Source organism: Porites lutea, chromosome 4 (genome assembly GCF_958299795.1).
Source record: "Porites lutea chromosome 4, jaPorLute2.1, whole genome shotgun sequence".
In the NCBI taxonomy this organism is placed as follows: domain Eukaryota; kingdom Metazoa; phylum Cnidaria; class Anthozoa; order Scleractinia; family Poritidae; genus Porites; species Porites lutea.
In genome coordinates, this window is record NC_133204.1 from 42,683,142 (window position 1) to 42,827,320 (window position 144,179).

Consider the following 144,179-nt stretch of genomic DNA (forward strand, 5'->3'; position numbering starts at 1 on the left):
TATGGCGGCGTGGGGCTGTTAGTTTGGAGCTGTTGCAAACCTAATTTAAGCTTAATAGTACCTACAAAAATTTCAAGAAAGGACTCTGCAGTATAAAAACCAAAATAACAAAGAAGTCAATATAATCAGAAGGTCAGGACGGACATAAAGGTATTACATATTTACAGGGGCACCCGACGACGATTTCCTCCTAATAGACCTTGTCACGGTTTTCGACGCCATCTTGACGAGTAGGCAAACGCCTGAGAAATTACAATGTTTGTATGAGAATCTAATGTGGAATAATTTCCGTAGAACGGCTGTTCTGAAAAAAAAAAAAAAAAAGATTTGTAAACTAAAGCTTCACTCCTAAGAATTCTCCTAAAAAAATTTGAGGGCGTTACATGCACTAGAAGACCTAGAACCACTTTTTAAAATTTTCTATACATTTGTCTGTAAGAAAGTCCTGGGAAAATTACAGACAAATGATGGAAAATCTAAAGCAAGCCTCGGAAGAAATTCAAGGACAGGTACGTCCTCAAATTTTTTTAGGACAATCCTTTGCTTTGTAGCTTTAGATTACAATTGATATTTTTTTTTCAGAACAGCCGTTTTACAGAAATTATTCGACATTAGATTCTCATACAAGTGACTGTAATTTCTCACGCGTTTGCCTACTTGTCAAGATGGCGTTGAAAACCGTGACAAGGTCTATTGCATTGAAATTATGAAGTAATTCTCATTATGGAGTAGAGATGGCTAGGATGTAAAAGTAGGTGGTGATTTCAGGCTTTCAATTTCACACCTTCCTGTAGTTCCCCAAAAAGTAGGCGGCTCAAAACTCGAAGTAGCCAGTTTTTTTATCCGGCTGCCGGCACTTAATGAGAATCCGGCAGACTACAGTGCTCTGAAATCTCTAGCAATGCATTCTAAGCGGGGCTATAAAATTTGTATCTGTTCGGTCATTCAAGGGGAACTTGAGGCTTTTCAAAATTACAAGGGCTTCAGTTTTATTTTCCTGAAAGTATGAGGTGGTAAGTTAATTAAGTTCATTTCTTTATCACCTAGAGATGTGTCAAGAGATCAGAGGCACAATTTAAAAGATTTGACCAACAAAAAACAAGAAAGGTAAATACAATATTAAAATAATTTTATTCTATTTATATAGATTAAGCAGTCTAGAACCACAGTGTAGAATATACCAGAATTCATGGTCAAAACAAACTACACTCTGTAAAATTCAAACTGCATGATAAATGGTATAAGACGTAATACTGCCCCTCTCCAACATTCAAAGGAATACTCCAGTTTTAAACCAGTGAGAGCAACAATATTTTATTAGGATACAAGGGCATTATGTTTGATGCCCTATGAAATATTCTAACTTTTACGTAAAAACTTTGATTAAACAATATATACTTAGGTCAACTGGGATTCCAACCCAGCAAATGGGATACAGATTCTTCCTGAACTATTACATCCAAAGTCTGATATTTATATGAGGAAATATACACCAGCTCAACTGTTATTCATACTCAGCGAAGAAATGGGAGGCAGTAGCTTTCTGAACAATTGAATACAAACTTTAATATATTAATTTTATGAGCATTATCCCAATAAGCAAATAGACTAAAATGAGACATGGGTGTTAGAGGATAAAAAGTAGAAATTGTATTGTGACAAATTCTCTTCTTAGCCTGCATTCACTTACTAAAATGAAAATTATTCCCTTTTTCACTTACTGACAAGAGTCGTACAAATTTTTATTTACATGCCTTTGAACTGTTTTTGTTATCAACCCTTCCACCCAGTTGTTTCCTTTTCAAAGTGTCTCAACCAAATAAAGCATTTAGAGGGCACCCAGGCACATGGGCAGAATTTTTAAGATATATGGATTTTCTCCCTGGGAGTGCTCCCCCTTATATAAGCCAGCTAGGTAGGTGCCACCCCAAAGGGTATGGTTTTTGTACCTTTTTGTTCTAAAAACGGCCAGGACTCTGAGAACCGGGGGGCACACCCCTAGGTAATCACTGATTTCAAAAACCTATCAATAAAATTTTGACTGCCAGATAAAGAGTATTTCATCAAATCATGTCTGACTTCATCATTTTGTTGCTTTAACTGATTTTTTTTTGTCTTCTTCACTCATGCAGGTAACAATCTAATAACAATCTAACAGAAGTACAGCCATTAATAAGTGTTCAGTGCTGACCCAACTAAACCAGGAAATTCTTAAAATGGTAAGAGCTCGAAGCTTAATTGTAACAACCCCAATCTCAATCTTTATTTCGTGACTTAATAAATTATGGCTCCTAAGGATCTTCCTTAAAGTATTAGAATACATGAAAATTCTGTTATTTATAAAAAGCAATTTACATCTATAAGGTCAAGTAAGATTCCAACTCAGCGAAAATGGGAGACAGATGCTCCCTAAACTACAGCATAATACATAATATTTATATAAAGTTAATAAACTCTGCCCATTGACAGTGGTTTTCCATAAAGATTCTATACCAGATACCACTCTAAGAACACACAGAAAGTAATGCTACTCCCTGGTCTGATACCTTAGTCTATGATAGATAGGACTTACTGTTTTTAACTAACTATTTTAAAAACAATAGATAACCTGGGATTTCCAACCCATCAAGCAGGGGACACAGGAGCTCCCTGGACTGATACTTCAGTCAATAATAGATAAAACTTACAATTAAAACTAGATAAACTGGGATCCAACCTAGCAAGCAAGGGAAACAGGAGCTCCCTGGACTGATATTCAGTCATTAATAGATCAAACTTACTATTAAAACTAGATCAACTGGGATTCCAACCCAGCAAGCCAGGGAGACAGGAGCTCCCTGGACTGATACTTCAGTCAATAATACATCAAAATTACTATTAAAACTAGATCAACTGGGATTCCAACCCAGCAAGCAAGGGAGACAGGAGCTCCCAGACTGATACTTCCGTCAATAATAGATAAAACTTACTATTAAAACTAGATAAACTGGGATTCCAACCCAGCAAGCAAGAGAGTGAGGAGCTCCCGGACTGATACTTCAGTCAATAATAGATAAAACTTACTATTAAAACTAGATAAACTGGGATTCCAACCCAGCAAGCAAGAGAGTGAGGAGCTCCCGGACTGATACTTCAGTCAATAATAGATAAAACTTACTATTAAAACTAGATAAACTAGGATTCCAACCAAGCAAGCAAGGGAGACAGGAGCTCCCTGGACTGATACTTCAGTCAATAATAGATAAAACTTACTATTAAAACTAGATAAACTAGGATTCCAACCAAGCAAGCAAGGGAGACGGGAGCTCCCTGGACTGATACTTCAGTCAATAATAGATAAAACTTACTATTAAAACTAGATAAAGTGGGATTCCAACCCAGCAAGCAAGGGAGACAGGAGCTCCCTGGACTGATACTTCAGTCAATAATAGATAAAACTTACTATTAAAACTAGATAAACTGGGATTCCAACCCAGCAAGCAAGGGAGTCAGGAGCTACCTGGACTGATACTTCAGTCAATAATAGATAAAACTTACTATTAAAACTAGATAACCTGGGATTCCAACCCAGCAAGCAAGAGAGACAGAAGCTCCCTGGACTGATGCTTCAGTCAATAATAGATGAAACTTACTACTAAAACTAGATAAACTGGGATTCCAACCCAGCAAGCAAGGGAGACAGGAGCTCCCTGGACTGATACTTCAGTCAATAACAAATAACACATACTATTAAAACCAGATAAACTGGGATTCCAACCCAGCAAGCAAGGGAGACAGGAGCTCCCTGGACTCAGATACTTCAGTTTATGGTAGATGAAACTTACTATTAAAACTAGATAAACTGGGATTTCAACCCTGCAAGCAAGGGAGACAGGGGCTCCCTGGACTGATACTTCAGTCTCTGGTAGATGAAACTTACCATTAAAACTAGATAAACTGGGATTCCAACCCAGCAAGCAAGGGAGACAGGAGCTCCCTGGACTGATACTTCAGTCTCTGGTAGATGAAACTTACCGTTAAAACTAGATAAACTGGGATTCCAACCCAGCAAGCAAGGGAGACAGGAGCACCCTGGACTGATACTTCAGTCAGTAATAGATGAAACTTACTATTAAAACTAGATAAACTGGGATTTCAACCCTGCAAGCAAGGGAGACAGGCACTCCTTGGACTGATACTTCAGTCAGTAATAGATGAAACTTACTATTAAAACTAGATAAACTGGAATTCCAACCCAGCAAGCAAGGGAGACAGGAGCTCCCTGGACTGATACTTCAGTCAGTAATAGATGAAACTTACTATTAAAACTAGATAAACTGGGATTCCAACCCAGCAAGCAAGGGAGTCAGGAGCTCCCTGGACTGATACTTCAGTCTGGTAGATGAAACTTACCGTTAAAACTAGATAAACTGGGATTCCAACCCAGCAAGCAAGGGAGACAGGAGCTCCCTGGACTGATACTTCAGTCAGTAATAGATGAAACTTACTATTAAAACTAGATAAACTGGGATTCCAACCCAGCAAGCAAGGGAGTCAGGAGCTCCCTGGACTGATACTTCAGTCTGGTAGATGAAACTTACCGTTAAAACTAGATAAACTGGGATTCCAACCCAGCAAGCAAGGGAGACAGGAGCTCCCTGGACTGATACTTCAGTCAGTAATAGATGAAACTTACTATTAAAACTAGATAAACTGGGATTCCAACCCAGCAAGCAAGGGAGTCAGGAGCTCCCTGGACTGATACTTCAGTCAATAATAGATGAAACTTACTATTAAAACTAGATAAACTGGGATTTCAACCCTGCAAGCAAGGGAGACAGGCCGGCTCCCTGGAGTGATACTTCAGTCAATGAGTGATGAAACTTACTGTTAAAAGAAATTATTCACTTGGATTCCAACCAGCAAGCACGATAAGTAATACCTGGAGTGATACTACAGTCTATTATGCATGTAGTTTAACCTTTAATACCCTAATTCTAGAAATAAATGAAGTGCATTACATTTTATCGTTTATTATTGTTTATAGTATTATACTGTTTGAGCAGCAGCAATTCTTTCAATAAATTTAATAGCAGCCGTAAGTAGAAAAAGGGGATTCCAAAAACAAATTGGCCTATTGTTGCCAATACAGTGGCCTCAAGCCAGGTGGAGGGTTTCGTGCGTTCCACAGGGTGCTTGTCTACTTATGCGGTGAGAGTGGTACTGAGCCATCAGTTACACCGAGGTCTGGGTGGTTGCCTCTGACCGACAGGTGATGTATTGGGTGCCTGATAAGAAAACGGCCATTGCACTCAAGTGCTTATCAACTCATTCTGCAGTGGTGCAGAGCTTTACGAGTGATACTGCACGGGCCGTAGCGGTGTACCGCTCATCGGGTCATGCCATATCTCAGCTTCTGTCACGAAACAAGTCTGTTGTAAGCGCTCATGCCCAGGTGTCCCGGTATGGACGCAAGCGGAGGTCCCCCAATTTATATGGCCATTGCACTCACGTGCGTCTCGGATACGGCACAGGCCATACACCCTTTTCTTTAGGTCATGCCATATCTTAGGTTTTGTAATGAAACAGGTTTTGTCAAGCCTTTAATTTTTTTTTTTTCGTTGTTGTTTAAATAAAAAAATCTCAGTTATTTTAGGTATTACTTCAGATTTTCTTGGAAAGAGTTGTTGCTCTAAGAAGATTATCACTGATTTTCAAAGTAATATGCACTTAGGAGAACTTAGATTACAGCCCAGCAAGCAAGGGAGACAGGAGCTCCCAGACTGATACTTCAGTCAATAATAAATAAAACTTCGTATTAAAACTAGATAAACTGGGATTCCAACCCAGCAAACAAGGGGGACAGGAGCTCCCTGGACTGATACTTCAGTCAGAAATAGATGAAACTTACTATTAAAACTAGATAAACTGGGATTCCAACCCAGCAAACAAGGGAGACAGGAGCTACCTGGACTGATACTTCAAGCAATAATAGATGAAACTTACTATTAAAACTAGATAAACTGGGATTCCAACCCAGCAAGCAAGGGAGACAGGAGCTCCCGGACTGATACTTCAGTCAATAATAGATAAAACTTAATATTAAAACTAGATAAACTGGGATTCCAACCCAGCAAGCAAGGGAGTCAGGAGCTCCCGGACTGATACTTCAGTCAAGAATAGATAAAAGTTACTATAAAAACTAGATAAACTAGGATTCCAACCAAGCAAGCAAGGGAGACACGAGCACCCTGGACTGATACTTCAGTCAATAATAGATGAAACTCACCATTAAAACTAGATAAACTGGGATTCCAACCTAGCAAGCAAGGGAGACAGGAGCTCCCGGACTGATACTTCAGTCAATAATAGATAAAACGTACTGATAAAACGAGATAAACTAGGATTCCAACCAAGGAAGCAATGGAGACACGAGCTCCGGGGACTGATAGTTCAGTCAATAATAGATAAAACTTACTATTAAAACTAGATAAACTGGGATTCCAACCCAGCAAGCAAGGGAGTCAGGAGCTCCCGGGCTGATACTTCAGTCAATAATAGATAAAACATACTATTAAAACTAGACAAACTGGGATTCCAACCCAGCAAGCAAGGGTGACAGGAGCTCCCGGGCTGATACTTTAGTCAATAATAGATAAAACTTACTATTAAAACTAGATAAACTGGGATTCCAATCCAGCAAGCAAGGGAGACAGGAGCTCCCTGGACTGATACTTCAGTCTCTGGTAGATGAAACTTACCGTTAAAACTAGATAAACTGGGATTCCAACCCAGCAAGCAAGGGAGACAGGAGCTTCCTGGACTGATAACTCCAGTCAATAATAGATAAAACATACTATTAAAACTAGATAAACTGGGAGTCCAACCCAGCAAGCAAGGGAGACAGGAGCTCCCTGGACTCAGATACTTCAGTTTATGGTAGATGAAACTTACTATTAAAACTAGATAAACTGGGATTCCAACCCAGCAAGCAAGGGAGACAGGAGCTTCCTGGACTGATACTTCAGTCAATAATAGATTAAACATACTATTAAAACTAGATAAACTGGGATTCCAACCCAGCAAGCAAGGGAGACAGGGGCTCCCTGGACTGATACTTCAGTTAATGAGTGATGAAACTTACTGTTAAAAGAAATCATTCACTTGGATTCCAACCAGCAAGCACGATAAGTAATACCTGGAGTGATACTACAGTCTATTATGCATGTAGCTTAACTTTTAATACCCTAATTCTAGAAATAAATGAAGTGCATTACATTTTATCGTTTATTATTGTTTATAGTATTATACTGTTTGAGCAGCAGCAATTCTTTCAATAAATTTAATAGCAGCCGTAAGTAGAAAAAGGGGATTCCAAAAACAAATTGGCCTATTGTTGCCAATACAGTGGCCTCAAGCCAGGTGGAGGGTTTCGTGCGTTCCACAGGGTGCTTGTCTACTTATGCGGTGAGAGTGGTACTGAGCCATCAGTTAAACCGAGGTCTGGGTGGTTGCCTCTGACCGACAGGTGATGTATTGGGCACCTGATAAGAAAACGGCCGTTGCACTCAAGTGCTTATCAACTCATTCTGCAGTGGTGCAGAGCTTTACGAGTGATACTGCACGGGCCGTAGCGGTGTACCGCTCATCGGGTCATGCCATATCTCAGCTTCTGTCACGAAACAAGTCTGTTGTAAGCGCTCATGCCCAGGTGTCCCGGTATGGACGCAAGCGGAGGTCCCCCAATTTATATGGCCGTTGCACTCACGTGCGTCTCGGATACTGCACAGGCCATACACCCTTTTCTTAAGGTCATGCCATATCTCAGGTTTTGTAATGAAACAGGTTTTTTCAAGCCTTTAATTTTTTTTTTTCGTTGTTTAAATAAAAAAATCTCAGTTATTTTAGGTATTACTTCAGATTTTCTTGGAAAGAGTTGTTGCTCTAAGAAGATTATCACTGATTTTCAAAGTAATATGCACTTAGGAGAACTTAGATTCCAGCCCAGCAAGCAAGGGAGACAGGAGCTCCCAGACTGATACTTCAGTCAATAATAAATAAAACTTCGTATTAAAACTAGATAAACTGGGATTCCAACCCAGCAAACAAGGGGGACAGGAGCTCCCTGGACTGATACTTCAGTCAGTAATAGATGAAACTTACTATTAAAACTAGATAAACTGGGATTCCAACCCAGCAAACAAGGGAGACAGGAGCTCCCTGGACTGATACTTCAAGCAATAATAGATAAAACTTACTATTAAAACTAGATCAACTGGGATTCCAACCCAGCAAGCAAGGGAGACAGGAGCTCCCTGGACTGATACTTCAGTCAATAATAGATGAAACTTACTATTAAAACTAGATCAACTGGGATTCCAACCCAGCAAACAAGGGAGACAGGAGTTCCCTGGACTGATACTTCAGTCAATAATAGATGAAACTCACTATTAAAACTAGATAAACTGGGATTCGAACCCAGCAAGCAAGGGAGTCAGGAGCTTCCGGACTGATACTTCAGTCAATAATAGATAAAAGTTACTATTAAAACTAGATAAACTGGGATTCCAACCAAGCAAGCACGGGAGACATGAGCTTCCTGGACTGATACTTCAGTCAATAATAGATGAAACTTAGTACTAAAACTAGATAAACTGGGATTCCAACCAAGCAAGCAAGGGAGACAGGAGCTCCCTGGACTGATACTTCAGTCAATAATAGATAAAACTCAATATTAAAACTAGATAAACTGGGATTCCAACCCAGCAAGCAAGGGAGTCAGGAGCTCCCGGACTGATACTTCAGTTAATAATAGATGAAACATGCTATTAAAACTAGATAAACTGGGATTCCAACCCAGCAAGCCAGGAAGACACGAGCTCCTCGCGCTGATACTTCAATCAATAATAGATGAAACTTACTATTAAAAGTAGATAAACTGGGATTCCAACCCAGCAAGCAAGGGAGACAGCAGCTCCTGGACTGATACTTCAGTCAATAATAGATGAAACTTACTATTAAAACTAGATCAACTAGGATTCCAACCAAGCAAGGAAGGGAGACACGAGCTCCCTGGACTGATACTTCAGTCAATAATAGATGAAACTTACTATTAAAACTAGATAAACTGGGATTCCAACCCAGGAAGGAAGGGAGACAGGAGCTCCCTGGACTGATACTTCGGTCAATAATAGATGATACTTACTATTAAAACTAGATAAACTGGGATTCCAACCCAGCAAGGAAGGGAGTCAGGAGCTCCCTGGACTGATACTTCAGTTAATAATAGATGAAACATGCTATTTAAACTAGATAAACTGGGATTCCAACCCAGCAAACAAGGGAGACAGGAGCTCCCTGGACTGATACTTCAGTCAATAATAGATGAAACTTACTATTAAAACTAGATCAACTGGGATTCCAACCCAGCAAACAAGGGAGACAGGAGTTCCCTGGACTGCTACTTTAGTCAATAATAGATGAAACTCACTATTAAAACTAGATAAACTGGGATTCGAACCCAGCAAGCAAGGGAGTCAGGAGCTTCCGGACTGATACTTCAGTCAGTAATAGATAAAAGTTACTATTAAAACTAGATAAACTGGGATTCCAACCAAGCAAGCAAGGGAGACAGGAGCTTCCTGGACTGATACTTCAGTCAATAATAGATGAAACTTAGTACTAAAACTAGATAAACTGGGATTCCAACCAAGCAAGCAAGGGAGACGGGAGCTCCCTGGACTGATACTTCAGTCAATAATAGATAAAACTTAATATTAAAACTTGATAAACTGGGATTCCAACCCAGCAAGCAAGGGAGACAGTAGCTCCCGGACTGATACTTTAGTCAATAATAGATAAAACATACTATTAAAACTAGATAAACTGGGATTCCAACCCAGCAAGCAAGGGAGTCAGGAGCTCCCGGACTGATACTTCAGTCTATCGTAGTTATTACTTACTATTAAAATTAGATAAACTGGGATTCCAACCCAGCAAGCAAGGGAGACAGGAGTTCCCTAGTCTGAGAAGAAGTGGACCCAATGTCATTCGCCTGAAATTCTGCTGTTAACTAGGAGCAATGAGACATACCCTTAGAAAGTTTCCACTTGAGAAGATATGAGAACTCCGTAATGTCTTTGCCTGATATCTGGTCTTAACCTGGGATTGGGATTTGCCGTCACAATAATTTCATTTAAGGGGAGAACTTTTTTCACTTTAATTTAATTTATTTTTAATTGCGTATAATTTCATTTAACATGGAAGAGACACTTCATGGATCTGTTAAATAAACTATTAATAGAATTATTACTATTATTATAATTGTTATTGTTGTTATTATCATTACTGATATACCACTAGATGACTAGATACCATAAAAAGATAATAACTGTAATGATTCAAATTGTATATTTCACTTAGTAAACATAGATTTGAACCTTGAAATTATTTAAGTGCTTGACTCTCCACTGTTATATCTTTGCAGGTTATAACAAGGCTTTTGCTGGACGCTTTATATATATATCTAAGTGGAGACGTCGGAAATGAATTTATTGTATTTATAGTGTAACTTTACGATTTTGCGCAGTTGTTGTTACAGGGAAAATGCTGTTTGAGGGTTCAGTGAGGGTCGACTTGTCTTTATTGACATGATTTTTTATGTCTCGGCCCACTAAGAATATCTGCTGATGGTCAGATATTTTAAATGGGCGTTAAACTTCATTTCTTATCTATATCCCTTATAGTTGCAAATCAAAATAGGTTGTATTAGTTCAATTTAAGTCTGTTGGTAACATCCTCTAAGCGCTTTTTTCTTTTTTTTTTTTAGCTTTTTTATTTTCTAGATTGAATCTGCCGCGTTAATTTTGTTCATCACGTGGGGAGGCGTTTTCTACGCTTCAGGTATAATGGATATAATTCTTTGCATTAATCCCCGGTTTTCTCCTTAGGCCTAGATATCGAGCACCACGAGGAGCTCGCCGAGGAGTTCGGATTGATATACTCTAGAATAAGAGCACAACATCGTATGAGTAGTACCCGGTGCGTTTGCTAGTGAGAGAATAGAGAACAAAGAAGTGAACGACTGAAATGAACTCATTTATCCCTATAGCAAACGGGAGCCAGTAATATAAGTTTCTTATATGTGCTTATTGCAAAAAGTACGGTTAAACCCGACAATGGTATTGGGCTTGGCAGAAGTACCTGAATTTTTTATCATTGAGATTCTCTGTATATATTTTGCTAACAGATATTTACTTTGGTTGTTATATTTACTGAGTTCAGGTTCCTTTTATAGTTTACAAAGATTGGAAAATCGTCATCCGGTGAAACCTGTACTAGCTGATGAAAAAGCACCAACAATGAAAGGTACGTATCTCTTGAGAAGAATTGGATAGCCCCAGTTTTTACAACAGGGTTCGAACAGAGGCAGTCCGAAGAATAGTAGGCTGTTAGACTGTAAATCACTTAATAACTAGCCAACACGAAAAACAAGAGCACAAAATAACCAGTACTCAAATTCTCCATTTCTACTGTGTACTGATAAACATTGCACTTTCTTCTGTTTTAGGACGTGTTTCTCAAGTTGGACATCAGAAGAAGTGCCTGCGTCTTACAATACGACTAAAGTGAAGATGTAGCGATCAAGACGAAATACTTTAATCTAATACTTTTTTCCAGTAATATAAAAGCTAAATAAAACTTTGTAGAATTCTGCTACAGTAGCGGTCAACATTTTCGAAGGAGGACTTTCCTTCTTACGGAAATGACTGCTACTGGGCAACAATAGCCTTTTTTTGTTATGAAATTATTAAGGATAGGTTTATTCGAAATATTTTTAATGTTGATCGTGAAATATGATGGGCTCTCGCCAACCTTTGGGGCAGTGTTGGTAACTTGCGAGTACTGTTGTCGACTTCTTCCGCTTTCGTTAATCTTCGTGTTCGTAAACGCTTAAATGAACACTCTCGCCATTTTTCGGGGGTACTTTCGGTAACTTTCGACCATTATCGTTGACTACTTCGGCTTGCGTTAATCTTCATATACTAAACTTACCATTACTTCGAACACGCGCTATGGTAAACGCTTAAATGCCTTTACAATATTGCGTTCAGTGAAATGAACACTCCCCCCATCTTTCGGGGATACTTTCGGCAACTTTTGACCACTATCGTTGACTTTTTCGGCCTGCGTTAAATCTTCATGTTTATCTACCATTTCTACGAACCGGCGCTATCATAAATGCCTATATACCTACTCTCGCCATCTTTCGGGGGTACTTTCGGTAACTTTCGACCACTATTATTAACTACTTCGACTTGCGTCGATCCTCATAGAGACTTCTACCATTACTTCGAACGCGCGTTATCGCCAACATGTAAACACTGTAATGTTAATGAACACCCTCGCAATCCTTCGGGGTACTTTCGGTAACTTTCGACCATTGTCGTTGACTACTTCGTCTTGCGTTAATCTTCATATACTTAACTTACCATTACTTCGAAAACGCGTTATGTTAAACGTTGAAATGCCTTTACAAATTGCGTTCAGTGAAATGAACACTCTCCCCATCTTTCGGGGATACTCATAAACGCCTATATACCTACTCTCGCCATCTTTCGGGGGTACTTTCGGTAACTTTCGACCACTATCATTAACTACTTCGACTTACGTCAATCCTCATAGAGATTTCTACCATTACTTCGAACGCGCGTTTTCGCCAACTTGTGAACACTGTAATGTTAATGAACACCCTCGCAATCCTTCGGGGTACTTTCGGTAACTTTCGACCATTGTCGTTGACTACTTCGGCTTGCATTAATCTTCATATACTAGACTTACCATTACTTCGAAAACGCGCTATGATAAACGCTTAAATGCCTTTACAAATTGCGTTCAGTGAAATGAACACTCTCCCCATCTTTCGGGGATACTCTCGGCAACTTTTTACCACTATCGTTGACTTCTTCGGCCTGCGTTAAATCTTCATGTTTACCTACCATTTCTACGAACCGGCGCTATCATAAATGCCTATATACCTACTCTCGCCATCTTTCGGGGGTACTTTCGTTAACTTTCGACCACTATCATTAACTACTTTGACTTGCGTCAGTCCTCATAGAGTCTTCTACCATTACTTCGAACGCGCGTTATCGCCAGCTCTTGAACGCTGTAATGTTAATGAACACCCTCGCAATCCTTCGGGGTACTTTCGGTAACTTTCGACCATTGTCGTTGACTACTTCGGCTTGCATTAATCTTCATATACTAGACTTACCATTACTTCGAAAACGCGCTATGATAAACGCTTAAATGCCTTTACAAATTGCGTTCAGTGAAATGAACACTCTCCCCATCTTTCGGGGATACTCTCGGCAACTTTTTACCACTATCGTTGACTTCTTCGGCCTGCGTTAAATCTTCATGTTTACTTACCATTTCTACGAACCGGCGCTATGGTATATGCATTTGCCACAATGAATACTCTCGCCATCCTTCGGGTTACTTTCGGTAACTTTCGACCACTATCATTGACTAATTCGGCTTGCGTCAATCTTCATAGAGAGTTATACCATTACTTCGAACGCGCGCTATCGCCAACTTGTGAACACTATAATGTTAATGAACACTCTCGCAATCCTTCGGGTTACTTTCGGTAACTTCTGACCACTATCATTGACTACTTCGGCTTGCGTCAATCTTCATAGAGACTTATACCATTACTTCGAACGCGCGCTATCGCCAACTTGAGGTTAGGGATGCTACCATGGTATTTAAATGCTTAAATGGACTTGCACCTCCATATCTTTGTCAGAAGTTTAAAACCCGATCGGAAGTGAACAAATGCAACACTAGGAATAGGGACCGCCTACATATACCACTCTGTAGGACGGCTGCAGGTCAGCGCGCGTTTACCTTCAGAGGCCAAAGGCTGTGGAATAGTCTCCCAGACGAGTTTCAGTCTATCAATAATTTAGATGTATTTAAAATTAAAATAAAACAGCATTTTTTAAGGGTATTCTTGGAAAACTAAGTTTTAGATATTTGACATTGTAAATTAAGCTGAAAAGCCTTTTTGAGGAGTTTAATAAAGTTATTATTATAATTATTATAATTATTATAATTATTATTATTATTATTATTATTATTATTATTATTAACTTGTGAACACTATAATGTTAGTGAACACTCTCGCGATCCTTCCGGGTACTTTCGGTAACTTTCGACCACTATCATTGACTACTTCGGCTTGCGTCAATCTTCATAGAGACTTATACCATTACTTCGAACGCGCGCTATCACCAACTTTTGAACACTATAATGTTAATGAACACCCTCGCAATCCTTCGGGGTACTTTCGGTAACTTTCGACCACTATCGTTGACTACTTCGGCTTGCGTCAATCTATATATAAACTTACCACTGATTACTTCGAACGCGTAGTATAGCAAATACTTAAATGCCTTTGCGAGCTTTGCGCAAAACCGACCTCCTGTAAATCTAAAAAAGGCCTCTAGCTGTCGCCATGATGTTGTAAACCAAATTTATACCGACTTGTTTAATGGTGTATCTTCTTTTCAACACTATGTATTTACATGAATGTTTTTGCGCTATTGTTAAACTTCCGTCGCTATTATCAATTATATTATGCTTTTGTTCTGTATAGAGTACTTTAGTAACCTTTATTTGCATGTCTAATACACTTTCGATCGCGCGATTCCGTACACTAGCGAACATGCATCAACTTCGTTAACTTAGTGTTAACCGATCTTGTAACCTTTCATTCTCGATCCTCAACTGTTTTCTTGGTTGCTTTGAGGGTAGAGGGTAGAGATTTACTTTGCGTTTAATGTGAATGAGATTTGATTAATGTATATAACGTTATACTTAATAAGCGCAATATGTAATATAAAGGAGTTGATAATGGATAAGCCACATAAAGAGTGTGGAATAGTGGGTTGTAAGCTATTGATTCTATAAATTTATACCGAGCTGCAACTGTTGAATTAATAAAGGGATTGACTTCTAAGGAAACTGTAATGATAAACCGGTGGGAAAATTAAATAAAAATTGTTTTAATCTGAAATTAAGCTTGCAAAATAATTTTCAGTAATGACAATTCAAAGCTTGCGTCTGGAGCGCTATCCATCTTGTGCCCGCAGGTCAAAGAAACAAAAGGAAACTTATAGAGCTGAGAAATAGATGGTTCACTCGACTGAAGCTTATTGTTCTGGTTTGCTTTCGAACCACAATGGGTATATGCGGTTTTAATTCAACAGCTCCTCTAGACCTCGTTGCCATCGAATTTCGTGTCCGCTCATCGTCTTCTTCGGCGTTCATGTTCGCTCCGAAACCAGATCCAGTTCGCCTCGAAAGCCATGCAAGCGCATGGAAATCTTATGACATGCAGTATACAATATTTTAATATTAACTCCCAACGGTTTATCTCCAGATTAGAGAGCTGGCAATCAGCATGGCGCCTTTTCTCGTTATTTAAGTATCACTGCTTCTCTCAATCTTCTTATTTCCTTATTTCCTTGGAAATCATCCCAAACAATGCAAGTTCTACGTAATAAGGGGGGAGGGGGAGGTTTTTGATAAACACTGTCTGAGGTGTTTATCTGAATTTCTTCAAAAATTAATATTATTTTAAATTTATTGCAAAGTAGATATAGCTCGGTTAAGTTAACAACCTGTATTTAATATTCTGTCTATCCAATACTGTTTATTAAACAATTCCTGACTTAAATTGTAAATAAAATTAAAATTGCAATGAGTATGTTAGTGTAAGTAATACTAATAATGTCCTAGTTTGTGTAATGGATACTGCATGATCTGATGTAATGTCAGTGCTTCGAATATAGGTCGTGCCAGCAAATGTAAACCTAAGTTTCAGATAAAGAGAATTAAACCAAACACCTGCTATTTTTGAATTTGTCAGCCCTGTTCTGGTTGCCTTCGCTCACTTTTATCTGGGAAACGCGAGAATAACTGGTAAAAACTGCCCAATTGAAACGGTGGCGTAAAAACTGAACATGCTGGTTTTTCTTTGTCCTCTTGGGTAGAGAGTAGATTCAAATTTTGAATACGCAGCGTCCACGTGGTCTGTGCAAGCCTCATAGAGAGGTCGAATTACGCCCCCTTCTCAAAAAAGCGCGGCACAACTTCGAATTCCCCCCCCCCCCCACCTCAACTTAACACCACGCCTTGTCCTCCTTCTGAATCAAAGGCCATTCACAACTTACTGTGAAGAATGAACCATTAGGGGACATCACGCGATCGGATGTTAAGGACATGGCCGCGAATAACAGTACTAAACAATTATTCAACGAAGTGGTACCGAGAAGGAAAGTGGCACGACTCACAGCGGGGTTTTATACATTTCCACCCTATATATTATTTAAAAGGCGACATGGCACTAGGCAATTCTATCCTACGAAATTCATCAAGTGAGTGCCAAAGCAAGGACCAACACAGTTTTATTGCACGTACAAACACAGACTGGAACTCTTTACCAAATGGTGTCATTGAAAAGCAGTCTGTGGAGGCAGAATGGCCGTCAAGTACCACCTTTAAAAACGCTGACCCCGGAACTTTTTATCATTTTATCTACTGAACACTCGCACTTTGATTATCTTAACATTTTCACCTGCACTTCTGCCGTGATAGGATATCCCCTTTGAAGATATATATCAAAATATCAAAATATAAAATATAATAAATATTAATTCTCTTCCTGGCTTCACCTGCTCATTTATCCACTCGAAAAACAAAACTGCCAGCAACGCAGACTAAACCTGAACAGAAAAGGCCGATCTGTTTGCTCCTTTCGCACTGGAATTACAACCTTGTTTAGTTCAGATGCTATGAAAAGTTGTAACTCCGGGCAAGAGATCAAGAGGTGAAGTGGTAGCAGCTGCTCTCACAGGACCTCTAACAGTGTTGATATAGACGTGGGACGGACAAACATCTGAGAACAAGGAAGGAATAAAGGTAGAAATAAATATCCGTGAAATGTACGTTTGGGCTAATTTAGGATACAGGCTCTGCGAAAAATTTGAACTATGCAAACTGCGTTGTACTTTCCTAAAAATTGAATACGCGGTGACCATGCAATCAGCTAACTAAATAAACAACCGAGCCAGGAATTTCTGTTAATATTTATTGCGAGTGCCTTATTTTCAGTTAACAACCTAGGAGGAAACATCCTTTAGTCTACTTCTTCTTGATCGTCAAGATCAAGCAAATAAAAAGACTCTGCCGTCAGGTTAGTTGTTTTATAGAATCCTGCCGGGGAATGGGCTGAATTGTTTAAAACGAGAACCTCCTTCACTCTAGTACTTTTTTAAATATAAAGAATTGGAATTTCTGAACTTTTTTTCTTTATTGATTAAAAATTGATAAAAAACGAGTACACACTTAAAGTACAATTGAAGGTAAAATGTTACCCAAAAATCTAGAGTATAAAATTCTAATTAGCTTGTTCAGCCTTGAAGGCTGGTTTTCACTAGCGACGGAGTCGGAGTCGTAATCAGAAGCGTAGAGCTTATGGTCTAGTGAAAACAGCGTTCCGATTCCACTTACGACTCCGTCGCTTACGTTCCGCTTATGATCTAGCGAAAACCAGATTGTCCAAGTCGGAAGCAGAAGCGGAAGAACTAAACCAATCACAAAGCGTGGGAACGAGCATTGTGATTGGTTTATCCTTCCGCTTCTTCTTCCGACTCCGACAATCTGGTTTTCACTAGATCATAAGCGGAACGTAAGCGACGGGGCGGTGAGCGGAATGGAAACGTTCCGATTCTTCTGATTCCGATTCCGTCGCGCTTATGACTCCACTTACGACTCCGATTTTTGATTTTCACTAGGTCAAAATTTCTCATGTAGTATTATAAATGGCCTAATCTTTAAGCCTGACAAATCAGCATGCAAAGCTTGTACGCTCGAAACTATATCAGAAGCCTGGCATACCGTATTTTTTTTCATCAACAAAAGATCAAACAAGTAAAAAGTAACGAGAGTAACGAGATAATGTTCCGACGTTTCGGCGACTTCATGAAGCTATTAATAGTAATACATGAAAAGCGGATTGGTTATATGAACAGGAAGTTGAAGGAGTATGTTTTATTATTACCCAATCTCCTCTTGCTTTTATAACAAAAATTTACCTTCTGACATCATCTGGCAACCTTTTGACAACGATAAGCTTTATTTGATAATAACGATATATTTATTTAATAGATAGAAGGACTCCGCCGTTGAGAAGGCTGAGAAGGTCCTTCTATTATAAGGAACAGTCAACGGCGCGAGTTCAAACTCCTTCAAAATCGCTCAAAAAACCGCTTTTGAGGCAAAAAGGCGACTATATACCTCAGGTAAGTAACTGAAAGTATATTTATAATTGATATATATACATAGTTAGCGATATATCGGTATAGATGAGGCAAACGGTAAATCCAGGACATTTACTATAAAATAACAATCGGCTACACAAACAGATTGTGTGGGCCCCCTGTTGGTTCGCTCGATTCTTTAGTATAAAAACAAAGGCGATGCGCGGTATCAACCGTAAAATTTAACTACAATCAACAATCGAGGTCACAAATAACTCCTCTTCGCCCTGTGTTTGGAGACGGCTCGCCGCAATCCAGGTCCAATCCTGGCCGCAATCAACATGTGCTTTAACAATAGGACGGATGGTTTCGCCACGTGACCGCAGCGCGCAAAGAACTTTTCTATCGCGATATTGGCGCGTAATAAGGCTCTGTCACAATAGCAGCTAAATAGCGAACTACTGAAAATGTATGAAAGGAAGATATTTCGAACGCTCCCTGAACGCTGGTTTCAATGCAACCAAAGAGAGGTGAGATATCTTAGGTTGGAACTCGAACTTCTATTTATCATTTCCGTAAGGCGTACCTTTAGATGTAATAGGAGGACTCTTTTGTAAATCACTTATCAGTGAAATTAATATCCTCAATAAAGATTATTATTATTATTATTATTATTAATATCGAATATCCGGTTATGGGGCTTTTAACCGGGTTCACTAATTGCAGATTTGTGTCAAAATTTGACAATACATTGTAAGTTATGTCAATTAGAATTTTCGAATTTGTTTTCACTCATAACCAGTTTGAATTGCCGAATAGCTGAAACTACATTTCAAAACGTGCTTAGAGATTTACACGAATAAAGCCAGAAGTAGTTAATTGATAAACCGATAATCACCGATAATCGATAGTAATGGATATCAATCATCGGTGAATATCGATTTCCGATATCGATCGATAGAAATCGCTAACCCTCTAAGTCTCAATAGTGACCAACATCAATTTTCTCTTAACAATATCCATACATTGTCATAAAATTAGGTTATGACAATTAATAAAATGATCACCTAAGAGAAAATGTCTTGATCTTTTGTCAAATTCTCTCAACTTATCCTTATAAGGAAATGTATAGAGACCAGTTTGAAGAATTTGTATGTGGATATTGGGGCTTAAAAGGTTAAAGGAAAAAAGTTGTGACTTCGATTAATATCGATGATTTTCCGATAGAAATCGATAGTGTTTTTTTATCGCTTGTTATCGACTACTATCGCGATTGTTATCGATTTTGTTACTTCGATTTCTATCGATTTCGACGTCAATCGATATTAATCGGCCGATTAAATGGATTAATATCAATGATATCGATTGATTTCCGATATCGATTTTTATCGATTAACCACGTCTGGATAAAGCCATGCTGATCGAGTCATCTACTCATATGCTACGTTGTTAACTGATCGATAGCCTATGTGTGCACTTAGGAGAATAATTGTTCCTTTGAAAACATGACACGTTAAAGTAATTCATTTTAAAATACGTATAGTTTAATCAAGCCAGTCTAAAGCTGTTTTAAGTCTCTGTACCAAGGCGTACCGATCTTTAGAAATCGGTGGATGTCTGATTAAGGAGCTACTATTAGCCTGCGTAGCAAACGTTTCCGTGCGGTGTAGGAACAAAAAACGAGGAACGAGAGTCAAAGACCGCGCGAAAAATGGCGCAAGTAAAAGAGCTGGGAGGGGTGGGGAAGAAAGGAAGGAAACGCTTGCAGACAAACCCCAGGATTTTGAAAACCGCCCACTTGGCCTGTCATGCCTGAGTGCGCGCACCGACATTTGATGCTGTCAACAGCTGTCATAATTGACCAATAAAATAATTGGCCTTCGTGGAGCGGAAACGAGGACGCGTGTATGAAACCAAAATAATTTTTCATGGACGCGTTAATGGTGAACCCATTCTTTTGGTCGCCATATTCGAGCTTTTTTTTTGAAGCCAAAAAGTGGTCAGTCTAATTCACCATATCTTACAGACCATCGGTAGCCATCACCTCATAACTTAACGGCTATTGTTGTATCCACCTTATAATCAATCATGACTTTACGGTTACCTTTCGATCGGATAACAATCGGACGAAGAGGCAGCCGCTTACTTTTTGATGGGCTTATACACAAAGGGCCTTGAGGTAGCTGACTCAGTTTTGGATCGGATTGTAAACTTTGGGCCTATTAGCCGGCATTGCCAACTTCTTTTGACATAGAAATCGCAGATTTCCTTTTTTCCTTTTTCTGCAAGTGCGTTAATTGGATTAGCACACTATGATGAGGTCAGAATGCAACGTGGATTGAAAGGATGAAAATGAGTTTATAAATTGAATGAACGTTAACCTTTCACACCGAACTTTTGTATGAAGCAGTGAGTTTAAAATGGTATATTTTTTAGGTAGAACCGGAACTTTTTCTGTCACCTTGCTCGTGCATTCGTCTTTGCCTGACAGCACTTGCCCCTGTTGGAGCTTGCCTGAAAGTGAGACGTGTGATGATTCGACGTAGATACTGCCTAAAGTTCAAGTTTTCTCCGTAAATTCCATACAAGATCGGGTCGAGCACTGTGTTTAACATAACGAGAAGCTGAGACGCTCTCCAAACGTGTCCTTCGCTTAACAAATGGAAGTACATCAGCGTTCGAACAATCATGAAAGGAGACCAACATATTATAAACGCTAAAGTGAGAGCGGCCAACGTTTTGGCAACTTTGCGATGCCGATTCGTGTATGACGTCGCAAAAGCGTTTTGTGTAGGAAAAACGCGTCTACTCGAGCGTATGAGGGCTAGGAAAATAGCCGTCTGGGCATAGATCATGTACACTAGAGGAACGATGAAAAAACAAACAGCATGAATACTGTAGTAAATCTGTCTTCCTAAATCCCCAAACGGTCTGTTTGTACAGATAATCTGACCACTTAAATCTAGTGTCACGACTTGATAGGCATAAAGCAAAGGAGAACAAACTACAAGGCTTCCTAGCCACAAAGCGACCACTTTCCTTTTCGCGCCTTCCGCGTCACTCAACCGCGCATTGAAGGGATAGAGTACGGCCTTGATTCGTTGAAAGCTGATCAGCACCAGGGTCATTATGGAAGTTGTATAGCATGCTTCGATCCAAAAACATTGTATCTTACAAGTTACCTGACCGCCAACCCAAGTCCAAAGAAAACTTATAGTGTCCAAGATACTCAGCAATGCAAAAGTAAGGTCGGCAATGGCGAGGTTGCCTATGAACCATCTCAGCGATGAAGATCCACTTCTTTTGTAACAAACTGATAACACGAAACAATTTCCGTGATCGCAAACGTGTAGGCAAAGAAGTAAAAACAGGATCCAAAGATAACCAGCGGCAGGGAAATTCCGTCGTTTTTTGCCATATCGATGCGAATGCCGCTAGCAGCCAGTAAGTACTTGTTTATTTAGTGTCTTAACACAGTCACGACGTCATATTTATTCAAGCAAAGCCAATCTTCCTTCCATTTGACGTTTGACGTGGTAAAATTGATCTGAATACGTTTTAAAGGTATCTGTCAATAATAAAAAATAATTATTGTTTTGGTTAAAATGACGGTTGGCATCACAGCCCCTGGTCTGTATTTTCACGATTACACTCTACTTCATGCTGCTTCTCCTCTATCCCCAACCATCGGTTTGAGAAATGTTTTCTATTTTTATTTCCTTATTTTTTCATGTGATTTAAATTTAAGTGATAGCACGGAGATATAAAAACCTTAAAACGTAACATATTTATTAAAAAAGAAAACGTATACTTATTAAATTTTGCAAAAAGGAAATTGATCATAGTAACAGATTAAAATGTCTCGCAGTTGGGAAACTCTTCTAAATTTGTCGGTGATACCCAATGCATTCTTTATTGTGTTCTAGCTTTTTTTAATACGTCGGTTTTCATTCAATGACACAATGGCCCTCGTGGGAAAAACACATCCCTTTTTGTCGATTATGATTTCCTATGTATAAATCACTTGATGTATTGTTTTCCAAATGCAGGTAATTAGCGTCTGCAAAAATACGCACTCGCTGACTCAGTGATTCACCTTAAAAAATCAATGATCGGATGTCTAGGCATGAATATCATGTTCGTTTTTGGAAAGCCTATGAATCAATATACCCGGCGGCTGAGTTAGCATCTACGAGCAATTTTCCGAGGTATCTATTTACCGTTGTATCGTCTTTCTGTGGAACATCGTGTGGTCTCTCCTCAGCCAAGCTCAGCAAGCTTTTAAGCTTTAAATAACGTACATTTCAACTCCGCTGCGTTCTTTGCTTAAAATTAAAGTAAAACCATGATTCATTGCCATCACGGCTTAGTGAGATAAGTGAGACACAACTTTGTAACCACCTCTAGTCAGATCAGTCGCGAAGAGCAATTGTGTAGCTTTTGAGCCCCTTAGTGTGCTTTATTTTATTGTAACACATGTTTACTGATCGGCACCTGAACAGCTGGGATCTTTTGGTTTTGATTTGAAATTGTATCTAATTAAGAAGGAAAATTTATCGTGAAAATTCTACCGTCGATACTGATATACAGTCTATCCACCAAAGTATCCGAGGGTATTCTCTTCAGGTTTAATCTTTGATTTCTTTAGGATAAATCGGTATTCCATTAGGTTCTCTCTGAGAAAACAAAATTTCAGTAGAGATTAGATCACTTAGATTGAAAAGTTATACAGTCTTAGAAGTTATGTCAATCAATCACAATTATATTATCCCATATCCAATTCTGAGTCCGATACCTCGAAGTTAACTAAAAAGCACCGTATATAGATCTCGTATTTTTAGCGCAGCCCTTCAATGTCTGAATTTTGTCTGAAATACTCCTTTTTTAATGCTTGATATATTACTTTCAATGCTTCAACACATTCTGCTCAAGACTTCTAAAATAAATTCAAAGTTTACTTCGTTCGCAAGACCATGTTAGGGACTTTAAGATCCAGCGGCGTGACGGCAACGAGAACGTCTCTTAAGGCTTATAGTTAATTAAAAAGTGAATTTGCGTTCTTTCAATCTTTATCGCAATCATTCTTAGCCACTTTCTTTGTCAAATGTAGGCGAATCCTCCTGAAGTTGAATTCCAAGGGACCATATCTCCAAGGGCAGAAAAAGAAATAAAATTTTGTCGTTGCTTGTTTTCGTTCTCCATGCTGTAAAACGCGAGCTTAGACAATTTCACGTCGTAGTCGTAGGAAAACGGCAAAGAAATGTACAAAAAAATATGATGCAGATGCGAAGTTGTTTTGCTTATTTAACCAAGAGAGCGTTTTCACTCACGCGGCCATCATCTATTGCAATTTATTGGAAAAAAAGAAAGTTTTTGCATAAGAAAAGAGTTCAACTCCCACAAGATTTACTTTGGACACCAACATGGCGCCGTTTCATTGTTTTGGGACACCAATATGGCCGCCTTGACGTCATGTGAAAACACTCTATAGTTTTTAGACGTTCTTGTTGCCGTCTCGTCGTTGGATCTTAAAGTCTCTTATATCTGAGCGACGCGACGGCCACAAGAACGTCTATTAAAAAAATATAGGCTTAATAAGGAAAACGAACGACAACTTCGCAATTGCATCACACTTTTTTGTATATTGCTTTGCCCGTTTTTGCACGACTACGACGTAAAAATGCCTTTAGTAATTTTGCGTTTTATCGAGAACGTAAACAAGCAACGACGAAATTTTAGTTCTATTTTTGAACTTGGATACGGTCCCTTGAAATTCAACTTCAGGAGGGTTCGCTTACATTTGACAAAGTAGGAGGGTAGGAATAATCGCGATTAAGACGGAAAGAACGATAATTAACTTTATAAGCGTCGTTTTCGTTGCCGTCGCGTCGTTGGATCTAGTCCCTATTAAATGGTAATTATGTGATCGGTAGTGTTTCACATGTTTATGGCTCTTCCTCTTATGAGTGTTGAAAAATTCCATTTACCTTTTGATTAAAGAGGAATGAAACCCTGTGCCTAGAAATAAAGAAAAAACTTTTTATCAAAAATTCAATTACTTTTCTCTTTGATGGTCTTCATTTTGAGAAGTTTCTATAGAAGCTCTCTCGCTCTTAACGGCGATCATCTCTTTATGCGCAAAGCGAAACCCCACAGCGAATCACCTTAACCTTAAGAAGTTGCTTTGTGCCGACAGCCGTACACAACAACGGCTGATTTTTTTTTATTATGATTCGACTTTTGCTTTGTTGATTTTTAATTCTAGATTGCCGATCTAATAACTGTGATTTGAGTGGCGCATGATTTTGCACGTCTGGAATTTCTGATTTCTTGTTGTTATTTTTTTTAATTCCACCGTACCTAAAAGATGGCGACTGGTACATTTAACCACAAATCTTAGTGCATGAAAACCATTAAATTGCTCATAAAAACGCACAGAAAAGTTTTATAAACTTCAAACCTAGGATAGGCAATGTTGCTATTACAGCGACAATTTGCCCCGCCCCCCTCAAAAAAAAATATGACTTTATGTGTAATTGGCCGTGTTAGGTTCGAAAGGAATTGTGGTTTAATGTACAGCCGCCCTCTTTTTCCGTACGGCGGATTGCTCATCTTGGATTTTCCATCAGTCACTCTGATGGGTATGATTTTGCGTTGTTGATTTCTAATTCCAGATTGATCTAATTACAGTCTTCGCATCAGTCGAATTCTAAAAATAACTGATAGTCCATTCTCATTGCTCAAGGCTATATTTAAGGATTGAAGCTGTTTCTTGTCGCCTACGTTGCTACGGATAGCAAGGATTGACATGGAATGAACCTTGAAAAAATTGGGCCAACTTTTTCAAGTTTAATGTCATACCTACAAAAATCACCAAAAAAAGTGTCTTAAGGCTAGTGCTCCGTGCTCCCTGATGGAATTTGTTTGATATCTTCTAGACTACCATCCTCTACAGGTGCATTTTGTGTTAGGGCACCAAGTAATGCACGCGGCCTCAGCAAAGAATTGGCCTAACACAACTACAATATCCTCGTGACCTGAGCCCCTTTAATTTAACCCTTTTACTGTCAGAGTGCTTGAAGGAGTTTTGCAAGGTGACTCTAACTTTTGAGTCTGCAGACCAACTCCTATGATGTGACCATTCAAATGAAACCTCTTCAGCAATACTTTCACATGGTGCTATTTATTTAGTATGTAGTTCTAACTTTTGAGTCTGTGGATGAAATCCTATGGTGTTACCATTCAAATGAAACCTCTTCAGCAGTACTTTCACATGGTGCTATTTATTTAGTATGTAGTTCTAACTTTTGAGTCTGTGGATGAAATCCTATGGTGTTACCATTCAAATGAAACCTCTTCAACAGTACTTTCACATGGTGTTATTTATTTAGTATGTAGTTCTAACTTTTGAGTCTGTGGATGAGATCCTATGGTGTTACCATTCAAATGAAACCTCTTCAGCAGTACTTTCACATGGTACTATTTATTTAGTATGTAGTTCTAACTTTTGAGTCTGTGGATGAAATCCTATGGTGTTACCATTCAAATGAAACCTCTTCAGCAGTACTTTCACATGGTGCTATTTATTTAGTATGTAGTTCTAACATTTGAGTCTGTGGATGAAGTGTTACCATTCAAATGAAACTTCTTCAGCTGCAGTACTTTCACATGGTACTATTTTTTTAGTATGTCGTTCTAACATTTGAGTCTGTGGATAAAATCCTATGGTGTCACCATTCAAATGAAACCTCTTCAGCAGTACTTTCACATGGTACTATTTTTTTAGTATGTAGTTCTAACTTTTGAGTCTGTGGATGAAATCCTATGGTGTTACCATTCAAATGAAACCTCTTCAGCAGTACTTTCACATGGTATTATTTGCTTAGTATGTAGTTCTAACTTTTGAGTCTGTGGATGAAATCCTATAGTGTTACCATTCAAATGAAACCTCTTCAGCAGTACTTTCACACGGTGCTATTTATTTAGTATGTAGTTTTAACTTTTGAGTCTGCGGAAGAAATCCTATGATGTGACCGGCATCAAATGAAACCTCTCCGCCTGTACTTACACATGGTGCTATTTGTTTTTCAAAATTTCACAAAATGAAATTTCGGAATCTTTGGTCGAAATTGAATGAAAAAAAATGAATGGTTTAAGAGATGTTTCTGGATATACCATCTGAAATGCACTCGCTTGGTGTCTTCTTTTTTTTTTAGTACCAAGAAGGAATAACAAATTAAATTACTGCTGATTATAAAATCTAGTTATGGCCGTTCAGAGAACTAATTTACACTTATCCGAAGTCACTCTGATGGGTGTGAACAGAGGGCGTCATTTTACTTTTCACGTCAGTGACAGGTAATTAATAACTACAAAATTTACTCACGTTTTCATAATTTTTAATAAAAGAAAGTATGCAGTTTTATAAACAAAATATTTAAACACTAGTACATTAGCAAGCATCCCTATTCCACGCAGTTTTCAAAAAGCTTCACCGCACCAGTTCCATTTTCCTGTCGTCTTTGTGGTAAAATACCCAATGTTCAACACTTCCCAGATTTAGAACGCTTTTTTTAACTAAATCATCACCAATCATCACCTGTGTCGCATAGGTGATGATTGACTCTTCCCTTACTGTCACATTTATAGTGTTCTCCAAGAAATCAAAGGCTCCAGCAAGCCTACCTTGCATATCCGAATGTCCAATGAGTGTGCTTCTTTTAATTAGAATTAACAACAGTGTTGTCCACCTGACGCTAAATTCATCCACAAAACACATCAGACACAAGTAATTTTAACCTGTCAGAACTCAGTGAGCAACGTCATGTGGAAGGAAAGTTAGTCTTTGGGAAACCAACAGCAAAAGAAATTTGTCTTTCAGTTTTTCAAAGAGGACTAAATTGTTTGACCGAGTTATTGTCATTTCCATCAAATCAAATCATGACAAGTGATAATTTTCCATTTCCCTTGCTGGTGGCCTATATTGTGTTTTTCTTCTTGACATTTACTCTTTCCGTGGTCGGTAACACTTGGGTAATTCTCAACTGTTGGAGAGCGCTGAAGAGGAACAAGGTTTCTTTGACATGGTGCATACTGAATTTGGCAGCTGCAGATCTTCTTTTTACGTTTCTAACTATTTTCAACGGCATTGCGTTTTTGTGGAATTGGATAGGTGGCGATGTTCTTTGTAAATTACAGGGATTCTCTGTCGAGACGACCTATACTGTCTCAATAACAAACCTTGTACTCATAAGCTACCAGAGACTTACGGCCATTACGGATCCCCTGAAGACAAGGGCAAGAAATATCTCGAATAAAGAATATCGAAAAATATTACTTTTGTGGGGAACTGGTGTGCTCGCCTGCTCACCTTTACTTTTCTTGTATCAGACAAGAGTCATCCAAGAAAAAGAAAAAACAGAATGCGATAACTTGGCATTGGGAGGTATCGCTCGAAAGGTATTCTACAGCTTGCATGCCTTATTTTTCTTTGTTTTTCCATTGTGTTACATGGTTTATTCACAAAGCAAGATATTCCGCGCTTTGCGCAAACAACGAATTGTGCCGCGGACACTCCAAGGAGCCGAAATCTCCAGGAGACGTCATAGAAAGGTTGCCAAAACTCTTTTAGCTTTAACAGTTGTGTTTGTTTTGTGCTGGTCTCCATTCATGACCACGAGAACTTTGATGTATTTTGACTTAGCACGACCAGACATGATATGGAGGGCCAGCCAGCTGTTGCTTTGTCTAAATACAGTGCTGGATCCCATAATGTACGGTGTTTATGGAAGAAACCTCAAAAACGTTTGGCGAGTATCTTGCTGTTGCAAGTCGCCATTAAGCAGACAACCGAGTTTTCCGTCGGTCCTGGACAGAACAAATATAGCAGTACTGGCCTTAAACCAGACAGCTGAACACCTGCCACGGGCGAGTTGTCCTTGATGCAAATGACTATGTCCTGAGTTCTCAAGGTCTCTTTTGTCTTAATATAATGATTATTTCTCTTTACCATTCATTAGTGTATCAGCCTACCTTTGCCCTACAGCACAACCCCAAATAATTTTGGGATTTTTAAGTGCAGAAAACCAATAATTTCAATATTTTACAATCTTCGATATAGAGGATCCATCCTAAATCTCTTTCACTTTAACTCATAATTTTCCTGGAGCTTTGCTTACTAGGATGAAATGGCTTAAGAAGCCTTTTGGTGTCCCCTCCTCTTTTTTCGTAGAGAGACTTGAGCGTTAAGATATGTATAATCAATCCGTGAATTCGATTCTGTTACGAAACAGACTATAATTTAGGAACGTCCAAAAAATCCAGCAAGTAACCTAAGTTAAAGAATGCTTTTTAAGAACAGGCCGTTCTCCATTTTGCATGCGTTACGTTGCTGTCAAACTTAGAACATTAATAACTGATATTAAGGGCGTTGTAACAGAGTTTCCCTATCTGAAGGGTTAGTACACATCTCGCCCTTTGCTTGTAACCTCCTTGATGGTGTCACTGTTTTACCCACCTTTTTATCCCGTACCTTACCGATAAACTTAATTCTCGACTTAGTTCTCCAGTTTAAGTTTAAGTTTGGTCTTGTTACTGCAAATTTCTATTGTGTTTTGGTTTCCGCAGTACCTCGATACACTACTCGAAATTACGACGCTGCAAATTCCGTCTTCTGTCCGTTCACAACCAGGATTACTTTATACCTGCTTAAGTCGTACTTCCCTAGGACGCTTAGGTTTTGGAATAGTCTCCCTCATTCTATTAAGCAATTGCTACTGGTGCTTGACCGTTTAAAAGTTTTCTACATGCTCACGGGCTATAAGACCAGGCTCTTAGTTCTTATCGGCAGCCATAGTTACACACGCTGTAGCTCACTCTTATTATCCGCACACCCTTTCTTTCTTCTTATACATCTTTCTTTTTTTGTACGATTTTAGTATTTTTGAGTTATAGCTTTAGACATTGTAGGGGTTGAAAGTCAATTGGGGCTAACTCCTGCCCTGTTTTCACTGATCTCCTATCAGCGTGCTGTTGTTTGTATTTATGTGAATTCTTTCTTGACAAATATCAATAAACTAAACTAAACTAAACTAGGAGATATGTAAAATAAAAAAAAACTAATTGCTGCATTTTCCTTCGTATTGATTTAGTGAAAATGCTCTGCAAAAAAACGCAGAAGATGGCATTTCCCAGACCCTAAATCAGTTAAACATTTTCTGGGGGAGCATGCCCCCCCCCCCCCGGTTTTGTGCCACTTCAGCGCTCTAAGTCTTTATATACTTTCCGCCAAAATCTCACGCTACTCCATTGGTTTTAAACAGACAGGGCACGTTTAAAGTGTTTCCTCAGCTACCACACTATCTTATGCTTTGTAAATTAAGCATACGATAACAAATATCGCAGCTATATTATATTAAAAGTGTTTTCTATCTTATTAAGTTTCTCGTTATTGTCCCCAGTATTCCACTGGGGAATTGTGAACTAAATGCAGGTCGTTTATCTTTTTATTTTAGGTTCTCGTAAGCCACGACTCAGACAACAATTGACTAAAAAGACATTTACTTCCCCATCAAATTTAAAACAAATCACTTTATGAAAGGACCGCCTCAAAAATATTATTTAAAATCTTTTTTCCATCGAATCCTAATTTTTAACTGTAGTTTTGCCTATCAACCAGTCCTAAACTATTCACTTGACTCTAACAGACCATTTCAAAAAATGCGCGTTGATTCTTAAAGGTTACAAAAGAAAACGTCCAGACTGTGCTTGAATTTATGCTTTGTGGCTCAAGTTAAAAACGTTATCTGCCATGTAGTTGATTATGTTGCCTGCAGGTCGATATCTGCCAACCACAAACGTCATTTTTCCGTCCGCGGTTTTCGCTCTACCAATTCCCAACTCTTTGGTACTTTTCCATACGACCTGGGTAAAATGCCCAGTGCCTTTCTGCCATCCACCACGACTGAAATCATAGTCTTTGTATTCGCCATACCTGCAACAAGACGCAATCAAATCGAACGTAGAGCAAACTCAAACTATAACCTGCGCAGCAGGCGTTTCCAATCGAGTTATTGCGCAAAACTATACGCAGGCTAACTGAAATAATTAGTAAGAATCTTTTCATTCAAGTAATAGTTTTCATAACTACATTTCATTCAGACACCTTTAACTAAACGGAGTTTTGAAAGCGAAAAGTCTACAATCTTTATGGCATATATATTTTGAAAGCTCCACAGGGATAAATTTCATAAATTGTCGATCTAATGGTTGTACGCTTTACAGGGGGTAATTTTGTTCACAGTAAACTGAATCTGGAGTTGTTCTTAGTTATCGTTTACATTTCCTGCCTAGTTCTCAATGAAGTAGTCTGTATATTACGTACCACATGTCGGTTGCTTTTTCTCCAGCTGTATCAAAGCTCCTGTAAACATGGCTATATTCTCGCCAGCATCATTTCTTTCACTCTTACTGGCATGCTGTAATGTTCGAGCATTTGCCAGCTTTTCAGCCCACACTTGTGCATCCTTGGCCAGGTCATCAGCCCAACTCAAGGGTGGCACGCCATGCATTGAACGAAACTTATTGTGTGCGTCCAGAGATTGCTTTGGAAATTCTTCTTTAGGGGAGGATGTGGCTTTACAGTCTAAAAGAATGGTTAAATGTGTCAGTTAGTTGGAAAAGACTAAGAAAAAAAAGTGTAAGCTCGGATTAAAGGGTCCTACCCTAAACACAATTAAAACTTGTTTTTTGCTCGTCTCCAACTTAGTCCGTACTACATGTGGTAATGTTTTTGTTGGATAAACTATAGAACTGACATTAAGCAAAAAAAATCAGCGAATTTATTTGAAAACAGCCATCACACTACAAAACAAATACTAAAACGAAACATCACATGAAGTAAAAGGTAAACGAAAACAGTAGGATATAATTCTTAGTTCAGCGGGTCTCTCAAGTACCATTTTGAAAGTCTTTTGTTGATTGATGCTGACAGAAACATTATAACTATGCTTCTGATGCCGATGATCATTTTCTCTATCATACTGAAATTATCATTAGGAGATATAACAACTTCTCATAGAAATATGGATGTCAACTCATATTACAAAGATGGACTCTCAATGGGGCCTACCTCTTTTCTCCGAATCACTGGTGATATTCTTTGTCTCTGCCGGCTTGGTGACGTCGCCATTCTGTTCAGTTGCCTTGAGATAGCAAACAGAGAGTTTATTTAAAAAAAAATCCTCAGAATTAAAGTCACGTATTTCTGCCAGTTATTTTCTTATATATCAGTCGTATTTGGCGTTTTATATTGGATCTCCTTCAGCCCTGTTTAATCTTCTATTTTTCTTCGCCCGTTGGCATTTTTAAAACTATTCCAGCAAGTTAATCATGGAAGTGTTATGCACCACCATTCTCAGCACTTATAAGTGAGACATGCAAAGCTGAATAGTGATGAAGGTCTTCCCAAACACAAAGTCTTAGGCTTATTATAGAACCTTTAAATGACAAACATCTACCTTGGGTTTAACATTGTCCTGAAACTGATTCATGTAATTTCCCGCCGGATGATATCGAGCAACAACGAAGATCTTTCCATCATCGCTTTTGGCCTTGGCAATTCCTAATTCCTTGGTTTCCTTCCACACGACCTGGGTAAAATGACCAATGCCGCTTTTAAATCCAGGCTTATTGAAGTCATATCTGTGAGAGAAAACATGAACACATATGAGCCCGGCTTTACACTTATTCCACGTTAAGTGGTTAAATTACCATTTTTTGGTGTCCATGGCAAGTTTTGGGGACTCAAATTGTTTTCCAATAATCATTTCGCTGAAAAATACTTAAAATATGCCCAAATAAATAGCGACAGTACCCCTTTGTGCTCCTGTAGACAGTAACTTTGAGGAAATCAAGGCCAAAAGTGTCCAAAAAATGCAATTTTGCTATGTCCACAGAGAGGGTGAGTATAGAAGGTTACGGTATATTTTTGCTTGTCGCCTTATACTATGGAAACTAATCAATCCAATGTCTCGGGAGGGACCTAAACTAAAGTCTTACATGATCATTTCTCACTGCAGGTCAGTTTTGTTGCTTTTAACGACAGTGAACTGGTGTCCGCTATTTTTATGAAACTTCCGTTACCGATCTGAGGGCAGATCACAAATGGCCTAGAAATAAATACTGCGAATGATTTACATCGGGTAAATATTACTTAAGTTTGCTCTTTTTGATACGCAAAAATGAAAAAGAAAAAAAATGAAAAGTGGGTCGTGCTGATTTTTGTGGTGACGGAGGAGCTAGTGAGGATTATTATGGAGTATGTTTGGTTTTTCCGAGTTATTAATTTCACTTCAAGATGTAACAGAAAAGGTAGAATTGTAACTTCCGTTACCAATAATTTGTCCGGTCTCTAAAACATGGGATAAACGTCAGGAAAATTTCAGGAAATGCTGTTACACGATTGCCCCATCAAACAACTCAAGCCTTGATGACATCTGGTGAATATTTCGTCATAAGTAACCCTCATACGTGTGACATTGGTGAGATACCTCTCTGTCAAGTGTGATAAGGGAATTTTAGCTGAGTTTGTGGTTTGACGAGTTTTTGTGCATAGTTCAAAGAAGTTTATTTTCCTTTGAAGTATTTCTAGGCAATTTAGGAATATAAGATTAAAATGGGACAGGCATCTTGATCATTTTATTATTTTTTTTAAAGTAACGGAGGTTACACAAAACAGGAAGTGGATTATCTGAAGCTGTTTTCGCTAGTTCAACCCTCTTTTCTGTGAATGGACCTTACAACATTCATGTATTACAATTCTTGTACGAATTCTAACAGATTACCATGTATCTATTAATTTTTTTTCTTTCAATGCAATTTATTTTGTTCCACCCAAAAATTCCAAAATTTCATCCAAAATTGTTTAGCATTAATTCAATTCAATGGATAAGTCATATGCATTGTTATTTAAGACGGTCTGTAATCCCAAAAGTAAGTAGTTGGAAGAGAAATGAAATATTACCTTCCTTCTGTAACTTCCGTTACCGAAACTTATTTGATAATCACTCGTTTTCTACTAGATCACATGTTTCCAAACTATAAAAAAGGTAAACAACACTTTCTTTCCTCCACATTTAGCAAAATAATGTTTAGTCTGACGGCTTTTTTAAAGAAAAAACATTGAAAAAAACACAGCAATTTTAAATTCTCAATATTTCGTTACGTCAGACCAAATTAAAGTACACCATGGCAGAACACCTTGACTTTTTCATTCCTTGAGCCACTGACTTGACTCATGTAAAACTCAGACCTTAGCCTTCCACGGATTTCATTTTAAACATTTTATAGTATGCTAAATTGAAAAAAAACATACTATAATGCAACACTGTGCTGTTTCAAGCCATACAAAATATCACACTAGATGCTATTAAATAACAGGCTATAACTTTTTATAGATAAAAGATATGTTGACCAAATTTTGGCTTCTCACCCTTCAATAATGTATCTTTCGGTTAAACTAACTACTTGTGTGATTTGTTGACCTTCGATTTTTTGAAAATCCTTGGCACAATTTACCCACTTAACGTGGAATGAGTGTTTACCCTTATCCAAGAAGACCGTAAGTCATGTTCATTCAGATTTAAATAAGGGATGCCAGAATAGAACGAACTTGAGAATTAGCATGCCTCTATATAATAAGATCTATAATAAGATCGCTTTTTTTTTTCCCACGGCTTTAACATGGACCAAGGCAAGTGGTACCGGTTTAGCAAAAAGAGAAAAAACGTTTAACTAAGTGACAAGGTCCTGTTAGTGATGCAACTCCGAAAAAGTGTGATGGGCTTAACTAACAACAAGTATTTTTAACTTCGGACCGGGATATTTCGTCTATTTATGGCTGCATGAAATTATCGAGAAATGAACTATTTAAAAGACCACTGATTTGTCTCATCCGCAGGCCTGTCCAGGGTCAGGAGTATCGCGATTGTAACGCACAAGTCAAAGTGTTCTTTTTTCACATCATCGTAAAGTATATACATTGTTTAATTCTTCTACCTACTTTTCAACTTCTGAATACCACCGATCAACGACTTCTGCTCCAGTAACGTCATCTTTTCCCATTACAGCGTACACATTTTCTCCGTCATCTGTATCGTCGTGTTTCAGGCGGCCATCTTTGGCTAGCTGATTGGCCCACGTTTCCGCGTCTTTTTCTAATTTTCTTGACCACTTTAACTCAGGTACTTGATGAACGACTCGGTATTTGTTGTGGACATCTAGTGCTTCCTTGCCAAATTTATTCATCTTCGAATCTGCGAGTCAAAAAGTAGAACGTAATTAATTAGGCGGTGTTGATTTGCCGCAGTTCAGTATAAATCTTTGCCACCAGGATTTTAGAGCCATTAGGATACATATAAAATATTTCTGATGGTGCCTGGTGGTACAGAAGGATAAAATTTCATGTCTAAAGAAACGATTTCTCCGGTTGATTCCTATTCAAGAAAAGTAAGTAAATTACTTCTAAAAGCCGATCGATCAGCTGAAAGGAACCTAATTATATTAATTGCTGAGAGCTATCATGAAGTTTCAAAGGCCTAACTTGATTCGGATTGAGTACAACCGCATTGTTTGTTCCAAACTGCATGGCAAGTTTCAATACCCGTCTGTTACCAAGAACCTAAGTCGTCCCTTTTTGCAGTTGGTCATTTACAGCTAAAAGGCCGAATGGTTTTAGAAACCCCCCTCCTAAGCCAACGTAACAGTACTAAATGATCAGAAATCTGCATTACCTGTTTCTTTAGTTCCCTCAGTACATATGAAAGTACGTTGTCGATCTTCAGTCTTGATCTCAAGTTGCAAAACTTGTTACTGTTTCATTTTCAGGTCTTTATATATACTCACCTGCTACCGCTCCGTGTCGTCATGGAGCATACACACGATAATTGATATTTTGCGGTGACATGCAGAAAGGATGTTAAGTGTCGCCAAGGAACTGCGAACGACAAACCCTTAGGGTGTTACGTAAACTGCAACTTCCTGTGTAGATACGTGTTCCTACCAAGGGGTGAGAAAAATAGACCCTACACCTTTAAAAAATTTAATCGGGAGTTACGTTTTAAGGGTTTTCAAGAATTACGTATCCATCATTTAGCCATAGGCATTAATGAATCATATTGCAGTCTAAAGAATACATTACATATTTAAATAAGCAGCAGAAACCTATCTTATGGGGTTCTCGTATGCTTTAAGCTTTGTACCCTTGCGTAAAGCCCGCAAAGATGTAAACAAGGTCGGAAACTGGTATTTTATGTGGTGTATATTTTCAAGATGGCGCGTCAGAGCAGTGGACTTTTGAAAATCACGTATCTGCGGCGTTAGTAAATGCGGTTCTTGCTGCGCTATTCGTGATGAAGCACGAGGCCCTGTTCTTGAAAAAAGGTCGGCACCTTATGCAAATGAGCTGTAAAGCTAATTAGACAACGAGTTATATAATAACAGGCTACATCAGCTATGAGAGGTACTATAATATTTTAAAACAGCTTATTTTCAAAGTCTGAATATCTGCAAATTTAAAACACCTGCTGCTCCCCGGAAGAAAATTACAAGAGCCGAGATTAGATGATTTCGAGTTCTGGTTTCCTCATCACTTTACCATGACTTTCACAATTGTCAACATTAATTAAATTTTTTTCCAGCAATTAGGTTGCGTCAATTCAAATTTGATTTAAATTTTTGGGTTTTTTTTTTTAATGTTCTTGACGACATGGTCATCAACTGAGGAAGCTGTTTAAAAAAAAGAAATAATAACAGTGAATAGCGCTGCGCGCGGTTACTATTTGTAGACCCGAAACTCAGACAAACAAACTAAAATAAACATTAGTGAATTCCTCACCTTTGTCTGAGTTTTGTCATTTAAAAAATGTCACATTTGTCTGTCTTTTTTCATTCTAAAAATGAGAAAAATGACAAAACTCAGAGAAAATGTTCATTAAAAAGTAAGGTATGAAGAAGTGCCGTGTTTTATATGGGGTTTTGCCCTCTGAAAGTGTTTCCGATATATATCTAATATAACTATTTAGTATATACTAAAACAGTGGATAGTGTTTTTCGCGCTCTGATTGACAACTCAATCAGTGAATATCCTGCATTAGTATATACTAAAACAGTGGATAGTGTTTTTCGCGCGCTCTGATTGGCTACTCAATCAGTGAATATCCTGCACTATTCACTGATTCACCTCCAGTTCGTCCGAGCGACCGACGCCAAACTCGCTTGAGTTGCAAGCAAAATGCCTTCCCGGTTTGCTGCCGTAAACAAACAAAGAAATTTCACAACTAATCAAGCAAGCTGTTTCCGAAATACACGAAGAAGGTGACGAAGTTCGGATTGGAAGTTTTAACAGGTAAAGCTTTGTCTTTTTGACACGAATTTATCGATAAAACCGGTGAAAAAGTTTTTTGTTTACAAATGCAAATTAAGCTTAAGTCTTGCTTACTTTATTTAGTTGAGTTATTCATAAATAAGCTTAAAACTAAATTTAAAAATCTTTTTTTATAGAATGATTTTAAATACAAAAAGAATTCACAACTCCTTTTGAAGAAATTTCCCCTCAAGAGCTAAACAAATGCCCTCAAAAGTTTTAGTTGTCGGCAAGAAAAAGCGACGGCCGCGCCGCCCGGTCATTACGCGCCAAAATTGTAATCGTTAGCAACACTATTTGAGTTAAAAATCGTCATTTTTGTGCTCAATTATCTCACTGTTTTAGTATATACTAAAACAATTATTCACCTCAGTGTCGGTGGCTAGTCCTGGATATTTACCTCACTGCTTCGCAGTTCGGTAAATATCCAGGACTAGCCACCTCCACTTCGGTGAATAATTGTTATCTATTCACTGATTCACCCCCAGTTCCTCCGAGCGAGCGACGCCAAACTCGCGTAAGTTTCGAGCAAAATGCCTTCCCGGTTTGCTGCCGTAACAAACAAAGAAATTTCACAACTAATTAAGCAAGCTGTTCCCGAAATACACGAAGAAGGTGACGAAGTTCGGGGTGGAAGTTTTAACGGGTAAAGCTTTGTCTTTGTCGAAAAAGTTTTTTGTTTACAAATGCAAATTAAACTTAAGTCTTGCGTTACTTTATTTAGTTGACTTGTTTATAAGTAAGCTTAAAACTAAATTTAATAATCTTTTCTACAGAATGACTTTAAATACAAAAAGAATTCACAACTCCTTTTGAGGAAATTTCCCCCCAAGAGCTAAACAAATGCCTTCAAAAGTTTTATTTGTCGGCAAGAAAAAGCGACGACCGCGGCCGTTTGGTCATTGCGCGCCAAAATTGTAATCGTTGCAGGCAACAGTAAATGAGTTAAAAATCATCATTTTTGTGCTCAATTATCTCACTGTTTTATTATATACTAAAACAATTATTCACCTCAGTGTCGGTGGCTAGTAGTGGATATTTACCTCGCCGAGGAATCGTTGGCAGCTTTATTCACAAGTTTGTTTGTTGTTTGTGAATAAGCAGAACCTGTGATTTTTAACCAAATTTTGTGAATTTTGTTCTTCAGACAAAACATCTGAAGGGTAGAATCAAGCAAGTCAGCCAGGAAAACCACTAAAGTAAAGCAAAACAGGCGGCTTGTGATGTCGCTTCACTAGCTTTATAACCTTACGTTGTAAGTACTGCAATCTTGCTCTTAAGCACCATTTATTCGACATTTTTCCTCTGTCTGTAGGTTTGTTTTCCATTTTTGCTGTCTGAATCTAGATTCTGCCGTTTTTCAGTGAATTTTGCCCCGCTAGTTTTCTACTTTTCAGAAAGGTGGTTGTCAACGATTCCATGTAGCTTTCAATCTTGAATAAACAACACGAACAACTTTTCCAGCACCCAGTTATCGCCGTCTTTTTTTTATTTCTTTGTTTATATAATGTGTTTAGTTACCCAAATCGCCTTCTTTTATTCGAATTCACTTCAAAACCCTAAGATTGGTATCTGAAATTAGCTCTTTTTATAAAGCCTTTGTGCAGTTTTTATCCCGCTCGATTGAATTGATCTGAAAGTAAATATTCAGCCGAAGAAAATCTTTGCTGTATTTCTTTCCTGTGGCTTTTAAGTTCGTCAATTCTTTTATCCTTGTTTGACACTCAGATTATGAATTGTCTACCAAGACACAAAAACCTCTCTTTATTCTGAAGAGAGCTTAGGCCCGTTTCAAACGTCGTGCTACTGCGCATGCCGTACTAAGCTGGCTCGACTGTAGCTCGACTGCAGCACGACAAAGGACATTTAATAGCACGACTAGGTTTCAGACGTCGAATTTAATTCAGTCGAATAGAACGGCTGTTGATGAGAACAAAACACAAAAACAAAGAAACGGTTTAGCAAACTTTAAAATGTAGTCTAATGCATTTATAATTTATGAATTGAGTTCGGCACGGCGGTAGCACGACGTTTGAAAGCACTCGAGCCACTGCCGTGTAGCATGGCAAGGCTTGCCGTGCTACACGGCAGTAGCACTATTTGGTTTCAAACGTCGCGTTACTGCCGTGCTAAAGTCGAATTTAATTCGATCAATTAAGTTCGGCAAGGCAGTAGCACGACGTTTGAAACGGACCTTAATTCTGATAATATAAATTACAAGTTAAAAATCATGTTTTAATTTTTTGTTTTGGTTTGCAATCGATCGCGCGCGTTGAATAACATCAAGACGAACGCGCCCTTCTTCAACACACATAGGTTGGAGGCTGAAGTAAAATTTTCCTTAAACTTTTAAATCTCAGTAGGAAAAAAATAAAAATGTTTTTCGCCGCCTAGGTCGGTCCGTATTGGGAGAAACTGTGCCCTCGGTCTGAGTACCGCCCGAGGCCGTACTCAAGACCTCAGGAAGAGTACTTCTCCCAATACGGACCTCCAAGTCGGTGAATAACATATATATAATTCAAAAAACCCCTGTATGTATTAGGCATGTACGCTTGATAACTATCAAAGGAAAATATACAATTTTTATATACATAACATTTAAAATAGTGATTTATTTGGTCTAAGAGTTGTTGTTTGGACTCCGAATGAAAGAAATACAATAGTCATTGTCCACTCGATCCTCATCGGGCCTCGGCAGTGACTCACAATACCGATAAAGGTAAGGTATGCCTATAGTTATTATCTAGTTTATATCGTTTAAAACTAGAAAGGACCCCCCTTAAATTAAATCAAAAGAAAAAGTAAAAATTATAACAAAAATGAGCCCCAATAAATCAGGGGCACCCAACGACAATTTTCGGAAAATATCTGTTCGGAAGACGATTTGAGATCTAGAATTTTCGGAACATTGGTTGTAAAATTTCTTGCTTGCCTGCCTCTCCTAGGATTTTCGAACATCTAAAAAATGACATAATTGCCTATTTTTAACGGATTTTTACCCGTTAAAAGGTCACCTAGAATTTTCGGGAGCCTTTTTTCGGGCTGAAATTTTCGAAAAGGTAAGTTTTGATCCCTATAATTTTCGGATCACTAGACTTTCAGCTAGGAAATCCGAACAGATGAAAAATTTTCAGGGGATAAAAGTATGCCTATATCTACCGTTTAAATACTAAAATACGTTTAACAATGCTTTGTTTAAGTGGTTTTGAACTACATTCTCGTTGGGTGCCCCTGATAAATATTGTTCTATTGCTCTATTACTTCTCCATCAAATGTAAAATAACATATGACACGAACCCTGAAAAAATGGTTTGTTGCCTTCGAGCGCGATAAGTAATAATATAAAAAGAACTGATATCAATGAGATCGTTTGACGTTAGCTTATTTACGTACCGGAGGATGATATGAATGACTGCATTACAACCAACAATAAAACTGTTTTGCGGAAAAGGTCTCGGAGCGGGCAACATTTCAAAATCTATGAGATCAGACTGTTTAGCAGTGCACTGTTACTTTTACCACTCTTGTACACGTCAAGTTTTTCTTTGCAGGCTATAAAACAAATCACTTTGTGAAAGGACCTCCTCGAAAGTATTAAATTTTTGTCTCCATCGAATCCTAATTGCCCCCGCAGGGATTTTGCCCAGAAGGCGAAATCCCGAGGAGGCACTCCAGTAACTCGCGCGTATATTAAGGAAAGTACTTACAGTTGAAGTATACAGTCATACAGTCAATATAGAAAAAATCTCGATTTGCTTGAACAGTAGCCGTTTTTAGAGTCGTCACTAAAAACGGCTGTGTAGCAGACTACTTGAACAGGGGCTGCGAGGAATCGGTAGGTAATGATGACGTTTCTATTGTTTGTGCCTGCAAGTACGAAATAGTTAGGATGACGTAAGGACAGAACATCCCCAAGGGACCGCTTAGGTAGATTTTGTGACATTCATTGTGCAGTCATACTTCGACACTCTTTTGCGTTACGTGTTATCAGTGACATTCTGTGGAGCAGTTGTTTCAGTGAAAGTTATGGACCAATTTTTTAACGACACTCGTTAAGTGCAGAAGAAGTTGTAAGGTGCGTATAACTGTGTATATATAAACACTTGGAGAGTTTACCAGACACAAATTCACAAATCTTTCATTGGAAACCTTGCCAGACACTCTTTCTCTCTCTTTGACCGGAATAAGACTCAGCCCGCCCAAACAAACAAGATGAGTGAACAACGGCTGGCTTCTCACTAGCAGAACGATGGACGATTACAGAAATTCGCCAACTATCAAATTCTTTGCTGAGTTATTACCTGCTCACATATATCCTTCCGCTATAAAGTTTCAAATAAGACTAGAATGCGCGAGTGTGAATTGATCAAACGTCTTTTTAATTTCTAAGGCTTCCTTCCCGGCAAATAAAATGAACTGAATGTAAAAAGTGAAAGAGAAATAACGAAAAATTCAACTTCTAATTAAATCTTTTCTTATGGTTTAGAATAAACTATTCTCGAAACTGAGAATGTTTTGATGGCAAAGCTGTGTAAATCGACCTGAAACTGTGCATGGAACCTTGCGTTTCCTGTATTTATCTCACCTATTGTATGGAATATGTGTGAAAAACTTCCTTATGAATCGGTATCTTTCAAAGAGCCACACAACGAGCAAGAATACTATTGACCGACAATCTACAGAGCGGGGGCAGCTGAAGTGTCAACTATTACTAGTTTTAACCGTAGTTTTGCCTATAGACCAGTCGTAAACTACCGTAAAATTCCGAAAAGAAACCCCGGGACCTATAGTTTTCAAAGGCCCTCTTTGAGGGACTTATTTTTGGAGGGGCTTATATACGGAGGGAAATTTGCGTTTCAAAATCGATTGGACTAGCTTAAAGTTGAAAGGAAATTTGTGTCAGTGAGTAATTTTCTATGCAAGTACTTTGACTACATGGAACAAAGAAATCCAAGCCAAGAGTTAAGAGTGAACTACGCAAACAGTAATAAAAAAAATAGTGTCAGTGACACACTTTTTGACTGCAATCATTTGGCACACGTAATGGTTCTTTGGTATAAAATGCAAAAATTTATCCGTTAGTGTACAATTTTGCTTTGTTTTCTTTTTGAATTTGAGGGGAATTTCCAAGTACAAGCTCCCGGGGGCTATACTTGGAGGGCGATTTAACGGAGGGTTTTTTGCCTTACGAGATTGTGGGGCATATATTTGGAGGGGCTTATACATGGAGGGGTTTATTTTCGGAATTTTACGGTATTCACTTAACTCTTACAGACTATTTCAAGGAACGCCGTTAATTCTTAAAGGTTACACAAAGGAAAACGTTCAGTGTGCTTGAATTTATGCTTTGTGGCTCAAGTCGAAAACGTTGTCTGCCATGTAGTTGAGTATGTTGCCTGCAGGTCGATATCTGCCAACCACAAACGTCAATTTTCCGTCCGCGGTTTTCGCTCTGCCAATTCCCAACTCTTTGGTACTTTTCCATACGACCTGGGTAAAATGTCCAGTTCCTTTCTGCCATCCACCACGACTGAAATCATAGTCTTTGTATTCGCCATACCTGCAATAAAGAGGCAATAATGACAAGTCAAACATAAAGCAAACTGAAATAATTAGACGTACTCTTTTCATTCAAGTAATATAACATAGTTTTCATTTAAGTACTTAATACATACAGACAGCTTTAACTACAATTATTATTCATTCAAAATATTTCCCCAATTCTGATTGGCTGAAAGCACACGCATAATTCACCATAGCCAGTTACTGATGACCAAATTTGGAAGAATGTTGTGTTTAACGAGGAAATGACGTCAAAAATGCAGCCTTCTACAGGTTAATGCACCGTTAACCGAGAACACCTGGGGACGAGATTGAGTTGTTTTCGTTGTGAAAACTAAAATGGCAGACACTTCACTCGTTTCAAGAGTAAGAACTACAGCTGGAACTAGGCGAAATAATGGCTGAAACATAACAAAAACAGCAAGGAGACAACTCGGAGGGCGACATCTGCTATTTGGAGAATACTTGCGGAGCTGGACAAACCTAAACGTACACTATCGAAGGTAAACTTAACATCGATGCAGGTAAGCATGTTTTAGCTATGTTTTTAACTAGGAAATATTTTGAATGAATAATAAAGCTTTCGTAGGATATGAAGAATTAAGCAGATCTCGGAGGGTGTTATCCACCTCGGCCTTCGGCCTCTTTAGATAACACCCTCCTCGATCTGCTTATTTCTACATATCCTACTCAGCCTCATTCATTAATTGCTAAATACTCGCTATTACCATCCCCGTCTGTGCAGTGAAGCCAAAGTATCGATTGCTGACAATGTTAAAAACTAATGAGAAGGTCCTATCGGCCTTGCATTACATGATTTGTAAAACATTGTTCAGGGATTTATTTGGCAACGCCTAGTGAACTGGTTGTAAATGTAAATTGAATGATCTGGAAACTAATACGAATTATGATTACAACAAAACAATTTTATAGTATACACATTTTGAAAGCTCCACAGGGATACGGCATTCATAAGTTGTCGATCTAATGGTTGTACGCTTTACAGAGGGTTATTTTGTTCACAGTAAACTGAATCTACCCCTGAATCTGGAGTTATTCTTAGTTATTGTTTCCTGTCCTAGTTCTCAATGAAACAGTCTGTATATTACGTACCACATGTCAGTTGCTTTTTCTCCGGCTGTATCAAAGCTACCTGTGAACATAGCTATGTTCTCCCCAGCATCATTTCTTTCACTCTTACTGGCATGCTGTAATGTTCGAGCATTTGCCAGCTTTTCAGCCCACGCTTGTGCATCCTTGGCCAGGTCATCAGCCCAACTCAAGGGTGGCACGCCATGCATTGAACGAAACTTATTGTGCGCGTCCAGAGATTGCTTTGGAAATTCTTCTTTAGGGGAGGATGTGGCTTTACAGTCTAAAAGAATGGTTAAATATGTTGGTTAGTTGGAAAAGACTAAGTGTAAGCTCGGGTTAAAGGCCAGGGTCTACCTTAAACTCAATTAAAACCGTTTTTGCTCGTCTCCAACTTAGTCCGTACTACATGTGGTGATTTTTTTTTTGTTGGATAAACCATAGAACTGGCATTAAGCAAAAAAATCAGCGCATTTATTTGAAAACAGCCATCACACTACAAAACAAATACTAAAACGAAACAACACATATGAAATAATAGGTGAACGAAAACAGTAGGATATAATTCTTAGTTTAGCGGATCGCTCAAGTACCATTTTGAAAGTCTTTTGTTGATTGATGCTGACAGAAACATTATAACTATGCTTCTGATGCTGACGATCATTTTCTCTATCATACTGAAATTATCATAAGACCTATTAATAGAAATATAGATATCAAATATAGATATATTATAAAGATGGGCTCTTTATATGGCCTACCTCTTTTCTCTGAGTCAATGGTGATTTTCTTTGTCTTTGCCGGGTTGGCGACGTCGCCGTTCTGTTCAGTTGCCTTGAGCGAGAGCAAACAGAGAGTTTATTAAAAGCTCAGAAAGTCACGTATTTCTACAAGTTATTCGCTCATTTATCAATGGTATTTGGCGTTTATATTAGATCTCCTTCAGCCCTGTTTAATCTTCTATTTTTCCTCTTCCGTTGGCATTTTTAAAACTATTCCAGCAGGTTAATCATGAAAGTGTTCATGCACCACCCTTCTCAGCAATTATAAGTGAGACATACAAAGCTAAATAGTGATGAAGGTCTTCCCGAACACAAAGTCTTAAGCTTATTATAGAACCTTTAAATGGCAAACATCTACCTTGGGTTTAACATTGTCCTGAAACTGATTCATGTAATTTCCCGCCGGATGATATCGAGCAACAACGAAGATCTTTCCATCATCGCTTTTGGCCTTGGCAATTCCTAATTCCTTGGTTTCCTTCCACACGACCTGGGTAAAATGACCTATACCGCTTTTAAACCCAGGGTTGTTGAAGTCGTATCTGTGAAAAAAAAAACATGAACATATATGAGCCCGGCTTTACCCTTATCCAAGAAGACCGTAAGTCATGTTCATTCAGATTTAAATAAGGGATGCCAGAATAGAACGAACTTGAGAATTAGCATGCCTCTATGTAAGATCCCATTTTTCCCCCAATGGCTTTTACATGGACTAAGGCAAGTGGTGTTTAGCAAAAAGAGAAAAACGTTTAACTAAGTGACAATGTCCTGTGATGCAACTCCGGCTTAATTTGAAGAAAAAGTATTTTTAACTTCGGACTGGGATATTTCTATTTATCACTACATGAAATTATCGAGAAATGAACTATATAAATAAGCACTGATTTGTCTCATCTGCAGGCCAGTCCAGTGTCAGGAGTATCGCGATTGTAACGCACCGAGTGTTCTTTTTTCGCATTTATCGTTAAGTCAAATAATAATATTTATGTTTAATTCTTCTACCTACTTTTCAACTTCTGAATACCACCGATCAACGACTTCTGCTCCAGTAACGTCATCTTTTCCCATTACAGCATACACATTTTCTCCGTCATCTGTATCGTCGTGTTTCAGACGGCCTTCTTTAGCCAGCTGATTGGCCCACGTTTCTGCGTCTTTCTCTAGCTTTCTTGACCACTTTAACTCTGGTACTTGATGAAGGACTCGGTATTTGTTGTGGACATCAAGTGCTTCCTTGCCAAATTTGTTCATCTTCGAATCTGTGAGTCAAAAAGTAGAACGTAATTAATTAGGCGGTGTTGATTTGCCATAGTTCAGTATAAATCTTTGCCACAAGATTTTAGAGCCATCAGGATTCATATAAATTATTTCTGAAGGTGGCTGGTGATACAGAAGGATAAAATTTCATGTCTAAAGAAACGATTTCTCCGGTTGATTCCTATTAAAAGTAAGTAAATTACTTCTAAAAAACAATCAGTTGAAGGAACCTAATTAATTGCCAAGAGCTATCATGAAGTTTCAAAGGCTCAAGTGTCTTCAGTTGGTCCGGATTGAGTACAACCGCATTTTTTTGTTCCAAACTGGCAAGTTTCAATACCCCTCTTTTACCCAGATCGTAATAAAGTCGTTCCTTTTTGCAGTTGGTCATTTACAAAAAGGCCGAATGGTTTTAGAAACCTCTCTCCTAAGCCAACTTAGCAATACGAAACAATCACGAGAAATTTGCCTCACCTGTTTCTTTAGTTCCCTCAGTTTGTCTGAAAGTTGTCGATCTTCAGTCTTGATCTCAAGTTGCAAAACTTGCTACTGCTGTTTATATATACTCACCTGCTACCGCTCGTCATGGACCATACACATGATAACTGACATTGTGCGGCGACATGCAGAAAGGATGTTGTGCCGCTAAGGAACTACGAACGACAAACGCTAATAGGATGTCACGTAAAGTGTAACTTCCTGTGTAGATGTATATAATTACGTATTCCTATCAAGGGGAGAGAAAAATAGATCCTATTGTACATCTTCAAAAAATTCAATCGGGAGTTACTTGTACGTTTTAAGGGTTTTCAAGAATTACGTATCCATCATTTAGCCATAGGCACTAACAAATCATATTGCAGTCATGGCCGGAAACCAAATGCTCTTGAACTACGTGATCTTCCGTCCGAAAAACAATTTGCTCGTGCACATGACGACGTACAACGCATATTTAGTATGACAACCACTAAAAAGAGAGGTAGACCGAAGATTTGTTGACAAAGTGCTCTTGAATATATTTTTTATAATCCTTTAAGCTCATGATTTGATGTACGTTTTGCTGGATTTAACTATAATACTTCCTTAACTGACCATGAAGTCAGATTTTTTTTATACTGACCGCACCTGGCCCGCCTTAACAAGATTGAAATGTCTTCAAACCTCTTGACATCTTGTTGTAGGTTAAAATACTTAAAAGATGTTTGTTTACCAAACTGAATGTATATAAATGAAGTGTGGTGCTGCCCGTGTTCATAAAAATATTTTGAGGGCGGGAAGTTGAAAATTTGAGTAATTTACTTTAATGGGCAATCACTATACGTGACTCTGCATGAACTCCACTAATAAATAAGGTAAACAAGACTTAAAAGTAACGTAGACGTTCTTTTGCATATTGCATATATTACCTAAAAAAGCACCAAAATAAGAAACATCAAATTAAAATATGATGCATCGACTCGAAACAAGGTCGACAAATTTTGAACCTTTCTAACGGCAGGCAAAGCTCAGGCAAACGTGTGAAACTTGATTGGCAAAGGGGCGTACTTAATTGTGTGGTTATATATTGATCACCTGACATCAGTACGCGTTGTATGATGTTTTTTCGGTCGGGTAGGTTTTATTTTGGTCACGAAAATTATTAAAGCTACAGCTGTGTACATATTACTTATTTTGCGGTGTTTTTGATTTATTCTGATTTTCATTAACTGCACGAATATTGTTTGTGCACGTTTTAATTTTGTACTACCTACGTGTTTGTTTGTGCCTACAGGGCAAAGTTCTCAGGTTTCCTTAGCTTTCTATATTAAAAGCCATGAGATTCTTGCTTATAGAATAATATTTCTTAGGGATTTTTTGACCACCGTACAGGTGTCTGAAAGTCAGAAATCGATATCGACGGCGGTTCATGCCCTCTTCGGCGATGTTTCTTCGCATCTGTCACACTTCTATTTGTCTTCCTAAAGATTGTTTGGGGTTTTACTGTTTTGTGTTATCATAACAAGATCTTGGAGTGAAGGCGCGTTGAATAGTTAATGTAAGGTCTGTAGGATTCATTAATTGTTCCTTGACGAGATAAACTTAACCACTTCAAGGAACCGAGTCTAGATCTATCATGCATCCTTGAATTTGTCATAATCTTTGGGCCCAAATGTCAGAATCCAACCGGGTCATTTTGAAAATGAAAAAGGTCTTTTAAAGAGTTTTCCCCTTAAAACGCCTCAAGGACAAATTTAACGAACACAGACGTACGTGCAGGTCGAAAAAACTAACATTAAATCTAAACCGCTACTGTTTCTGAACACTTTCTCTCTCACTCTAACCATTCTCATACTGACATGCAGTTAATCCCACTAGAGAAAATTCATTCTTCACGTAACTCAGTTCGTAAAATTTGACTCTTGAACCTAATGGCCTAAACCGCCGTGACGAATTATTGTAATCCATATCCTTATTATTTTTCTTTTCCAGGTTTTTGTGTTGTACGTCATTTCCGCCTCTTCCTTTTAAACAATTTTTATTGCGACATTCTCCTATAATATTGTGATTCCTATCATAAATTCAGTAACATCTGTAAACCTGACGGAAGGCTGGTATGGCCAGCCGAAATATTGTTATGAAAAAGCAATACACGTTGTTCTGATCAGCTTGGCAGCTAAGTCTTTGGACTAATCTCTTTTTGGTTCTTAATATTTTGGCTGATTAGGTCTCTTTTCTACAGACCCAACGTTTATAACTAGCAGGATCTTCGTCCACGGTTTTTGTAGTTAATTTAATTCCTTATGATTAAAACCCCAAAAGCCCCATGCGTATTATTTTGTTAGGAATTGACTGATCTGGCTGCTGGACAGTCATGATAAAAAATTAAATTCTCATTTCGAAAAGTAATTGGTCTGGCCGCAGCTAATTCTGACCTCTAATTTGATTGGACCCTTATGTGTCGCAGCTCTTTTGTTTTCAGGCTAGGTTCCATTGTTTTTCCCAGCCAATCCCGTGAGGTCTTCCGAGAGCTGCAAGGTCGCCTTTCTGTAAAATGGAAAGCGCGCTTAGTTACTCACAGTGTAAGCAACAAGAACCAGGAGCACCCAACGACCGAATGTTAGAATTTTGAACTGTGATAGTTCATCATATTGGGCCCTACAAACTTGAGATGTCTTAAGGGAACTCATTTTCGTCCTCTCCAAAGTTTCAGTTGGCTTTTAGATCCTTTTACGTCTCATGATCATCCGAAAATGTTAGCTGTACCTTTAATGAGTCCGGTCGAAAGTCAAGGACATGGAGTAGGCGTACTCTACTCTTTGTCTTGACACCGAAATTTTCAGGAGACATTTTCACAATAATGGCAATATCTTGCCAACAAAATGACGGTGGAAAACACAGTTTCCGAAAATTGTTGGTAAGTTAATTACTAGGAAAAAACTGAATCCCGAATCCGACTCGACTTCGATATCCAGAAATGTTTAGCCTTTCATCTCAAAAAGCTTTGAAATTTCTAGACAACATTTTACTGAAAAACGTCGCACATGAGTTCCCCTAAAGAATACATTATATAATAAGCAGCAAAAACCTAGATAATGGGGTTCTCGTATGCTTTAAGCTGTGTACCCTTGCGTGGGAAGAACTAAGCCCGCAAAGCTGTAAACAAGGTCGGAAACTGATATTTATTATGTGGGGGTGGTGTATATTTTCAATGGTGCTTCAGAGCAGTGGGCCTTTGAAAATCGATCACGTATCGGCGGCGTAAGTAAATGCGGTTCTTGCCGCGCTATTCGTGATGAATCACAAGGCAAGCAGTTTATATTCTTGAACGAACGACAATAAGACCCGTGTCTTTAGAAAGGTCGGCACCTTATGCACATGAACTGTCGACTGGGTCGTAAATCGAATTCCTCGAGCGGCTGAACCGGCAGTAAAGTTATATAGACAAAAGGAATTGTGTTTCAGCTGCCATAAGAGTAAGCCACAAAAAAGCATCCAACACCTCAGGCCGGGCATATTCGAGTTCCGTTACGTAATATATGTTTACCAACAAAACGGCTACATCAGCTATGAGAGGTACTATAATATTTTAAAACATTATTTTCAAATTCTGAATATCTGCAAATTTAAAACACCTGCTGCTCCTCGCAAGAAAATTAGAAGAACCGAGATTAGATGATTTCGAGTTCGGGTTTTCTCATCACTTTATTACCATGACTTTCACAACTGTCATCATTTTAATTTGTATTTTTTCCAGCGATTAGGTTGCGTCAATTCAAATTTAATATTAATTTTTGTGGCCTTTTTAATGGTCTTGACGACAAGGTCATCAACTGAAGGAAGTTGTTTAAGTACGTAGTACAGCCTGTGATAGAAAGATAATAACAGGCAATAGCGCTGCGCGCGGTTTCTATTTATAGACCCGAAACTCAGACAAACAAACATGGGTTCGTTAAAACGATTTTGCCAATATTTTGAAATTTGTAATTGTTCTTGATAGAGGAATTTAGCTCTTACAGATTTTAACAAAAAAAGGACAGTACAAAGGTTCTGCAACTGTTAAGAAATGAGGCGATTTTTAAAAAAATGTACCGAAGGAAACGCGAGAAATTCACGGTTAATTAACTGCGCTGACGTCATAAAAATCCGAAAAACACGCGTTGTTTAGGGTAGTATGAGCCAGGGTGGATAATGAGCAAAATACGCGAGCGAGCCGTCACGCCTGCATGCGCATAAAGCACATAGCTACTGAAAACATGTGGTTTCTTCGAAAAGTACGAAAGCCATTGTTTAAGCTGTTTATTAGTATCATTATGGTGATATTTCCCCAGTTGAAAAAGGAGAGATGTTTTCTTCGAAGTACTTGACTATTGTAGCTAAAAATTCGAGCCGTGGTGGTCACTCGTGCGGATGACGATCATCGGAGATGAAGACGGTGGTTGTGCAAGGATCGCAATAAGCCCTTCATTTCTTAATCTGCGTTACACTGTTTGCAGATCTTCAAATGTCAGCCCACTTTCGGATACTTTTTCAACCTTGTTCTTCTTTAGGGATAAATAATTTCGACGAGGTTTTTCTTTAAAGATGGCGCCGATCTAAAAGCATATATCACGTCCTCAGCTGCTCGTTTAATTTTACAATCATACGCTAATGGCGTAGCGCGAGAATGACGTCAGGGTGACTAATTTGCAAGTTTTGTCTGAGTTTTGTCATTTTTCTCATTTTAATGACAGACAAACTTCAACTTAAGGTTAAGTCCCCTTTAATTTAAAATTCTACTTTGTCATTGGTTAATGTCGCCAAGGAGTCACGTGAGACTTTAAAGCGTCATGATCATGAGCATAAACATCAACTATACATGTAAGAGAAAACAATATTTTTAATAAAACCTGAAACGGTAGAGTACTGGCAACAAAACCAAACAGTATAAACTGCATAGACATCTGGGCCAAATTATTAGGCAAAACTAAGTTTTAATTATTAACAGTCAAAAGTCATGCCCATTTTTTGAAAGTTCTTGACCAAAATTTTTAGTGGTGTCTTGCAGGGCTAGAGTAAAGTAATTGAGCAAATGTGTTCATGTTGCTCCAGCCAGCGGCAGACAAAATAGTGTCAGTAGGGACCTGTTTCTTATTTGCAGCTGAAGCGACAGCAGCTCTAGTACTGTGGGCTTTGTACACCAGTGTCAATTCCTGCGTTGGTTAGAACAGTTTTTATCCATCTGGAAATAGTGTTAGTCAACACCGGCTTGTGAGGTTTCTAGTAGCCAATAAGTAACTGGTCAGCGTCTCTTCTGAGTGAATACGTTCTATCAATGTATGTCTACAGATGTGTGACAACACATAAGTTCCTGATCAGGCTGGTGTGCTAGAAATTCAATGGGCTTTAGGTGGTGACCTGGTCGAGTACTAAGGGGTGTGCCAACAGTAAATAAACATTTGGTTGCAGACAAGGCAATTGAAGACAAAGTTAGTGTTTTGAGTGTTTGGTCCCACGACAAACATTTGAGGCTTAAGCCCTCTCCAAGAGTCCAGGCTGCCAGAAACTTAAAGTCGTTATTCACATCCCATATGTCTTTGTACTTGGAAGGACTGGCCGAACCTCAAACACGCCCTTCACAAATCTAGTTACGAGCGGTAGCTAGGCACTCATGGTGATCTCCACCTTGAAGGTAAGAATCATCAATATAAAGGGAGTTCACATGTACAAGCTGTCTCAAAATAGCGTAGACTGGCTTCATAAGTTTGGTAAATTTTCGAGGACAAAAGGCTAGCCCATTTGGAAAACAGGGAAATTGATACAGCCTCCCGTCCCATTCAAACTTCAGGTACTTTTGGTGCGAGGGTGCAATGCACTGCACGAAAAATTTGATTTACATTAAATTTACTCAGTGCAAATTTGGTGCAAAAAAGTGCAAACTTAGGTTAAATATAAGGCAAAGATGGAAAATACCGCATTTGCTCTCAAATTTACAACCCCATGTAAACAGGCAAGCAAATGCGGTATTTACCATCTTTGCTTTTGATTTACTCCTAGTTTGCAGTTTTTTGCATCATATTTGCACCGAGTAAATTTGTGAAAATCCAATTTTTCGTGCAGTGATGGGGACACAGTAGTAAGCGTTCTTCAAATCTACTGAGGCCATAAAGCAGTTTGGTCTCATCAAATTCTGTACACTTTACTATGTATCCATTTTGAAATGGATATAATGATTTTTAAAGTTCAAAATCATTCGATGAGACCCACCCTTTTTGGGTCGAACAAAAACGGAGGAAATGAATTCTCCAGGTTCACGAGTGGTTTCAATAATTACTGCTTTCTCGAGTAAGCTGGAAATCTCACCGGTAATAATAACTTGTTCTTTGCCCACTAAAACGTTTTCCTGGTGGAGGATGTCTCTGAGAAGGCTGGGCACTGAATTCAATATATTGACACGATATCATTTGATCAGAATTTCAGTATCTGAAGTTGTTTGCTGCCAGGGGGGAATAAATTGTGCCAGCCTACTGCTTTTGAAGCAGCTTGTTTGTGCAACAAGATATGCAATTAATGTAGGAACTAAGCGTACAAAGTCATTCACCTGCATCGAGTTTACTTTCGAAGTAATTATAAAGTCTTCGTTTATTTTTTTGCTGGGCTCCTCCTTTTTCTTCCAGCGTTTTTGTTTCCATTTGGGCTGGTACTGGCCTTTGCCTGAAAAAGGCTTGTCCTGTTTCTGGCGCCAAGAAGGCTTAGAGGAAGAGCTGGAGCCGCTGTTGTGGCTGACAGCCGTGTGGCTTATTTGATTTAAGGCCTGAATTGCAGTGAGATGAGCCTGAAGTTCGTCTCCAAACAACAAGGTTTTAACTGGTGTCTGAGAAGAACACAGAGAGCAGTACTACTCACACAAGTTGGGTTTGATGGCTTCTCGTTGAAATAACGAGAGCTCATAATTTGTATGTCCCAACAGCGCGATAACATGAATCTGACTTGTAAGCGCAGCAGCAGTATCCAATTTGCCGCCGTTCGCGCCCTTACTTCTGAAGTCCATTCAGTTCTGGGCTGATAGAGCGATTACCGCTCCAACCTTGACCTGCATGTTCTAAATGGCAGACAACCTGAGGTCTTGCTTTTTCCTATAACGGGTCAATTTCTCCCACATCTCGGGGTTAACTTGAGGAACGGCGAGTTTCTCGCAATTTTCGGGGCGGTCGTATTTCTCGCTCAGTTCTTTGAGCTTGTTGTCGCTCAGTTTCGAGGCCCATCTCTTATTTATAATTTCAGCTAGTGGTTTTGAGACCGGGCTGCTCACCTTATCATCTTTGGTGAAGTCAAGCGCTAGTTTGTTCAAGAGTTCGTCTTCGCCCTCACTCTTGTAGGAGTCCTGCTTGTAGGCGGGCAGCGTTGTGCCACTTTCAATTTCCTGAATTTCGTTCTGATCAGCACCACTGTTTAGGAGAGTGGAAAGGCGTCTTCCTCACTGTTAAACAAAAGTTCTCGGCTTTTTCACTCTCCCAGCTAAGGGTTCTAAATTCCCAGCACGAGAGTCCTGTTCTGCTGGTCGTTATTGCTGTGACAATGCAGCGAATGAATCGCCCATGGCAGTCATCGATCTTGCCATGCGGTTCATGTTTTCGTTCTAAGAATTGAGTACACTTAGCAGGGAGTCTCTGTTATCGAGTGTAGATTCAGCAACTAAATCTTGTTTGTCGATCTCCTCCGGAAGGAATTCCTTGGGTCTTCGACGCGGGCTTTGGAAGAGGAATTTTCACCCCATGATAAGGAAATCGTCGTGCGATCGCTCCAAATGTCAGCTTGCAAGTGAACGCAGTGAGTACGCGCGCATACTCACGTGACTCCTTATCGACATTGACCAATGACAAAGTAGAATCAGACAAATAACAGAAAAATTCCGGTAAGCTGCGTGACACTTTAGAAAGTAAGTAAAAGAAATGTTCATTAAAAGTAAAGTATAAAAAAGTGCCATGTTTTATATGGGGTTGCTTTCCAAGTTGTTTCGGGCCTGGCCGATCTAGGTCTTACTATCTAAAATCCGGCTGACCCTCTCTGGTTTGTCCTCGTGGTTTTGCCTTCACAAGTGTTTCTAATATAACTATATATTTCAAAAAACCCGTGTATGTATTAGGCGTGTACGCTTGATAACTATCAAAGGGAAATATACATATAAACATAACATTTAAAATAGTGATTTATTTGGTCTAAGAGTTGTTGTTTGGACTCCGAATGAAAGAAATACAATATAGTTATTGTCCACTCCGATCCTTATAGGGCCTCGGCAGTGACTCACAATACCGATAATGGTGAGGTATGCCTATAGTTAATATCTAGTTTTTATGCTTTAAAACTAGAAAGGACCCCCTTAAATTAAATCAAAAGGAAAAGTAAAATACTAAGAAAAATGAGCCCCGATAAATATTGTCCTAAATACTCAAGTCTATATAGTACCATTGTATATGCTCTAAACAACCATTACATAGCTCAGTTATAGTTCTTTTGCTTACTTCTTTAACAATCTAAGGCTCAAACATGATCTTATGCTATGACCCTAGATTAATATTGTTCCCATTACCTTAAAACCAAGAGACCATAAAGGGGACAGAGAGGGCATCCCCCATATACGCCCTATATATTCCATAGGTAATTCGTCTCGAGTTATTTTTAGAATCGGGATAAAGTTACCTCGCGCGAGGCGTGGATGTTTCGTGGAGGTTTCGCATGACCAAACGCTGTGCAAAACATGTCGGGCGAGAGGCAATGAAAGCGTAAAAAGATCGAGAGCATTCCTGAATATTGAAGCGAAATGAGTCGGCGCTCACCTGGGAAAAAAGAATCGCTGGACTCTTTGACAACCCGTGAGATTAGTTTAACTCGAAGTTGTCGTAACCTCAGTGCTTTAATAAAATGAGAAATTTCGCCGGTCTATTGAAACCGGTCTTTTGTACAATTTAGGGAATTTAAGATCCAACGACGCGGACGACAACTAGAACGTCAAAAAGACAATAGGTTTAATTAGCAAAACAACAACTTCGCACGTGCAACACACTTTTTTTGTTCATTTCTTTCCTGTTTTTGCACGACTACAACGTGAAAATGCCTAATTTCGCGTTTTATGGAGGACGTAAATAAGCAACGACGAAATTTTATTTCTCTTTCTGAGCTTGAATATGGTCCCTTGAAATTCAGCTTTAGGAGGGTTCGCCTACAATTGACAAAGTAAGTGGGTAGGAATAATCGCTATAAAGACTGAAAAAATAAACATCAAACCAGAAATTGCTCTCTTCAAACTGTAAATTATAAATGATCCTGAGAGAATATTCAGTGTATTAAGGATTTCCCTGCTCTACTGCTCTAGGGCGATTCTTTTTCAATTTCGGTTTCGCTGACACAGCTTTCGCAGAAATCTCGCTGTAGTCGTTTTCGTCGACAAAAGGAATAGCAAAATCGCTCTCCGCGTCTTCCCCCATTTTGTTCTGCGTCATTTCGTGAAGGACGCGTGGCTCTCAGCGTGGGTCATCCACGCGGAACACATTCGCGCTATGTGATTGGCTGTTGTCTAATCCCCCTTGAGATCTGTGGTGTTAAAAATAACTCGAGACGAATTACCTATGGAATAGGGTGTATATGGGGGATGCCCTCTCTGTCCCCTCTATAGTCTCTTGCTTAAAACCAATTATTACTGTCATAATAACAATCATGTTGTTGTTGTTTCATCTTTAATATACTCACTTTGGAGGTTGGTTGGCCGCATCTTTGATATGCTTTAAGGTGACAGCGCGATGCTGTTAGTGAGTTCTTCACTTCTTGTGTGCCTATCATTACTTGGCTGTGTAGCCGCGTGATGCGGTTCCAGTCGAGAACCACAAATTGGCCCTTGCTCACCATAGAGTCTCCAGTAGCTCAAGTGGTTGGAGCATCCGACTAGATCACGGAGGGTCGTGGGTTCAAATCCCATCTGGGACTCGGATTTTTTTTCCGAGTCCTCCTCAAATTAATATCATATAATAACAATCATTATAGATATTATAATTCAACTACAATTCCTCTACCCATTGCTTTGAGTTCAAAAGCTCTTCAGTCACAAAACCTCCTCTCCACCCACTCCTGCTTAGATAAAATTCATAAAAAGTCTCGTGCAAAATAGATGCAACATTGTTGGCCAGCAACTGCCAACGTTGTTAGATATTACATATTGCGTCAGTTTGTTGCATGTCGTTACATGTTGATGCGTGTTGTTGGGAGTTGTTGCGCAAAGTTTGAAACTGGTCAAACTTTTAAGCCAACAACTCCCAGCATTTCTTTTGTTCCGTGATTGCCGAAGCGTATTGCAACAATGTTGGATTCGTTTGTGCAGCTCGTTCAACATTGTTGGTGTCACGCATGCGTATTACCCATGGTATCCTTGGAGATCAATCAATGTGTCACAATACTGTCTCTTGAAAACTTTAATGTATCAATATTATGGAATAATGCACTGCAAGTTCCAATATTATTGGGAGTTATTGTATTCGTTTGCACACTACTGCTAACACTATCCATCAACTCCCAACATTTTCGGGCCAACAATGTTGGGAGTTATTGCGTCCCTTTGCTCGTAGCTTAAGACATAGAGAGCACATAAAGCAACTTGAAGCAAAGAAAATGCTCTTTTCGGTAAGTGCATCAGACAGGTAAAACAAGCCCTCCCTTCCCAAAAGTTTAAACGCTGACCAGTTGAACTGCACTGGTACATACCTGTACCACTCTGAGTGACTTCGTCAGAAAAGAGTACATTAACTAATTTTTGATTTGAGCTAACTATATAGAACACCGATACACTTGATAATAATTCTTCGTAATTAGAAATTGAGATTCCATTCTAGTCTCAGCGACTTCCTTTGGGGAATACATTATCCGACATATAATTTATTACATTGCCTGCCGGTCGATATCGACCAACCACAAAAGTGAGACTTCCATCCGATGTTTTTGCTCGACCCATTCCTAACTCCTTGCTGCCTTTCCATACGACCTGAGTAAAATGTCCAGTCCCTCCCTGCCAACCACCACGCCGAAAATTGTAGTCTTTGACCTCTTCGTACCTAATAAAACACGAAAAAGCAACTTAAATCGCTCAATAGTAATCGTTATTACAATATCAATTTTGATCCACGCCTACATGTCAATATAGTCTTCTGCGCTTTTCACAAACATGCGAACTCTGAAGTACAAAAGCCGCCTTCACAACTGCGTTTTTCGCTACCGTCAATCATAATTAGGATCAAAACCAACAAACCCTGAAACAAAGAAACAAACATAACGGATCGAAATCCACCAATCACAAATCACAAACCATGACCTTTTAAACCCGCTGAAGTGAACTTTTGTGTGTTTCCTAAAAGGTCCGCTGAGATGATTGACGGCAGCGAAAAACGCACACGTCAGTTGGCTTTGCAGAATTCGCGTGTTTTTGAAAAGCGTAGTAAACAAGTACCACAACTGGACCATTGCATGATGCGAAAACACGTTTTAGCTTTTTGAAAAGATAGATATCGTTTTTACCCTCCTTACCCCTCGCTACTGGGCCCCACCAGGAAAACAACAGTACTCGACCAATTGAAACTTCTCGCGGCGCCTGATACTCACCACATAGTAGTTGCTTGCTCTCCGGCAGAATCAAACTTCCCTGTAAACATAGCTATATTTTCTCCGGCGTCTTTTCTTTCACTCTTACTTGAATGCTGCAACGTTCGGGCTCGTGCCAGTTTCTCAGCCCACCCTTGGGCTTCTCGCGCTAGGTCATCTGCCCATTTTAAAGGTGGAACGCCATGCATCGAGCGGAATTTATTGTGTGTGTCAAGTGACTGTTTTGAAAATGATCCCTTTGGAGAAGAAGTGGCTGAGCTTGACGGTGTAAATCTCTCTGCTGAGAAAAAGAAATGATGTAATTCATTTTTTCCCAGTTTCAAAACTAAATAAAGTTAGGATTACACCAGCATCCTATGATGTACAAACATCAAATATATATCGTAAATCCTCTATTAATTAGCCCCTCCCCCCCCCCCTGGGGGGCTTATTTATTTCAAACACATTTGGGGGGGGAGCTTAATAGAAACGGGGGGCTCATTTAATTTAACAAAGATGATGGTATCAGTTCTCCATAAAGAACTATGTACAAACATCAAATATATATCGTAAATCCTCTATTAATTAGCCCCCCCCCCCCCCCTGGGGGGGCTTATTTATTTCAATTTATTTATTTGTGGGGGGGGGAGCTTAATAGAAACGGGGGGCTTATTTAAGAGGCGGGCTCATTTAATTTAAGAAAGATGATGGTATCAGTTCTCCATAAAGAACTAAGAATACAAAGTGGAAAATCGCAAATGCAAGAAGTTGGACGTCATGCAGCCGAGGGTCAAAAACAAATCCGAACTTCCAGTAGCTTCCAGTTGGTGAATAAACCATCCCAGATCAGTCCACATTAAGTTTTGATTGATTTTAAAATACAGTCTATCATTTATTAGTGAATAATAATAGGGGGACGGAAGGGGGAGCTTAAAAGAGAGGGGGGCTTATTTGAGGGAGGAGGCTTCACAGGAGATTTAAGTGGCAACATTTTCATGATCGCTATAGGAATCGTGTCCTAGTTGTCTCAAAAACGAAACTTGTTTAATTGAACCATACTTATCATGAAAAAATAAATAAATAAAGGAACAAAAATTAATTAACTAAAAGAGTAACGTTTAAATGAACTTAAAGTAAGCTTTAACTTATGCTGAAACTATATATTGTACGTTAGGATTTTTTGGTGGTGTGGATATCGTAAAGAGTTTAAAGTTTAACTAAGTTTAACGTCGAAAAACGTCAGTAACCGGAGGTAGCTTATATGAAGAAAACATAGGGCACAAGATAAAGCTGTTTGAATTAAGTCTCTTAAATTAAAAATTACCGCATTACTTTGACCAATAAAGGATTCAAGTTGACGCCAAGAAAGCACAAATTACATCACGCAGCAATCAAAACAACACGCAGCAGACGGAAAGCATGGAAAAACGCCTAGATGTTAGCAATTCAGATATGAGGGAAGATGAGTCAATGCCAGCCCATGGCTACCCATAATGCGTAGGGACGGCGCAAAGGGTGAGTAGGAAAATTAGCGCGACTTTGCGACACACTTCACTTTTAAATTAAGATATCAGGCTGAGATATGATCGTCGCAGTGGTGATTGCGACTTTTAACTGGCAATCACCACTTTGTTTTTGGGTTAATTTGCAATTGCTTAAAATTACTTCCCACATTTACTCAAAACCTTTTTAATTTGTTACCTGGCTTAGTTTCTTTGGGCTTCGGGCTACTCCATGAAGACGAGTAAGCAGTTGGCTGAGCTGAAATCAAATCAAACTCAGCAATTTCTTATACTCCTGTGGTGACAAGTGAGTTGTCAGTGACTATACATTAAAGGTTTCCTGTTATCATGGTTACTCACAGATTACTCGGCTATGCCTGTCAATGTCCTGGAAATGCCGGATAATCACGTTCCCGCATGGAGAGTTAAGATAATCTATGGAGGGTTTACTTTCGAGAGAAATTGTCTACTTCACAAAACGCCTTCCTTAATGACCCCCGGCTTCATTCGTAACTTACAGTAGGACAACAAAAATACAGTTTCTTGGAGCTGGGTATTTATGGTTTTCTTGAAAACCGAATCCACATTTTGGTAAATTATCTCAGAGAACTAGTTAGGGGCTTTTCACGTGATACCGGAATGACTTTCATTCCGGAACGAGCTCATTCCATCTCAATATATTTCTCTCTATTATATTTTTTTTATTCCGAGAGGAAATTTTGTTCCCGTGCAAGCCATTCCGGAATTAGTTCATTCCGGTTTTCATTCCTAATGAAATTCTCGTTCTGGTGCGAAATTTCTTTCTGGTATCATGTAAACTGAAAAAGAACTTCGTTCCGGATTAAAATCGCAAATCGTGTAGTCTGAGGGCTAGTTGCGCATGCGTAACTGATCTGGCGCGAAAACCACCCGACCGAGAACGCCAGTCGAGTTTATCATATGAATGCAGTACAAACTTCATTCTGGAACGAAACTCATTTCGGAATGAAAGTCATTCCGGAATAATATCAACAGCCCCTAAATGTATGAGCGAACTTTTTGTCCTTTCTTCCATTTCAAAGTCTGACTGTTCCAAGTCCCGCACTTCGATTACGTTTCCATTCTTTATATTGTTGTTTACATGGAGCGATACATTTGAATAATAATATCAATATAATAGTATAAAGCGCATTACCGTTCCTATCGCCCCATTTCTCCCACTTGTCTTTTCTGTCTCGAACGGGGTCTGTAAGAAACGATTGGCAAGATCATCCAATAGAAGCACGAAGTTAATCTATTTTAACGTGACTTTTGCACGCCATTAACATAACTAGAGTAAGGATTTTATGAGTAGACGAATACTTGCCATCATCGAATGAGCTTCTTATGTCTCTTGAAAAACTCTGAAATGGATCTGTAAGACAAACATTATTTACTCTCATGAAGTCGAGCATATGCTGAATATTGAAATCTATTAAGCAAAAAAAAAAAAATTATATACTAGTACTAACATGAGTGAAATGGAAATAAAATTCTAGTAATGTTGTTTTTGTTGAATAGGCTATATCCTAGTTGCATAAACTCTCCCTAGGCTAAGTGCAAAACCCTTGTTGAGAAAATCAATGGCTTCGCACTTAGCCTCGATTTAAAACAGAGACTTGAGGCAACTCGGAAACGGTCCATTGCAAGTCAATAGAGCCTTTTCACTCACGCGGTCAGCAGCTATACAAGTTCATTCTAAAGAATTTTACCTAAGAAGGATTCAAGTCCCACGGAATTCGTTTGGGACACTAACAGGCCGCCATTTCTTTGTCTCAAGACACCAATATGGCGGACGCCTGACTTCATGTCATAACGTTCTATAGGGTAATCAGAGTAGTGTACATACTTGGCACTGGACCACATATATCTTGATGTTGCTACATACCTCTTCCTCCTCCATCGCCTGATGTTATAATAGTTCTTGTCACCGTTCTCTTGCCACCGTCACGGTCATAAGTCACCTAAATTAAAGTCATGGTCGTAATTAAGTACAATGTGCACAAATTAGAGGAGACGGTTAATCAATTAGTTGCTTAAGCCAGTTTTACCAATAGAAATTTTCTTAAAGGCTTTTAACAAACTAAACTAATTTAACATCATTTTATAATAAAGAACATAATTGAAATTGTAACCCTTCAAAAAGAATTACTACCCACTAACCCTTACCAGCAAACTCCCTCAGTTAGCATGGCTGGCTCGCGTGCAAGCAAGCAAGCAAGCAAGCAAGACTGAGGGAGTTGGTACCCGTTACAAGTCTTCATTTGCATTTTTTCATTATTATTCAATGCTTTTTTGTCGAAAACGTTTCATTCCCTATTGCAAAACGTGAAAACCACCTATTTCCCTCGAATCTCAATGTTTCATGGGACGGACACAATGAAACTGAGATATTGAGATTCAAAGGATTTTTCCAATAAAGATCCTAATTAAGTTTACTATCCTTCTTTGCAAGGCTTGACGCTATAGTCCGGAAGGAAAAATATTATCTTCCTTTTCCTCGTTTTCACTGTTCATAGAGCTGTATATCAAATATGCTTACTGTTTCAGTTGTTTCCTGACGTGATGGCCTTCCACCATCATCTCGACGAAAGAACTCTCTTCGAGTTTCAGTTTCGTTTCGATTGGGGGACGATCTCCTGTCGTCATCTCGGCTAAAGAAGTTTCTCCGAGGCTCAGCTTCGTTTCGATACGGAGATGGCCTTCTATCATCATCTCGGTTGAATACGTCTCTTTTTGGCCCAAATCGGGTATCGTCTCTCGTACTCCTCTCCACAGCACTGTAACTTTTGGAAGCCCCGAGCTTATGAAAAAAGAAGGATGAATTAAATAGACTTAAAACTAGTGTAACAGTGAGAGTGAATTGCGTTTACAGTTAAGTTCTTTTTCCGAAACGAGCTATGCTCTCTGGGTCGTTGCTTACTTAGTCAGGCAATCAGATATTTTACTTTTTTTTTTTATTCATCTATCGCGCCGTCTTACTTTAGGATCCAAAATGCGGATTGATTAAAATCACGCTTTTAAACATCGATTATAATAAAGACAAACCTAATGACTAGTAATTTTGAAAGAAGGATTAATCAGGTAAAAGCACGGCATAGTGGTACTTGCAGCCCCCATAGCGACTGTAATGCTGATTTCAACTTCTTGAAATGGTGACACTGTGAATTAAATTCACTGATAATGAATTTCATTGACGAACTAAGCAGCAGGAACTCCTTCCCAAGATAGCTGTCGTTGATCTTTTGACAATGTCTCTACACTGCCAATAGAAAGGATCAGAACGGAAAGACAAGCCTCTGTTTACCTTGGGGTTAACGTTTTCTTGAAAATGATCGATGACGTTTCCCGGTGGGCGATATCTTGCCACAACAATGATTTTCCCATCAGAACTTTTAACTTTTGCCATTCCCAGCTCCTTTGTTTCTTGCCAAACGATCTGTGTAAAGTGACCTGTCCCGCTTTTAAATCCTGGATTTCTAAAATCATAGCTGTTTGTTAAAAAGAAAATCAGTTGTGAGTCATTATATTGGTGTCACTTTTCGACATTACCATCATCATTAGGGCTACGATACGGCACGTGACTGAATCGAACTTTCTTCGGTATGAATTAGAGAACAGACAAGACCCCTTAGCCCTTACCCATGTTTACGTTAGATAAGCAAATTTCACTTTGACTACAATTGTAATAGAATTGAAAGTGAGAAAAGCCATGCACGAAAACCGTGACAGCACAATTGCGAGAATAATTTTGCTTAGAAACAAGTGTTGTTGGTGAAATTTGCTGAACGTATTAGAAGAGAAAAGGACCTAATTAACCTTGGCAAGACAAAGTCTTAGCCAAATTCACAAATCGAAAGTAATTGCACCAATCACTAACAGCCTCATTGCTCCTAACAATCCGGCACAACTAGGCCGAAACTAGCCGTCACAATCGCCTCATGACGCCCATAAGGAAGGGGTGGAAGCGAAACGTTGGACAAGAAAGCAACTATCGCAAGCTGCAACTGGTAAAGTAAACCTAAATTTGTTAGTACATTATAACTTTCAAACTATTAAAAGTATCGTCTTACTTGTCGACTTCTGCATACCAGCGATCCACGACCTCACCACCATTGACTTCGCTCTTTCCTGTCACAGCATATATGCTTTCCCCATCGCTAGTGTCCCCTTGTCTCAGACGGCCATCCTTGGCCAGTTGTTTGGCCCAGCTCTCTGCGTCCTTTTCCAACGATCTTGACCACTTTAGTTGCGGGGCCTGGTGTAGAGATCTATATCTGTTGTGTGCTTCAAGAGCTTCCTTGCCAAATTTGTCAGGCATGTTTCATCTGCTTTAAATTGACGAAAGAAAAGATATGCTTCAAAACATTCACGATTATTTGACATCACAGTTTCTCGTCTGAAAATGGCCTCGAATGAAGTTAATAATCTTAGAAAAACCGTCAGTATAAACACCACGATTTTTTCAGTTTTAATACAATCTTCTTTCTTCAAAACATTTTATTCGTATTCCCATTCAAGTGATCTACTGACTGACCAAAGCTTAATGGTCCTTGATTGTCGCAAGTGAAGAGAGTACTTTTAATCAGCTTCATTAAAGTGAATACTTTAAATTCTGAGTTAAAAGAAGAATGTATGAAAGAAAGCTAAGAATGGAACGCGGCTTTACCCCCTTCCATCTTAGCTATAGATCAAAATTGCAAGGATTCTTTCAAATCGGCCGCACAGCACTTTCTGTTTATTTTTGTTCCATGCATTAACTGATTTTGTATGTACATCTTCTTTGACTTTTTTTTTTAACCGTACAACATATTTATTCTTCCCTGAATGTTATTTTTTAATCTGTTTATTTATCATTTTTTGACATTCCCACGGCCATTTCATATATGTCTTACGTCGCTGTTTAAAAGGCCATGTCACCTGGAAACGAGGTTATGTCGCTTGTCGGAATTTTACCCTACCATGGCCTCATTATAGTAAAAATCAATCATGCAATCAATCGATAAATGAATAAATATTAAATAAATCGTCAAATGATGTGCAAAGGGGAGGCAAATTAAAACAACAACGCGACTTTCGTTCGATGAGTGATGTCAAGGATTGTTTACAAGGTTAAATAGGTCGCAGAATGACGTAAGTAATCATGCAATGCTGATTGGTTTTATTTTAATCACTGACCTTTTAAACAAAACGGAAGAAAATAATCTGCAGGTTGCTTCAGGCACCCAATTTATTATGTTGCGGCTTGCAAACAGAAGAATAAATCATTTAGTTGAATTAAAAGAGAAAATTTCCAAGAATATGCGACCTTGATAAAACAAAAACAACTGGTGTTATAAAAAAGCGTAGTTCCTAAAAGAGATTATCTGTAACTTGTTCCCTTTGTAAACTTTGTAGTAGCCATATTGAAGTGTGAGCTGGCATAATTAATCAAGTACTGACTTTGTGTAATTTTGGAGTGGTTCAAAAATTTAAACAATATTTTTTCAGTAAACTCATTTTTATTATTGTAAAAAAGAAACCGCAGGAAATTGAATACAACTATTTGTTCATGTTTTGACGGCGACGGACATAAAAGCACTAGCAATTAACAAAATAATCCGCGTGTTGTTAATTAATGCCGAAGTTCAAGGGTGACTGAAAAAATATGTCATTATAAAATACATGATATGCTTTAAAGATTACAGACGTTTCTACTGGGCTGAGCTGGGCTGTTTTTGATAAGATAGGTCATCAATGAAAGCACATGAATGCTGGTAGATAAATGACGATTTTGATAAGCACTTCTGCAGGGTAACCGAAAGACTACACCCTAATCTTGTCAGTGAATAATCTGCAACTTTCTAGAAAAGTAAGCAAAATACCAAAACTGAAAATTCAGAAATGAAAGTCGGCCGCAGCGACAAGAGGAAACTGTTCATGATCTTAATTAAAAATTGCCTTCAGTTGTTTCATTTAGATGAAATTACTAGCAACTATTAAGCACCTTTGTTCTTCACCCCTTGCTATTAACTAAAGGTAATAGTACTTTAGAGCATTGGCATTCAAAAACATAAATGCATAATTAACTGCAATTCGACTAGGCCTAGTGATATTGGTGATATTATGTTTACCTTTAGGAGAGCGTCGATTCTTCTGTCTTCTTTAGCCCGCTTTCGCTGGGATAACTTTGATTTTTGGGAGTGCAAATATCGTCAAGTATATAACAAAATTGACAACAGAACAGCATGAATGTGACGCGATCAGCACCTGTGTCGGGCTTTGTTCTTTCTTTGAAAGGAATTCATCGCCAGGAGAAAATTAAAATTAAACAATGCAATACCGACAATTACGTTAGAAAACAGCTCGAGCGAGGCACAGGTATCAGTATACAAAGCAACACAAAGGCATCAAGCTGACCTCCTACGATACCAAGTTTTGTAGACACTTCGATAAGACTTTCGTTACGACTTAACCAAGCCACTCCGGACGCTTATCAGTGAAAGCTATCGACTCTTCGTTATATTTATACTTAGTTGTCAAGATATTAACAATGTTTGTTTTCTGTCTTGTCCAATATTAGCATAATAAGGGCCTTGAGAGGGTTCAGAAAGGCCCAGGCCATGCAAGGAAATTTATGATATTCTCGATAGTAAAATATATGGGAAACGGTTAGGAAGAATTAAGATACAAGTCTGACACTGCCATCAGATGCTTAAATTCATTGTTGCCCGCCATGCTAAGGACTAAGGACAGCGCTTTTTTGATGAACCTTTATGCTCTAAAATCCACATACAAATTCTCCAAACTGATCTCCAAACATTTTCTTAGAGAACTAGTTGAGAGAACTTGAAAAAAAAAATATATAAAAGCATTTTCCCTTTAAGAAATTTCATGAATTTTACATTTACGGCTACACTTTATTAAGTCGGTACTGAAAAACCACGAGATATCACACCAACTGGACCGACTCCAAACATCGACAAGTAAATAACAACATTCTCTTAACCGTTTCTCATTATGATACATTGATGTTCTTAGGAGAAAATTGATGTTGGTCACTCGAAAAGACTTCAAGGGTTAAAAATACTTGAGACGTTATGTCAATTTAATAAGGATCAATAGGCTGGCTATTGACGTTTGGCATTATCTTGTTCCCATGGATACTAATTTAAAATGTTGTTTTTAACCTTACAATATTTTTTAAAAATAAAGAACCAATGTCATGGACTGAAATCATGCAATCAGGCAATTCATATGACAGGGAATGTCGACATCAATCCGAAGCTCTCATTCTATTAAGCGCATCACTTCTGAGACAATACTTAGAGGTGATGGGAGGGGGTGGGGGCAGAGTACATCAATGCCTAAAAGATGCTCTCCACAGGTTAAAAAGGCTTTTTAAAGCTTCCAGAGTCAAGACAGTCATGTAATATGTGTACTATGTTGTTTTAACTTTTGCGTCCACAGTCGAAATCTTATGGTGTGACTTTAACCGTAAACTTCCACTTATAAGCCCGCCCCCACCACACTTACAAGTGCCACCCCCCGGTTAATTGTAGGCGCATCTGCTATACCTGTAAACATCCGGGTGTAAATTTAATTTTTGAAGCAAGGACCAGCTTACGAAAAAGAAGGACCGGATCCTAATAAAGGATCTGATCAGCAATAAGTGAAAATATAAAACAAAAGAAGCAAGGCTGATTTACAGTCGCGGCCGTGCCTTCCTGTGGGGGGGGGGGGGGGGGGGTGAGGGGGAGGGTACTTGGGTTAATGTTTGCTGGGTATGTGCCGCTGGCCTCTCAGAGCCCCTACCCCATTATAGTCTTTTTTTGGCCAATTATAGACCCCATCTTAGTCACTTTTTGGAAAATGTCATTTTCGAGATCCCAACTTGGTCACTTTCTATTTATGCATCCTGACCTTATCAATGTGGTTTCAAGCGGCGGAATATAATGCGGTCAATGCGAGCTTATTGTTAAATTTAATAAACAACAACTGTCTGATTTTTTAACCGAGAATCCTCCCATTTTCAGGAATCCCTGCTTACCCCAAAAATCCGAAAATTTGCAACCCCATTTTAGTAAATGCATTGAAAATGCAACCCCATTATAGTCACTCCAATCGTGAAAATGTGACCCCATCCAGCGGCACATCCCTATTAGCCTCTTGTAAGGGAGTATTCCCCCCCCCCCCCCGGGTGCCTTTCGACATATTGATAAAATGTATTTATATATCCCAACTGTACTGAATCAGCCTTGCTTTTTTTGTTTAATATCCGGGGGTAAGCCCTCCCGAATATAAGATTCCCTCTAGGAATGAATTCGATTTTGTATGACATTTTGAAGCAATTAAAAAACCAGTAAATTCAAAACGTGTTTTGATTAGCACCGCCATGTCCATTGTCTTGAAACGTTTTTTTTTTTTCTAGTCCGGTTATAAGCCCTCCCGGGATACAACTGCCCCCCCCCCCCCTCCCCCTCCTCCATCGTCTGGACACCTGCCTGAGTAAAGAGCAAGACTTAGAACTGATCTAACTAGCAACCGAGCATACATTACCTTTCAACCTTACTTGATTTTCAAAGTTAGAGTTCATGGGTGGTGCTTGGAAGTAGTCCTGATCCAAGTCACGTTCTCACGTGCGTTCTCTATAACTAAAGGTCAAATCCCGAACAGTGTACCAAACGGCATATTATTCGCCGATCATGACAAAGCAGACGTTTATGACTGGCATAATTTAGAAAACGTCTAAAGTGAGTTCAAACCAAGGCCTTCCATGTTAATGTTTATCGCATAAAGCCTTTGAATGCAGTAACCTACTAGCTCTCATCGCTATCGTTCACTGGAACGTGGTTCAAGCTTAACACGCACACCACGGACGAACACGCAGTTATAATTATTTGGGAAAATACATGTATGACGAAAATCCCCGGGGCCCGGGGACAATCTCTTAATATTTGGCCACTGAACATGTTGAGTCTTCAGCAAGGAATATAATTCCACTATTTAGAGTCTGGAACAGGGTGTCTTTTTAAACCGGAACTAACCTGGTGACGGTGTGAAGGCTGGCGTGTAGCGGTCTTCAAATGTGTTAACCATTAACAATTTTTTTCCAAAAAATCTAATTCCATAATGCTAGATTATAAATTTATTCAATTCTCTCATTGATTCAGTGCATGCAAAACGAAATGAAAATTAATCGGAGTTATGAAACTGAAGGTCTCTTTTGTTTTTAAAACAGGCTAGCGAAATGAAAGATTTTTGGGGTCAATCAGCGGCGAAAGAAAATTAAATTAATCTATTTGTACCTTACTTAAGCAAAGGTTGTTGAGTACAAATCCAAATTCTTTTATCCAAGCCAAGCCGTATTCCACCAGTCTTCAAAAATCTGTTAAAACTGCTGGAGTCCTTCTCTGAATTTTAAGTTGCACTCTGACTGCGTTGCATTGTTCAGCGTGAGCTTGTCACGCAAGTATCAGGAGACAATAAACGAATGGGTAATATGGGTGGATGCATGAGATCGTCACGCGCTTTTCCTCCTTACGATCGTCACGGTCGCGATCGAGCACCCACATCTCTGACATCTTGCTTCAAATGTATCAAGTCTAGCCTGGGGATTAATATTAAATGTAGATGGGGGCTCCTGGTGGGTGTTATTAGGCCGCCCGTAACGCAAAGCGCTCGATCTAGACGGTCGATTTTACGGAAAAAAGAAAAAAAAAACAGGGGAATGGGAACAGTACAGTAGAGTGGAACGTAGATACAACAAAGGACCAAGGGACTGGCAAAATGTGCTCGCTATAACGAGGCTTCGTTATAGCGAGCACGTTTTAGGCATTGTATGGCGGCCGTTGAATGCGTAAAGTGCACTTCCAGACCTCGCTCAATCGAAGGAGAAGTAGGATGTTACCTTAGATCGCATTACTCTGTAACCTAGTTAACTACCATAAATAGATAACTTAGACGGAGCACATCCACAAAATGGTTCTTCATCTACCATTCCTGATTGCTTTACTGTACAGTACAGTACCCGAAGAAAAAACTCTCGAAACAAGGGAAAGAACCAGCAACAAACGCCACCTACATATATCGCTTCGACGGGACGGGATTTGAACCCGTGCCGGTGTGAGAAGCGAGTGCTCACACCACACCGCGCCACCCCTCCTCCCAAAATACAATATACAAGATACACAATACAGTGGAAGCTCTCGTAAGCCGACACCCTCTGGACGCGAAAAAAGTGTCCGAAGCTGGAACTGGCCGCTCACGAGAATGTAAAAATACAGAGTTTGTATGGGAGTCGAGAAAAACAGCGTTTTGGGAAGGTGGCCGTGAGTAGAGCTTTCCCCTTAAGCTCGCTTACGAGAGTGTCCGTTAGGAGAGCTTACACTGTACTTACAATAGGCCATTTCCGAGTTCCCCTGGACCTCTGTTTCAAAACGAGGTTAAGTGCTCAGCCTTGGATATGGAAATAATTTTTCATTCTCATGCAAATAAAACTTTTTTTCACAAGAAGGAGTTGTGCACCTAGTCTCATTTTGAAAGCGAGGGTTTTTGGAACCAGTCGGAAGTGGCCTATTATTGTTCGAGATTTGTTCGAGGGGTTGGGCTAAACACTGAGGAGACAAGACTGCCGCGACCTGCAGATGGCATTTTCATCATTTTCTTCATCTTTGATTTACAGATTTAAGTTTGGTGCGTTGATTATTTTATTACCGTTTTAGCTTGCAATACACAAACTAATACTACACTCCTAACCAATTACACTTTGTTTTTAACAATTAGTAGTTTTCATATCACCAATAGTTACTCCTTTTTTCGATTCTCACTAAAACTTTATGTTATAATAAAACTTAAGTCACTTTGGAAGTGACTGAATGTTAATGTATGTAATTATTCTAAAAGATCGCCTAGTTTTATCATGCCGCTATATAAAATCGGACACGCTCCTTAAATAATTATTGTGATCCCGATACTTCCAGCTCTATTTATTTATTCTTTCATTATCGATCATCTGTTTTATTTTGTTAGATACTTTATTTCTTATTCCTTGAGAACTAATATAAATCTAAAAAAATCTATAGAAAAAGTGTAAATTTCGATCAGGGTTCCCGCAGCCGGTTTATAACCATGTATGCTTCATGTCAGTATAAATGAATGGGAATTGAATTGACAGGTTTCTTCTAACGAGACATTTAAAACTTTTTATAACCTGGTATTTAAAGTAATATATTAATTAATTAATTAATTAATTAATTTCAAAACTTATACTTTATAACTTTCCAAACTTATACTTTATAACTAATAGTTTTTCTTAATATTTGCATTTTTGTATCCTCTTTACCATAGTTATAGAATTAAAACTATGCATGATAAAGTTAATGTTTGAGAAACATTTAAAAGCAAGTGACATTTAAACCAGTATTTAAATCAAATCAATTACTTCTCAACCCTTAAACACGTTTTCTTGAAAATGATTCAGCAAATTTCCTGCAGGCTTATACCTCCCTACGACAAATGTCAGGCGGCCGTCAGTAGTCTGGGCCTTACCCATTCCTAGCTCCTGGCTTTCTTTCCAAACCACTTGCGTGAAATGCCCAGTGTTGCCTTGGAAACCAGGCTTATTGAACCGATAATCCTTCACCTCAGAATACCACATATTGGTGGCTTCTTCGCCAGCTGTTTCAAATTTACCAGAAAACATTGCGATGTTTTCACCAGTTCCTTTGCGTTCGCTTTGGGACGCATGCTGTAGTCTTCGTTCACGAGCTAACTTCTCAGCCCAGGCCTGCGCATCTTTTGCGATTTCTTCCGACCATTTTAAAGGTGGCACTTGATGCTTGGCACGGTATTTGTTGTGCGCATCTAGGGCCTGTTTTGCAAACGCTTTTTTAGACGTAGAGCTGGGCACGTGCGGAGCTCCTTGAAAAGAATAGTCATGATTTAAATGATTGCGTTACCCAGTTTATTTAAACAGAATTAGAAAGTTAGTATGGTAAAGGGTCCTCTTATTTTTTTTATTAATTTAAACGTGGTCTCTTAAATAAGAAACAAGAAATTAAATATACAGGTCAACGGAACTTACTATATTCGTTCTTAAAAATTTTAAGTGGTATATCACAAGCACTTGACATTAACTTAAAAATAATAAATATTATTTTCCGAATAATAATGCTCCTTGGCAAGTTGTTGATCTTCTTATTATCACATGATTATCAAGAAATGGATGTCTTTCCGTATTAACACTACGTCAGTAGTTAAATTTGCTGCTAGATTCAAAAAAGATAAGTCGAGAGGGTGTTTCATCACTACACTGCATGCACAATGCACGTGGCACCTGTGCCTCGTAAAAATCTTAAAATGGAATTGCATAAGCGAGAAAGACGTGTCTCTTTCAGAAGTGACGATAAAGACCATAAATGTTTTGAGTTCAGTATGATAGTCTCAGGCAAGATATTCTTGCAAACGCTTTTTTAGACGTAGAGCTGGGCACGTACGGAGCTCCTTGAAAAGAATAGTCATGATTTAAATGATTGCGTTACCCAGTCTATTTAAACAGAATTAGAAAGTTAGTATGGTAGGTTAATATGATTGTCTCAGGCAGCATATTCTTGGTTATGCAGCCACTCGTCAAGGCAGCCATTTTGGTGGTCCATACGATAAAATTTCCTCTCCAAGAATCTGCATAAAAATGGAGTTTTGTTCCGCCAGAGGAGAGAAACGCTTTTGTTCTTAGCTTGACCACCAACATGGCCTCCGTGACGTCATGTGCAAACCAGCATTACGTTTGACAACGTTCAATGACTAGCTGGATTATCTGTCATTACTTTCAATTGAGTTCTGTTATTATCTACTGTTATTATGTGTGTTAAAACAGCCACATGAAACAAGAGTGTTTCACCTCCTCCTGCTGTTGAAGACGGCTTGGTATCCCGGTCGCCTGCCCTGGACCCTAAGGACTCTACAGAACATGTACAAATAATTCATTAATAACCAGACGGGTTTAAAGCTGCATAGATCGTCATTAGGCATTGATCAATATGAGACTTAATCACATAATTATGATTCTGTTCACCTATGTAACTCCTCAGCTTATCCTTCTATTGCGGTGTTTGCAATTTTGGGAAGATCTTTTTTATATGAAATAAAAAGGGAAGCAAAACAAACATTTACCGTTGCTAGGAGATAAAACGGCTGCTATAAGTGGGTGTAATGTTAAGGGAACTAGAAAAATGCTTCTCGTGTTAGTCAATGCAGCTAAAATCCATGATAAGAAATGCAAATAATTCGGACGGTATGTATTTCTGTTATCCGCCGCCAGGCAAATATAACCTTCCTTCCAGCAAAATGAATGAAATTCCAAAACATTAGAACATTGTGCTCGGAGAATCCGACGCTACTGTTTTCACCCAACCGTCCCCACCCAACCTTAGGTGGAAGAGCGGGAGTTACAAAAAAAGGGCCCTTTGAGAGGTAATAAACGCGCACCCACCTTGAGGAAGGGCCTTTCTCATGTCTCTTGAAAAATTACTGCGTTCGCTTGTTTCTGCAATAAGCAAATAATTTCATCATATTAATTTGTCGTTTCCAACCGACGACCTGGTTTCTTATACAGTGAAACCTCTCTAAGCGGACACCTTGGGGACCTTCCCAAACGTCCGCTTAATAGAGGTTTCAATGCAATTACGGAATGTTTTAACAACGAACGTTACTTGAAGACTGCAGTGTACTTACCATGGACAGTTTTAGTTGTGACAGTTTCTTTAGAGAAGCCCTTTTGATCTGCAATGTATCAGAAATCAGAAAGAATAAAAAGCAAAACTTACGTTGAGTACACTCAGAACATGAAATCAAGAGTTGTTATTGACAGCAGTACTTTTTTCAAGAGCATGCGCATTTAGCTACAATTGTGGGTGAAGAGAGGCAGAAATGTTTATCCTTTTATTGAAAAATGTCATGGCACAAGTCTCGAACTCGTCACTTAAAGATCAAGGTGCGGCTTAGGGGTGGGCCGAGGGGGGCGCGGCCACCCTTTTTCTTTGAGATTTTGTGTTATTTTTAAAGAATTCTCAGAATGAAAAGTATCTATAAAATTGCTGGCAAGTGGGCAAGTGTCCCGGCCACCCCTTTCTGAATTTTCTGGAACCGCCCCTGCAGATCCTTAAGTCCTACGCAAAACCCGATGAAGTTATACACAGAGCACGTGTTCTTCACAGCACCTCAGGACAAATCTGAATCAAGTTAAGAAGCAATGTCATCAATTGACGTTACGTACCATTTCCCTTAAGAGTTACCGTTACTGTAGATACCACGGTCTTCTTAGTGCCATCTGGATACGTCACAACCTTTCATTTAAGACGAAAAAAAAAGCAAAACAAAAACAGCCACCCTATCATGTCTTTACTTATTCCACCTAATGTTCATAAATTCATAACTTACGGAGGGATGCAGACAACTGACAAAATGCTTATTATTATCATTACTATAATCCCCGGCGATCTCCCGGCCTTTAAATTTTCCATCAATTTTTCGACAGCCCAATGTACGAACATTATGTTACTGGAAATAATAAAGAAAATAATAAAAATAATAATAAAAATAAAAATAAAAATAATAATAATAATAGCAGCTCAAAACTATTATAAGAACTGGAGACACGATGAGGTTGCTCGAGTTGTCCAGTGGAACCTTTGCAAAAAATTTGGCTGCAATGCAACGGAACTTGGTATATGACTACTCTAGATCTCCAGAGGCAGTGATAGAAAATGACCAAGTGAAGTTATCGTGGGATTTCAGAATTCAGACAGATCACCATTAAGACCACAATAGACTTGATTGTGGATGTAGCTCAGTTGCCTTTTGCTACACGCGTAGCAGAAAAAAACCGGGAGAAGATCGACCACCAGGACTTAAAGGTGTGGAGGTGCGACTGAAAGATCTGGAACTGCAGAAGTGTATCTGTTATCCCTATTGAAATTGGGGCTCTTGGGACTGGCATGTGAGTAAACACCTCAATGGAGATCAGTAAGTTGGGAACACCTAGAATCCTGATCGCATTGCTTCAGAAAGCTCGTTTGTTGGGCGGCACAGCCAAGATCGTAAGAAGGACCTTGGACACCTAAGGCTATAGGATTTATCTTCTAGATAGCCTGAGATCATGCCCTCTCCCTATTATCCCTTTATGTGCGCCCTTGAAAAAAAAAAAAAAAACGCCTGATCGCAGGTTATCTTCTAGATGCTTTGGGGAAACAAGGCCACTTATAGGGGTGAGACATGAAAATAACAATAATAAATAATGATAATGATAATAATTTTTAAGCGTCATTGCGTCGAGCCTTATTTTTGTTGTCTTATTTCTTAGAGAATTTACGTTGATAAATACTCTTTGAAGCAATGCACTAAATAGAGTTAGATTGCAGTTGTGTTAAAATTATTACCGTTTCCTCTTTTCTCTGAGACGATGCTCCGTCTCCACTTCCTTGCGGTCGTTTTGCCTCATGCTTCCACTGAACAGGTGTAGTCTTCTTTGTCTCCTTTTCAGGTATTTTCACAGGTCCATCCTGCAAGAAAAAATAATTTTAATTCTTTTTTTAACCTTGTCAAAGCGGTGGGTTAAAAGGCTTGAAGCAGTTTACTAGAAATATAAGCGCGGTAACAGTTAAATGTCTATGTCAAAGGGTGTTAGAATTATCACAAAAATAGTTTTAAACCATCAAGATACAGAGATAAGCAGTGACTTGTTAGCCTGCAGAGCAGGCGTTTTTTAACGGAAACTGGGAGGTACATTGATCGCGGCCCCATCTTGAAAAGCAAAGGAATAGGGACGAGGGGCCTTTTAAAACCCACCAACCTCTCCTTTAAAATAAGTTTTTGACTCGTCCCAACTCTCTGGTAGTATTAACGTCCAAGATGACGAGACAACGTCATTCCCGAAAACAAATCATAGATCGCGCTCCAAAATAAAGCCTGCTTTGCAGGCTAGTGACTTGTTAGAATACGCACCTTTGAAGGGAAGACATTTTCTCCAAACGCCCGCATATTATTTCCTGCCGGTCTATAACGACCCACCACAAACACCTTCCCGTCAACACTCTTGGCCTTGCCTATTCCCAGTTCCCTACTGCCTTTCCAAACAACTTGAGTGAAGTGGCCTGTGTTGGTCTGGTAGCCAGACTTACTGAAGTCATAATTCTTCACCTCGCTGTACCAACTGTTCACGGCATCACTTCCGTCAATTTCCCGTCCAAAAACCATGAACACGTTTTCCCCGTCGCTCGTATCGTCGTGGCGAAGGCGACCTTCTCGTGCTATTTGTTTGGCCCAGGCCTCCGCGTCACGAGCAAGGGCGCTTGACCACGTGAGAGCGGGCGCTTGATGGGCTGCACGGAACTTGTTATGGGTTTCAAGAGCTTCTTTGCCAAAGGTATCCATGATTTTGTTTCAATTAAAACTGGAAAAAGAGATGTTATTAAAAGTAAACATTAATCATTTAAACTAAGCGCCGGGAGAATCGAGAATAATCAGTGAAAATTAAAGGCGATATAAATGAAGAAAGATGGTGAATGAATGTTCCTTGTAATGAAATGCTTCACGAAAGAGCACGCTAGTATAATATGGAAGACTGAAAGAAAAATGTGATAAACTTTTTGGATTCAAATCCATAATACCGACGGCCAGGAGGGCAGGTGCTTTATCCAATAAGTAACGCATAGACGAATGGATAGCAAGGCCACGTGACATAGTAGTTTACCCCTTGGTCTTTCCAGGTATCATGATGTTTTAACCTTGTACCCAGGGCTTTTCCAATGGAGATCAAGAACTCCATTATCTTAGGCAAAAGCCCTGGGGACGAGGTTGGTGAAGATAGACGGGGAATTTACGGTATTCAAAAATGAGAGAAAAACGGATTGAATTAACTTTTCTTTCATTAATGTTCACAAACGAAGTTAAGTATTAATTTGTTGGCATCAACCAAAACGTCCCTAATCACGAACATCCCAAATTTTTTCGTTACAAGCGGACCTTACTGTGAAATCTTTTAGTTCTATGGAAACTAAAATATACGCTTAATTTGTTTCCATACACACATCGTCGAGCAGAAAAAAGCCTTTCAGCAAAAAAGTACCTCTCTCCTCCGCAGAGGCCTGTTGTTGGGAGGCTGGGAAGAAAGAAAAAGAGAGCGCGGGGTCTATTTTCTCGATTATATCTATTTTTATAGGAATACCTAGTGGGAGCTTCTGCGGAGGAGAGAGCGTAAACTCCATTGACAAGATTGAGTTTGTTGAAATAATCCAAGTGAGAGATTTAACATTTCAAACGAAGCAGGAGGTCTGATTTGCTGATCGATGACAACGAGAGTGGCGTACATCGAGTAGGTGATAATCACTTCGAAAATATATGAGCTTGTGCGCTTCATATGATATCGCAGGAGTCACGACACCTGAGCTTATGTGCCGTACGCGTGCATGCGAAAAAAGAAGGGAAAAGAAACAAACAATTTATCAAAAAGATGAAACTTTTGAGAAATGTGAGCAAATTTAAGTATATGGAAAATAATTGATTTTATTCAAGAAAAAATTGGCGCCTTTCTATTATTTGTACGGTGAGCAAACGAATGAATATTTCATTTTCAAGAAGAATTTCAATTGCGGTAATATACTGTTATTTATTTTTTTTCTTCTCGCTCGTGATATAACGAGCGAGTTTAACGGTCTCATTTATAGGTTTCAGAAACTGTTTGGTCTGTTTATCGAGGCAGAACATCTTGTGATTTAATACATAAAAAATAATGTTTCTCATATCATCATATTATTCTCTTGAGACGAAAAAGTGTTGAAAAAATACGTTACCAAGGACTACATAAAAATAGTAAAGATATTATGCAAATTTCGCATTCGGATATGACACGTTTGTGGGTGTATTGAAAAAAAAATTGGTGTGAACTTAGCATTTTTGTTTTTTCAAGCTTGGTCGAAGGCTTTTTAAGTTATTCTTAACAAAAAATGCTGAAAGAAGACAAAAAGAGGAAAGACACAGTGATCTGCAAAGTAAATTAAAATGCGAAATCTCAACGAAACATGCAAGTGACGATTTGTTCAAGTACAATGAAACGATCGACCGACTCCAAAATTGATGACTTTCCAAATAACCCAGTAAATGACGCGCATTTTCCGCTAATGTTAGGATGCCGTTCATGATTCTTTGGTAACTATGATTTGCTTTCCAATCGAGCAAACTTTTTCAAAAATTTAAGGCAAGATCAACTTAAACATGTGCATTCGAATACAAAAGTAAACAATAGCATCATGGCTACCAGCGCGCGTTTTTGCGACTAACCTTGGCCAAAAGGATTCCAACTGTGTCTGAAAAATTGAATGGTTAGATCCTTCACTAAACTGAATTAAAGAAAAGCAAAGCTTGACTGAATCGGTCCTAGTGGGAGCAAGTTGGTCCTCTTTGGTCCCTTGTGTCTTTGGGCAAGTGCTTTCAAATGAGCTTTTCGGAGCACAATTCGTCGGGCTAGGCAACCCGGGGGATGCACTTTCGTATAATTGGTCTAGACAGAGGCCTTGCCGCGGGGCAGAATATCGCTGATATTGCTTTAAATGTGTGTATATGATTCTATTAGTAAGTTTGACGTAAAGAAAGCTCTGAAATTGCCTTGCACTGTCCACGAAAACGGAAATAATCAATTTTTGCTGAATACTAGATTTAGACATTATTTTACAACTTCGCGACAGAGTATGCTATTCTGATTCTGATCAGGAAGGGTTATCAATGCAGAACACTTGGTGTGAAACTAGTAGCAGCAAGGATCTTGTTTCTAAACAAGATGAGGTTTATCGCCCCTTTAAGTCTGATTTTTTTTGTTTAATGTTGTTGTAGGAGTCAGGGTTTGAAACTTTCAGCAGCACCTCTACCCAGAGCATAGTCCAAGCACCCCCCCCCCCCAACCTGGAAGCTAACCTGCAACCACCGTGGGCTCGCACGTGTCAGTAATTGAGCTGTAACAGGTCTTTGACTGAGCAAATCATGGATATGGGCCAAGGGGATATGGCTGAGCATTCAAATTTAATGAGCAATGTCAGACATTTCCATTTGCTATCCGCCCAGATTACTTAGTTCATGATGTTTTTTTCTTTAAAGGAGCCGGGTGTACATGTTGTGGTTCAATTTAATCCTCGGTTTAAATTTTATTTTCAGTCCTAATTTGTTTCAAACTTATTATCATGCATTTCTATACCACATAAATTGGCCCTTTTTCAGCAAGAGGACAATAAAAAGAAATTGCAAATTTGCATATGGACAGTCAGATCATATTTATATCAGTCTAGAGTGATAATGCTGTGAATTTGACTATAATTGTGACCGACTCGACAAACTGTCAGTTTTACTTAACTTGCCGACGTTCTGATCTATAATAAATATCCTCTTTACTTCTGCAATTACAGAATTTTATTGTAATACAACTCTATTTGGTAAAATCTGAAAATGGAAATGCTTTTTTTTCGAGACAATTGCCAACGAACGTCTGGTTCAGCAAAATGGCAGACGCCACGGAATTTTTTCCACAAAGTTAGAACTGTTTTACTTGGCTCTCAACATGGAAAGACTTCAGAAAATATCATCAATAAATCAGCTGATAACACGCCGGTACGTTCAAAACGTCATGAGACATTATTCCTCTTATTAAAAACACGCTACTGTGGAAATGGAAAAGGTGGTGCGGGTCGGCTACAAGCCATGCCAGAACTTGATTAAACTTAAGCGGAAGTCACCTACAATAAAAACATTTTTTCCCAACTTCGGTTATACCTCTCGATTTTCTCAGACGTGAACAAAAGACTCCCTATCGAACGCATAGTTAATCGTGTTTGCTTTTGAAACACTATGCGTCATTGTCATTACTTTATAGAGGTGTGATGGTGCTTTTCTAGTACCAGTATACTAAGAAAATCTTTATATGACCTATCGGACCGCAAATGGAGGACTCTTATTCGCAACAAAAAATAAAAAGTGCAACTCTTATCAGAAAGCAGTCTAACTTAAACCACAAGCCAATTTCCCTCCCCCTTTATCCCGCACTCTTTTGTTAGACTTCAAGACAGAATTACTAAATTGCATCTTGATACCAATACACGATCTGCAGCGATCGAGCAAACTTGTTGTTCCCTGCGTTAAAACAACCACTCTTGGCTTACACTCATTTAGTTACGCATCAACATCGATGTGGAATGCACTAACTAAGCACCAGGGGCCCGTTTCTCAAAATCCCGATAATAAACGCACTCGCAAAGCCGTTGTTGTTTACATGCAAGATAGAGGTTTCAATAGTTTTGCATCCAACATGATAAAACTATCAGTTAATGAAAAAAAAATGGAATAGTTTTCTAGCCAGGACCAGCGCTCTTTTTCTTTTTCTTTCGCGGTTTGAATATTTGATTTCGGGCCCGAAAAGTTACCTTGTCCGAGAAGGCAAAAGCTGTATTGCAAAACTAAAACTGTTGTGGGATACCAGTGAGCGTTATGGATCATAGCAGAGCCATTCGCCCATGGCAAACGGTCCTGTCACAACGTAGCTGGCCTAGCTTTTGTGCGAAGAAAGTCCCTCACTCGTTTTCAGTTTTGCTCCTTTTCAGTTCAATCTAAGCATAACAAACACACAGTAAATCCGTCGACGGAAACGTAACGGAAACAAAAACCAACGGCAATCTACAATCAGAAACATGACGGAAACGTAAACTGGCGTTTCCGTTCAGGAAACACAACGGAAACGTGAAAGATGCAACGATGATTTGTATCTCGCGTTTCCACCTCACGGAAACGTGTCGGAAACAAAGAGGTCTATATTTCCGCCACGTTAAACTAACAAACTGATTAAACTAAGCTGAGAGGACAGCAAACGTATGGCAGCAAACGTACTACAATTTTTTGTTCAATGAAAATTAATTTCACCTTAGCTTTTATTTTTTCCCTTCAAACCAGTACCGTAATGCTGATTCACTTATGTGGATCAGTGAACGCACGTACTCCTTCTCCGTTTTCTCAGTTTACGCCGGTGTTTAAACATTTGCTTTAGAAGCGTGATCCGGTGCCTATAGTTGCGATCTTATTACATCTGGTCGATCGACCGACTCACTTTAACGAAATAAGAGGGCGATAAGATACGAAACACTTTTTGACCTTTTTGAGTATCGATCTCTTTATGCATGAAACTGAGCCTCGAGAAAAAATAAAGAGAAAATAAAACGTGACCCCACGAAGTTATATTTACATTAACTATGCAAGATAAAAAGCTCAATTTGTTGATACAGTTACCTCGTTTTCTGGCTGAGGACCGAAGATCAGAATTCAAAACTCAGGCAAGGCAATTGCGAATTCTGTTGCGACTGTGTTGTGAATTAAATTTAAAATTAAAATCATACTCATCGCCTCAGGCACGCGTTAATAAATGACATAAATAATATAATAACATTTGTTTTTACTTTTCGATCTAGATCGTTCAACATTCATTATCCAGGCGTTGGTTTTGTGAAGAAGAAATGGGAGGAGCTGCCACAACTCAAGTTAGGTTATATTTTTAAAATCTCGATCAGAGTATAACCCAACAATTACATCATTTGAATTGTCAAAGAAGTTATTTTATCGCTGAAAATTCTCTTGAGCTAATTATTATACCCTGCAGGGTGATATGTAAAAAAGATAAATAATTATAAATTATGGAGTTCTTTGTTCTAGAAAACAGAACATATGGACGAGAAATTATTCATTTGAATAATGAAACTGAGTAATATTATATGACTGACAGCTATAGATTGCCCCTATAGTTTATTTTCACATTTAGTCATAGTTAATTGAGTGGAATGGTTATGAAACCCGTCAGACTCCTTTGTTATATGTTTTTGTGGACCTGAAAGTGCACAACATTCAAAAGAATTCCTATCATTTTGATTGTATTGACCAATAAAAACGTCGCATTAATTTATTCCGTAACAATTTGCCAACAGAAAACAAAGGATTGCGCACTTTCAGGGTGCTTCCAACATAAACTGCAGCACTGTTGTTTTCATCATTGATTTTTGCCGCTTTTCATAACCAGTCTCCTCTAATAACTATGATTTAGTAGAGGAAGTTGTCTGCGGAGAGTAGGCGTTCACCGCGGAAGAACACAACGAGATCTGTATACTGCCTTCATCCGGAAACTGTTCTTGCAGCGACAGTGGTTCTGCATTCTAAATATTTTAAATTAAACTTTTGTCGATCATATGAAATTAAGTCGTGCGTGTTGGTTTATATTCATAAGAGTTTCAAGTAAGTATATATGTATTGTTGTTAATTTTTTATCTCAGGTAATTCTTATTTTTCTTTTGTTTCAACTTCACTTTTTTAGCATACATAACCATACCCAAAAACAAAAGAAAAACAAAAATTACCTGAGACAAATAATTAACTACAACATATATATATATATAAGAAAAGCACATAGTAACGATTTGATGATTTTATATAATCATCTAACTTTGTAATACCTCTCGAAATTTCTAATAAACAGTGTCCCAGTTACAAGTTGTCGCATTTTGCAACAACTTTCCATTGCACTTTTTAATAAACTAGCTGCTGTTGCAATTTGTAGCAATTCTATCGTAGTTTATAATAAACTTTTTGAAGGCGATTCAACTAACTCTTGTCAAAAACGTGGATGATGCTATCCATACCCATATATCTCCGCTATTTTAACCAGTCTGAAGTTTATGCCATAAAAATTGGTTGTGCGACTTACGAAATTCTGTTACACTGAAGCCTCGTTATAGTACAAGTGGCTTGCGCATGCGTGCAGTCCCACTATGCTCTAATAAAGTAATGCATGACTGTCGTAATGCTTCCTAATTTAGTTGATAAGTCACGTAGTTTGAAATCCGGCAAAGTTCCCTTCGTCTGACCCACTTTTTTAGGTGATTTCAGTGATATATTTAATGTATTTTATTGGACATAACTTCTTGCCTCATACGACGTCTACTGTGTTAAAAAGTTTTGCTTTATGACATTTTCACCAGATTTGAACTTGTCCTTCCTTAGTAGTATTGTGTACGTGGGCATGTCTACTAGGGAATTCTTCAACTTTTTTCTTCATTTTAACACCTGTTCAACAAAAATAGCTCAAAACGTAGGCTAAAGGCTGAAGCTAGGGAAGGTTTAAGTTCTGAAATTTATAGTTTCTTCGATCCGTTACATAGGATTCAATCCTCCTGAATATCGACTTCGCGGTTCGTATATCGCCTTTGATTAAGTCATATGAGACAAATTTATGACGGAAGACATGTTGATCAATAATTCAGTTTTATTACAAAGTAGGATATGGAAAGTGAGACTCCGTTTCTCGCAAATTGCGATAGGTATTACAAAGCGGTACGATGGACATTACAGGTGCGACAAGTAATACAAATGAGAAATACGATGATTATTAGAAATTTCGACAGTTTAACGTCTTCCCCGGCATCTGACATTTCGAACACTGTGCGGCAGTATTAGCTAGTAGCTAAAGTAGGTTTCTAACTGATTCTTCATTTTTACTTCAGAAGGGTGTTCGGGCTTGTTTTCCACCCTAATGTACGAATCTCGATCTCTAGCCACTGTACGTGGAGTTAAGTCCATATTAAACGTATAGGCTCATCCGAATGGCAGGAGTGGAATTAAAACTCTTTGGCTACAATTGCTTACCAGGTTCTCAATACACTGGAAGAGATTTTCACCTCCTGACGCATTCCTAGCGAATCCTGAACATTCATTCTAAGTACCAGCTTTGTTTTGCCAACGCATGCAGATTAATGACCCCGAATTAAGTCCTCCACACCCAACAGTTGGTCGCGTGTCTAGAGACTTCTTTCTTGAGAATGAATGTTCTAGGATTAACCGATGTGTTAACGCCTACGAATGCGAATACCCAAAATGTAAAAAAATCCAAAATCACTTATCTATACGGAAAACAAACAGCAAACAAACAAACGAAAATCAGACAAAAAGATTTAGCGTGTGCCTAATAGCTTTATTTCGACATGGTCTAAATCAACATCGATAAATATACTTTCTCTAAGACCAGTTTCAAACACCGAGGTGACTGTAAGTTATTAATTACTTAAACTAACTTCTTTTAGCTTTTAAAACGTAATGCTTTTTTCTTACCGATGAGTATGTCTAGTATCATTACCAAAGTCAATACAAGCCCAATGCACTTAAATAAGAAAACTACTTTTTCATAATGTATATTTTAATACGTTTTAGTGGATCATCACTGCACATTATTGTATTTTAACTCCTGCTGATAAGTCTATAGCAGCTATTTATAAATCGGGCATGGTTTATCAACCGACTGGTCGCTACACACGTTTACTGTTAATGGCTAAAACACCTCCATGTTCACGTTTAATTTGTTTCAGCTAGCCAAGAGGAGTAACATTTTCTTGAAACTTTTTTAGCACATTTCCCGGAGGATTGTATCTAGCTACCATGTACGTCAGTCTCCCATCTGGACTCATACTCGTTCCCACCCCAACTTCACGGGTATCTCTCCACACAATCTGGCTAAAATGACCTGTTTCAAGGCTAAACCCTGGTAAGTCATAATTATAGTTCTTAATCTCTGAATACCATACTCTTACAGCATCAGCAGCATCGTAGTGGCTAGACATGCGACAGATGTTTTCACCCTTATATTTTCTTTCTTCTTTACTTGCGTGACACAGTTCACCACTCTTCGACAACTTCTCAGCCCAAACTTTCGCCTCTCTTGATAGTAAAGAGGACCATTTTAAAAGAGGCACGTTGTGAAGGGAACGTAATTCGTTGTGCACTTGTAACACCTTCTCAATGAAAGCATCTGAAATACAGTAATATGCTTGTGTAAAAATTATACCTCGAGTTCCTAAATAAAACTGTATTTGAAGACAAGATCATACCAATGAGCAATTAAGCGCTCGAGGAGAAAAATGCAAGTTTGAGAAATTCCCAGGGGAACAAGCGAGATGAAGAAGTGAGAAAGTAACAATACGACGCGCAAACCCTCGTTAATTACTCGGTTTTGCAGTCAAGTTGAGCCGTGCTAGTTGGGGTTAGAAACTGGTTGGGTGACCAGTTGGGAATATCCTGTCGTCAAAAACTAATATATACTTCAAACGAGCTTAAACTTCAAAGTTCCTAACTGTCTCCTTCCAGTAAAATCAGTGACTAAGGACTCCAGTGCATTTAAAAGTTAGTCTGCTACTTAAAACGGCTGTGTAGCAGACTACTTAAAAGTTGGATCGATTTATAACGCATATTATTAGAATAATCATGATTATCATACTTACCATCTAGAGAAGAAATAGGAATAGATTTTATATCCTTTGATTGGTCTTCCTTCACGCTGGACAAGGTTTCCTTAGGAATATTTGCTTTTTCTTAATCAAAGGGAGAAAAAAAGTCGGGGAAATAACGTAAATTTTATCATTACCACCACGGTCAATATCATTCAAAATTCTCTTTAAATTCCACTTTTCATTTCAATAGGATGTTATTTAAACCTGATCATTTAAATCAAAGCTAACTAACCTTGTGGTTTCTCTTCGTCGGAGAAGATCTGGTTTGGTTTAACAAAAAAAGGAGGAAAATAAAAGAAAGTAAAGATACTTGTACAGCAATAAATTACACAGCTGTAAGTCAGCTGACAGAACAGGAGGGTAGCCACAAGTTCACACAAGACATGGGCCGGTTATTTAAATGGAGTTTAGGCAGACAGTGTTTAACAAAACCGCGTTCTAAACTATTTTAAGTTTGCCCGGTGCTTTTATCTAAGAATCATCCACCGTGAACAGTTTTATGAATAATGCGTAGACTAGAATAGCATTTATCTTCTTGAAATAGCCCACCACGGAAGAGATCGGGAGGTCCAAAGATTTCTTAAACCAAGCCAATTCGTTTAAACAACCGACTGTATGTCTTTGACAACAGCACTCGCGCATTCTCTGATTGTCTCGTCTTGACCGAGTTGACCCGGCTGGGTGAGCCAAAGTGTTTATGTGAAGAAATTATCCGGGTCACTCACTAGCAGAGCCATCCTTTTGTTTCTCTTGTAAAAAGGATATTCAGTGGCTCGCCCAAGGTAGCTACAATAGCTCGGTTACTAGGCGAGTGACTGTTCAACCCTGGTCAAGTTTTCTCCATATAAACGGGACCTAATTCATGTCGACTAACCCCCCACCTTTGGAAGGACGTTTCCATCAAAGGAGCTCAAGTTATTTCCCGCTGGACGGTATCTGGCCACAACAAACACGCTTCCATCGGCACTTTTGGCTCTTGCCATCCCCAGCTCCTCAGAGTCCTTCCACACCACCTGAGTAAAGTGACCAGTTCCTGACTGATAGCCTCCTGTCTTGAAATCATACCGTTGTATCTATCGTACGAAAGCAGGAACGTATTATGGTATCCGCCAAACAGCTAGAGGATATCAGTATGAGAACACATGTGCAGAAAAACCAGAAATGGCAGTGGCACCCAACGTCAATTTTCGGAAAATATTTGTTCGGAAGATGATTTGAGAACATTTTTATAAAATGTCTTGCTTGTCTGCCTCTCCTAGGATTTTCGAACATGGTATAATTGCCCATTTTTAACGGATTTTTACCCTAAAAAGGTCACCTAGAATTTTCGGGAGCCTTTTATCTGGCTGAAATTTTCGAAAAGGTAAGTTTTGATCCCTATAATTTTCGGATCCCTAGACTTCCAGCTAGGAAATCCGAACAGATGAAAAATTTTTAGGCGACAAAAATATGCCTACGTGTACCGTTTAAATACTAAAATACGTTTAGCAATGCTACTTTGAGTGGTTTTGAACTATATTCTCGTTGGGTGCCCCTGAAATTAGTGGTACTATAATGGCGAGCCTATTTCCCTTTCGTAAACAGTCGTTGCCACGGTCGATGCCACCTATGCTTACCAAGCCTTTAGTCATGATAGATGCAATATATTCCCTGGATTAAGTTACAATAAGGCAAATAATACGTTTTTGAGTAGTTTTAGAAAGAACGACGTTGAAGCCCAAGTTGAATTTACGTCAAAAGTTATGGAAAGTTTTAGGGTCACCTGTTATTTGTGAATCACTTAATACAAACAGTTTGCTAGTTTATGTACTTAAATTTTTCAGAATTTTGGAGGATCGTTGTGGTAAAGGAGAGAGATTAGGATACGAACGCTCCGCCAGGTTCGAGGTCCAGGTTCGACCCTGGGTTGCGATTTTCGTTCGTTTTAAAAGGTACACTCTCAATAACCAGTCAAAAATTTTCTAAGCGTCTTAAGAATGGCAGCGACCGTTTACCAAAGGGACAACTGCGATGGAAAATAATTATGATGGTGGCAATGACGACGATTTTGATGTTGACAAAAAGTATTTCGGATTATTCCAATTTAATGCAAATGACTGTATTTTATTTTAGCAGTGTGTGGGAACGCTTTCCTGCCGTGTAAATTTATTTATTTTAGCATTTGTTTGGTCACGTTTCAGAGAAGTTTTATATCATATATTTCGTTTAGACGTCTTCTTGGTTTTCGAAGTTGTTACTCGCATCATATTAGGGACCTTAAGCAAAGACGTTTTTGAGCGGCGCACGTCAACCGGAAGTGAGGCCTTCTCCCTTTTTATATGCCTTGACGCTAACAAATTTGTATTGCTGAGTTTCTTTTCTCTTTTAAAGACGATTTACCCGAGAGTTTCAACCAAACCGCTCCCCAATGATGCAAAAAGTCCACTTCCGGTTGACGTCCGTCGCTCAAAAACGCTGTTGATTAGGGACCGGTCATTATTTATCGCCTGGGGGGGGTCGGAGGATTTTGGGCTAAACACGATGAAATTTAGCCGATCCCCCCTTTAAATGTTATTTTATTGAAGTGATCCCCCCTCATAACTATATATAACTTTCGTGATCCCCCCCCCATGTCTTTGTACCCATATTCACCTTTCGACTTGTATATTTAGTGTTTTAAACGTTCATATACAGGTAGTACTTCTAACTATGATGTACTTACAGCATAATAAAGCCGTTATCGCGCAGTCTTTTTTAAAAAGTGTCTCTTGATCCGTGTCTTTTTCTAGTCTGGATCCAGACATCTGAATTCAGTTGACATACAAGCAATCTTGCTTAAAACTGCAAAGTGCTTGAAACTGCAATCAGTGCTTGAAACTGCAAAGTTACTTTTTTTAGAGTGCCAAATAGCAGTCCGCCAAGTCCCTATCAGCAGATCGTTTGCATCTAGACCCTTTGCTATGGCTACTAGAAAAGGGTATTTTTAGCACGACCCTAGCAAAAAATCTAGAGCAAGTAGCGGCCATTTTAAGGGCACAAAGTCCAGGGTCAACCTGCCGAAGGGGACTAAATGTTGCTGTTGAATCGGATGACGAGGCTCAAGAGGCAAATGAAGTTGTTGAATGGGATGATGAGGCTCAAGATGAGGCAGATGAAGCAGTTGAATCGAATTTAGTATAGAGCTGACACAGGACGCCCATTCCTGGAGAGGCGATAAATGGTTTATGTTTAAACAAACACGCTTTTTACAATGTTTCAGTTATCAGAAGTTTATATAGTTCACAATTTAGAATTCACCTGTCATGTTTAAAGATGAAGATTAGCTAAGTCATGAGCACGTTATAAAAGGAAAAATATAAAAGCGTTAAAACAAAGCTTTCTCGATATAAATTGAAATGCACACATTCGCCAGTGTGTCAGACTTCCGTTTTTTAAATAAAGTTGTGTTAATAGAACAAATTGAGATTGCAAATGCAATCATCTCTCAGCAGAATGGGCACATTTATGTTGTATGCTTTCAAACTGGCATTGTTCAAGCAGATTTGAGTGGTCCCCCCTCTGAATCCTTCCAAAATTTTCAGTGATCCCCCCTTTTGGGCTCTCAGTTACGACTGATCCACCCCTCTGTTCTCCTAAAAATCAAGTGATCCCCCCCAAAATCCTCCGACCCCCCCCAGGTGATAAATAATGACCGGTCCCTTATTAAAGTCGGCAACAGCAGCAAAGCAGTGATGGAACCAGACCTTCAGATGAGGGGGTTAAGGTGGGGGGGGACGGTCATCCAGACCCTGAGATAAGGGGGGCAGGCGGTCTCCAAAAAATTTTTTTCAGCCCTCCGGTCCTCAGTTTGGTCTAAAAATAAGGGGGAGACCCTCCCCTGGAGCCGCCAATGCCAAAGCATCGATTGACTTCACTGTACCTCTGAATACCAAGATTTTGTGGCCTCTTCTGCTGCCGTATCAAAACCCTGAGATGACATAAACACATTCTCGCCAACACCTTTCAGCTGCTCGTGTTTGAGTTTTCCCTCCTCGGCTAGTTTATTTGCCCACACTTGAGCACTCCTTGCAAGATCATTTGACCAACTTAGCGCCGCCACGTTGTGCGCCGAACGTCGTTTGTTGTGAGCCTCAAGAGCAGTCTTTGAAAATACATCCATTTCTCTTTCTCCTAATGTAAGGTTTTATACAACGAACAAAACCACAATATATTTGTAAACAAATCGTTACTTAGAGCTCTTTGAACAAGCAGGAGGCAAGAAAAAGCTAGGCCTTTGTCTCGTTATCAGTTAAAAAAGCAAGTTCGATTTACAACTTGCTAAGCTAAAATTTTATTTTAATCAGTTGCATAGCTATTCTCGATCTCTCGAAAACGTTCCGAGGCGGGGTGTATATTTGCAGACTTTTTGAGCACTACCAACATATACGCATTGCAGACCTACGTTTTAATGTGCAAAGGTGACGAGCTCTCTTGTCGACTGACAGCGTGATCGAGGAAAAATTAAACCCAGTGGTACACGTACACGTACCACACTAGAGCACCAGACCAACAGCTTTAAAGTATTATGTAACCTGAATTTGGCTTTGTTCCTGGAATATTTGAATATGGAGTACAGTATTTGCAAGACTTCGAAGGTATGTTTTGTTAGAAATTAATATGTGTGTCCCAAAAACAGATATATTAATAAATATATTCCTTCTCTTCCTATCTAAAGACTTATCATTAAGTCATTCCCAATAGCAAAGTCTTAAGTCACTCTGCAATTTTCACTAAAGAACCAAAGCTAAATTGTTTGGCGATCGAATGGCCTGAAAAGTAGTGTGTTATATATGTGTCTGTCGCTCGCAGCTCAAGAGTTCACTTGGAGCTCGACTGTTATGATTTAAATTACTTACCTTCTCGTCTTCTAAATACCTTGTCGCAGTTACAGTTTTGACTTTATAGTTAGATGAAAGCAATGCGCGAGAGGCAGAATCGTGCGAATATGCAATAAATGAAGATTAAGGCTTAAGCTGAAACAAAAGAATGTGCAAGCCAGTCGCCTGGTGATTGTGTTAATAATTTTGTTTAACGCGTTCGATTTCTTTTATTTGCATATCAGTTGTAATGATAATTTATTCTTTTATGCGAATGCGCGTGGTCGTTCCATATCGCATAACACACGTCTGATGCACATCCCATGGGGCCATAACACCTTTATTTTACAGTAAGGATGTTTTTATCCAGTTATGTTTTCTGGGAAACAGATTTAGCTGCGCGGAAGCCTTTTAGGCAGACAGTGTTAGTATATTGTTGACATCTTTTCGCGAAACAGTTAGGTCACATTTTTAACGATTATTTGCTCGTGATGAGTTAATAATTTTTGTGTAACCCAATCGTCAAGTAACGTGGATGTTACCAAACAGGAAAGTGAAATATGGGAACAAAACGTAATAACTTCAGGGACACCCAACGACTGTTTTCCCTGTAAAATATCTGTTCGGAGACGCAAATATTGCCTAGAATTTCCTATCTTTATAAATATATTCCCTACAATTTCCTGAAGTTTAATATTCACATTTTACTTCTTAAGTTAGGTTATTTTTCGTAGGAAAAAAGGGAACCTAAAGTTTTCGGATTCAAAAATAAGATGGCGAGAGGAATCAGAAAATGTCTCACTTTCGTAATACGTCAAACTTCATCCAAAATTTTTGAAAAAATAATACTCAAGCCCTTGTAATTTCGAAAAGACTCAAGTTCCCCTAGGATGACCGAACAGATACAAATCAGTTTATAGCTCTGCTTAGAAAGTATTTCTAGATATCTAAAAGTACTCTGGATAGCCTAAAAAGTATTTTCAATGTATTTAGGAGGAAACCATTGTTGGGTGCCCCTTTAACTTGTTGCTCTACCAGTAACCTCATTTCCAATTCTCAGTTGTGTTCCATTTTTTCATTTTCCCGTTCCCCGTACGTACGTACTAGTTACCCGCTCCCGGCCTCTTCCCCGGTTTAGTAACGATCCGCTAACGCAGTTTACGGGAGAGTGAAAGATGTAACGGCTGTGTAACCGCACGAGTTTTGTCAGAGCCTTCCGCGAGCAACCAACTGCAAGCGGTGCAAGTAGCCTGCGAGCGACGTGGCAACGATTTTGCTTGGTTCAGCTTGTATTTCTGTGGTGATTGCGGGCTAAACTTTCCATCAACATTGCTTTACTTTAGTCCAAACATCAACAGCGGCTAGTAATCGCGATTTTCAATTCGCCAATTTTCTTCCTTCATGTTATTTGTCATGCACAAAGATGAATGGAAAGTTCCAAATATTTGCAAAAACTTGTTGTCCTGGACCGTCACAGAGTTTACTTACACATTTCTTATATACTCAACTCAACCAGTTTCACTTCTACTGCTAGCACTTCGCGACAATACCACTTTTATTTGTTTCAAGTATCTCTTGCTGGCTACATTCTTATGACAAAAATAGTATCATTTAATTTTTTATAGACAATAGAGCGCCAACACAGTTGCGCAAATAAAGAAAAGAACAAAAGAATGAAGGAAACGTGCATTTTTCGGACGGGTGGCGTTAGGAAATAAATGAGTCAACTTATCACTCCTTCTTCAGCGAATCCTTCTTGGGACGATTCAACTCATTACTGTAAAAATAAAATCAAATAGGGTCATGTTGTCTTTAAGACGTTAATTGAATTTGCTTTGTTTCTAAGACGATTAAAGAAGTATTGGTTGTACAGACACCGAGCGCACGTATAGTTCAAGTGGTTCAGTAAGAATCATACGACGTTTCTGTATTTCAACCTTTTTCGAAGTGGTTTATTAAACCACTTGAAACAATGACACTAGTAACAGTTGAATGATAAATTCGAAAGATGCTAGTATTATAACAGAGTAGTTTTAAACCACAAGCAGGAAAAGCCAAAAATGTCATGTCCACCTCAGTACGCACCTTTGATGGGAAAACATTTTCTTGAAAGGCTCGCAGGTTATTTCCTGCTGGTCGATAACGACCCACCACGAACATCTTCCCATCAGCACTCTTGGCCTTGCCTATTCCCAGTTCCTCACTACCTTTCCAGACAACTTGAGTAAAGTGGCCTGTTTTTGGCTGGTAACCAAGCTTATTGAAGTCATAATCCTTTACTTCGCTATACCAACTGTTCACGGCATCACTTCCGTCAATTTCTCGTCCAAAAACCATGAACACATTTTCGCCGTCGCTCGTGTTGTCGTGGCGAAGGCGACCAACTCGTGCTATTTGTTTGGCCCAGACTTCGGCGTCACGAGCAAGGGCGCTGGACCACTTGAGAGCGGGCGCTTGGTGGGCAGCACGGAACTTGTTGTGGGTTTCAAGAGCTTTTTTTCCAAAGGTATCCTCCATGTATCCTTTCACTAATATATAACTGAATATAGACTGGTTTTACTAAATAAGCAGAAATCTCTCCGTTATACCTCCCTTGATAGGATCCTCCCTTGTCTGTTAGAGCTAGCTTGTCTTCAGATATCAGTGCCAGTAATACAATATGACCGGTATGTGAATGTCTTAGTAAATACTGCATGACCTAACCCGCCGCCATCTTTGTTTTTGTGTGCCAATTCAGCTAGCAAATGATTATGCTATATACTAGAAATACGTCGGTATATCGCAGCTTCACAAAGCAGCCGTACCGCTAACGTATTCTTTCCTTGGTTAACACTATCTTTTAACAAGAAAGAATATCTCTAGTCTCCTGCACTATCAAACCTCAACTAGCCCCGTGTACGTATTGCGGACTTACTCACAATTCGCTCTGTCTCCACCGACCCAGACTCGGTCGAAGAAAAAATTAAACCTGATGCTCAAAAGGTGAAAAGCACTGGGGACGCGGGAGATTGACCTGACATAAGGCCATTTCAAATTCACGCTTTTCTTAAATTAGTATCTAAAAAGCTTGGGTTGCATGAACAATCGTTTTGTAAACGAAATTGATCAACGAATGCTAGATAAAGTTTAAAATGCATGATAATTTAGACAAGAAACCAAGAAAAAATGCTAATTTTGCAAAAAAGGCTATAAAACCACGGTTGCCATGGTAACGTCAATGTTGACGAACGCCTAAGCTAAATTTGACGGTCATAACTTGAAAGGTTTTGAATGTTCAACTTTAAAGTTTTTAAGGGCCAAAAAGACACCCTCCTCCCCGCTTACTAAAGAGCCAGAGGGTATTTGTTTGCCGCCAAACGAGTAGCCTCAAAAGTAAACTGCTGTTTGGTACCGCCTAGAATTTAATCGCGAGGAACAGTCACTTATAATAGTTACCTTCCAGTCTTCTTAGTTATAATCTTTTGTGTAACTCAGTAGGATAAAAGAAAATTAATACAACTACTCAGATCTATTGAAGAGGTAGAGTCGTTCGAGTATCCGTAGTAACCAATAATAAAAAAAGAACGTCCGTTACAATCATGTCAGCATGCGCCAGGGAATACGGGGCGTCCTGAACGCGTTCGATTTCTTTTAGTTGCATATCAATTGATGATTTATTCTTTTATGCGAATGCGCGTGGTCGATCGTGACCACATCTAACTTCAAATCGTGGGACCCAGAACTTTTATATTACCATTAATCGATTTTTTGAATAGAAAATTATGGTGAAAATCATTTGCTGTGAACCGTGATAAATGAGTGTAGCATTTGTATATCGTTGCGATCTTGGAAAAGTTAAGTCGCATTTCTAATTGGTTATTTGCTCGTGGCGAATTGATAATCATAACTGTAAAGCGTGCAAGCGGCATACCTCATACCGGCATTTAATAATTGAACTGTTTAGTTTGTTATGTCTCCGGGGGCCGCTATACTGTCAACTTACCTGTTGTTAAACGCTGTAAACTATAAGCCTTACTCTAGATCCTGTCGTCAACTTGCGATTGTTTAAAGCATTTTACATTTGATTATTGTAAGCTTTTGTAGCCAAACTCTATTCCCTAGAGAAAGGCATAGAGTTCGGCATACTTTTGTTTTAGTGATAATCATCCACCTTTTTATCGTTTGTTTTTACCATAGGATTATACTCGTCGTTTATTGTCGTTTCTTTTCGCCCGGCATTATCAGCATACTGAGCTAAATGCATTCCGTAGGCTTCAAATCATAACCTTTCCATCAACTCACTATGGAACAAGCTGGCTTGATAACCAGCAGCTAACCTTGGAACACAGGTCGCAAAATCGCAACCAGCAGTTATACTCGTCGTTTATTGTCGTTTCTTTTCGCCCGGCATTATCAGCATACTGAGCTAAATGCATTCCGTAGGCTTCAAATCATAACCTTTCCATCAACTCACTATAGAACAAGCTGGCTTGATAACCAGCAGCTAACCTTGGAACACAGGTCGCAAAATCGCAACCAGCCGTTAATGGCACCTTACAAACGACTTATCGACAAACTCAAGCAAAACTAAGAATAACAGACTGAACAAAAAGAAATAGCAATTAGATATGATACAATGACCACCATTACAATAACAAAGACGCGTCGAAACGTACCACTCACGTTAGGGCTACATAGCCAATAAAACCAAGGCTTAATTTTGACAAAAGACCATTCAACATCGCGAAAAGATTGACCAATCATACAGGACTTTTTGGACTCTGACGTTGACTACTCAGGCACAGGTTGTGGAAACGTTAGTTTGGCAACTGTCAGCAGGGGCGAATCCATAAAATTCAGAAAGGGGTGACAGAGACACTTGCCCACTTGCCAACTATATAGATACTTTTTATTTTTCTGAGAGTTCCAAAAAAATAATACAAAATTTCAAAGAAAAAGGAGTGGCCGCGGCCCCCTCGGCCCACCCCTAAATCCGCCCTTGGTTAACCCTATGCCTGACAGTCCCGTCTCACTTATACATAAATCGATTGTTTTTGTCCCAATTACCAAGTATTTGTGCCACCCAAACCTGATGCTCGTGGGTCGGAGAAAGCTCGGAACTGAAAACAAAGTGTAATACAGTATAACTTAAGGCCTAACTTGACCGACTTGACCCGTTTGCTTTTAATCCAAGAAGCTGAGGGGCAGGTTAAAACCACAGTCATCAATAGTTAACAAGCTTCCATATCCCGATTCCTCCCTTCCTTTTTATTGTGCACAATGAATAAATAGAAGTATCAAATAATCCGAAAAAACAAAACAAAACACTGAACAAAAAGGAGCTAAAAGTCTGGACTGTTATTCAAGAGCAAACCTCAGTTTAAATTTCCTCCGCTCTACGCTTTTCTGTAATTCTTGAGCTTCCATGCAATTTGCAACAATACCAATTTTATTAGTGTTATCTTCACTAGTCCCTGCTACGGATAATAATTAAACTTAAATATACAATACTCAGTGGGTTTCAAAAAAAAAATTCTTGTCTAAATTTCTTCAAACGTGGATTTTGAACTTCGGTCATACCTACACAACTACACCTCTTTCTCGACTTAACTAAATAAATTTAATTTTGCTTTTCAGTTGTAAGAAAGTGTTATCATAATAAAACTTTGTTTCTTGTATCAAGAAAGTGAGAAACATGAGAAAAGAGCTAACATTTCGTGACGTACTGATGACGATTACTACCTGGATCTAGGCGGTGCTTCTGAATGGTTGAAAATTTGCTTCAGTTATCCAATCAGAAGCACTACATAGATCTGGGTGGTCACGTGTCACGGGAATTTCTGATCTTTGACTTGTTATTCAGACAGTGAGACGTTTGGTAAGGGTACCCAATTTGCCATCGGGACCTGTCCCTTGCACTTCTGATTATTTGATACAAGAGTACACAGAAACTAAAGTCAGTCACCACTGTTCCTTAAACTCTTAGATTTCAGCCCCAGCCAGTTAAGTTCAGGCTACTTATTTATTCACATTTTATGATGTTACATTTAAAGAGAATCTAATTAAGAAATAAGATATTAAAAGAAGAAAGTCCAAGATAGAACACTGTAGAACAGTCCTGACAAAAAGAGGGCGGTGATTAAAGGAGCACAGCTTTTAAATTAACCACCGCAAATTCCAAAACAAATGAATAAAATTAAAATACTTGGTAGCAGCATTTTTCCAAGAGTTGTACTGAAATTACCCACGTTACCGAGGCCCTCTATCCTCGATTTGGGAAGAGGGAGCTGGTAAATGCATGACAAAAACACTGACAAGAGGTTATGCCTCGATTCTACTCTAATGTTTTTTATTATTCATTCAAAATATTTTGCCGTTTTGATTGGCTTCAGTGCCCCTACCAATTTTCCATAACCAGCGGGCGCTTACCATATTTGAAATATACAAGCAATACACCATCGATTCGATGGTACATCTGATTGGAAACGAGGCTACCTAGGCAAAAGTGAACTAAAGAAGGGCGGTCACGGCTATTCGAAGATTAAATAGCTTAACTTCTGACTTAAAATGGATGGCTGAAATGCAAGAATACGCAATACATGTTGCTCGATGGATGTTATCTACCTTTTGAGGCTTATCTGCAAAATTAAACATCTGTTTACTTTCTGAAACCGAGCGGAGAAATAGGCCAAAGTTTTGAAGAAAGCCGGTCTACGAGGAGGTAAGCATTTTGAGAACTTAGAAATATTTTGGACGAATAATAATTAAAAACAATTATTTAGTTCAGAAGATATTACACATCTCAGCCTTCAGCCTCGGTGGATAACATCCTCCTCGATCTGCATAATTCCTCAAATCCTTCTCAGTCTCATTCAATAATTGCTAATATTCCTACTCCGATACAAAGAAAACCTAATAAAATGCAACATGCCATTTTTTATCACTACAGCAAGTTTTCAGTCATTATGAGCTACGAGGATAATTCATTCTATTAACTAATGGTCGCTATTAATTTTGTCATTTCGAGATCCACCTACTCACCGAGTTAGGATTTCCAGTTGGATTTTCTACCTGGATTTTCAGGTTGAATAATCAAGTCCGAATTTCGAGTTAAGATCGCTCTTTTATAAGGCTTACTGAGAAGATGGAGCAGGGAAGAAGCCTGATAAAAGAATTCTTCAATTTATTTTTGCAGAGGAAAAAATAACAAATAGTCCATTGAAGGTTTTTTTTTTTTGACAGTTACATTTATTTTTGGAAGTTAGCATGAAAAGACTTGCATAACCCAATTCAAAGATCCAACTCAAAATCTTAACTAGGAATTTAATTTATCTGACTATCCCTTTCAAGTGACAGGGTGTCAGGAATATCTTTTCTTATGGTGATAACACTTCTGGACACTAAAATATTTTTCTAGTTGTAAGATGAAGAGAAAAAACTAAAAATGATTTATTCAGAAAAAGTGTACGAATGGTGACTCAAAGTGACAGATGATCCGCTCCGGCTACTCCTTCTTCAGCGAATCCTTCTTTCGACCACTCATTGCTATGAAAAAAGAAATGAGATTGATTGTTAAGACGTTTATTGATTTTTTTTTTTTTTTGCTTTGTACATGTGGAGACTAAAAATGTATCGGATCGCGACATCCAGTTTATTATTCAAGAGGCTCATTGAGAATTATATTAGACTTGTACGTTACTCTGTTTTGTCGGTTGCATTCATCGCAGATCATATATGTTTACGACAACGTATTGAGCAGTTTCATGCCTGTTCGTCTGAATCCCTAGGTTAAATGTTTGCCTCATTCCATACCTGTTATATCGTCAATGTTAGACGAAATTTTCAACCCTACTGAGCTTTAGGGTGGTACCCTGCGAGCAGAGGCCCTTCGATCTTCCTAGATAGGAAGATCGAAGGGCCTCTGCTCGCAGGGTAGTAGGCTGGTAGAGCGAAAGGTGTTATTAACCCGCCCTGGAACACTCCTTAGACCCAAAAGAGTTTTAACAGAGCCACACCTTATTTTAACACTGTTATCTGCCGCAAGAGAATGCTGCTTTTAAAATCCTTGACAAATAAATTTGATATAGGAGTTCTTATTGATTCGCTCTTTCCCACAATATCCAAATGCTCACAAATAAATATAGAAATTGATTAAAACAACAATAAATATTGGGCTGGTTGCATGGGCCCATTTATAAAACCAAAATTAATATTGAATTTGTGCAAAACCATTTAGTTAGCTATAGTTTTGAAGCGAAATTTTGATATTCATATTATGTCATTTAATCATTGATTTCAGTTTCTTTATGTTATTCGCCTATTGCGCATGATTATCGAATTATTAATTTTTTTTAAATTTGCACTATAGTGAGTTCCTCTCTAAGTACACTAGGGGTTATTAATGGTTACTTTGCGGTTTGGATTTAATAGTTGGTTAACGTGTGGTTAGCGTAGCACGCTGTTATTCTGGGTAAAGTTAGTTCAATCGAGGCAAATCTGCTGCCTTAAAATGCAGTTTAACCTTTTTTGGTAAAAAGACACAAAATGTACCTCGCTCAGAATCAAACATCTGAGCCCATTTAGCGGTGCGTCGTAGGTAATAAAGTTCTTTTCAAAGCGGTGTCCCCGTTGAAAGCCGGAGTGCTCTTCAGTTTGTTCACCAAACTTTTCCGCTTTGCCTGCCGTTTCAACCCTCTAGGTTGATGGCGATTGGTTCCTACAAGTTAAATAATGTCATATTGATCGTACTACTTTTTGTCAAATAAGTAGATGGAATAAATGAAACAATTTTCATGCATTATGCTGCAAAATGATGGTCCAATTTCTTTTTTATGATAATCAATTAAGTTAATACTGATCGAAAGTGCTATGAGACTTTTGTGTTATGTAGACTATACAGTCAGGCAATTTCATTCATTATTTTACGAATCATTCACTTGATATTTAAATGATCCGTGAGAGGAATGGATTAGATTGGCTTGTGGTCAAAATTAGAGACTGTAATTATCAGTATTGCAATAGTTTCGAGATAGTTTTTCAACTATAGAGAAACGTAAGGATCAAGATCACATATCCTTTTCAAAAATCAGTAAATCATATGCTCTTAAATCACTTCGTTCAATACTTAAAGCGTTAAAGCCGGGGAGCGTTTTAGTGATTAGTGAAAGGTTAGAGAATGTCAAGATATTATTAAGTTTAACTAATCTCAAGTTTCTGTCGAACGTTTTAATTAAAGTGCACATAAAGTAAACCTTTTAGCTCAATTTTTATGGGCTCAAAACATTTTTGATGGTAAATTGGTTAGATTTTAAGATAAAGAGAACGTGCTATAACAAAAGCTGAGAGCTGGCTATTCAGTTAATTTCCCAGGAGTTTGAAACCTTTTTGTCACTAAAATCTGACAGAGTGACGTGGAATTTCGTTCCTTCAAGTGGGTCAGAAGACCGGCGACAATTCACTTGAAAGTGAAAAGGAAGATGTGGAACACACAAATAGGGAGCTTAAGAAACGACGACGGCGACGGCAACAAGAACGGCAAAAGACAATAGTTTAGATAAACAAGCAAAACAACAACTTCTGCACGTGCAGCACACATTTTTGTACAGTTTCCGTCGTTGCTCGACTACGGCGTGAAACTATATATCCTGAACTATACTAGAGGACGTGAACACAAGAGAGCGACTTTGTTTTTCTTTTCCTGGACTTCGATACAGTCGTTTAGAATTCAACTCCGATCCAGACGATTTCGCCAACATTTGACGAACGAGAAGAAATAAGCGCGATAAAGTTTAATGCAGCTTGAATTCACTTTTTACTTTAAAGTAACGTTCTCGTAGACGTCGCCTTTGTTGTTTGCTTAAGCTTTCTAATGAAGTAATGATGACCACCTCTGCCAGAGGTGATCGGACAGCGTGGGAAATTTTTGGTCGCTAGAAGGTGTGTTGAATTGGCGGAAATGGTAGATACTTGTGAGATCCAAGTAGAACACAAAAAAGCAAGGGGCATGTAAAATATGTAAAATGGTAAATTAAAGAACTGGGTAGTAAAATTTCACCTAATGCGCTCCTTTAAAGCGAAAGAAAGACTGCCTTCGAAAATCTGGCAGTAAACTAGGCGGTGCTTTCTTGCCAGAAGCTTTGGACTCAAGACAAAAGAAGGAGCATATATCATTAAAACCATTCGCATGTGAAGGTTATCCTTGACTTCAAGCTAGTTTCACGGTTTATTAAGGTTAATACTCAAGGCAGTCTAATGTTCCCCAATGAGACCAAAACAAATTTGAAGATCTGATATTAGGTTAGGTGATTACCGCATAAGTTGCACGTGATCCCGCACGTTGTCCTCATGCTGTTTGGAAACTTTTGACAATATCCCAGATTCTTTATTGAATTGCATGAATCGCTATCATACACATCAGCACAGAAGACTGGTGGAAGAGTGGAAAAAAGCACAAGTCATTGTAAGTTCTTTCTTACTTATGTAGTCTAGAGTATTGAACTAAGAGCAATGAGTATAGTCAGCATCTGTCTCATACAAATGGTACAGGGGTGTTCGCCCGGGGGGAGGGTGGGGGTACTTACTTTAATTTTCGCTGGGTATGTGCCACTGGCCTCTCAGCAGTGCCCCTACCCCATTATAGTCTGTTCTGTGGCTAATTATAGACCCCATCTTACCCACTTTTGGTCAAATATGTTATTTTCGCGATTTCAACTTAGTCACCTTCTATTTTAATGAATTGACCCCCTTTTAAAATTGAATGAAGAACACGTTACTTTTCACCTAGAGTACAAACATTCTGGTAGGCTTGCTGACCGTAAATATGAAGAACTGTCTTACCCCCAAAGATCCGAAAATGTGCGACCCCATTCTAGTAACTCTATTGAAAAAGCGACCCTATTATAGTCAATCCAGTCGTGAAAATGCGACCCCATCCAGCAGCACATCCCTATTAGCCTCTTATAAGGAAGTATCCCCTCCGGGGGTGTTCGTCGGAAAATAACAATTAAACCCCTCAAGGGGTGACCAGTCTGGGTGTGGTTCACGAGGGTCTGGGTTTGTTTTACCCCTAAAAGACATGTTACTAAGACAGGCAAACAAACATTCTTGCCATAGCGATTTTATCAGGCTTGAGGATGTTTCCTCACGCACAACCCTAAACGATATGTGTATGGATATTCTAAGTGAGGCCAAAATGTACAATTAATTTAAACCCCTATGCAAGACCACGAGAATCCCCCGTCCATTCTGTATGTGAGATTCCATCTCTAGAACTTGGCCTGTAAGTTATTTTTCTTCCTTGCTTCTTGCAGAGATTCCTCTATGGAATACTTAGCTTCTTTCAGTCCCCTCTCCTCAAACTTTGGAATATAATGCAGTAATAATTGCAGTAATTAATTAACTCTTCATATGTTTCATAAGTAAACAAGTACTGTAATAGCATTCGGTTCTAAGATTCTTTGAAACTTAAAAAGATTACATAACGCACCTTCAGAAGCTTGATCATTGATATCGCTCTCACTTTCTTCTTTAAGCTCTTGGATTTCTTCGTCTGAAAGCTTTTTTCTACCTGAAAGGAATAACTGTAAACATGCAGTGGTTGCTTGACAAAAACTGAGTCTTATTTTTCTGCTGTACTGTTGTAACAAACAGTAGTCAGTCTCCACGAGTAAACTATAATTATGCCTACCACACACGTAAATGGGAAATTCCAAATTCAATGTTTCGGACGCCAGTACACTGTTTTTTCCCGACTTTTTAAGCACTCAAAACATAGTTGGAGTTATCAAGGGCATGATTATATAGACGTGATCAGAGGGGAAACTAAAATTACTTCGAGTTAGCGGGAGGTTCCATGCAGTTATCGCGGGTTCGAGTTACCGGGTGTAAAATTATGGTAAATGTATGAAGGAATGGGGAAATCGAGTTGATTCGAGTTAGCGCGAGATTCGAGTTAGCGAGGGTTCGAGTTATCGGGAGTCAACTGTACTTTTTGTTACCAGGAGAGTTAGCACGGTTTATTTTAGGCCAAATGCATAGCTCTTCTAATATTTGATAACCTTTCCGACATTCTTGCTAAACGTGATGTTACACGGGACGATTCGCAACGACGATTTTTAGCGCAAAGCAGCATTACAACATTGTTGCGACATTGTTTCGACTGGCTGCAACATTGTCCCAGCATTGCTACGCAGTTTTGCGCTGAAAATCGTCGTTGCGAATCGTCCGCATGTATATAACATCACCTTAAAACTAGTAGTAAATGGCGTTTCACTGCCAAAATGACGCTGTTCACGCGTGTGCACTACTTAGTATTTAAAAATCTCCTCCTCGACGTCTTAGAATCTAAAGCCGGTCTCTAAACTACAGGCGATGGCTATACTCAAGATACCGAATTCTTACCGTCACACTGGTATAGTAGGTTAGCTTGCAGGATATCAAACCTGCTGAGGGCTTTCCGCTGACCGATTTCCGCATTTCTTTTCAGAGGGATTATTGTGTCCAGCATTACAGGGAAGCGAGAGAAGAAAGCTCTGTTGTAATGCATAATAGAGCCATAATCATATGGAACGTCCTTTGAGTCGATCCACTTCCTACCAAACCTATAAAAGTTTCTTTCGTAACCTGTTGAATAATCAAATATCAAATTTCGGTAATATTTATTAACGCCATTGTAGTGAAGAAAATTTTCTGAGCTAGATCAATCAGTATTGTTGTTTTTTATAAAAACCTCTGGTAAATGAAAGCAGCGGTGCCCTTATTCAAAAATTCCCTCAGATCTTAGTGTATTGCTTAAGTCGCCTGAAAATTGCTGCAAAGACTTGGTTATCAATTGCCAGCGCGGTTTTGTCTTTACAAATCCCCCTTCAATTTGCTTAGGGGCCTAATTAAACGAACAAGAGTCTCAGAAATTTACAGTGACTGACAGGGAAAACGCCACAACTCAGTCGCTTGTAATACAGTCTGTCGATGTATCCAAACATTAGTAAAAAGTGAACCTGATGTTTTACAATCTCATTTTGATAAGTAAAGGATCAGTCTTAGCTCAACCAGGTCAGTGAGAAAGTGATAACATTCCTATATTTGGCGACAAAATTATTTGAGATTGAAAACACATCCTCGACCCTTTTTTCTCACTTTCTACAAGATAGCGTAAGAAAAACATAAATAATGAGATTTTTCCTCCCCTCTTCCCTAGTCAATGTTGTCCCGCTGAATAGAAGGCTCGGCAACATATTTGTTTATAACTGTAAATATAAGCAATGACCAGGCATCGCCAGCAATCGTACCTTGTTGACTTATTTAACTAAGCTTGCTAAAGAAGACCAAACTTATGCTCATCACTAACTTACCGGGGAGGATATTCTTTTTAAGAACTCTAACATAAGTGTTCCTATCGGGTCGACTGTGTTCATGAAAGAAGCCAATAGCGTGGCCAAGTTCGTGGATGATATTTCCCACTTTACACCTTAAGGCCGGGCTACCAATCGTCAATTTCTGCTCTTTATCTCCCCCGCGACCAACACGAGAGGCGCAGCTGAAAAAAAGAAAACAAGAACGGAAAACTTGAATTTTATCAAACCTACATACTATCGCTATCTTATTTTATCGGAGCCTTTCGATGAAACGACTTACATGTACTAGGTAGTAATTATGAAAAAAGTAAAAGTTTGCAGATGTCATTACAAAGGCAGCACTTTCTTCTCAGTTATTCTCTTAAGGTGTTTCGATACAGTTTTTCAAAGGCCATACCGATATTTTTCAATCGCCTTAAAAGTAGTTTTTTCCTTGTCCGATCGCTATAAAATTTTCACCAGTAATTGGCTATGGATTGAAATTTGTGAAAATGTAGTTTTAAGTAAAATCGATATTACTATGACAACAATAAACAAAAAACTTTGAAATTGATAAAAGCCGAATTTTGTGTGATCTAGACCTGCTACTGAAAATCCAACACTAGGAACTTAAAGTTTGGTGTTTAGCAAACAATCTCCGTAAGAAGTAACAAATTCTGTATGTTTGAATTCGAATAAAACGAAAATATATTTCAAACCTTAAATTTTCAATAGCCGTGATAGGTTATGCAATAAAAACGTTATAAATGACTCAAATTATTCTTAAGTAGCGTAAGAATGATGCTTAATATCATGTTTTGATGCTAGGAAATTTTGGTGTACTTTCGTTCATGCGATATTGAAATCTAACCTGTTTTCTCACCATCTGTATAAGTGCAACTTCATTCAGAATTTGGACTTTTAGCGCTTTCTTGTATATCTCCGAAACGACTCGAACGAATTTTTTCAAAATCTCTTCACATAATCTTCATAATGTATATAAAAATGTCCGAAACTTTCATTAAGATTGATTCACTGTAACACCTTGAAATTTCAAGACAAACCTATCCGACGAACCGGTCAAAAATCTGCGCTCCAACATTCACTGTTTTGACGTTATGGTAATCTTTCCAAATTAATGCGGACAATACATATATCCATGACTAGTACATTTCAGTGTGAGTATTGCCAATATTTTACATTCAAAAGATGCGATAAATTCAAACTAAGATGTACTAGTCATGGAGGTATGTATAGTGCGCATTATTCTGGAAAAATTAGCATAACGTCAAAACAGTGAATGTTGTAACGCAGATTTTTGACCGGTTGGTAGGACAGGTTTGTCTTGAAATTTCAAGGTGTTGCAGTGAATCAATCTTAATGAGACTTTCGGACATCTTTATATACATTATGAAGATTATGTGAATAGATTTGAAAAAAATTCGTTCGAGTCGTTTCGGAGATATACAAGAAAGCGCTAAAAGTCCAAATTCTGAATGAAGTTGCACTTATACAGATGGTGAGAAAATGGGTTAGTTTTCAAGATCGCATGAACGAAAGTACACCAAAATTTCCTAGTATCAAAACATGATATTAAGCATCAATCGTACGCTACGTAAGAATAATTTGAGTCATTTATAACGTTTTTATTACATAACCTATCACGGCTATTGAAAATTTAAGGTTTGAAATATATTTTCGTTTTATTCGAATTCAAACATACAGAATTTGTTACTTCTTACGGAGATTGTTTGCTAAACACCAAACTTTAAGTTCCTAGTGTTGGACTTTCAGCAGCAGGTCTAGATCACACAAAATTCGGCTTTTATCAATTTCAAAGTTTTTTGTTTACTGTTGTCATAGTAATATCGATTTTACTTAAAACTACATTTTCACAAATTTCAATCCATAGCCAATTACTGGTGAAAATTTTATAGCGATCGGACAAGGTAAAAACTACTTTTAAGGCGATTGAAAAATATCGGTATGGCCTCTGAGAAACTGTATCGAAACACCTTAAAGACCCTGAGTGTTGCTTCGGCCAGGGTTTGACCTCCCGCAGCAGACCGGCACTACGCCAACTGTTATGAGCTAACCAGCCGGCGAAAATCATAAGGGGGATTTCTTTAACTCGCACTGTCACTGTTGGGATTGTGAAATGGGAATCACCAACGCTGACAGCAATTCTAGGTTCTATTAGATTTATTTAGCTGTCACTGGTTTGTTATGATCACAAACTGGATTACTTACCCTCCCTCGAAGACAAATTTGATGTATCCGAAGTTATCAGGGGAATTCCTGACGCGCTTAAACTTGAGGCAAGTGTGTTTCTGCCAATGGCGCATAGCAGCACGTGCTCTTCGTCTGCCTATCCTATCTTAAGTGATTGAAGAGAGACAGAGGCAGAGAGAGAAAAAAAAAGAGCATAAAATAAGGTATCATTCTCAAACCCATATACCTCGGCATTAGGTATAAAGTAGTGTATCTGATCCTTCAGATTTCTCAATGCTTGCTTAACTGAAATCTACCCTTCATTTCAAAACAAATTGAGTAATAGTAATGCAGGGCATTAATTGTTTCGTTTCCTAGCCCGACCGACCGACCCATTTTGTTTAAAACTGAAAAACAAAAAAAGAGAAATCAGAATTTCACTACTTAATCTGAAGATATGATGAAATTAGTATACTACAACGTCTTTTAGAAATAGACAGTCTATAACTACATACGTTCTTTATATCTAACTTTTAAAACTCTTGTAACACTGAGAGGGTTTTTCTTTATAAGGCCTATTTGACACATCTTGTCGGCCGTTTTACTGGTGTTACGTTTTAAGTTCCAGGTTATATTCCAAGGTTGTTCAAGGTTTAGTCCACACCGGTAGCTCCTTGTTTTTTCGAGTATTGTCGTCTATTCTATGTAATTGTTTAACTCGAGTACAGATCGAACTAGGCATGCTTGAGGTTAAAGCTGACCTTGGGCTTTCACCTAAACTAAGACTCCTGAGTGTTTGGGTGAAGTCTATAGTCCTACCACGCAGTTTTTTATCCTTAGTATTTTCTTGGTTCAATTCTGTAGTACTTATTGTTGGCTCATCCTCTCTTGCCAACCGATATCTGAAGTGTGTTGTGGGCTTGCTTTAGCAAAGGCTCATAAGGTCAGGTATCCAAACAGTTCAAACAATTAAGTGTTAAGCTATTCAGGTCGCCAAAAGTTGTTTTGTTAAATTTAGATGAAGTCGAAGTAGTGGTTGAGGTCGAGTTGTAGAAGTCTCTCGGTAAATTAAGGAACAGGTTAAAAGTGGCTGAGTCCCAGTTCATCTGGCTTATTTCCCGTTGATATGTTCCTGACCGGTAATTTGACAAAATATCAATTTATCTACTAACCTACTCCTTTGTGAAAATCATAGTAAACTTTGGCTTTTGGCCAAAGGTACATCTTGTCCTTAATAAGCGCCCGTTTAGCACCCTCTTGTGTGTCAACCTTGTTTTTTATGTTATCCAAGAAAGACTCTTGTTCTGGTGTAAGCATCATGTCTCCCTCGAAGAAGTTTTTGCCTAAGTTCTCCTCACCTAATAAACACAAAAATGCAGTTTTGTTGTCGTTGTTGCTGTCTTTATTTTTTTTACTTTTTCTAGATTACTTCGATAAAACTTATCTTTAATTAATTTTGTTCCAGTCTCGATTTTTTGAATCAATTAATTAGTTTTATTAATTATAATATCTATTTATTTAGTTTAATTAGCTTTGTCTAAGTAACATCAAAATTTAGGAACAATCAGTAAACGCCGAGATACATGCACGACCATCGTATCATTCGCTTGTAGTTACGGTTCTAAAATCATGTTATACTGAGAAACTTTAAACTCGACTGAACTTTGAAGATCATTGTTAAATAGGAGGCCTGATTTAAAAAAAATAAATAAAAACATTTTCGGAACTGTTAAAAAAACTAAGTATATGAAGTTAGCAACATCTAGATGGCTTTGTGAATTTTGCAGAATATAGCAGACGTTACGTTGATTATGGATGCTTACCGATGTCGTCATTGTCTTGTTGTTGCACAGCATCCTCTTCTTCTTGAGCCAGTGTTGCTCTGTCAGTGGCCAGCTGATTCGGCGTTTCTGGGGCAACAGCAGGCGAACTTACTCCTACAAGATCAGTTCAAATAATAAGCTGTTTTTCGTTTTTAGCACTTTTAATTAGGTTATCATCATTTAAATAGCTTTAGGGTTACCGATGACTGCTTCGCAAAAGACGCGGACACGGAATTTGCGAGTAATATTAGATCTGCAACGGACTTCACTATGCACGTTCAAGTCCTTGGCGAAACGGCGCTCAAAGGGCCAGTCTGTCCGATCTCTGTCGTGAATTCCTGTGTTTTGTTAGTGTGCTACGTTCTGTTGATTTTCCTTGTATCTCTGTATCTTTTTTTTAATTTTTTACAGAACTCTTTTTAAAATAGCTCTATTCTAATGCTAAACATAACCAGATGTTCCTGTATAAATAAATAAATAAATAAATAAATATCTAATAAATAAATGAAACAATGCGACAGTCTTTGTTTTGGGCAGCAGGAACGTACCTCTTGAGTAGAAAACATCATCGTCTTCCTCGTCATCTCCTTCCAATATGTCAGCATCATCTCCACTGTATACTTTCTTTAACTCAGGTTGTATCTGTTTTTCTGTTAATAACTCTGATCTTGATTTAGCCTGCTCTTGTTTAATCTTTGCGTCACTTGGTTCAGATTTTACTGATGAGGTGAATTTTTTCGTTTTCTTTGTTCCCTTTACGATAGTATGTAAGAGGCTACCTTTCCTTTTAGTTTTATGAACTAAGCTGTCCTTTTTGGAGGAGGAACCTTGTTTCCCTTTAGGTTGAAGATGTTTATCCTTTTGGTGTGTGTGTTTATGTTCTTGCACCTTGCTTTTTCTAAGCACCTTAACTCCATTCTCGCGGAATGGTCTGCCCTTCCACAATCCCTGGTCTGACGATCCCCCATTCAGTCGAGTTGTTTTATTATAGAAACCTGCTGGCCCTACACACATTTGACAAATATTAGGATTGGCCATGACGTACACAGTTGTTGACTCTCGCAAATTTATTACCACATAAAGAACAAAAATAATTCCCTAGAGTACTTGATCACCTTTATATGCATGCAAATTGAAATGAAGTTGAAAGTACCCGTGAAAGGTGGGCTGCGATGTTCACCCGAATATAAACCGTTTAAAGGGGCATCGTCGCGCTATTTGCTATCGTTTTAAGAAGCTAAAACGAGTCTTTGCATCAATTGAATTCCAAAGATAATAGTTCAGTTTGTTATTTGGGACTATATTGAAGTTTATTCAGCTGTTTATTTAGATATTGAAACTGTTCCCTGTCGTCTGTTGCCACGGATGGCATGGATGCTCATGGACTGAATCTTGGAAAAGTTGGGCCAATATTATCAAGTTTTAGTACTAATGCTATGCCTGCAAGAATTAATCACCAAACTGAAAATGGCTGTAGTTAGTGATCCCTAATGAAATTTGTTCGCTATCTTCCTTATATCTAGATGTTCACAGGAGCATTTTGTGTATTGGTTTAATCAGTAGTTTGACCTAAACAGCTTTATCGTCGCGACATGGCCTTGTTTAATTTGCCATTGGCCATATCCCTAATCCATTAAATATGCTATTCTGCTGGAGTCAGTGGTTATTTCGATAGTCTTAGTTCATTCAACGGATATTTGGTATAACAGCTGAAATGATCAGTTGCCTCAAACTACGCCATATGGCCTCTTCACTGCCTTGTTGCAATAACCTAAAACAGGTTTTCTAGTAGCTTGAGAAAACAGCCGAAATTTTGCGACGCCACCGGTGGTTTCCCCGCGAAATGACGTTTGACAAATAAACGGATGAAGTAAATTTTCTACCAACCAGAAGCACTACCCAGATCTGGGTATAGTGACACGTCAGCAGTATTGGAATTTCTGCCCGCCGTTTGGCGGGGAAATCAGAGGTGACGTCGCGAAACTTCGGCTGTCTTCCCAGGCTATTCCTCCAGAGGCGTACGGACAATCCAAAAAAAAAAACTGAGGTGTGCGCAAAGCCTGGCCTTCTCTCCATACCCCAATCGTCGATGAACAAAATCTGTTTACTGAGGAAACTTAAACTGTATATTAGAAACCACTGTAACACGAACGCCCGAGTGAAACAGAAAATCCTTCGACTTAGCGAAACTTCAACATGATTCAAACTGGACGAATAAAATTGACTGAATATCCAGCTAAAGGGAAAAAAAGTTTAGTTCGAGTAAACCGATTCCTAGATAACTAAGTTCTAAAGTAAAGGCAACATACATCTACCTGTGCAGTTGTACAGTAAATTTCCTTGCAGAGCGTCCAATTTACTTAAACCAATTCTTTGGCCAATAGATGCACCCGATTGCAAGGGCTGTATTGTTCTCAATCCTTGATCTTTCGTGAAGAAAAATTCTCCATAATGCATCACAGAACCATAATCATAAGGAACACCGAGACTGTGCACAGTCAGAGCACTTTCTTTCCTAAAATTTTTATCGTATCCTGAAAACAAAACACCATTCAACTATTAAATCAAACAGGACCTTTAATGTTGATTTATAACGTGGGAGTTCTTTTAGTATGCCAATATCTTTTCTTGCTCTCTTTTAAGACTTTCAATATTATATTGTTATACAGCTATTTCGAGAAAGTTGTCGGAAAAATTGTGCAACCAACAAACCCGAAAGGTAATATGGGATATGGTCAATACAGTGTTCCTGACACTGCAGCTGTCTTCTTTTGTTATTTTTCTTTATCACTCACAGACATATGTCCATGGCCTCTCGTACCATTCTCAAATTTCTTTGAAGAACAGTGAACTCAAAACCACCCATAATACCTTTCGGGATTGTCGCGTGAACTTTTTCCGACAACCTTTCTCGAAATAGCTGTATTTACTCAATCAAAATTAGATTTCTACTCATTCAAAATATATCTCCGTCTCTGATTGGCCTAAATCGTCCGGCTAATTCTTCATAACCTTAACTTCAGAACAAAAACGTGAAAGAAGTTTACGATGTCGGGGGTAGAATGACGTCAATATTATAGGCTATAGGCACAAAAAAGGATGGCAACCGAGAATCCCTAGGGACGAGATTACGTTGAGCTTTGTGATATGCTGAATATATCACGAATAAAGTAAAAATCCACGTGTAAGAGCCGAGATGTTTAAGAGCCTGCTGGTAGAAATTTGCCATTTTAATACAATCTGACTCTCTCTCGTAAGCGACCATCTTTGGTGTACGACAAAGTAGTCGCTTACGGGAGGTGGTCGTCTACGGCAAAAAATCAAGAAAATAAGCTCAAACTGAACTGATTAATATTAATTAATACATAAAAAAGCTTAACTTTATAGGAAAAAAGACCATTGGCAATAATCTTATACATTGAAAAGCGCTAGCTTGCGCTTCCTGTCAGACTTCAAAAAATGTATATATGCAGAGACCTTTTTACGACTTACCGCTTTCAATGTTGTCCCATAGAATTTTTACAAAATCATCACGGTCAGTTCTACTGTGCTCATGAAAAAATCCCAAAGAGTGCGCAATTTCATGCACAATGTTACCGTGCCTGCAAACAACGCTGGAATCAGAACTTCCTACAGAAATTGTTTGCCTTCCACCAATACGTCCCACATATGAAGAACATCTGAAAAGAAAAGTAAGAAGTCAGTGACGGCCGGAAAATTTCTTCTTGCAACGATCGCAAACGCTTTTGAGACTAACTAAAATTGTTTTAAAATAAAAAATCAAGCAACTATAACAATGAAGCCATTAGTTTTAGAGAATAAGAAGTCAGCATGTTTCAATAGCACTTCCACTATATAGATTGTAGTTGCATTGTAAAGGATAACGTACTGTGGCAGAACATCAAAAACGGATAAGTTGCAGAGACGTCAAAATTCATGTCGCTGGAGTCCTTGCTCTCCAGCTATAAAGCTAACACTAAGCAACCAATGAAGTCTAGCCTGTGCCAGGCTCTCGGTCAGTGCAGACGAGCGAAAAACGGTGGGCAAAGACGGGGGGAGAGCCTGTACCTATCTTAGATACTTTCAGAAAACCGTTTCTCAATGTCAAATTTTCAAAATGTCAAACGTCGAAATCAGGTGCGGTGTAGGAGGGTTTCAAACGCTCGCCATGTTTTTTTGACTCTGCGCGCACAAAGATAAGTGATTGATGTAAGTGTTGACGTAACCTGTCAAAATTGACCAATCATAGGACAAACAAAGACGTTACTTTCGCGTTTCTCCCCAATCCCTGAACGGTTTTTACGCAACTTTTCTCGAGCAGCTCCTGCTATTTGGAATTGGAGCCTTCAACTGGTAAAAGATACTTATGAACACTTATGATTCCGCATATCAAAATTACCGTGTGTAAATATAAATGACGATCATTATCATGATGATGATGGGTAAAAAACACTTAAAGATTGCAATGACAATTGTGTGTCTTATCAAGCTGATTATTTTAATTACTACACCAGTCGCAACATATGTAGGTACTTTTTTTCTTTTGGTACTGCCCCTCTAAACCGAAGATATTTTAGACAATACGTACCCTCCCTCGTAGACAAACTCTACGTAATCGTTATCAGCTTCAGTTTTGGGCCTGAATCTAAGGCACGTTTTACTACTCCACTCTTTGACTGCGGAGCGGATGAACCCCTTGCTGATTGGACCTACAATGACGTCATACAATGATGTAACATACAGGTAGGTAACCGGAAATTTAAAATTACACAGTGGATCGTAAATAGGAGTAGCTTGAACTTAATTGCTGTGTCAGTCTCGCCATCAACGGAGTATATTCGCACTTTTCCATGCTGTATAGCAGCTATATATATGACAAATTGCAATGTCTAGTAGTTGAAATATTTACAAGTGTGAGCTAGTTAGCCGTTATCAAGTTACATTTTTGCCTATTAACTCCATTTTAGGGCTCCTACTTACTCACGAAGTTAAAAACACTTAGGAGCTCTCAAGAAGTCGTTCTAAAGTGTTCGTACATTCCAAATCGATGTAGAATTTAGATGCCGTTTGATATTTTGTGGAGTGAGTGGAGAAACAAGGTAGGTTGAAACTGAAAACTTGTATGTTATATTAAGCTTCCTTAAGGAGTCGTGCGCCTTCATTAGACATGGCGCTAAGTTTTTTTTCGAATTGAATTTGAAGGATCAGTTCACTACAGGGCATACGTTCAGTCCTGCGAGGTTTGCATCATCTGCTTTGTGTTAAAGGGACACCTGCAATCAGTGTGCATTGCGGTCACGCATTTCACTGAATAAAGAAATCACCGTGATTTCTGTGTTTGATAATAGGATTGCATGTATGTTTCTTTTAAGAAGCCAAAAGGGTATCACAGCCTGCTATTGCCTTAGGTTGTGAAGATACAATCCGATTTTCAAATACAATCGGAACGTTCGTGACTTCTGTATTTTGAGGCAAATGATTTCGGTGAAGTGCACGATCGCAATGCACACTGGTTGAAGGTGCCCTTGTAAGAAAACTGTGCCAAACTTGTCGTGCCATGGTGGAATATAATGATCAGCCTTTAATTTTTATAATATTTCATTCCCACTAGGGTTACTTACTTAAGTCTTCAGCTATCACATATGGTACCATTGCAGTACTCCACAATTTTCTTGTGTCCTTTAGAAGGTCTCTTGACTGAAGTTCGTTCCTGGATGCTTGTATAAAGTCCATCTGTTGTTGAGTAAGCAAGATGTCTCCTTCGAAATAATCTTTTCCTAGATTTAATTCCCCAAACGTTGCTGGAATAAAAAAATTATTCATCACTTAATAAAACGTAATTGCCTAAATTTGATGGTGTTAACATAAACAGTTTAGCTACTACGTTGGAAATCAATGAATGATAATTTAACCATACAGAGAGTCAGAACAAGATTATCTCACCAGTTTATGCGAAGGACTTCACTTAAGCCCCTTGCAAACGGGCGCAACATTGTTGGATGTTACATTGTGCGTCCGTCTGCACATCCTGCGACATGTTGTTACATCAGGTTGTGTTTTGTTGGGAGTTGTTGCTCAAAGTTTAAAACTTTTGAGCCAACAACTTCTCCCAACATTTCTTTTGTTCCGAGATCACGGAAGCGTAGCGCAACATGATGGATCCATTTACACAGCTCGCCAAACTGAGGCCACGAACGCGCATTATATATATGGTTTCCAAAGTATTATGGGTTGTATCCTTCCCCCAATGGACTTCACAGGCAAGTTTGTAGGTAGTTGTTGCATCCTTTTACACACCACTGCCAACATGGGCGCAATAACTGTCAAGATTGTTGGCCCAACAATGTTGGGAGTTGTTGCCTCCGTTTGCACGTACCTTTAAAGCTACGACAAAAAGGGGAACGGAATCGTGCAACTTGTTGTGCAACATTGCCCTCTTTTACCACTCACGAATCAAGCCTATGCTTTTGCAGCAAAACAGATTAACCTTTCATCACAGCCGTTCATCAACCGGATAGGGCTTAACTTTATAGGAAGCAACAAGTAGCGTAAAGGTTTTTTGCTCCTTAAGGAACAAGAAGTAACATAAGGAATGATATATAGACAAGGCCTGTTTTCAAACAGAGAAGGACTAAGTATGAGCCCGTATATTATGGTATTATCAACAAAAAAATCATCATAGCCAAAAGCCTTAAGTGTTAATGAAGCCAATTTTGAAGAAGATACACCCACTCAAAAAAGTGAAATTTACATGCCTGTCGGGACGACCACAGATGCCTTGTAAATTTGTGAGACTGTTAGTCAGTACTGGCTGTATCTCGTTCATAATTTGCCAGTAAAACACCAAACTTGAGTATTTTTGTACAGTTTGGTGTGCTTTGTCTGAATACTTAGGTCTTGCGTTGATAATCCCAAATTATACGGTTTGAAACCAGGTAATAAATTCCTCCAAAGAATACCTTCTCTTTCCTGGTCATAGAGCTTTATGAATGCTGTATCTACAGTCGGCTGGGATAACGAAATGTTTCCTGCGATTGTGCTAGAAACTAATAAGAAGATTAAAGTAAGATCCAAGTAAAGGAGTCGTGATGATAGAAATGAGACGGTGGATTTTAAACCTGGGGAATACACGAGAAAGACGTTTTTTCAGTCAGTGACACAGGCGGTTAGGGAAAAATACTCCGAGACAGTACTGCTGTAACTCCCGATACGAGTTGAACCTAATGGCCTCAGTTCTCAAGGTTACTAGTCCAGATGCTCTACCACTAAGCTACAAGAGACTCGTGGAAGCTAATTAACGAAACTGGGAGCTTAAGCAACAACGACGGCAACGGCGACGGCTTCGAAAACGTCACTTAAAAATTGGAGTCTCGCTGCCTCAAACGTTATCGTGCTTATTCCATCTCGTTCATTTCGTCAAATGTTGGCAATTTTTTTCTGGAAATGGAATTTTAAAAGACTGTATTGAAGTTCAGGAAAAGAAAAGGAAAGTCGTTGTCTTGTCGGTTCACTTCGTCTGACAAAAGGTGAAATTAGGCACTTTCATGTCAAAGTGGTGCAGTGACGGCAAGGAAATGTACAATAAAGCGTGATGCACGTGCAGAGTTGTTTTAAGTTGTTGTCTTTTGCCAATTTTAACCTATTGCTTTGTTGCCGTTCTCGTTGACCTCGCCGTCATCGTTGCTTAAGCTCCCTAATGACGCACCGTCGGCAGGGGTGAGAGACTTTACCGGAGCTCATTTTAAACCTGGGTTCTAGATAGCTACATGAATAGAACGGTAGGGTCATCTAGAAATTTTAGCCTTCCTCAAGCTATTGAAAATTATATGGAATTATTGCTTCTCAAACAGATATTTTACAGAAAATAGTCGTTTGAAGCCCTTGTTCAAACGATTGCAACAGACAACAAAATCTATTAACAGGGCCAGATATGTCTCTCGTTGACTTCACTTTGTAGCACATTGCTTAAATATCTTTTGGCAATAATTTATTTGTTTTGTTATAATTTCAAGAGATATAGAGTGTTTTGATAGTTCAACTTTTTCCTTCCCTAGAAAATAGGTCTATAAAAATAGAAAAAATCAATTAAAATACTGTTTCTCCTACCTTTACTTGTCAAAATTTGTAACGTGATTAGAATGAGATGAAAGCTGTAACTTTTCTTCCATCTTATCATGATCTTCCTGTAAAAACAGCTTAAATTTATCATATACTGCTGCTAGGTTAGGTCCTTCGCTGCCTCGCTGGCTTTCAAGAAAAGTTTACATTCAAGACTAAGATTGCAAACAGTTTCTGCTGGACTCAGTTTTGCAAATCAGTCCTGCTACCAGCAGAAAAGCGCCTGAGGCCTAATTCTTTTTATTTGGTGAAATTTTCTTTACCATGCATTAAGTAAACACAAAAAGTAAATAATTAAGATGACTTAATAAAATACATAGTCTTGCTGTCATGATACTGAGAACAAGTTTTCCATTTAATCCGTGTGCGCGCTGGCAGGAAATCAAAAGTCTCGAAAATGTCACGGTTTTAAATCGATCCTTTTTCATGTTGTGATTAAGAAAAAAAACATCCTTGGTTCCATGTGGTGTCAAAGTATCCAAATTGAGTCCAACTTGGCAGTGATTCAGACCCAAACGTGCCTTCTAACGCTTGTGTCGCTAGAACAAAACTAGGATGGTTTGTTATGTAGGGGAATTTGAATTTACATCATTGTAAACGCATGAAGATTGCCTTTGAAAAAGTCAAATGCTAGGACTGGTTTCTTTGCACACTCTTCATGATTAAATAGAATAATTTAACTGTGCATGGCTGCGCGCAGGCATAATACTGTTAAGGTCACTCGATAGCTGAATCTGTTGATCAATGCATACATTCACATTCTTATTTTAAAGGTACAGGGTAAACCTAAGGGAAATTAAACTACACCCTTGCTGTTATTGTTTAATTAACTTTAGTTAGTTTTATAAACTTATGATCATATTACCCGATGCCACAAGGACCTCCAGACCAGACAAGCAACTAAGCTGGTACCATACGCTCTCCGAAAGCAAAATCAAGGGATTTTTTAATTCATTTTGGAAGAGATTAAGACGTTGAGTTGTAAACGAGCTTAGCAACCCGAGGGAAGGATTGATAAGCACAGGCGCTAAGTTACTGTAATGTGGTCATGCCGGCGTTAGGGTCTCTGCCAATAATTTAATGCAACAAGAAGATCAGGTGAAGTGATTATACTTGAATTATAAGTTAGTTTTCGTCTTAAATATTGTAGAACAGTTGAATTTAGGTAATTTACTTCAATACAGTTACAGTTGAATTGGCCATTCGGGGGTGACTGACAGAGCTAGAACAAACTAAATATATTAATCACATACATTCATCGACGAGAGAGTTTCAACAAGGATAGACGTAAGAGAGCACTTTACCTTTTGAAGCGTTGAATTATGATTTATAATATGTCTTTTATCTTGTGTCCTTAAAAACTAGGGGAAATAAGTATCGACGTTTTGGCCAGCGAAACGTTCGTTTTGGTTTGAAGAAGAAGGCAATGAGTCGAGCGGGTCAATGAACTGCTAGCTGATTGGTGGAACGGTAATATTGTAGACAGGTACTTGACATGCTTCACATCACTCAGCGAAGCGTTGCACGGGGTTTAGATTTCAATCAAATATCTTTAATTCAGGATAAAATTTGGCAGTTTTTTTTTTCAAGAAACGTCTTTGCCCTCAAACTGTGCGAGCTGAAAATCCAAAAGTTTTGCTTTGAAAAGAAAGAAAGCTACAAAAGTTTCCAATTGGCAGTTTTTCAACTGAAGTGAAACGCGGCTACTGAACTAATTTCACACCTTATCCTAGTCCACAATACATAACTATGTTAAGTAAACATTGCGGTTACCTGTTGGAGAATAGAATTGCCTTTGCCTAATTGCATCAGCTTACAAACATATCAAACTTCTCATTATTCTGTAACTGATATTAGAAAAAAAATATGATTTATCGTAATTCTTAGAACTAGTCCATTGTGAATGTGATCCTACTGCTGACTTAATTACTGATTAGAATGGAAGCACTAAAAGAGCAAAGGTGGCCGGGATAAGCATCAAATGCACAAAAATGTTTGTATACAACTCACGCCATTGGTAGCCTTAGCAATGCTACAAATAGTTTAGCACTGATACGGTTACAGTAAGCCAATCTCTTTACTGAATTTCATGTTTCCTTATCGTAATCTCAGATAACCCGAACTGGTAATTTAAACGCTCTTAACCTAAACCATTCACAAACAATTCCTTTTTTGTCTTTCTTAAACTTAACTTCTTTTGATCATAGAAATTAAGGTATAATTTTAAATTCGGTGACAGTTTAGATGTAAAATATTGTTTTAATTGGTACTGTGCGCACTTAGAAGATGAACTGAACTAAGACTGAAAACTATCAGTGCCAAACGATAAAAGCACTCATCCTGACTAGTACTTAGAAAAAGGAAACAAAGACGAATAACAGGTTTATACGATCCTAGCATTATGTGAAAGATGGACGCTAGGGGGAGATAGGGTCCTGATACTGTATCAAACGAGAAAATTTATGCTTCTGCTTATCAAGTTAAAAAATACCGAGCCACTGTTTGCCCAACTTTTTAAATAATCAACTACTTTTGAAGCGAACTCGAGCCAAATGTTTTCGTAAGATCGCAGGTTTTTGGCGCCTTCTCTGTGTCTTCCTGATCAATTATTAAGTCATTGTGTTCAATTCTCTTCATCAATTTCCAACGAGTTTGAAAATGAGTTTTGGAAATGCCATTACTATTTTCCTACTGGAGTGAACGCCAAGTGTGGTGCCGTTGAAATCGAATAAATCTTGAATTGTTATGGGAAATCTTTGATAAGATATCCCGCATTCCTCTCTTACAATATAACTACAGCCACTTCCACAAATGAACATTTAATTAAAACAAAATGTACAATTAACTCGAGGAATATGGAAAATGGAAGGCAAAATAACAACAAAGCTCTGATGTCCAGAGATTCAGATTCACACTGTCCTAACTACAGAAAAAAATACGTCAGCTGATACGTTTCAATGCTTTGACAGTGACTAACTGAGGTGCCGTTTCGTTGCCCCTCCGGGGGGGGCACTCAAGGCAGTTTGGTTTTTCCGCCAAAACCTTCAAACCTTGGTACGTTTCTGCGAAACTGCTCACCTACTCCTCCCCTAAGCAAAGATTAACACTTACTTCTCACTTAGGGCAAAATGTTGGCTTAGGGGAGGGGTAGGTGGGCAGTTTCCCAGGAACGTATAATGATCCCAAACCTTTACCCTGTTTAAGACAAAAATCGGTCATTTCGCTGCCCTCTTTGAGACAAGAAACCTCATTTAATAACAATGTTTCATTTAGTTTGGCGTACAGAATTAACCTTTTATTTTTCACGGAATTAGATTTTTTGGAAAAGAAAAATTGGTACGGTACCACAACTGTAAACTGGCTCATCGCCAACCTTCACCCTCAGATTTAAAGGCTTCTGTTTCGAAAAGACACCTTATTGAAGACGCTGTAGTGAATTGTACTCCCTGTTTAAGAGTCAAGACCATGAAAACTATACACTGTTGAGCGACATAAACCCGGCCAAAAAGGGAATAACGCCCTTGTTTATTCCTTGCTTTGTTTTGTGTCAAGATACCTTGGACGCATTATAGTTACACAAGTTAGTTCACCTTCATCACTATTCCCGTTATTCCGTCATATTCGTTTAATTTTCCTTTTTTTTTTTTCCTTTTTCTTTTCCAGGCGTTTTTTAACGAAAGCTCAGAGGGACTCAGAGGTACTTTTTTCACGGCCGCTATCTTGAAAGCACCAATCTGTCACTCACTCCACTCCCCCAACTCTCTGTCAGTTTCAACGTCCAAGATAGCGGGGCCCGAGAGCATTGGTATCATCGCTGGTACTGCAAAATGCGCCTCCTTTTTAGAAATATATTTCCTTTTCATTTTCCTCGGGGCTTTCAATAACTAAAGCGCAGTAATGATTTAAAACTGAGCTGAACAACAAAATAGCAAAAAAACTGTAGTGTTCAGGAATGTTTACGTTTCTCTCCTTTCGCGTGGACTTTTGTGTGTTTATTCTGTAGATGACTTCTGTTTCCTTTATGGCTGAAATGTTCACTGCTGTAGGGCTTGTGGCTTTGTTTTAGTACTTTGCTTTTCCTAAGAACCTTGATTTCGTGATCACGGAGAGGTCTATACCACACTTTCTTGGGAGAAGATCCTTGTCCTGTCTTGTTTTGTGGTTTTACGTCATCGTCATAGTAATCTATTAAATAAAATTTCAGATCACTGAGAGAAGAGTCAGTTGATAGTTGGTTTAGGCACCGTTACACTGACTCTGATCGTCTCTCAATAATTAATCAACAAATACAAAGAAATTCCACACTGCTCAAAGATTTATCGCACTTTATAATAATTTGATATGTGCGTGATCAGCAATCTGAAAAGCCTTCCCCCCTAGCTTCATATAAACCCACAGCCTCTACAAAGCCCACCTCATTAATATTGTAGGCTTTGACTATTAGAGGTGCCAAAAATCAAAAAAGCCCTAGCCGCAATAGTGTTATTCTCTCTCCCCATACTTAATTAAGCCGGAACACTGACAAAATTAAGCTACAAAGTAGACAAATTTGTCCATTTCTCTGGATGCAGCCTCGGAGGCCAGGCGCGCAATCAATCTCGCGCGCAGGTGAGATTAACTAATTCAATCAGGTTTTGGTTTGGTTTTTTTCACACCGAGTACAATAACATGTAAACTCTTTCAGTCTCTAGCCTGCGAGCATGTTCATTTTTGCGAGCTCGTGGAAAATTTTTGGCCATCACACGAGGAGAAGTCGGCTTCACCGCCAAAATATTTTTCCCGAATGGACCTTTTTACCGATACGGCGGCCATATTGAATTAATTCGATTTCAGGAGTATTATAGGATGCCCAGGGGGCATGAGCACATTTCGTTTGTATTTTCGAACGCTTTTCGGGACATTTTTTCTAAAAGTTTTCTTAAAATAAGATTTTAATGGGAAAAAAGATCCTTGTGCCGTGTTTGGATGTAATAATGATCGCCTTTTTCTAGTTTAGTATTAGAAATATGGTCTTTCACTGTATATTTCTCGGGAAATAATACTCCTTAAAGCCTGCTCGCAGGCTATTCAGTCTCAAGTTCTCACGCCAGAATTCGAAACATTTGTGCGAGGCGCAGACATTCTCTACTCGGGCTCTGAAGAGGGTACAAGCCTTGTTTGCCGGTATGCACGAGTTTTCGGTTAATTCCAAGGACCTTTACCGACTAGTCCATTTGCGCTAGTTACCAGCTCATGGGGGTTTCCAGCAATGCTGGCAGCAATCGACCTTCATGCATTTCCAAGCTAAACGCTCCTGTATGAAAGAACCAGCTTCATACAGGAGCGTATTTCCTGGGTATTCACGAGAGAGGGCTTTGGCCGGCATCTCTCCAATGGTGTTCCCCGTAACTTTTGGGTGAAGGTGAGACGGGGGATGGCATCCATACGGTCTGCTTATTCCAATTCCGCCCTCCCAGAGGCAATGTAACTACGATCGTTCTCCTCTTCGGCTTTGAAGATTCCTTGACCGAACGCGCGTCATCGTTGTAGTACCGCTTTAGACAGTAAAGCACTTGATCGTCTTCTTTCGAAAGGGAGTGGGCATAATAGTGACTGCTACAGGAAGGTTAGCTTGCAGTACTGTCGAAGGGAAGGCGTTTCCACTGAGGAGCGAAATTGCAGCTCGAACATCCAGCTGTAAGAATGCGATGTTCATGCACAGTGCAATTCAGGGGTGCTCTAGGCGTGGCAGTTGGTAACTGTCGTGACTCATTTTGAGTATATGAAGTTCTGGTCGCGTTGAACCCCGACGCCGCTATATTCCCCTACCAAGGTTCATTGTCGCCTTAAAACGTGGGGAAAGAGAGATTGTAGGTCCCCACCCGTGGTTGGATGCAAAGTTCGAATAGCCTTTTGCTTTTTCGTTGGTGAATGCCTGTCTACGGATCTTGACCAGTACGACCATTAAAATCACCAGGTACGACGGCAACGGAGTGACGCTGTACCTTAGAGAGGCATTCGTGGAGGTCGTTAAAGAGGGCTTCTTTATCACTATAGTAAGGAACATAATTAGATAGGGGCGTAGAGGACGCAAGAGACCAGGAGCGAGTTGCCTTCGATGTAGACTTTCGGATTTTCGGAGTTTTGCCCTGCGTGGATGTTAGAGCTTCTTACGGATCATTGGCCCAACTACACCAATCCCAGATTTGGAGGCAGGAGAGTAGATGGACATGAACGCGCGATCGTCATTTCAGCATTATAAAACGCTTCACTTTGTTGTTTTGGGCCCACGAAACAGCTGAACCAGCAGCTTCCCGGTTTGGTAGAGGGTCCAAATGTTGTACGTGGAGAAGTGTGTTCTGCGCAATCGCACCCAGATAGGCTGTGAATTTCTCACAGAACGGTGATTTCCTTGGAATGTAGAGCCATCAGGCGGTTGGCTAGAGTTTCCCCGAACGCTGTTACTCTTTGCAAGACGTTGCTACAAGCTACAGTCAGCGAGACACATGTTCCGAGGTGGTTGTCGGAACCACAGGTTTATTTGCGATGAAAAGAACGTTAATTCATGCTATAATAAATAAAGTTGTTGTTGTTGTTTTTGTACCTTCAGTATAACCGTTTTAGTCGCCTTTTTTAGATACGTTGGTAGTATTCTTGCCCTATGGGGCCGCACGCCACACCGCGCTTTGCTAATATTCCCACAGACGGCTCAGAACGAAGATCTCGTTTTTAGGTGGTGTCTAACGGGGCAAAATGGAGCAAAATGTGTGCATGAGCAATACACAACATATTGGGTAGAGTCTAAACGCAGCACTGATTCGTCTTCGTGCCGGCGGCCAAGTACTACTGCTCAGGTACCAAGTGTGAACATGCTATTAAAACTTTGGAGCTGGGAATCTACAGCTCAATCTCTGGTTTGCAATGCTTAACAATACCTGTGCAGTCGTACAATAGGTTTCCTTGTTCAACGTCCTTCTCGCTAAGGCCAATTCGCTGCCCAATAGATGCACTGGGGTCCAAAGGCTCTAAGGTCCTCAATCCTGGCTCCCTTGTGAAGAAAAATTCCCCATAGTGCATAACAGAATCATAATCGTACCCAACATCGCGAGAGTCTACAGTGTCCAAAGTTTCCTTGTGGAAGTTTTTTTCGTATCCTGAGAGAGAAAGCAAGCATATATAAAATATATATATATATATATCCCTTGGAAGGCTTCCAGGTTCATTTGTCAAAACAAAGTATCGATATTTAAGGATATTTGCTAGAATTCAAGGGTAGAGCAACGTAACTCACTATAGTTATGCAAAGTTGTCAGTCTAGTCATATTGGCAACGAATCAAGTGATAGTATTTCAACAAAATTGATGATTTTCTGGAAGGAGTTTCAGAATTCGAAGCTGAGCTGAAAGTAAACGTTCACTAAAAGGATAATGCAATTCAAAGGGAAAAATCAAAGTAAAGGAAATCGAAACGCTCTTCACTTTTATACGACTATGGAGGTTCAATACCAACCGCTTTCAACATTGTCCCAGTGAACGTTGACATAGTCATCACGGTCGGGTCGGCTGTGTTCATGGAAGAAACCCACGGAATGCGCAATTTCGTGAACTATATTACCGTGTCTACATATAATGCTACCATCTGCGTTTCCTACTGAAATTGTTTGTCTGCCTCCGATACGTCCCACATAGGAAGAACATCTAAAACAAACCGACAGCATTACAACAGTAGCTTCATAGTTGGGAAAATGAAAAAATATCTGCTATAGACATGACCAAAAACACATCTAATGAGATCAAAAAATGCGTTCCGGCATGGTCAATTTCACGCTTTATTTGATCAAATTCAACCCTAGGTGGGTCCTTTGGAGTGAAAATTATTCACACAACACGTGGATCAACACATTGTGTCTTGCATAGGAATCGACGGAATACCGAGAATGAAATACAGGTATGGCGAATACGACCAATTTAATTCCGATGCGGAAAAAAATGTGAGCTGATTTCGTTTAAGCGCCGAGCAATGTACGTACCCTACTTCGTAGACAAACTCTATGTAATCTTCGTCGTCATAAGTTTTTTCCCTGAACTGAAGACAAGTTTTTCCACTCCACTCACTTATTGCTGAGTCAATGTAACCACGACTTTCCAAATCTGCAACCGCATGCAAAAGTATAAGGTAATTTGAATTTAGAGTCGAAAGTACGAATTTCGTGATTTCTTTGGTCGCAGTTTGATTGGCTCAAAGTCTTAACTCATGGTAGGCGTTAAGATATGCTTTTGTTTGAGGTAAAACAAAGCAAAAAGGGGGTACATTTATAAATAGTCTTATGTAAAGAGAGTTAATTATAATTCGTAAACTTAATTTTTTAGACATTTTGATGAATCAGTGTGTGTGTAGTGGTAAGGGAGAGAGCTTAGCATACAAAAGGCCTGGGCACGAATTCTTGCTCGCGTATTTCTTTCCTTTTAACAGAGAGTCATACGAAAGAGAAGATTGGGCCGGCTACAGGTGTTTGCTTCAAGCTAATTTGAGTTATTTGATTTTGTAATAATGATTAGGTTTTGGTTTTCAGTAAAACACTAAATTCAAAACCGCTCTATGTCCAGTTTGATGGAAAAAGTCTTGATTTATATGTATTTCACGCAGTGCTACAGGTTCTTGCGTCTTTCTAGCCAAATTTAGCGAGCGTAAATTGTTGAGCAAACTTACTGAGGTCGTCGGCAAGTAAATAAGGTACGACAGCATCAATCCATAATTTCGAGGTATCTCTTACAAGATCTCTCGCTTGAATGTTACTTGCATTTTTTGACGCGTTGATCAAATCTTTCTGTTGTTGAGTGAGTAAAATATCACCTTCGAAGTAATTCATTCCCAGATTTAATTCACCACAAGTTGCTAAAAAAAAAAGAAGTGTCATTATTAAATCTATCCTCAAGTGGCAAAATTAAATGTGATTGTTATATGGAATCGAAAACGCAGTACATGGCTTATTTACTGAAATGTCTGAAACAGTTTTTAACAGTTTTTAGTAGAATTCGAATTACTTTTAAAAAAAGCCAAGGCTGTTTTTCTTACGCTCACTTTGCATTTCAGTTTTAAAGCTACAACCAGTTTCAAAAATGTTCCTACACTCCAACAAACAAACAACGTTTCTTTCAAATCGCTAATAGTCACAGGTCTGTGAGATGTAATACTGACCTCCCTTCCACTCAAGTCGTTCCTCCAAGTCTTGTATTACTAGCAACTTTGATAAGGGGTGAAGAGGGGTCAAAAGCAGAGGATCATGGACCAGCCGTTTAAGCCAAAATACGGTACAGTGTCTCAAGTACTTTTGCAACTGGTTGTAGCTTAGGTGAAGGTCCCCAATAGGGTTATTCAATGCCGTCATCCCGACTCAATTTTGTGCCACCCCGTAATCCCGATGATCGTTTTTGTCAATCCCGAATCTCTTCCCCATTTTGCTTTAAAATTCCTTGTCCCGGCCTTCAAATGAGGGAAGTCCCGCATCCCGAAATCCCTATCTAAGATCGCTTGCCAATGACAGGAAAATTTATAGATCCCAGTTAATGGGCAGAATAGTCTGCTAATTGTAAAAGTCAGCACTTGAGGTAAAATTTCACTTTTTGGTCTTTTATTCCAAAGTAAAAAGCTTTCTGTCATTACCTTCCACTTCGTCTTCGTACGTTTTCAAGGATGTTGGGTCTATATTTACATCCAGCCCAGTGAAATTGCTCGTTATGTTAGCACCAGTTACGACTGATCATAATAACAAGAACAAAAGTAAAATATATCAATGAGTTATAAAGTTTAACAATTTACGTAATACGTAAAAATCTTGAGCTTTTTGCTTTCATCATTTGTAAAGCCACAAATATACTATTATCAGTGTGATCAGTATTTTAACTTCACGATCGGATGATTTAGCTCTTATAAGATCAGCGGTCGAGTGAATCAAGGACATGCGCGTATGGAGGACAGAGCAACACACCGATGATTGTAAGTTGAGCTCCAGCTCCACACAGCCAAAAAACTGAGCTGAGCCACCGCTCCTTGAGTCCCTCTTTTTGGATATTTATACGAATGTCGTCAATGGTATTGATATCGGCAAACATCAACCGGCAAGCCTGGTTACGTGGCCTGGCCGATAAAACCGTCCTCGATCGTCATATTCCTTCATAAGTACTAAGATACTCGGCCAAATCCAATAATTTCCATCATCATAAGTTGTACTCAATATCTGTATTCTCATCGACCAAGAGCCTACAATGATTTTTGGAAATCAGCGCAAGCTACAAATTAGTTAGTTATCTGCTGGTTGCGCGCGCAATACATGGTTTCCAAGAGCACTTTGTCAAACTGTTTGGACCGTACGACTACGTGTTTGTGCTGTTTGTCGTTATTCTCCTCAAAACAGTGCATATAAAACAATTGTCAGATTCGGTTTTTGTGTTTATCAGGAATGATCAAGGTCTGATAGGTACGTTTATTACTTACCTCAACCTTGATTCATGATTCTGGATATCACAGAAACCTCATCCATAATGCAAATTAGTAATACTTACCGTTACTTAGCAGGAAGAATTGAATAACCAAAATTGCAGACACACCAAAACATTTCATCCTTCTCTGTGAACTTCTATGTTTCCTGGTTGAGCGCAATAAAATGTGTCAGCGAAAGGTTGGAGAAGAAAAGTGACCACAACGTCAAATTTATCTTCTGCATTTCATCTTGTCTGACTACAAGTCTACAGAATTCTTATTCAAGTTCGCATGCCTTGCATTGACAATGCCATCTTTATTGATTGACCGCGATATCCTAATGCTCAGTGCTACTGAGCCATTTCAAGCAACCTTAGCTTTTATTTAGGCTTGTCGACGTTTCTTAAGCTCCCCAATTTTCTAAGTACACTTCATTGGGTACGCTTTCCACTATTTTCAAAATATTCCAGTGGTCAATAATTCTAAGTGTTAACGAAGCAGTCATAGGATATCGAGTGGCTGTCCTGCCCATCTGAGATGTGGCAATGCATTGCTGTCTAAACATTTAAGATCCAAAATACTGTGAACTCTGGATGAAGGGCCAAGGGACTGGCAAAATTTGTTCGCATAACGAGGTTTCGTTGATATATCGAGGTTCTTTTTCATATTTTTCTCTATTACTGGGGTAAAAAAAAATCGTTCATTATCATCCGATTGAAGACTCCGCCCTTAATAGAGGTTCGTTATACCGAGGTTCCACTGTACATGATACAAGAACAAATCTCCACTCATTTTCTCCAAAGAATTCAGTATGAGACAATTTGATAAAAGATCAAAACGTTTTCCCTTTGTTTATCATTTTATCAGTTCTCACAAACTTCATTCTTTAGATTATGTGGTGATATTTCTAGGAGAAAATTGATGTCGGTCACTCTTCGGACTTCACGTAACTCTTCCGCATATCCCCGATACTAACAGAATGACTACCATAGGCTGCATCGTCAGGGGCCAATTATTGACATGGTCGTTCCCGGTGAAATCCACTACCAGTAAATTTACTTTTTATAAGCATTAGTTTTGCCCAATCTTTTGTACCTGCTTCTCCTGGCCTTACGACCTTAAAATTAGCTGAGACCAAATAACCCCGTTCCAATGTGAATTGAAAACAGTCAAAAACAATTGAACTTGCTGCGCCACCAGTAACTGTTTTGGACAGATTTCTATTTAGGGTCAAGGATCGTCAAAGAAAATGACAAGGGAAAAGTTTGATACTAAAGCAATGGTTTACCTACTGGTCCGACAACGGAATTGTTATTAATAACTGCGAATAAGTAATAATACTAATAATAATAATCTGCAATCGGTTGTTATTAGAATGAACATGCACTTGATTGCGACTGATTGATTATGATTAAAATAATTTTGAAAGCGCCTAACCCAAATATTTTAATTATATTTGGTCTAGGAGCAGGCTATTACATAAAGCAGAAGGAAGTAATGTAACCTATTTTTAAGAGGAAAAAAAAAGATATTACCACCTGACGGTAATCTGAAGTAATAGCCTTCGTCAAATGTGAAGTTAAAAGAAATGCTTCTTTTAGGATTTTTCCGCCACATACATGATCATCTGAAAAGGCCCTTCTTCACTAGAGCGTGTAGAAACAGGCAAATTCAACGCCCCACAGGCAGGTGCTTGGTAACGGATGAGAACTCTTGACTGCAGGCGGCTGGCCACCGACAGTTTCGCACATGATGTCGTTGCAGAGCGTTCATATTTTTGTTTGAAACTTCAGTCTAAGCTGGATCAAATTTTTCTGAACACCGGCTGTATAGAATTTTTTGGGGCGTGCATAGGGGGCTCAAATTTTTTTTCTCTCCCACCAAGGCCCCGCTACTCCTTACCCCCACCCCTCCCCCAAATGGCTGCAAACAAAATTGTCGGGCATAGTTTGGGGCACTGAGTTCAGCTCTGATCTTTAATACCCGTTCTGACACAACGTTGGAATTATAAGAACACTTTATAATTAATTTATTAAACAAAATATCCTAACTTTATGTTTTGAAAAGTGTTTACGTTTGATATTCTACACAGTTAAATTCTGTTCCTCTTCAGTCAATTTATTGGAGTCGTCTAATGCCATCAATGTGCACTGATAAAGCAACCTTCCTCTCTGCGCATCCAGAGCACTGAGCTTTTCTCTTTGTCCAATTCGTACTCCTTTCATCCTTGCAAGTAACGTTCTCAACCCCCTTTCTTGAGAAAAGAAGAATGATCCATAATGCATCACAGAATTGTAGTCGTACGGCATGTCACGTGAATCAATCGTTGTAAATCCCTCCTTTTGGAAATGGACTTTGCATCCTGGAGACAGATCGAGAAGCAACAATTTTATTTCAATTCGAATTTATTAACAAGAAAAGAATCTAAGAGTTCTAAGTGACCGTCCTGTCTTTATCGGCAAGCACCCTTACTTTAGTTTTTTCTGCTTTTTTCGGCGTATTTGTATCAATAATCCAGTAAAAATTGTTGCACAGTCGTTACTGTATCATCGACAAGTGTATTAATAAAAGACGGGGAAAAAGATTTTTTTATATTTTCAGTTATATTTAACTTGATTTGTTCTTCCCCAGCAGTTCAGGCGGCACTCAGTTTAGTATAGTTTCAAGATGTGACGATAGCCATAGCCCTCCCTGATGCCCTTGAAAGCTAATAATATCACAAGCATGCAAGGTGTATGTATATCTTACGGTGGAACTCATGAAGTTTGTTTGTACCTCCCGGTATTAAATGTCCTATTATCATAATTATTCTAAACTTTGAGTCGTGAAGGAGGTTACGTTAGACGTGTACCATCTAAGGTAGGTTGTGAATGTTTTATTACCAGGAATTACGTTTTTCCAGACCACCGTCAGATACTCATCACGATCAGGTCGGTTGTGTTCGTGATAGTATCCTAGCGCATGCCCAATTTCGTGTAGGATGTTGCCCTTCGTGCACGTGATTGTCACGTTGCTGCCATACGGCGTAGGAGTCATGCACGACCTGTCTGAAAATTCTGTTCCTATGGAGCCCACGGAAATGACTTGCCGGCCTCCAATTCGGCCTATATTTGACGAACAACTGCAATAAAACAGAAAAAACAAAAAGAAAAGAACAAATAATAACAAAAGGTCAGCAAAAAAACTTTCAAACATTGGCTTTGCATTTTAATAAAAGGGGTTATCTCAATAAAAGTCAAGACAATCAATGCCTTTGACGACAGTTGAATACTGGGGAAGAGAACCAATAACAAGAGAACCTGGCTGGGAATCGAACAAGGTCAGAGGCATGATTGAATTGATTGATATAGGGGGCTTACGAACGCAGAGAGGCTATTGACAAGATATTCACTATCTCCAAGGCTTTTTACAACAGTAGGACACGCGCTTAAAAAACGATGCATGAAAGTTGAAATGTCGTTGTTGTTTAACGAGTTTGCGAAATGTCTCCAAATTAGTCACTCAACGCATTCTTTGGCGATCATAACACTAATATATTAGAATCAAAGCGAGCTGTGTGAATCGAAAATAAGCCTATTAGACTATATTATACTTAAGGGTGTGCATAAGACCCTCGGCTCTCGCGATAGATTTAGCTTGTCTATACCATACCCTCCTTCATAGGCGAACTCAATGTAATCTTCTTCTAAGCTTCTTTCTTTGAAAGTGATACAAATGCTATTTTGCCACTCCTGCATTGCTGAACGAATGTTTATTAGACTCGCCATCCCTGCAATTACCAAAATGTCTCGCTAAGCTAAGATACTTTTTTTTTCTAAGGTAAGAAACAATTTCTTTCATTTAGCAGTCCTTCCTTCATGCCCCGCTTTTTGGTATAATTTTCGACATTTTTCCTCTCTCCCAAGTGCAAATTGATATTAATTCAGCAGCAACACAGACCAATTTTTTAATTATCTCAGTAGACAGCACAGCATTGTCCATCATTATTGTGCGTTAAGACTGGTTTACACTAGTGAAATAACGACAAAAGCAAAAGGAAGATCAGCAGTATATGTCATTATGTCAGCATTGTGTGAAGGTGAAGACATTTGACAGCTTAACGACACTAAGAAAAAAAATATATGTTCTTTCATACTGCTGGTGTGCATACTGAACTTAACTTGAGAAGTCTAACTTTTCAGCATCATCAGCCCATCATCAGTGCACGCAAATCGGTCTCATGAAGCGGTTAATAATCATTTCTTTTTGAGTTGCTATTTTCTGTTTATCGAAGTGCTTTCAGTAGAGTTAGCCTGTCTCCGTTCTCCTTTGAATTCTTTCTATGAAAAGTCGCGGCTTACTGAGGCGGAAAGTTTCCCATCAATAAATTTAGGATCTTTGAAAAAGAAATACTTTAAGTTACTTACGCAACCCTCTTGTCAGAGTATACGGTACCGTATTGTTCAACCAAAGCTTTCGGAAACTTAAACCTCTCGTTGTGTTCTCACTTTGTGTTGGGTAGTCTTTCCAACGTTTCTGGAGAAGGTCACTCTGTTCTTCGGTTAACGTGATATCACCTTCGAAATATTGTTTACTGAGGTTCAACTCCCCAAAGTAGCCTGATGAACCAATTATGAAAAATCAATTTAAAGTGGAGCAAAAGTTACATTTGTAGACCAATTCCACAGGTCATATGGTAAATTAACTCTGGTGAGCACAAGCTCTGACCCAACTACAACCCAATTAACCAAGCCTCCTCTTTCTATACTTTGTTTCTTTATCACATCACTTGAAACAAATTTTACCTTTATATTATTTAGCTTGTTAAAAAAACTCCGCAAACTGATAACGCATAATCACACTACTCATCTGTGATGTCATTCAAATGGCGACAAAGTGGTCGCCATGTTGGATTTTATCAAAGTTCTGAGCGAAATTATCAAGAATAAGGAATTAAGCTGTAATTTCTTTTACGGAACTAGGCTTGTCAAATAATAAATAATTCAAACATTTACCGCTCGTTTCTTGCCCACTTAAGTGCATTTTTCCAAAAAGTGGCTCGACCCTGCTGGTCTCGCCGTAACCCTGGAAACTAACTATCATCATTTTTAGCCTTAATTTGTGCCAGACTTAACATCGTTTCAAATCATCAGTACTGACCGGGTGGGAGTGTCACCCTTCCCAAGTCTTCCCGTGCTCGCGCTGCTGTATGGATATTTATCAGACGGTGGGGGCACTGTGTTAATCAAAATTCCCCAACTGATTATATTACACGACGCAAACTACAATAAAACAATATTTGGCAAAACTTTGCTGTGCTAAATCAAAGGTAAAGGATAGATGTGTGTATAATAATTATTGGCCTGTTTCAATAACCTGAAAGCTCTAAATGCTTAAAATCCTGGTAAAACATGAAGCGTCACTTACCTCTCATTTCCTCATCGTACATTTCTAATTCCATCGTCGAATCAGAATCGCTGCTATTTTCGTCTACGGATCAGTAGACGTATATGAGTAGTTTGAAACATAAATAACATAAAAGTTACAGAAACAATAGATCAATTATGTCAATTATCCAAGTACGTCCACCTTGTTGGTTTAACCAATTAAAATGCATTGACTCCGGGCTAGTGAGAAACAGAATGCTTTAAAGACACTCTCGTTGTTTACACTCACCAGAAATGACAACATAAGCAAATCCCATAAGGAAACCGAATAAAAGGCCGGTTATATACAGTGTCATGGTAATTGCTTGATTCCTACATATGGGACTTTATCCTTCAGACGAGATTTGTTTCACATATACAAACACAAAAGACAACACATGGTTCCAATTGAAGATAATTTCTGGTACCAGACGAGAGCTGTCATTCTATTATAATGAAGTTAAATTAGGCCCCGATAAATTAAACTCTTGTCATAATACTTGTCTCCTGGTTTACTTGTTTCCTTCCTTATTAAAAAGCAAGGCTTCTGAAATTCTGGAAGGACGCATTCAAAGTCGAGCCTTTGGTGTGTGAATTGACAAAGACGAGTAGATTCGAATTATGAGAACCGAACTGATATATACACTAGACCCGGTGGAAGGTCTTGAAAAGGAAGGCTGCTGTCTGGGGCTGCTGAGCCATGTGGGCCGGCTGGCGTAGCGGGAGTGAATGAGGCTGCATTTTCAACCCTACTTAACATGGAGTCTCAAACTTCTCATTTTGAAAACGACTTCCCGTAAAAGGGTTTACTGAGGCCCGAAGGGCCGAAAATCTTGGAGACCGCCCTTCCCCCCCCCCCCCCCCCCCCCCTTATCTAAAGGTCTGGATCCGGCACTGACTGGGTATATTCATAATCACAACGCTTAGGATCGATTAACTCTTACAGGAAAGGTGACTGGGATAGGATTATAATTGCCACACAAACTCTGAATGCACACCAAGCAAGTCTCAAAGTCTGTTTATTTCATTCTACAGACGGTTCAAATTTTCAACCCAACCTCTAAATGTTTGTTAAGATAGTGAATGCAGACTGACTAATGACTGCCAAACGCAGCTGGTTTTCTTTTGGCGTTTTCTGAAGGAAAACTAGGGCTGATGGTTGCTTGGTTATCAGTAGTTATAGAGTACTTGACACTGACTTGACTAGCAGTCTTATTTCAACTGATCACATGATGAGTCAGAAGACAACCCTAGGGACCCATCGACTGTCTCAAACAAGATCTTCAAATTTAAATATACTGCCCTGGGGGTCTCTCCTCTATTCATGAGAAGCAAGCTTATTATCATGGTAAATGACTCATTTTCACAACATCGCTCCATGCAAGGGAATCCTGATTCCGAAATCCGAAAAATTTTTGCTTGTGGAATCCGGAATCCGGAAATATTTTCTATTGGAATCCGGAATCCTAGTCTTTGGAATCGGGAATACAGCTCAACTAATCCGGGTCCCACTAACGGTTGGAAACCGGAATCTAAGTTCCGCTGAAAACGAAAGCATAATACAGCATCTGGAATCTGGAATCCACGGCATGGAATCCAGAATTCAGGACTGTCTTGAATTCCCTTACACGGAGCGAACAACTGCTCAAGCTGTTAAAAATATAAAGAAAAATGCTTCCGTGAGATATTGATAAAAAAGCCCGATTTTGTTCACCGTCTATTTTTTTTTTTACATTATTTTTTAGTTGAAAGAATATACTTCCTAAGGTCACGTAAAGCTGACAAATACAGTGTACAGCGGAATAAAATCACTTTACGTTGACCTGGTAGCTACGTAGTTAATCTTTTCACTTTAATACCTTTATTGTTTATTTTATAAAACGGTATTGTTTTTAAATGAATAACTAAGCAACCCACGTTAACAATTCATTATGTAATCACTCAGGAGCCAAAATATCAGGCAAGTCAGAATAAATATTTCCTTAACAACCTGAGGTTCAGGGCCACGCAATATGATGATTTGACTGCGCAGTTGATTGGAATTCGTAACTGCCCCTTAAACTTAATTCTTCCCATAACTAGAGTCCAATTCTTTGTGTGACAGTCCTCCTTTGACTAAAATTTTTGTATTGCGTGTCAGTGCGGTTGTCCAAACTCAAAGCGTTTTTAAAGGCATTTGCTCGGCGCAAATACGTAGGTTGATGTTCTTCCGACTGCCTTAACCAATCCCAAATTCTTTTCTTAGTGTCTCTATACGTTGGGTCTTTGTAGTCCTCAGGTAATTTGCACTTTACTTCCATTTGAATGTTTTGTTTCGTGCATGCCACAGGTCCTTTGTTCGTCGAAGCATTGTTATTTGCTGCTAGTCCATTTGCGGCGCCGTCCATTTTTGCAGTCTTTAAGTTGCTGCCCATAGGTGGTAGTTTTGTAAATACTCGGCCATGCGAAATCTGGTTCTCTGTTGTTTTTGCTGACGACCGGTTTCTTGCGGTAAACATCGTGAATTCACAAATCGATGGAAGTGTTGGCAAAGTTGTTATTTCCTTACTGGTGCAGGTGTTTTTAGCCTGCTTAGATTTGTTTTCTGGTAATATTAATTGGACCCTTAATGAATTTTCGTGTTCGGCTCCTTTTTCGTCTTCTACCTCGCACAGATCAACATAACCAGATGACAGAACTTGTTGCTCTCCTTTTGCTTCCTTTGAACGTTTACTCTCTCGCATCGTATACGAATTGGCCTGTTCTTTTCATGAGTTCAACGCTGTCATGATTGAATGTTCGATACTGAAAAACTGACGACTAAGTTTTCAGTATTACCTGGTAACAAAGATAGGCTGAAGGCTCGAGCAAACAAAAGAGCCGTTTCTAAGAAAAAGGATTAGTTGACCAGCCTTTTTGCGAATTGACAATGAGTACAATGCGTGCGTCCCCAGAGGAATAAGCCGTCTTATAGCCGCGAGAACACTGATTTAAAACTGAACCACTCGTTAAGCACGTAGAGACTCGAATAATAAAGATCAGACATAAAATCTAAAAGTGAAGTTAGTATTGTTTGTATTTTCTTTGTTGGGGGTAATCTAGAAGATTAAATATGAATACAGAATCAACAAAGAAGTAAATGGCCGAGGCCATGATCACGACTTTTTTCGCGAGGAAAACATTTTTGCACTATGAAAATCAAACAGGGGCACCCAACGTCAATTTTCGGAAAATATCTGTTCGGAATCATTCGGAAGACGATTTGAGATCTAGAATTTTCGGAACATTTGTTGTAAAATTTCTCGCTTGCCTGCCTCTCCTAGGATTTTGGAACATCTAAAAAATGGTATAATTGCCCATTTGTAACGGATTTTTACCTTAAAAAGGTCACATAGAATTTTCGGGAGCCTTTTTTCTGGCTGAAATTTTCGAAAAGGTAAGTTTCGATCCCTATAATTTTCGGATCACTAGACTTAGAGCTAGGAAATCCAAACAGATAAAAAATTTAGGGGATAAGAATATGCCTATATCTATCGTTTAAATACTAAGGGACCGGTCATTATTTATCACCTGGGGGGGGTCGGAGGATTTTGGGGGGGATCACTTGATTTTTAGGAGAACAGAGGGGTGGATCAGTCGTAACTGAGAGCCCAAAAGGGGGGATCACTGAAAATTTTGGAAGGATTCAGAGGGGGGACCACTCAAATCTGCTTGAACAATGCCAGTTTGAAAGCATACAACATAAATGTGCCCATTCTGCTGAGAGATGATTGCATTTGCAATCTCAATTTGTTCTATTAACACAACTTTATTTAAAAAACGGAAGTCTGACACACTGGCGAATGTGTGCATTTCAATTTATATCGAGAAAGCTTTGTTTTAACGCTTTTATATTTTTCCTTTTATAACGTGCTCATGACTTAGCTAATCTTCATCTTTAAACATGACAGGTGAATTCTAAATTGTGAACTATATAAACTTCTGATAACTGAAACATTGTAAAAAGCGTGTTTGTTTAAACATAAACCATTTATCGCCTCTCCAGGAATGGGCGTCCTGTGTCAGCTCTATACTAAATTCGATTCAACTGCTTCATCTGCCTCATCTTGAGCCTCATCATCCCATTCAACAACTTCATTTGCCTCTTGAGCCTCGTCATCCGATTCAACAGCAACATTTAGTCCCCTTCGGCAGGTTGACCCTGGACTTTGTGCCCTTAAAATGGCCGCTACTTGCTCTAGATTTTTTGCTAGGGTCGTGCTAAAAATACCCTTTTCTAGTAGCCATAGCAAAGGGTCTAGATGCAAACGATCTGCTGATAGGGACTTGGCGGACTGCTATTTGGCACTCTAAAAAAAGTAACTTTGCAGTTTCAAGCACTGATTGCAGTTTCAAGCACTTTGCAGTTTTAAGCAAGATTGCTTGTATGTCAACTGAATTCAGATGTCTGGATCCAGACTAGAAAAAGACACGGATCAAGAGACACTTTTTAAAAAAGACTGCGCGATAACGGCTTTATTATGCTGTAAGTACATCATAGTAAGAAGTACTACCTGTATATGAACGTTTAAAACACTAAATATACAAGTCGAAAGGTGAATATGGGTACAAAGACATGGGGGGGGGGGATCACGAAAGTTATATATAGTTATGAGGGGGGATCACTTCAATAAAATAACATTTAAAGGGGGGATCGGCTAAATTTCATCGTGTTTAGCCCAAAATCCTCCGACCCCCCCCAGGCGATAAATAATGACCGGTCCCTAAAATACGTTTTACAATGCTATGTTTAAGTGGTTTTGAACTATATTCTCGCTGGGTGCCCCTGATCCAAACGGACCTCGGAGTACAATACAATAATATTCATCAACAATTAACTGGTTGTTGCTTTTTACAAGTAAAGTCGAAAAAAGAACGGGAAAAAGATTGAGCTTGTAGGTTTAGAATTGAAGAGGCCTCTAGCAATGGGTCTCTCCGCCAAAAAAAAATGTTGGTCTGTGCTGTGAACGTTTTTGTCATTGCCTCCTAAACGCGTGGGGCAGAGCAAGGACACTACCTGTTAGATACATGACATAAGCTACAACACCGCTGACTTTTGTAACTGCGGAATCATTCCGTGAGTTCAAAATGGAGAGTGTCAACTCGCCAGTTGCTAGTTTGAGTTTTATACCACCTTTTGGGTCTGCTGTGGAATCGGACGCCGATAAAACCAACTTTGAAACGGCCACATCTTCAGTGAATTGCTTTGCCGAAGTTGTTGTCACTCAGAATTACTCGGACATTTCAAGGTAGTTTGTATAACCTTTATGTTTTCAGTGTTTTATTTATAGCTGCAAGTTACATGTACATGTAACCTTACATATGTATATATAAACTTATGTGGTTCAGTTAATTTGGGTGTGTTTGTATGCATGGTAGTGCATCATGAAGAGTTTAAAAGAAGGAAAATGAAATTAAAACCAAGGATAAAATTGGACCACTACATAAATAATATTATTTATAGTCATGCTTAAACATGTTTCTCAGCTGATGGCTGACTAATTGCACAAGGTAATTTTCCATTTTTGGTTTGCAACCCCTTGACGAGGTGGTCATGTTGGTCAACAAAACATGATATTTTTTAATACATTTTTAATGAAATAATGAGTTTGGTTCCCTGTGGAGATACGCTTTTTTTCTTGTCAACCACCATATATGGCCACCAGGCCTTCAGATGCAAACCAGCAGTTTTACACCGGTCAGTATAAAACACGGACTACGGACTGCGGACCACGGACTGCGGACTGGGTATAAAATACGAACTAGGTATAAAATGTGGATTCCGGACTGAGTATAAAACACAGACTAGGTATAAAACGCGGACTACGGACTATGTATATAAAAACAGCTTTAGAAGGTAAAACTGACAGAAATAGAAAGCGGACTAGCAAAACAGTAGTCCCAGCTTTAACATTCCCTTGGCTGTTCACGTAGTCTATTCTTTCCACGGAGAAGGAAGGTTATGCTGGTACTCAAGGCAACTGAAATTAAACTCTGAATTTTATAAAAAGAGGGAGTTTGAAGAGATTTCAATTTGCAGTTTTAAACCAATAAGAAGCACCAAATTAAAAAAAATAGTATTGTTGTTAGTCAGATCAGTAAAATTCTTATCAGATGCGACAATTCCGTTTCAAATAAAGCCTTGGGAATATGAGGACTGAATGAAGAACTCAGACGAGAAGGTCAATGAGATGCACAAAGCAGTATTTAGGTGGGAGGGATTACTCACATACGTGAATAATAACCGAAATGAGTCATCCAACGTTATATTCTAAGCGATGATTATGATAACATGATTTACTGTTCCTAAGGAACATTAAGGAAAATAGGGAAAATTCTCAAACCTTTTTGAGCAGTTAAACAACAGAATACAGCAAGCCTTAAGACTAAAATCTAAGGCCTTAGATTCTGATCTTGTGAAAAATTTCAATCAATTCTTCATCATTACTTCATTTTTCGCAGGAGTGTTGCATTGCCAGGTAATGGAGTGGCAACATTTGCCGTTAGTTCAAGTGGTACTCTTACCTGTCCAGGTATGTATGCAGCTGTGTCTAATTTGTGAGTCATTTTAAGTCAGGCAGAAGAGTTTGTCATAAAGGAAAGAAGATTATTTTAAAATTAAAATTAATGGTCACTGTATAGGTAATCTTTGCTGATGTCATACATGTAGTTTACATTTCTCCTCTTTAGCTTACAATTTAACTCATTGAAGTTGTGGCCATACAGCTGTATATATGAACTAAATTTAAAAGTTGAAAGAGCTGTTGAACTTGAGCAATTTGTGTAATATTCAGCTCTTTGCAAGCAATATTAAAGGAGATACCAGCCATCAAAAACTGCGAAATTGCTGGGTAGCGAGAAAGTTAATGAGCCATTACACTGTACATTCTTTGTATAAGTTTGAGTTTTAACATACAATTTCTTCAAAACGATCTGGTATATTGGACTCAAATTTTCAGAGATTTTATTTTATTACCAGTAGCTTTGTCGGATAATGATAAGCATATGTTAATTAGGCAAAAAATTTAATGCTTGTTCATGTATTATACTGTTTTGTTGTTTGTTTGTTGTTCCTTTTATTTTCCTGTTAACAGCAAAATTTAAGCATGTTGAATGCTTTTTGAGAGTTTCTAATGTTTGTTGATATAGCTAGCTGTAGGCCAGTGAATTTTCTGCAAGCCACGTCTTCTACTCAAGTGACAGATAAATAATATTTCTAGAAGTAGTTCATGTTAGTGAATAGTAATTTGAGTCTGACAGATACATTGGGGGTTCTATTAAATCTTACTGTGCATCTTTATTGTCAGTGTTATATTTGAAACTCAGTTTAACCTGATAAAAAAAACTGATTGCTTATATTTCCAGGTGCGGTGTTGACCAGTCCTGTAGCAGTTGTTTCAGTTCCTGAAAACCAGCTGTTCTCTGTCCAACAGCCGCAACAGGTTGATTCGATTCAGCATGAAGCAGACTTACCCAATGATGAAGAAGTTACAGGAAGCACAGCAAATGTCAATGATGCACATGAGTTGACGATAAACGTTGACATTTCCTCCTCTGCAGCTGGTTTAACAGAGGGTGGAGTACCCTTGGTGACAGAAGGGGTACCAGGTAGTTCTGCCAATGATCCTAAGGTGAGTAGTACACTGTAGTGCATTTACTTAGCATTATTAAACATTCTATGTACTATCTGTCAAGTCTCATTGGCTTCAAGCCTTAATTTTGGAAATCAGTGCAACCTAAAGATTAATTAGTTAACTGCTAGCAGATAACTGACTTATATTGGTTGGGTGTGCAATGCATCATTTCCAAGAGCAATGTCATACTATACTCCGTAAGTGTTTCTATCTTGGTTAGTGTTATCAGCCTCAGCATTGGCTGATAACAGTAATAAATTATTACATGTATCTTTACCTTGATTATTATGGATGTCACGAAAACCCCATCTAATAATAATGTTTAATATCTGAAATCATGTAGAAGATAAGTTGTATTATTATACATCAGACTCACTATGAAAAATCTGATTGGTCGAGAGCATTCAATCAATTCACGATACCTTGTGAACTTGACATGATAAATGCAATATCTGCTGCAGATATTGCATTTATCATGTCAAGTTCAACGTCTGCCTGGTTACCAAGCCCCTTGGAGTGTTCTCCTCAGAAACAGAATGGCTGAACTCTTCGCTTCTGTTTCTGAGGATGAATTATGGATTTTTCTATTTTAATGTATACTTTATTCAGACAAAGGTTTTATTTTTGTTTAAAATTTTTAAATGATCTTGGTTAAACTTATCAGTGTCACTTTCACCTTAATTTTAATTAAAAGTGGTCGGGAGGTCGCTAATTAGAAGTGGTTACTACGAGAGATTGACTGTATTAAAAGTGACGGAAGAAGTCTACAGCTATATATAGAGAAATGCAGGTCAATATTTCAGTTTAATTCAAAACCATTTTGTTTTACTCAAAATTAATACTGAAGAGCGATTACAGGTAGATGTTCTTTGGAGTTGTACACAGATGTATATCTATACATGTATTTTCTCCACATATCATCCCAAGTTTGGTTTAAATTGGTTTCATACACTGAATGACTTCAAAGTTATGATAACTGTACTTTTCTCACTACATATGTCTGTTGATGATTCCTGGGGGTGCAAGGGTGTTAATCATGTTAAGATAGTTGTGTGGTTACATAATTATATTTTTTCCTTCACCTTGCAGCAGAAACGAAAAGGTGGTTGGCCAAAAGGCAAGAAGCGAAAGAAAGAATTTGGAAATCTGAATAAACCAAAAGCTCCAATAACTGGGTTAGTTAGTTGTTTTTTTTTAATAATTATCAGTTGCTGTCTGTGTACAGGAACAATTTACATCCATATTAGAGGCGTTTAGACTCTAAGATTAGGGAGACTTCAAAGAGATGAGACAAAAAGAATTAAACTGACTTTGCTTTTTTAGCTTTCATATCTGAATTCAAATTTCACTGTACCTTAACCCAGCTTTGAACAACCCAGCCCTGAACCTATACTAGCGAGGAGAGATGACTGTTCTCGCAGGCTAGGACCTTACTGTCCAAGTGAAATAAATTTCAGCATGGACATTATTTATTTCGTTTCAAAAGTTCTTTTACGTTGGATTTCTTTATCAATTCAGGTATGTGAGATTCATAAATAGTCGCCGTGGGGAAGTGAAGCAGCAGCATCCACACTTAACTTTTGCAGAAATAACAAAAATTCTTGGATCAGAGTGGAGTAGTCTTTTGGCCGAAGAAAAACAGGTTTGAAAAATCTGATTGCTGATTGTACGTATTATACAAATCTTGCTGCGGCATGTTTTGTTTTGAAATAGCATGGCTTAAAATAATCTGCGTCGCAAGCGTTTCCGCCAAACTCCAGCAGAAACGATTACTTTGCAGGCTAGGTTTAAAATACTCAACTGATTGGTATGATATATAGTCAAACCCCTGCCTTGTACCCAGACGTCTCTCTCTCGATGAAAATGTGCGTGCAAAGGAAGGCGGATGGAGACAATGGGTGAGACGTCGCTTCTCCTGCCGTCTGTACCCTTCCCTTGGTCCCTTGTAAAAAGTTCAACTTGTCCCTTGATTTTAAACCCAACATTTATACTTATTCTATTATTTGTTTTTCTTGTGGGGAAATGAAGAAATACTTAGACGAAGCAGAAGAAGATAAGAAGCGATATATTGAGGAGCTGAAGATCTACCAACAGTCCGAGCAATACCAAGCATTTATGAAGCGACAAAGTGCTAAGAAAGTCAAGACCATTGTTGGTAAGATACTGTAGTACTAATAATTAACAGTTATACACGACTAAAAGCCTTATAAAAAGAGTATATCCGACCCCGCTGCTATAAGAAACCAAACGTTAAGCAGTTGCACTTTGTTAGAAGGTCCGGAAAAAAATACTACAACATATTACATGGGATTTACAGATCGATCAGTGACACGGGCAAACTTAGATAATAAGAAATCCGACTTCTTCAAACTGGTGTCTTTTCGTACCCAAGTCGATTCGTATTCACATTTCAGTTCATTCGTACCCAGTATTCCCTTGATTCGTACACACATCACAGAGTCAATATAACTCAATAATGATAAAAACGCTCTTCACAAGTATATAAATCGTTCTTTAAGCCACGAGGCTAGAGCAGACTCGTAAGGATGGAGCAAAGTCTACACGCACTTATCTCTAAGTACAGAGGCTGTTGACCAAGAAGTACTAAACAATTATTGGATGAGGCTTTTGTGATACCCGGAATAATCAAGGTCGAGGTAAGTGTTATCAGCCACCAAGACCTTGATTATTCAGGGTATCACAAAAACCGAATCTAATAATTGTTTTATTATACATTGCTTTGAAGAAAATAACGACAAACACACCTTCGCAAGGAACCTGAATTGATATTGTAATTGGAACTCATTCATTGCGCGCGCAACCCGCAGATTAGTCAGTTATCTGCTAATCTGTAGATTGTGCTGATTTCCAAAATTAGCTGTAGGCTCTCAGCCAATGAGAAGACAGATAGTGAGTACAATGTATAATAATGCAACTTATTATCATGCGTTACCCTATCCAGAAACCATGGAAAATGAAATTTGAACCAAGGATAAAACTGAACTGCAACACTTACACTGATTCACTATAAAATGTGCATATTTTTCTCGCAGGAGTGGAAGGTACAGAGGAAGTGTCTTCTTCGTTACTATTAAATGACCAAGTGGTAGGATATATTGCTTTGTGCCGTATCATTTTGTTGCTGCCTAACCTACGAGGTCAACACTTATTTCCATCCGCCAAACTGACATTGACAGATTAATTAATGATTCCTACACAAAGTAAGGGTTAGGGTTAGGGTTAGGTTAGGGTTAGGGTAGGGGGGTTAGGGTTGTTGCTATATATATTCAAATGAAACCATTCATTGTCAGCAAATCCTTGGTAGTGTAGGGGTTAAAGTGATGCACTGCAGGCAGAGCCGATGCTCTGAGATCGAATCCTACTCGTGCCATCCTAAATTTTTTTTCCCTTAAAAATTGAAGAGACTTAGACTTTTATGAACAGAAATTTCATGTAAGAAAAGTGAAATGTCTTGTGAGAGCCACTGAGAGGAAAATGTCAGTTTGGCGGATGGAAGCAAGTGATGACCAACCTACGAGCAAGCTCTCCATGAATGGGGGAGTCACTTGCCATAAATACAGAGCTAGTCCACAGGCCTTGTCACCTGGGCATGAGATCCTCGTTACTCGTCAAAGATATAAAAAGCCGCTTGCGATGGCGCGCTGTGAGGTCGCACATAGTTTGAGCTCTGTATCGCATTATACACTTCGCTAATTAAATTTATTTCACCCACTATTTAATGCCAGTTAAGAGTGAATGAGGGGACACATGACCATCCGATAACAGGACCTTTTTCCACCCCTCCCACTTTTTAAGAGAAAAGCCCTGAGAACGAGGTTGTTCTTCTGCCAATCATGAGAAATTTCCCGAGGTGTCAAAGGCCATTTTCTTGCCAGAATGTCGGAATTGGCGGAATTATTGCGTTCCTTGAAACAGTCCAAAAATGCAATCAAAAGGAATTTTGACCCACTTACCGACACTCAACTAAAAATTGAGTAATTTTGTGTTTGATATACAGAGAAAGATGGTAAATTTTATGCTCGGTGAGCATGGTGTTCCATGATCTTTCTTATCTTTCTTTAGGAGGACGACACAAATGAACTGTATTGCAGAGTCTGTAACCAATTCTTCAGCTCCCTACACAACAAGAAGGAACATCTATTTGGAAAACAACATCTGAGTCAGCTGACCGGAGAATTTGAACGGGAGGCGGAACAAAATGCTAATGACGGCAATGACAAAGTAGTTCATGACGTCACTCCTGCAGTGTCTGTTGCTGACACAGTGCATGTGGGTCATAATCCTGCTCTTATATCAGCTGATACTGAACCAATGCTGTCCATCTCACAGTTCACCGAAAAATTCTTGGAACAGAATTTGAGTAAGTTCTTGTATCATATAGAAGTCATAGTGCGGTGTCGTAGAAGATCCGGCCTTTCCTTTTTGTTCACTCACTTCATCGTTTTTACCTCTTTTCCACCTTGCAGCCCTCTGACTATTTCCCTCTCTTCCCTTTTCACCCGTTATTTCAACCTCGTTTCGTCTCTTTCTTACTCCTTGGTTCACTTCTTTCTCCTCTTGCCATTCTTTTTATTCGCCTTGGTATTTCCTTTTTTCTCCTTTTCCTTCTTCCTTCTTTTCTCTCTCCTCCCACTCATTTCTCCTTCACTCACTCCCTGCTTCCTTTTCTTACATTCTCCCTCGGCTCCTCCCCCTTTTGCCATCCCCCAGCCCCCCCCCCCCCCCCCCCCCCCATCTTGATCCTGTATATCTGCGTACAACAAATCTAGATTCGTTTACCCTCAATATTTTGAGAACGTTTAGTTTCTTCCTTGCAGACCGGGAGCTTGAACTGAGGGAACTTAGAAAAGTGGTGATTTCGTCTCAAGAAGAAAGCATCACACTTAGCAAAGAAATGGAAGAACTCAAGGTACTAGTATTGGTACTTATTTTTCTTTTTTAAAGGATTTGTCTTTTCTGGTAGCAGGCATTAAAATGATATCATGCTCAGTCAAAGGCACTGAGCTTTAGACTTATTACGGTAGGAAGTGGCATTCATTTGCTATGAAACTATTACTTGAACCACTCACTTATCAGATCAAGTGAAGGTTAAGCATACTGCCTCTTTGTGAGTCTAAACCGTGTAAATATAGTTGCACATCCTAATACTTTAGGCTGACTTGCTTTAATAATACGCGAGACAAAACTGTTCTGGAGTGATATTTTGCTATATCAGAACTGATAAAATAAGTGAAACTTAAAACATAGTTTTATAACGCACCAATTACTCGATCATAATACGGTCAAACTTCTATGTTTTACCGTCTCTCATAGGCAACCACCCATCCAAAAGATGAAATTGACTTTTTCCAGTCAAAGCACTCTAGCCGGAACCTTGGCATTTTAGGGTGGTTACTTAGGACTGATTTTTGCCTTAATATTCTTATTCTATATTTTGTTGGTATATGTATTTTTATTGTGACGTTTCATGCGGTGTTTCAGAGCTTGCTTCAGAAGGTTGAAGATGACTTGGGATCCGTGAAGGCGTACGGAGCGTCACTTACAGCTCAGCTTAATAGCCTGAGAATGGTTCCAACGCTTTTTGGGGTGATAAACTTCTAGCAAGGAGTTTTTCAGTATCCAAACCTCACACTAATTCGCCAAAGACTGATAAATTTCCTAGCTTCCAAAGCTCGTCTTTCTCTTTCCTTTGTGTCATCAAAGTCACGAGGAGCTGTGGATTAATTTACTGGCACAAACCGAATGTAGCTTGACAAGTAGTGACCTGGTATTTACTTTGTGGTTAGTAACAAGTTCAAAGACATGACATCATTTGCACTTTATCTGAGCAGGAGCTCATAACCGTGATCTGAGGGAGTCGTTGTTGCGTTCGAAAATATTTGTCAGTGCGACAGTAAATACGTGTATAGTTAGTTACTCGTCCTAGAATACATTTCCTTACTGGATGTAAATAAAAGAAGTAAACCACTCCAAAATTGGAAACCTTACAGTC

At 38.8% G+C, this 144,179-nt stretch overlaps 7 protein-coding genes, 1 long non-coding RNA gene and 3 pseudogenes across 9 annotated transcripts in view; 2 read left to right on the top strand and 9 right to left on the bottom strand.

Annotated features, from left to right (window-relative positions):
* LOC140934716 (uncharacterized) overlaps positions 1-2,170 on the bottom strand; it is a 5,368-nt gene extending 3,198 nt beyond the window's left edge. Inside the window, exon 1 of the mRNA XM_073384294.1 lies at positions 2,165-2,170. Coding sequence (XP_073240395.1) covers positions 2,165-2,170 — 6 coding nt within the window. The remainder of the gene's footprint in view (positions 1-2,164) is intronic.
* Positions 2,171-10,821: 8,651 nt separating this feature from the next.
* LOC140934900 (uncharacterized) lies at positions 10,822-11,640 on the top strand. The gene is made up of 3 exons (XR_012165136.1): positions 10,822-10,881; positions 11,276-11,346; positions 11,549-11,640. It is a non-coding gene; the product is annotated as an uncharacterized lncRNA (long non-coding RNA).
* Positions 11,641-20,743: 9,103 nt separating this feature from the next.
* LOC140934717 (C-X-C chemokine receptor type 2-like) lies at positions 20,744-21,729 on the bottom strand (annotated as a pseudogene).
* An 8,161-nt stretch (positions 21,730-29,890) lies between these two features.
* LOC140935764 (uncharacterized) lies at positions 29,891-34,631 on the bottom strand (annotated as a pseudogene).
* A 4,693-nt stretch (positions 34,632-39,324) lies between these two features.
* LOC140933680 (uncharacterized) lies at positions 39,325-46,030 on the bottom strand. Its single transcript, XM_073383288.1, has 6 exons — positions 45,900-46,030; positions 45,175-45,427; positions 44,527-44,710; positions 44,148-44,220; positions 43,408-43,669; positions 39,325-42,292 (listed from the first exon to the last, which is right to left on the bottom strand). Exons 2-6 carry the CDS (start codon positions 45,417-45,419, stop codon positions 42,073-42,075), a joined length of 984 nt encoding a protein of 327 aa, XP_073239389.1. The 5' UTR covers positions 45,420-45,427; positions 45,900-46,030; the 3' UTR covers positions 39,325-42,072.
* Positions 46,031-55,885: 9,855 nt separating this feature from the next.
* On the bottom strand, positions 55,886-77,509 carry LOC140934718 (uncharacterized). The gene is made up of 17 exons (XM_073384295.1): positions 77,339-77,509; positions 75,005-75,452; positions 74,440-74,562; positions 73,278-73,347; positions 72,737-72,784; positions 72,495-72,548; positions 71,904-71,963; positions 70,452-70,924; positions 63,097-63,347; positions 62,331-62,514; positions 61,566-61,826; positions 60,912-60,987; positions 60,351-60,398; positions 60,180-60,230; positions 59,205-59,264; positions 57,525-57,804; positions 55,886-56,980 (listed from the first exon to the last, which is right to left on the bottom strand). The coding sequence occupies exons 2-17, from the start codon at positions 75,431-75,433 to the stop codon at positions 56,764-56,766; spliced, it is 2,685 nt and encodes an 894-aa protein (XP_073240396.1). The 5' UTR covers positions 75,434-75,452; positions 77,339-77,509; the 3' UTR covers positions 55,886-56,763.
* A 5,703-nt stretch (positions 77,510-83,212) lies between these two features.
* LOC140934719 (uncharacterized) lies at positions 83,213-89,368 on the bottom strand. Its single transcript, XM_073384296.1, has 6 exons — positions 89,229-89,368; positions 88,253-88,503; positions 85,236-85,427; positions 84,587-84,614; positions 84,346-84,435; positions 83,213-83,876 (listed from the first exon to the last, which is right to left on the bottom strand). Exons 2-6 carry the CDS (start codon positions 88,490-88,492, stop codon positions 83,437-83,439), a joined length of 990 nt encoding a protein of 329 aa, XP_073240397.1. The 5' UTR covers positions 88,493-88,503; positions 89,229-89,368; the 3' UTR covers positions 83,213-83,436.
* A 1,753-nt stretch (positions 89,369-91,121) lies between these two features.
* Positions 91,122-91,706, bottom strand: LOC140934721 (Golgi-associated plant pathogenesis-related protein 1 pseudogene; annotated as a pseudogene).
* A 2,994-nt stretch (positions 91,707-94,700) lies between these two features.
* Positions 94,701-124,742, bottom strand: LOC140934722 (uncharacterized). The gene is made up of 17 exons (XM_073384297.1): positions 124,619-124,742; positions 124,294-124,386; positions 123,340-123,525; positions 122,660-122,780; positions 122,140-122,327; positions 121,566-121,784; positions 118,660-118,836; positions 107,082-107,360; positions 106,534-106,647; positions 105,883-106,068; positions 104,750-104,876; positions 102,518-102,702; positions 101,568-101,789; positions 100,654-100,734; positions 99,478-99,594; positions 97,719-97,884; positions 94,701-96,713 (listed from the first exon to the last, which is right to left on the bottom strand). Exons 1-16 carry the CDS (start codon positions 124,740-124,742, stop codon positions 97,748-97,750), a joined length of 2,556 nt encoding a protein of 851 aa, XP_073240398.1. The 3' UTR covers positions 94,701-96,713; positions 97,719-97,747.
* A 2,451-nt stretch (positions 124,743-127,193) lies between these two features.
* On the bottom strand, positions 127,194-130,949 carry LOC140934723 (nematocyst expressed protein 6-like). Its single transcript, XM_073384298.1, has 6 exons — positions 130,765-130,949; positions 130,516-130,578; positions 129,516-129,707; positions 128,761-128,878; positions 127,992-128,230; positions 127,194-127,471 (listed from the first exon to the last, which is right to left on the bottom strand). The coding sequence occupies exons 1-6, from the start codon at positions 130,829-130,831 to the stop codon at positions 127,194-127,196; spliced, it is 957 nt and encodes a 318-aa protein (XP_073240399.1). The 5' UTR covers positions 130,832-130,949.
* Positions 130,950-135,620: 4,671 nt separating this feature from the next.
* Positions 135,621-144,174, top strand: LOC140935765 (uncharacterized). Of its 2 annotated transcripts, none has more exons than XM_073385330.1 (10): positions 135,621-135,781; positions 136,995-137,065; positions 137,898-138,163; positions 139,256-139,341; positions 139,685-139,808; positions 140,195-140,321; positions 141,220-141,272; positions 142,250-142,547; positions 143,005-143,096; positions 143,669-144,174. In XM_073385330.1, exons 1-10 carry the CDS (start codon positions 135,621-135,623, stop codon positions 143,786-143,788), a joined length of 1,398 nt encoding a protein of 465 aa, XP_073241431.1. In that variant the 3' UTR covers positions 143,789-144,174. The 2 variants fall into 2 exon arrangements, with proteins under 2 accessions (XP_073241431.1, XP_073241432.1); XM_073385331.1 differs by having other exon boundaries at positions 139,259-139,341.
* Positions 144,175-144,179: the final 5 nt, after the last annotated feature.

Excerpts from the sequence above, each read along its gene's own strand:
- LOC140933680 (XM_073383288.1), bottom strand. The coding sequence starts at position 45,419 with ATGAACAAATTTGGCAAGGAAGCACTTGATGTCCACAACAAATACCGA. Across the intron at positions 44,711-45,174 it reads TGGTATTCAGAAGTTGAAAA|ATACGACTTCAACAACCCTG; the intron begins GTAGGTAGAAGA and ends TTTTTTTCACAG. Across the intron at positions 42,293-43,407 it reads GAAAAAGCAACTGACATGTG|GTATGGCGAATACAAAGACT; the intron begins GTACGTAATATA and ends TCTTTATTGCAG.
- LOC140934718 (XM_073384295.1), bottom strand. The coding sequence starts at position 75,433 with ATGGATACCTTTGGCAAAGAAGCTCTTGAAACCCATAACAAGTTCCGT. Across the intron at positions 70,925-71,903 it reads GTCTTCAACAGCAGGAGGAG|GAGCTCCGCACGTGCCCAGC; the intron begins GTGAAACACTCT and ends ATTCTTTTCAAG. Across the intron at positions 60,231-60,350 it reads AAGAAGCTCATTCGATGATG|ACCCCGTTCGAGACAGAAAA; the intron begins GCAAGTATTCGT and ends CGTTTCTTACAG.
- LOC140934719 (XM_073384296.1), bottom strand. The coding sequence starts at position 88,492 with ATGGATGTATTTTCAAAGACTGCTCTTGAGGCTCACAACAAACGACGT. Across the intron at positions 84,615-85,235 it reads ATGGAAACGTCCTTCCAAAG|ATCTTCTCCGACGAAGAGAA; the intron begins GTGGGGGGTTAG and ends AAACCAAACCAG. Across the intron at positions 83,877-84,345 it reads TCCTATTTCTTCTCTAGATG|ATGCTTTCATTGAGAAGGTG; the intron begins GTAAGTATGATA and ends ACTGTATTTCAG.
- LOC140934722 (XM_073384297.1), bottom strand. The coding sequence starts at position 124,742 with ATGTTTGCCGATATCAATACCATTGACGACATTCGTATAAATATCCAA. Across the intron at positions 118,837-121,565 it reads CCTATTGTACGACTGCACAG|ATTACTATGACGATGACGTA; the intron begins GTATTGTTAAGC and ends TTTATTTAATAG. Across the intron at positions 99,595-100,653 it reads CAATGATCAAGCTTCTGAAG|TCTTCTGTGCTGATGTGTAT; the intron begins GTGCGTTATGTA and ends CTCTTCCACCAG.
- LOC140934723 (XM_073384298.1), bottom strand. The coding sequence starts at position 130,831 with ATGACACTGTATATAACCGGCCTTTTATTCGGTTTCCTTATGGGATTT. Across the intron at positions 129,708-130,515 it reads GTACGATGAGGAAATGAGAG|GCTACTTTGGGGAGTTGAAC; the intron begins GTAAGTGACGCT and ends TTGGTTCATCAG. Across the intron at positions 127,472-127,991 it reads CTGGAAAAACGTAATTCCTG|GATGCAAAGTCCATTTCCAA; the intron begins GTAATAAAACAT and ends ATCTGTCTCCAG.
- LOC140935765 (XM_073385330.1), top strand. The coding sequence starts at position 135,621 with ATGGAGAGTGTCAACTCGCCAGTTGCTAGTTTGAGTTTTATACCACCT. Across the intron at positions 140,322-141,219 it reads GAAAGTCAAGACCATTGTTG|GAGTGGAAGGTACAGAGGAA; the intron begins GTAAGATACTGT and ends TTTTTCTCGCAG. Across the intron at positions 142,548-143,004 it reads ATTCTTGGAACAGAATTTGA|ACCGGGAGCTTGAACTGAGG; the intron begins GTAAGTTCTTGT and ends TCTTCCTTGCAG.